Source organism: Bombina bombina, chromosome 1, assembly GCF_027579735.1.
Source record: "Bombina bombina isolate aBomBom1 chromosome 1, aBomBom1.pri, whole genome shotgun sequence".
NCBI lineage: Eukaryota > Metazoa > Chordata > Amphibia > Anura > Bombinatoridae > Bombina > Bombina bombina.
The window spans coordinates 1,451,409,129-1,451,529,125 of NC_069499.1; the positions used below are offsets into that span (position 1 = coordinate 1,451,409,129).

The window sequence follows — 119,997 nt, forward strand, 5'->3', positions numbered from 1 at the left end:
ATCACAATGTTTATACTTGGTTAAACACACTCTTTTGCGATGCATGACATGTTTTGCCTTACTGCCTCTTGTTATGACCGTAATTTGATCGACGATAGCTAACCAAATATCTTATTGATATGAAGTGCCAGCTACACACAAGAATGTTTGAGAGTTTTATGGCGCCTATTAGTACTAGAGAGTGATCCTTAATTGGGTACTTTTGTGTTTATGACAGCTGTTGTTTAGTCTATGGGAAGGCAGTCACACATATGATAATATTATTTTGATAAGTTCACATATTGGGTAAACACACCTCTCTGATGATGTAATACATTTGTCATAACCCTCATTGGTTCCCATGACACATTCCTGACCAATCATTGATATATACGTATACGATTGACAAGACTAATTATAACATATACAATAGAAATTGACGGACGTAAAGTTTTATCGAATATACAATGTCTTCATATCTTAAGTTTAACAGAGTAAGCCAAGCCTGAACGGTTTATTAGGATTTGACATCCAATCATTAACAATAGGATTTTTTATATTAGTATATCGACGAGTATGTTTACACACGTAGTTAATACACTTCCCTGATGACGAATGATGTGTTTTGCCCTATTGCCTGTAATGTTGTCCGTGATCTGACCAATGACAACCATATTTTTGACTGATATGAAGCGCTCATTAGACGCAAGAGTGTTTGATGGTTCTATGACGCTTGGTAGTGCGAATGCTATAGAGTGAATCTTCTTTTGGGTATATGTCACGCTTTGGATAGTTTACTGTTTGGATTGTGGGAAGGCAGCCACATAAACAATAACATTATTCCACTTTGTTTACAGATTGGATAAAACACACCCCTTTGATGTAACACTCATCACAACCAATCACTAATAATTGTTCTTTATGACACACTCGGATCTGACCAATCATGGATTCATACACATGATTGACAAGACTAAGCTAGACATGCGCAATAGGAATTGAAGGACGCTATGCTTTCTAGTATATGACGACATCACACTGCAAGTAAGCTAATTAAGACTGAATGGTCTATGAAGTTACAACTGTTAACCATAGGATTTTATACATCAGTACGAACAAAAAGGTTATAATAATCATTGTGATGTGTGTCACTAGATCGTGTTGTTATTATATGAACATGCCTTAATCTTATTCATTGGGTCAATGCTGTAGCTTGTGCACAAACTGTGAGTACATAATGATGATCGTTTGTACATGTACTTGTGAGGGAGTTTTGGTATTTGATCAAACAATATCTATCTACTGAGTTTGTTTCATGAATGAGATTTGTGTTATAGGTCTATGATAATGTTGATGTACATCTGGGATTCTTTTGCAAATGAATTTGATTGGCTATGAGAAGGTTGATAGCCCCTCCTCGGCCACCCCCAAACCAAATGTTACCAATTATCCTAATTATGTTTGTTATATATAGCAAGTGTTTGTAACCATTTTTATTAAGCCTGATGAAACAGCCACTGGCTGAGAAACGCGTCGCTTGTGGTTTTTATTTGTTTTAATAAAGTAATTTTAATACTTTTTAAACACTTGCTGCTTTATCTGGATCTTCTGTGAATATTTCTGGGCCTCCTGAATCCTCTTGAGGTCTGGACTTTCCTGTATGCCTCTGAACTAAGTCTGTTGGGTGACTGAATTGATCCCAGCCTGCCCTATTAGCATCAATGGAGATGCTACAACAAATGTGAGTGCAAATTTTTACACCTTGTTGTATATACTTTTGGCTAAAACAGTACTAGGCCATATAGGCACTTTCTGTTTTTTATATATCTCCACTACAAACCCCACACTAATCGTAGGAGGTCGGTCTTCTGCGTGACTGTTATAGATCCCAGACTGCTTCCACAGCACCACGTGAGGTGCTTTAACACGTGAGTGAAATTGCTATATATTACCAACATTCTCTTTGTTCAAACAATATTGGGCCATGTGGCGCATCTGTTCTCTTTTGCTCATATATTTTGTGTTTGCACATATTTATAAAAAAAATCTACATTTGTAGTTTCTTATTAAATTGTATATTTTATTTTTTATTTTTTCTGACGGGATCACTAGATTATTCCGTCACAAAGCTAGGATAATCAGAATTTTAGGGTGCTAGATTTGGTGCCATATTTTATGATCAATATCATTTGGCTGAGGCACGCTTGAACTTTTTCCTTTAGATGATGTCCAATTAGTAGAAAACAAACCAAAGCTGGTGAGGCCAAGATTGTTTTTATGGAGGAAAAGTTTGGTTCAGAATTTCACATTAAAATGCATAGATGCTAGGGTGCCAAGTTTGGTGCCATTTTTTATGATCAATATAATTTAGTTTAAGCTAGATTTAACTTTTTCCTAGAGATTTTGCTAATAAATTGAAAACAAGCAACAATGGGTGAGACAAGATAGTTTTCATAGAGGAAATGCTTGTTCCTCATTTAGAATTTCCCATTGAAATGCATAGATGTTAGGAAGCCAGGTTTGGTGCCATATAAATTATGATCAATACCATTTGGCTCAGGCCTGAATGAACTTATTTAATTTAGAGTGATGCCCAATTAGTAGAAAACAAACCAAATCTGATTTACTTTTAAGGGGAAAATGCTTTGTTCCATATTTAGAATTTTTCATTTAAAAATGCATGCATGCTAGCTATGGTGCCAACTTTCATGATTATCATATCAACTTTGCAGAGTGTTGTTTAGTAAATAATGAAAAAGAAGCCGGATGAAATGGCAACGACTTGATTAAAGTGAAGTTCAATTTCAAACAACTGCGCACCACCCATGTATACATTAACCTTTCAATATAATAGTCGCTTACTTTTTTTTACAGAAAATGGATATGATTTCGGAGTTATTTATATATATATTATATCACTCTTTCTTACCTTTACCCCTCTCCCGGTCTACTTCCTTATTTCCCTCAACTGACGTCGCGATCGTAAGAACAAGCTGACGTCGTCACTTCAATGCTCGTGCACAAGAACGGATGCGATATGCGCATGCGTATCCTGTCTTCATTCGCGCATGCGTAAAAATTTTCGTTCCGTTCCGCAGTTCATACAGGATCAGAGTATCGGATCGAGAGACACAGGCTAACACGCAAGCGCAAGTCATGCACGAGCATGACGACAAACGAGACAATCGCTGTTATACGCATGCGCGAAACTGTGTTATGACACGGGGAAAAAGGGGCAGGACGCTCCGGGAAGTGAAGGGATTGGAAATCAAATTCTGAAAAAATGTCAATCAAAAGGCAAACAATGTCGGGCGGACAATTGTGGGAATACGGAGGGTAAATTAAAATTAAAAAAAAGAAACGTTAGCGATTATTTAGAGAGTTTTGATGAATGAACATTATAGTTTTTTATTATGATAAATTTAATTATGTAATTGAGAGCAGCGGACTTGAACTTCACTTTAATACGCTGGGTTAAGAGGAAGCTAACGTCATCCTACGAATAAGAAGCTTTTGCAAGAGCGTTTTGAGACACCCTAAAATATAGACATAGTGCTGGCCTGTGACACAAATAAATGCAATACGCTCCCAAATTAGACGTATATGACATAGTACAAAGACAAGTACAAAGCCCTTATGTTGCAGGTAAAGCCTTTCTAAGACAAAAAAAAGAGCAGAACAGACATCCAACATCGAATCTCGGCATATCGCGAATGTTCGTGAGTGCGCAGTTCTCACCTGCGCGTACATTCAGGTGCACTGCGCGAGCTTAACCTAAGTAGCTGAAATCCTATAATGTTTCCTTCGTCCATTTCCGTCAGCAGGCAGCCGAGCTACCCCTTCGATAATTTCCGTCTTACTTCGTAATCTTTCAGCGTCCCCTCTCGGCAGAATCTCCCACTTGTCTGGAACAACAGGCGTTCCCCCCCTTCGGTTGTTTCCGTCATTCTATTGCATTATCCCGAAACTCCTTCGTTATTTGTCGTCTTTCTTCGGAATCATCAGGCGTGTGATTCGGTAATTTCCGTCCCCAGTCGGCCGCTCTTGCCTCTCCTGTTCCCGTTATCTGTGGTCTAGTCCTCCCGCAGCTCCAGTTTTTTCTCGGTTCAGCGGGTCCGTTTCGCCCAGTAACATGCAGGCCATCAAATGCGTGGTGGTGGGAGATGGGTGAGTGAATCGGTAGATATACGGGCGATGCTATTTCATTAAAATACAGTGTTAAAATTTCCCTGTATCCACCCTGATCCTGTAACCACCCAGTGTATTTATATTGCACCGTATCCATTCTGTTAATTTCTATTACCCTATACCAGTCCTGTGCATTAGCATTACATATATACCCTTTTCATTACATTACTCAATGTTCATGTAATGCATTATATCATCATAAAGATTCAATGTGCATATTTTATTTCCTCCTCTATGCATCTATTTGTATTACTCTACCTCCAACCACTTAATTTACATTAGTGTCCCATATTCAATTAGAACATTCATCTCAAACTTCCTCCTTTTATCATACCCAGTCCTTTTATAAAAGCATGGGCACCTTTTAATGTAAACTGCTTCACACGGCAGTACATTATAATGTCATCTATTTATTTTTCTATTGCTCACCCAGTTCCATATATTCTTCCACTATAGTTGAATTATCCCATATCTACTTATAGCATTTATATTACCCAATACATTGGGCAGTGCTTTTGGGATAGGTTACAGTCTAGAAGGATGTATAGTTCAGTGAAATTATATTTTAGTGGGGAAGGAAACAAGAAGTCTGATTAGGTACTACAAGTCTTGTAGATGAGAATGGGAGGAAACAGGGAGGAGTAGATCATTAGTTGAGTAAAGGGTGTTTGACATAAGAAATAAATGCAGAGCTATAGGGTGTTGGAATGTTTGTCTTTGTTTACATGGAGGCAAGAGTATGCAGTGGCAGAAATGTAGCTTCAGATTATGAATGTGCATCAGCCTGGTTGATGATATCAGTAATGATCAGCAGATTGGTCAAGAAAGGCTTACAACACTTATGCATGAGATGATTGGCTAGATTAAAATTTTGGTAATTGGAGAAAAGTTTATAGATGTTTTAAGTTTACCTGGGTGGCTACAGTCATTTATTAAAAATGCACTATATATAATGTCATAACCATACACAGACAGCATCTATAAAACGTTTTAATAAAATGCACAGACGCACACCCTAAGATACAATACAAACCCACAGGCAAATTTCAAAAAGGGCTTTCTTAAAGGGAGATTAAACAATAACATTTCGTTGACATTCTATCTAGCATATATTTAGTATTGACAAAATTAGTGTAACGTTTTAGTGTCTATAAAACAATGGGAGCTGCTATGTTTTAACTTACGTTACTTTCTCTGGTTTGGTTAATTAGGGATTTCAGAATGTAATTACAGGAAAAGGGGACAAAATAAATAATATTCTATTTATCCCTTGGCCTCTTGTTGGCGCTGTATTCACTTCTTACTACTTGTGCATATTTTTTGGAGGTTGGTTAGGATCTCTGTTTGGATACAGCTTGGGGATTACCTTAGCGCTTGTACAAACACCCTTTTTCACTATTGACAAAATAAATAATGAAAGTATATTGCAGGTCTTTATATATATATATATATATATATATATATATATATATATATATATACACACACATACTACACACACAATTTATCATTTTTTTGTTACCATCTCTCAGTGTTTAATGCACCTTTAATGCAAGATTTTTATGTGTGTTCCCTAGAGTGGGAAACAATTGCAAACGTAGATTGTGGTCAGTGCTTATTGTATACAATGGACATGTTGAGAATTAAGTTTTCAGTTAGAAGACTGGCCTTTGATTTGTGATAAATTTTGAGATTGTGTGGTATGATTTCAAGAGGTAGGATTTTTAGAGAGGATTTAAATCTTTGAAAACTGGAGAGGGAGGAATCTGGCAGAGAGAGTTGTATAAGATATGCAGAACTAGAGATGTCCTGAAGATGTGAGTTGGTGATGACATTGGCCTAAACAGAACCAGGTCAATGATGTTGACCAGGGGCGTATATAACTATAAGATGAGAGATATAGTGGGGTGTGATACTAAGGAGGGCTTTGTACTTGAGGGTAACATTTTCAGATTGATCACAGAGAAGCAACAGAGGTGGATACACCTAGCAACAGCATTTATAACACACTGGACTTGGGAAAGTTTGTTTAGAAGGGTGTTGCCGTAGTAAAGACATCATACCATGAGTGTAGACCAGAGTTGTTGTTTTTTTTCTTTCTTTTCTTAAAAAAAGAAGCAGCTTCATAGGTTTGGTATCCTGTGTAGAAGTCAGAAATATGTTGTTCATGCTTTATATTAAAAAAACAGGGATCTTGATAATATGTGGAAAAACCTAAGTTGAAAGAGCTTGTGGAAGAACATGTCAAAATTGGTGGTATACTATCGAAGTGAAAAGAAAGCTGTTATGTTGCTAAGCAATCAAAGCCAAAGTGTGAGGCAGATCACAATAAAAAAAGATGTAATAACCCATATGGGTGTAAGATTTAATTAAATATAAGAAAGGGTAAATTAATTAAATTGTATAATTGCACTCTCACATCATCAACTCAATTTGTCAAGAAAAGGCCCTGGTTCCGATGTGAACACTATTATTCTGCTACAAAGGGGTTAAGGTCCATTTTATTTACTGCATAGATACAGCCTAGCATTTAAAAAACGCTAACGTTTACCATCGTTTTAAGCTTAACCCCTTAACGACCAGCACTGTACCCTGTATGACGCAGGTAGTTATGCCCTTAAGGACCAGCGACGTACCCTGTACGTTGCTGCAGTCCTGGGCTTTTCTCTGCCGCAATCTCACTGTAGAAATAGATTTGCCACTCTGTGGCCCTCTCTGCATCGGACAGCGGTGGTCCAGTACTTAAGAAGGGGGTGACAATTGTGGGGTGGGGGATGGAAGAGAGCTGTTTGAGAGGGGTCAAGGAGGGGTCAGGGTATGGGATGTGTCATGTGGGAGGCTGATCTCTACACTAAAGCTAAAATTAACCCTACAAGCTACCAACCTACAAGCTACCAATTAACCCCTTCACCTCTAGGCATATACAAGTGTGGTGCACAGCGGCATTAAGCGGCCTTCTAATTACTAAAAAGCAATGCTAAAGCCATATATGTCTGCTATTTCTGAACAAAGGGGATGCCGGAGAAGCATTTACAACCATGTGTGCCATGATTGCACAAGCTGTTTGTAAATAATTTCAGTGAGAAACCTAAAATTGTGAAAAAGTTAACAATTTTTTTTTATTTGATCGCATTTGGCGGTGAAATGGTGGCATGAAATATACCAAAATGGGCCTAGATCAATACTTTGGGTTGTCTACTAAAAAATAAAAATATAGTTTTGATAGGTAAATATAAAAAAGGCTCTATTTCTGTTTAAAAGTAGTGACGGCAAAAATGCTCTGGTCTTTTGGGGAAGTTTTTGTCTGAAATGCCCGGTCCTTAAGGGGTTAAAAAGAGAGTCACAGCTAATTTTTATGCATGGTTTAAAGACAACTTTTTGCCAGACACACAGGTGTATACACTCATTTTCTTAATTAGCTTCTAAGAAAAATCCTTTTTTGTTTCAAGCTAATTGATCTTGTTCAGACTAATTGTGATTAATTTATATTTTTGATGTATTATAACCGAGTAAGAAATCTACATATTCAATTTTCAAGCTTTTCATATTATTAATAGAGAAATTATTAGCAAATATGTATGTTACAGTATTTTCATAAATGTATATCATGCTATATAGCAACTGAATTAACGCTTCTTTATAAAATGAATCATGGGAAGTTAGCCTTCAGGCTACAAATTTTTAAGCTGCTTTTGCAGTTTTAGAGGTTGTGCGGAACAGGCTTGTATTGGTGAGCCTGCAACCACAAATTTAAGAAACAGAAACTGCTTCTTTCACCTCTCTGCTACCACAGATGTGGCAATATCAATAACACCAACAATGGCTTGTTTGGGGTGATATCCCGCAGTCGATTGCAGAAAAGGGGGGGGGTGCTTTGCGCAAAAAAAACCCTTTTGCAAAACTACATTTTGACAAGTGATGCAAGTGACTATTGCAGACTGACAGGTTCTTTACTTGCGAACCTGTTCATATATATACTGTATATAATATATAAACAAAGTAGTAGTCGGTACTTGCTTGATTTGAGTGATGAATCAAATAAATTCCTTGATTGCATAATGTGTAACGTTTCACCGAAAGATACACATTATGCAATAAAGGAATTGATTTGATTCTTCTTTCAAATCCAGCGAGTATCGTCTGCTACTTTATTTCTATGCTGCATTCTGGCACCCCGGTAACTATACCTATCTGTGTTTGTGAGAGTGCACATTGTATGTGTGTGTGTGTATATACATATTAAATGATGTTTGTGATTTGAACCAAGCCTCATTACTACACAGGAACCCCAAACCTACAGATGAGAGGGATGACACAACCATCAATTTCATCACCAGCTATACTCCAGCTACTACACAGGTTGTAAACATTCTTAGGAACAATTGGCATTTAATCAGAGATTATCATTCCCTTCCGTTTGGAATGATATCTCCCGTTAGAGTTGTTGACAGGAGTTGATCGAGCCTAAAGACATTACTTATGAAAACTGACCCTTGGTGCAGTGACAAGACATGGCTAGCGAAATCCAAACCTGGTTGCTACAAATGTGGTAGCTGCGTCGCCTGCAGCTCTTTGATAACAGGCCCAAAATTTCACCATCCGGATTCCACTAAAACATACATGATCAGGCATCGGTTCACCTGTACATCCCAGTTTGTTGTCTATTTTCTTTCCTGTCCGTGATATGGCCACTCCCCTAAGACGCGGAGGTGATAGAAACAGTGAACTTCTCTGGTGTGAATCAAAATGGATTTACAGATTAAACACTCTTAGTCCTCAGGGTCTAAATGTACAACTGGACTATTCCCTGTTCTATTAATCTTACAACCATATAGTTTATCTGTAAATATTAATTAAGCCCTGTCTCATCTAACTGAAGCCACCAAAAGTTGCTATTGCATATATAATTAAACATTTCTGAAATGCCGTTGTTTGTACTACCCACACCAACCTGTTGTATTAGATGTTTGCCCACTTTATGCAGCTGTTTGCCTGGAGCTGATTATAGTGTAAAGCTAATTTTTTGTAACATTAGTAGGTGGTTTGCTCTCTAATTACTCCAAGTGTGACACGTATGTAGCTAATTCGTGCCTGTTTATATGTTTTGATCTGAGGTCTAAGTATTCAGATTTTATTTAGGTCTGGTAGTGTGCATATTCTATCTTGGTGAATCGCGAGATTGCCACTTATGGCAGGTTGTTTTGGCGCAGTGATGGTTTTTTCAAATACTGGTCGGGTGTGGGAAATGGTTTCTTGTACTCTTTGGGGGATTGAATTTAATTAATTTCTTCTAATTGAATATTAATGAAATAGAGCGCTATGATTCTAACATGCTCTGTAGATTGAAGTTCTTCACTTACGTACAACAGTTTTGCTATTTACCTTAACACGTTGAAAGTGTAAGGTTTCAGTGATTGTTCATTGGCTACTCCTGTAGTCACGTAATTTATGGTATTTAAGCCTCAACAGGTGGTTTGTTCAATACACGCTTGTTTTCTAATCTGGGAGTTCGGCTACATAGCCGTCTGAAGGTATGCAAAATTCCCTGTACTTCTTTATTTTATAATATTTTGGTTTCACTTAATGGATTCATAGGTTTAAAACGTTCGCTGGTGATATGTTCAGGTGTTGATATTGCAACAATAGTTTGTGGATTTTTGTTTTTCTTGTAACATTTACTTATATGACTAACAATGTAGTCATTAAAGTGGGTTGTTCTAATTTGGCTTTATGACACAGATGCTAGATGTATTGTGTTAGTCTTCTTACGGCGTGTCCTTCTGACTTTGTTCCAAGCTAACCTATAGTGATCGGTCATTCACTGCTGTGTAGTTTCGCGGCTCTTGTTAACACAGCCTGGACAGGCGGCTGGTCCAAATTGCATGTATGCACGGCTTTACAACTGGCTAGAGATATGTATTGTGGGCTGAGGTTTTTTGATTTGTCACAACTTGGTTTTGTAAGTAGCATGTTCATTTGGTTAGTGAACGCCACTCCGGGATGCATGTTAGCAGTTATATAGTAATTATAGCATGTTTTTCTTCCTATCATCTATTTATCCGATTTACAGTGTATTTGTTATTTTGTGTGAAATTACTAGTCGCTTATGTTATGTGCCATACTTATGCACTACCGGTGTGGGGTGAGTTTTACTGCCTAAGTTATATTACTATTGATTCTTATTGTTGGTGTTGTAGTTTGAGGCACAGCCGTAGTTAACGCTGCACGGGCACTCTACTAATGACGTCTAATTATCATATTCTGTGCGGTTCACGGCTCGTTTAAAATCTATGCTTATGATGCATAGTCTGTGTACTTTTATGTATAACAAACACTGAGTTGTCCGACATGAACGTCATTGTGATGCCTGCCTGACTGAATTACTATTTAACCTTATGTAATTCTTTTTGAATTGGTGCACCGTTGCACTGTGTATGTTGAACATCGTTTTACTCCGATTTGGGTACTTTGGATAGTAATATTTTAGATATGCCCCTGGTTGTGGTTGTGAGTTACTAGCTTGTTGTTAGGCCTCATGCATTTTCTGTCCTCACATATTGAATACATTGCTAAGTTAGTTTGGTCCTTGATCAGTTCATTACTTTAAAAGTTACCCTGGTAGGTACATATTTGCACCCTAGATTGCATAATAACATGATGTGAGTAACTTCTGGGATGCTAGAATCTTGGTTTCTAGGTAGAATGGAAGAACTATTTAACTGATAATGTTTTTAAGTTGTGTATATAAAGTTTGGTGTTGGGTATTACTGTTGTTTGTCCTCACGTATTGTCTATTATACCAGTTTTGTTTTATGTGTTCTTTTTAGACATAACATGTCCTGAAGAAGGCTCGTAAAGGAGCCGAAACGTCGACAATGCTTTTTTGATGTATGAATAAAGACATTGAAAGTGAATCTACAAACCCTGAGAGTGCCCTTCTTGATCTCTCTCTTTCTCTCTTTCTCCTCCACACACACACACACACACGGCATGTGCATAAATTTCACAAACTAATGCCCAATATGGCCAAAGGCAGCGGCATTCATTAATAAATCCAGGGTCAGAATAGACCTATTATATATAGTCTATTCTGACCCTGGATTTATTAATGTTAAAGTTCATCACACAAATATCTGTGCAAATCCAGATATTTGTGTGTTGTACTTTAAAGTGAATGTAAAGTTTCATCAAGTAGTGTCCGGTTTTTAAAAATACTATTAAAAACAGGGGCACTTTCATTGATGAAACTTTTTACATTGCACCATATTTGTAGAAATACTTACCTCTTTGTCTTGAAAGTCGGATCGCTGATGATGACGCTTCCCCCGCCTGTCGCAAGCCTCTTCCTACATCAGAAATGACGATTCTGGCCTTTCTCCAATCACGGCGTTGCTGACGTAGGAAGAGGCTTGCGACGGGCTGGCGAAGCGCTGGAGCGGCTTTCAAGGCGAAGAGGTAAGTATTTCTACAAAATGGTGCAATGTAAACTTTCATCAATGAAAGTGCCCCTGTTTTTAATAGTATTTTAACCCCTTAACGACTGAGGACGTGCAGGGTACGTCCTCAGAAAAAAGGCAGTTAACGCCTGAGAACGTACCCTGCACGTCCTCAGTGTGGAAAGCAGCTGGAAGCGATCCTGATCACTTCCAGCTGTTTTCCGGTTATTGCAGGATGCCTCGATATTGAGGCATCCTGCAATAACATTTTTTACCCCTCCGGTGCAGAGAGAGCCACTCTGTGGCCCTCTCTGCACCGGACATCGATGGCCGCATTCGTTGGTGGGTGGGAGCTGAAGTGGGAGGTGGGTGGGTGGGCGGCCATCGATGGCTTCTTGGTCAGAGAGGGGGGCGGGATCGCCGGGGGCGCGCGTGCACGAGGGGTGGTGGGCGGGCGCGTGCACGGGGAGGGAGCGGGTGGGAACCACTTACACTACAGAAACGGTTTTTTTTATTATGGGGAGAAAGGAGGGATAAAATCCCTGATTAAAGTCATCTAAGGGATCTGGGAGGGGGTGGGGGATTAGTCTTGGGGGGGGGGGAAGCTACACTGCAGAAAAACCAAAAATAAAAAAAAATAAAAACATTTTTACATGCAAACAGACAGCTGCCAGTACCCAAGATGGCCCCCAATAAGGCAGAAGGGGAGGGTTAGAGAGCTGTTTTGGGGGGGGGGGGATCAGGGAGGTTGGGGGCTAAGGGGGGAATCTTACACAGCAGCATATGTAAATATGCTATATATAAAAAAAGGATACCTTTTATTTTAGTACTGGCAGACTTTCTGCCAGTACTTAAGATGGCAGGGAGAATTTTTGGGGTGGGGGAGGAAAGAGAGCTCTTTGGGAGGGATCAGGGGGTCTGATGTGTCAGGTGGGAAGCTGATCTCTACACTAAAGCTAAAATTAACCCTGCAAACTCCATACAAGCTACCTAATTAACCCCTTCATTGCTGGGCATAATTCACGTGTTGTGCGCAGTGGCATTTAGCGGCCTTCTAATTACCAAAAAGCAACACCAAATCCATATATGTCTGCTATTTTTGAACAAAGGAGACCCCAGAGAAGCATTTACAACCATTTGTGCCATAATTGCACAAAATGTTTGTAAATGATTTCAGTGAGAAATCTAAAATTTTGAAAAATTTAACGTTTTTCTTTATTTGATCGCATTTGGCGGTGAAATGGTGGCATGAAATATACCAAAATGGGCGTAGATCAATACTTTGGGTTGTCTACTACACTACACTAAAGCTAAAATTACCCCAAAAAGCTCCCTACATGCTCCCTTATTAACCACTTCCCTGCTGTGCATAATACACGCATGGTGCGCAGTGGCATTTAGCGGCCTTCTAATTACCAAAAAAGCAACGTCAAAGCCATATATGTCTGCTATTTCTGAACAAAGGGGATCCCAGAGAAGCATTTACAACCATTTATGCCATAATTGCATAATATGCACAAGCTGTTTGTAAATAATTTCAGTGAGAATCCTAAAGTTTGTGAAAAAATTTGTGAAAAAGTGAACAATTTTTTTTATTTGATCGCATTTGGTGGTGAAATGGTGGCATGAAATATACCAAAATGGGCCTAGATCAATACTTTGGGATGTCTTCTAAAAAAAAATATGTACATGTCAAGGGATATTCAGGTATTCCTGACAGATATCAGGGTTCCAATGTAACTAGCGCTCATTTTGAAAAAAAAGTGGTTTGGAAATAGCAAAGTGCTACTTATATTTATTGCCCTATAACTTGCAAAAAAAAGCAAAGAACGTGTAAACATTGGGTATTTCTAAACTCTGGACAAAATTTAGAAACTATTTAGCACGGGTGTTTTTTGGTGGTTGTAGATGTGTAACAGATTTTGGGGGACAAAGTTAGAAAAAGTGTGTTTTTTTTCCTCATATTTTATATATTTTTTTATAGTAAATGATAAGATATGATGAAAATAATGGTATCTTTAGAAATTCCATTTAATGGCGAGAAAAACGGTATATAATATGTGTGGGTAGAGTAAATGAGCAAGAGGAAAATTACAGCTAAACACAAACACTGCAGAAATGTAAAAATAGCCTTGGTCCCAAATGGACAGAAAATGGAAAAGTGCTGTGGTCATTAAGGGGTTAAAAAACCCGGCACTACTTGATGAAACTTTACATTCACTTTAACACTAAAATCTACTGGCCAGAATGTTTTGCTCCAGAATGCCGTGATAGTCTTCTGATTTCATTGTGCCCTGCACAGCTTCTAGGCACCCAGCAAAGCAACCCCAAAACATCACTGAGCCTCCTCCATGTTTCACAATAGGGATAGTGTTGTCTCTATCAGCTAATGAAGTTCCTGGACACAGATGCACTTCCTGTTAGCTTTACCTTAAATTAAAACAGCTGTAACGTTTCTGATGTAAAACATATTTATTTTTAACATGTTTAATAGCTGCTCCTTTAATACATGATATAAATAATTTGGGTAATATGTTAAACAATTAAAATAATGAGATTCTGCATTAGACTTTACACGCCTGTACTTTGAAAAATCAAAAGAAGTGTGTAAAAAGCCATAAACGAATAAACAGTCTAATATGGCCGTTTCCTGAAAAGGATTTCTTGTCTCATAGGGCTTTATTCGAAAAAAGATACTCTGCATATTTCAAGCTTTTTTTGTGTCAATTGTGTAATTCACAGTTGGTTTTTAATATACATTTTTTTTAAATGTATTTAATTATAGTTTCTGCAACAACTTAGGGGGGGTCCTGCGTGTGCCTAGATACCTAAAAAACTGAATTTATACTTATCAACAAATTTATTTCCTTAATGCTCCTGAGAGTCCATAGCTTCATAACATGTGGGATATATTCTAGTCAGGAGGAGGTCAAGAACCCTCATAGAGCTTTAGCTCCTCTCACCTCCTCTCCCTCTCCAGTTTACGTATAACCGAGCAGAGGAGAGAGACAGAAAAAGAGGTAGGAAAAACAGAAAGCAGGGTTAAGAGATGCAAATGATAACGGTCACCCATATACAAAAATAGGGTGGGGGCTATGGACTCTCATCAGTCAGAAGGAAATACATTTATTGGTAAGTATAAATTCTGTTTTCCTTCTTACCCGCTGAGAGTCCATGTTAACAATGGGTGGGACAAAAAGTAGGCATTTCCTATTTGACGGACACTGCGGCTTGAAGGACTTTCCTGCCAAAAGCTGCGTCAGAAGAAGCATAAATGTCAAAATGATAACATTTGGAAAAAGTGTGAAGGGAAGACCAAGTTGCCTCCTTGCAAATCTGTTCCAAGGAGGCATCATCCTTGAAAGCCTAGGAAGTAGATACTTGTAGAGTGAGCAGGAACTCTTTTTGGTGGAAGATTTACCGCAACCAAGTAAGCCTTACAAATAATCTGCTTGTGCCAGGACCACGAACATAGCTTTCTGACCCTTCCTAAGACTATAGTAGTGGACAAATAAGCTGGAAGTTTGTCTAAAGTCTTTAGTAGCCTGAATATTGAACTTTAAAGCTCTACAACATCTAGGTTGTGAAGTAATCTTTCCTTTAAATTAGAAGGCTTTGGACGTAAGGAACAACTATTTCCTGATTATTATTTTCTGAATATACCACCTTCAGAAGAAAATCATATTTAGTCCACAGGAAGAAAAGAACCTTTCAGGACAACAGTTCTAAAGTCTAAAATATGCCTAGGTTCACTATTACACAGCCAACCTTTCCCATAGCTTCCCTTGCAGAATGTGTTGGTGGGGGCGCTTGGGGGACACAGTGCTCTCCGTCTACCTCTACCAACCTGACATTTACTTCTATGCCATGTGGGATCTTGGAAGGCTCAGCTAAGGATGGAAGACAGGCGCATTCTAGAGAGAAATGCGGCTTCATCACGGAAGAGTACATACACTTCTACAGAGTACTGGCTGGACATGACAATGCCTTAGGGGAAATACATAAGGAGCTTGGCCCAAAGTTTGGATGGCAGACGGCTACAAATTCCTTGCGCTTCCCCACTCTTCAGGTCCCCTGACATTTTCTGTGCAGACTGGTCACCTTTTCAGTGGGTTTCTGGAGGACTATAGCAGCTAAACACTGGTTATCCATAAGAGAAAGTCAGAATGGGTGAAATACAGTAGTTTTCTAATGTGTCCGGGAACTATTGCTATAATATAGCACGGGAATAGACTGATATGCATGTGAACCCTATCATAGTTCTTTCCTTAGCAACCAATAATATTAAAGGTGTAAATTACACTGTGTTCATGTAATTTTCTGTTTGCTACTAGTTATTACATACCGTTTTATTTGATGTTATACCCTGCATAGTAGAGTCATGCATTAATGGCATTAACGTTATTGAAACTATAGTTATTTATTTTTGGCTCTATGCGCATACATTCTTTAAAATGCTCAGAGGCCTATTGCTTGCAACACCACACAAATTAAACCCTTTTAGTATCTAACTCATTCCCTGGTAAATATATTGTGATCTTTATCTTAGGGTGATCAGGGTAAGAAAACAACCCTTCTTCTACCTTATGTCCTCGCTATTTATCTATAAAAGTAATTTGTTTATTTATAGTTGACCTTATTCCTATATAAATCTTGGAAATATATGGCTGATTTTATAAGTATTTTGATGAACAATGTGTTCTCTAATAAAACCGGTCTACCAATATATGTTTCCTGTGAAGATTAGTTAAATAAGTGTGTGTCCTAGAGGAAATCTACACAGCTAAAGCCCTGTGGTTCAGCATAAAATAGAATCTATTGTATTCCAGTTTCTCTTGAGGGCTATAAGACCAATAATTGTTACTCTCGCTAACAGGTTCCTGATACTGAATAGCTACCAAATGCGTATGCAATAGGTCTCCTTTTTCTTTTATAAGCCCTATATTTTGGTTGAACAACAGGGAGTACTGTAAGCTGTATGTATCATATATACTTAATATTATACTTAACTTGCCGTGGGGTATAGGGCCCATGCACACACGGCAGGGTTGCCAAGCATAAAATAGATACAAGGCTGTGATATTTAATTTACTCAGGAACTATATATTCATACTCTTTATTACCACTTTGTAATATTGTAAATTACTGGGATACTACTGATCCCTAGGTTATTTGTACACTAGCATGTCAATGTTTATCAACCTAAAGCTTTTTCAACCCATTACACATAAGACTTCTCTATTAGAGTAGTTAGCTTATCCAGTTACCTATTAATGCTAGCTAGATATATTTTAGCCCTTTAATGCTAATTCTGATATAATCTGTATACCCAATATCTGACTGGAACTGTCTCAACACTGGTGTATGACTGTTACTTTTGTGGCACGGCAGTGAAACTCCTCCGTACTGATTGCTACTTTTCCATAGTTGATAACTTAAGAGGTTTTGGGGGAGATGTCACTGGTGGTGCGTCTATTTTTCCTACATATGGTTTCTGTTTGTTCCTGAAGCTGGTTGGTAGTGCTATTTTTCATCTTTACTATGTTGCATACTGTGCAAACCTAATGACCCGATGACGTGGCCACTGTTGCAGGGCGACACATAGTTTTTGCTGAAAAGCATCTGTCATGTTACTAGAGTGGGCTGGAACCACATTGCAATATTCATGTATGGTACCCCTGTATATAATATTTCAACTGAGCTACATTAACCATGTTTAGGCAAATGATTTAGAATTTAGGGCTCCACCTTGCTTGACAGGACAATAGTCCAATATGTAACCAACCCTCTTATATTTTCCTTCTAGTAACCCGTATGTTTAAGAGTATAATGTGGTAGCTCGTTTTACTTTTGAGTCATGATATAATAAGCCATCTTGTCTACCTACCACATTCGAATAATCACCTCCCTCCCCCCCATATAATGTGCCTCCTAGTCGTGGAGGACTACTTAAGCGGTTTATCTTTCCTATACCTCAACCATAATAATAGTAACGCTCACCCTAAATGCCCAGAATCAGGTGGCTCAGGTTCCCTTTAACTAATATTCTTTTAATCTCTATATTGTAAGCCACATAGTACTGTTTGTCCACTGTGTTATTCTGGGCCTCAGTACGATATCAACTATACTCATTTTGTTAACAACCTTATAAGTTACCCAGAATTTGTAATATCCTTGCAATGTTTCTTTATCCTTAAAGTAACAGGTTGTTTATGTTCAGTTTATATTTGTTGATAACTTTCACTCATATTTTTTTTTATTTTTTATTATTATTATTATTTATATTCTGAAAAAGCGAGGTACAGTTTCTACATAGTTAAACGATTCTGTGATGTAACAGATATGATTGTATATATTCCTCTTAAGATAATTGATATGTTTTATCTTTCTGTACCAATACTCCATTTGAAGTAATGCTTGTCTGTTATTGCATTCCATACCTCAATAAAAAAATTATTAAAAAATAAATAAATATATGCCTAGGTTCAAAAGGAGAACCTTGCAGAACAAAAATAACTTAATTCAAGTGCCAAGGAGGAGGAATTGGTCTAAAAACAGGACAAATTATCACCAGGGCTTGATGAAAAATTTGACCATCTGGCAGCTTAGCCAACTTTTTGTGAAACAAAACAGTTAATTTGATATCTGACCCTATAGAGAACTAGCCAATAGGCCCTTATCTAGTCCATCCTGAAGGAACTGAAGTATTCTGTTAATTTAAAGGATTTTAAAGAAAGAAAAAAAAACCTCAAGAACACCAAAAAGAAAGCTTTACAGATGTTTTGATAAATTCTTTGATTAACTGGCTTACTTGCATGAAACAAAGTATAGATATCAAAGTCAGAAAAGCTCCTGATCTTGAGTTCTAAGCATTTAATCTTCATGCTGTTAAATTCAGCAAAATGAGATTGGGGTGAAATAGAGGTCCTTGAGACAGAAGATGCGTCCTTATGGGTAGGGTCCATGTATGAAGAGAAGACATCTGAATGAGGTCAACATACCAAGTTTTGCAGGCCCACGCCAAAGCTATGAGAATTATTTCTGAATCCTGTTTGATTCTTGCAATGACTCTTGAAAGAAGAACAAATTGGTAAAACAGGAACGTTACATGAAAAATTCAGGGACAAACTAAGGCATCTATCATAGAGCTTTGGAGTCTCTATACCTGTGATTCAGCTTGTACACCATTAGATCTATACATAGTAGAACCCAATTTACAGGGAGTGCAGAATTATTAGGCAAGTTGTATTTTTGAGGATTAATTTTATTATTGAACAACAACCATGTTATCAATGAACCCAAAAAACTCATTAATATCAAAGCTGAATAGTTTTGGAAGTAGTTTTTAGTTTGTTTTTAGTTATAGCTATTTTAGGGGGATATCTGTATGTGCAGGTGACTATTACTGTGCATAATTATTAGGCAACTTAACAAAAAACAAATATATACCCATTTCAATTATTTATTTTTACCAGTGAAACCAATATAACATCTCAACATTCACAAATATACATTTCTGAGATTCAAAAACAAAACAAAAACAAATCAGTGACCAATATAGCCACCTTTCTTTGCAAGGACACTCAAAAGCCTGCCATCCATGGATTCTGTTAGTGTTTTGATCTGTTCACCATCAACATTGCGTGCAGCAGCAACCACAGCCTCCCAGACACTGTTCAGAGAGGTGTACTGTTTTCCCTCCTTGTAAATCTCACATTTGATGATGGACCACAGGTTCTCAATGGGGTTCAGATCAGGTGAACAAGGAGGCCATGTCATTAGATTTTCTTCTTTTATACCCTTTCTTGCCAGCCACGCTGTGGAGTACTTGGACGCGTGTGATGGAGCATTGTCCTGCATGAAAATCATGTTTTTCTTGAAGGATGCAGACTTCTTCCTGTACCACTGCTTGAAGAAGGTGTCTTCCAGAAACTGGCAGTAGGACTGGGAGTTGAGCTTGACTCCATCCTCAACCCGAAAAGGCCCCACAAGCTCATCTTTGATGATACCAGCCCAAACCAGTACTCCACCTCCACCTTGCTGGCATCTGAGTCGGACTGGAGCTCTCTGCCCTTTACCAATCCAGCCACGGGCCCATCCATCTGGCCCATCAAGACTCACTCTCATTTCATCAGTCCATAAAACCTTAGAAAAATCAGTCTTGAGATATTTCTTGGCCCAGTCTTGACGTTTCAGCTTGTGTGTCTTGTTCAGTGGTGGTCGTCTTTCAGCCTTTCTTACCTTGGCCATGTCTCTGAGTATTGCACACCTTGTGCTTTTGGGCACTCCAGTGATGTTGCAGCTCTGAAATATGGCCAAACTGGTGGCAAGTGGCATCTTGGCAGCTGCACGCTTGACTTTTCTCAGTTCATGGGCAGTTATTTTGCGCCTTGGTTTTTCCACACGCTTCTTGCGACCCTGTTGACTATTTTGAATGAAACGCTTGATTGTTCGATGATCACGCTTCAGAAGCTTTGCAATTTTAAGAGTGCTGCATCCCTCTGCAAGATATCTCACTATTTTTGACTTTTCTGAGCCTGTCAAGTCCTTCTTTTGACCCATTTTGCCAAAGGAAAGGAAGTTGCCTAATAATTATGCACACCTGATATAGGGTGTTGATGTCATTAGACCACACCCCTTCTCATTACAGAGATGCACATCACCTAATATGCTTAATTGATAGTAGGCTTTCGAGCCTATACAGCTTGGAGTAAGACAACATGCATAAAGAGGATGATGTGGTCAAAATACTCATTTGCCTAATAATTCTGCACTCCCTGTAGAATAAGCTGGTCAAATATGTCTTCATGAAGAACCCATTGTCCTGACTAAACAGACTAAAGTAGTCTGCTTCCCCATTGATAGAGAACAGCTTTCCTTCTCTATTTATAAAACAGAGAGACATTTCTTGCATGTGACGGAGAGGTGAGTCCCCCCTTGATTGTTGATTTAAGCAACCTCTGTAAGTATGTCTAATCAGAAATGGAGATAGGACTTTACTGTGAATATATCATGGCCTAAAAAGTTCTAAGAAACGGTTGGAGTTTCCAAATGTTGAGTGGTAACCTCGCCTCCAGAGGGAACCAAACTCCTTGCATCCCTCGAGACCTCCAGATGGTGCTGATGTGAGCACTGAAAGCAAAGAAAGGGAAGCAAAAATGATGCATAAATGCTTTAGAGCAAGGAAACAAAGTACCTTTGAGATAGTTATAAGGAAAAAAGGAACCTAGTAATAGAATGTAAAAGCTGCCTGAGCAATAGGGGTTACATTTGCTAGGTAGACTCATTAATTCTAAATAAACTACTGAGTCTGTGATTCTTGGTTTGCAGCCCCTGCTTTGTCCTTGAAGCACAGGAGAGCTGAGGAAAAACTTGCATCATATACTTTCTGTATAATAAAAAATATGTTAAAACACACACATAAAAGATAACTGTAGAGAAAAACAGGATCCACAGGTCTAATCAAACTCCAGAGTCCTTATTTGTGAAACTAGATATGTTAACACTAAGCTTGAGGACATAGTGTGTATCGAGACTAGCAATGCGTGTTGATGCAAGTACTAAAATATTTTCATAGATTCATGTTTGCATGTAGCTGAACATACAATTTATTATCTGAGATAAATTAAATTAGCATGGTCTTTCAAAAACAGACTTTATACTACTCACAATAATGAGATTAGTCAAAGTACATGATATCAATGAGGTCAGTAGTAACAAAAGTGCATGGATTGGAAAATGTTGTGCATAAAAGTACCCTGTTCTATCAAAACAGGTATTTCTGTTTTGTAACAAGAAAATTGAAGAAAAAATATGCTGCGGTGGAAACATTTGTACTGGTAATACAAAAACAATATTAAAGAATAGAAAATGTGTCTGCATAATGATTATATTTGCAGATTTGGTACATACTGTATATGCATTCCCATTTCACTTATCTGTATTCGAATATTGATTATGTTAAAGTACAATACCATTCAGGTGCTAAAAATGTATGTGTGTGTGTGTATATGTGTTTGTGTGTATATATATATATATATATATATATATATATATATATATATAGAGTATGAGACAAGACAAGCGCCAAGAGGCACACTTCGTGTAATACGTTCAGATAATTTACTTATAATGTAACAGTGGGAAAAAATCCGCTCTCACCTGGTTCAACCTCAAGGTATGAGGTATACAAAGGGCACTTATGTTAGTGTACTCTCATCTCTTGTAGTCCTCCTGTATGTTCTCAGGTCTCCAATTGTCCCTTGGAGTTTGCAGCGTGTCCCTGGAAATCTGCAACCTTTATTAAAAGGAGGCTAGGGCATAGGAGTAGGGTAATGTGCACTATTTGAAATATACACAACTAACACTTGATAAAGATAAAACCAGGTATTTATTTATATACATAAAATTACTTTTAACAGTGAAAGATAAAAAACCCCACAAAAGTTTGTTTGTAGGCAAAGAAAAGATGTTCCTTGTAGTACAGAAAATCACTATAGAGCTGTAGTCATACAGGTGATAAATCCAGCGTGCAAGGCTAGAAACACGAGTGGCTAATGCGCTCTACTATACATGAATTCAGGTATGGAGCACCAAAGGATATTCGCAGATCTGCTTTATAAGAATTCGTAATAAAGCAGTCCAATCCTTTATGCAGCTCCGTGTAGATGTGTATGCACAGCGTGCAGTGTCAGCGGGGGGCGGAGCCTAACGCGTTTCGTAACCAATGGGTTACTTCATCAGAGGTGTGGGCCGCCCCCCAACCTAGATCTATTTATACGCATTAGTGAGGCTGATTTGCCTCCTGAGTGCCCCTCTGTCGCCATTTTGCATAAGGGCAAATGGATTTTCGTTCCTTTTGTGTATGAAACAATGTGTGTAGTATTGAGAGACCACATATAGTACCAGAATCACTTCCTAGATTGTTTACGTAGTTTCAGTATTCTGTCAGGATATGCTAAAGATTTTTTATGTCTACATTTCTAAAGTATGTTAGTTTTTAAAAATAAAAATACTGCCAGACACAAAAGGGACAACAAAATTAACTTTGTAACCACATTTAATGAGGGTCACTGGAAAATTAAAAATATACTACAGAATAATTGGTCAATACTGAGAAATGACCCCATACTTAAGGATACTATAGGTAATAGACCAAATGTTACATATAAGAAAAACAAAAATTTTGAAGAATTTCTTGGCACCCAGTGACACACAACTGACAAAGAAAAAAGGTAGTGGTAAGATCACGAATCTACAATGCTTCTATAAGTGCTATAGAAAAAACTGCGTCTGTTGTGCACACACACATAAGGAGAAAAAGTATAATAAGTATATTGATAGTGGAATAAAGGGAGACAACTACCCCATTAAAGGTTTATTAAACTGCAAATCAGATTATGTGGTCTATATGTTAGAATGCACATGTAGCAATCCCAAAAGGTACATTGGGCGCACGACACAGGGTCTCAAAATCCGTTGCCTTGAGCATATGAAAAATATTGAGGCCGGTATTCTTAAAAATCCACTAATAACCCATTTCTCTCAGATTCATGGAAAAAATAAAAATGAATTTTTTATCAAAGCAATAGATCACATATTACCAGGAAAAAGAGGGGGTAGTAGACTCCTAGAACTACGCAAACGGGAGACAATATGGATTCACAAACTAGAAACTCTGGAACCCAAAGGGTTAAACAGAGACATTGATCTGGCAGCCTTCCTGTAAAGTCCAAGAAAGCATTCTATTAGTTCCACCCTTTTCCAGCAGATTTTTAATAATTATATACGTATTACTAGAAATAATAAAATAAATCAATATAATAAAATAAGAATAAAATCTGTTTATATATAAAGGGTGTGATAGAAAAAAACTTTTTAATTATCCTCAAGTTAGCAGCAGTTTTTAAATAGGTCCTGCTACAACAACAGGTTAACCTTATTAACTGAATAATCTTTTTTATATGTTCCTTTATAATGTACTTTTAAAGGTTTTAAATGTTCTATATATTTATTTATTTGTGTGTAATCTGAAACCGTTTTTTAATGACAATATTTAATCCTTTACTCATGTTACTACACCAGCTGGCACGATTTCCAGCTGAGACAGTTTTGTATATGATACAAATGTGTGAGGAGACTAACATACTTTAGAAATGTAGACATAAAAAATCTTTAGTATATCCTGACAGAATACTGAAACTACGTAAACAATCTAGGAAGTGATTCTGGTACTATATGTGGTCTCTCAATACTACACACATTGTTTCATACACAAAAGGAACGAAAATCCATTTGCCCTTATGCAAAATGGCGACAGAGGGGCACTCAGGAGGCAAATCAGCCTCACTAATGCGTATAAATAGATCTAGGTTGGGGGGCGGCCCACACCTCTGATGAAGTAACCCATTGGTTACGAAACGTATTAGACTCCGCCCCCCTCCACACGCTGACATTGCACGCTGTGCATACACATCTACACGGAGCTGCATAAAGGATTGGACTGCTTTATTACGAATTCTTATAAAGCAGATCTGCGAATATCTTTTGGTGCTCCATACCTGAATTCATGTATAGTAGAGCGCATTAGCCACTCGTGTTTCTAGCCTTGCACGCTGGATTTAACACCTGTATGACTACAGCTCTATAGTGATTTTCTGTACTACAAGGAACATCTTTTCTTTGCCTACAAACAAACTTTTGTGGGGTTTTTTATCTTTCACTGTTAAAAGTAATTTTATGTATATAAATAAATACCTGGTTTTATTTTTATCAAGTGTTAGTTGTGTATATTTCAAATAGTACACATTACCCTACTCCTATGCCCTAGCCTCCTTTTAATAAAGGTTGCAGATTTCCAGGGACACGCTGCAAACTCCAAGGGACAATTGGAGACCTGAGGACATACAGGAGGACTACAAGAGATGAGAGTACACTAACACAAGTGCCCTTTGTATACCTCATACCTTGAGGTTGAACCAGGTGAGAGCGGATTTTTTCCCACTGTTACATTATAAGTAAATTATCTGAACGTATTACACGAAGTGTGCCTCTTGGCGCTTGTCTTGTCTCATACTCTTTCAGATTTTTAAGAGGAACCTCGCCCTGCGGGGGATCATCCTTCTTCTCACAGATAAGCAGCTTATTCCTTCATAGCACACAGGAACTAGCATTGTGGATTTTAATGAACAATATACATCCATAGACTTGCCACATTTGATTGAATGAGACTGCTGCCTAACCTGCAAGTGTCTTGTGTACATATATATATATATTCCAGGTAGTGGATGGGAATATATATTAAGACTAACAGCATACTCATATACTTCTAGCGCTGATTTCTATAATTTCTAATATATATATATATATATATATATATATATATATATATATATATATATATATACACACAGCAGGTATTGGCAGGTGCACTCTCACTAACACTTTAGTTCCAAATGCCAGGGTGCTAGAATATGGTGTAGAATATGGAAATCAGGAGACAGCACTCACTGGTCTTGACAATACTGGATTTATTCAGTGACGTTTCGGGGAATACACCCCTTCATCAGACCATGAAGGGGTGTATTCCCCGAAACGTCACTGAATAAATCCAGTATTGTCAAGACCAGTGAGTGCTGTCTCCTGATTTTTATATATATATATATATATATATATATATACATACATACACTCACTGGTCACTGTATTGTAAGATGTCATAATTGATCATACTCTAGCAGCAAGGACATACAATACATGTAATATATGTATACATTTTGTATGCAGATCTAAGCAGCTGAGCTATATAAAAAAATCCCTATATGAGGAATGAATATGTAAATTGTTAATTTACAGCAGATTAGCCTTTTAGAATATATAATCTCATTATACAAACTAAGGCAGGTTGATTAACTTGCTGCATAAAAATAAACCAAGTTGTGGTAATAGAGGTTTGGCAGACCTGCACCACCTGGAGTCAAAGTGCCCCTTAGTGAGTTAAAAGGAGGGTTAAATTTGCTGCTCAACACACAGAACTGTGGACAGATGGGGGGGGGGGGGTACACAATTACAAAGCAAATTGTTGCACAAAAACAACTGGGAATAAAATTATTCACACCATTACTAGCCCACAGCACACATTATAACATAAAAAGAGCTAAGAGAATAAAAATTAAGTAGCACAGAAAACGTTCTACACCAAGCACCCATAGCAGCTCTTACCCCCAGGGCATAAAAGGGGTTAAACTTGCCCAAATAAAACACCAAAATGCCTTAGAATCCACCAGATCAAATTCACTAAAGCTGAAGCAGAGAAGTGGAAAAGCTTGCCAAGGAGAAACGAGGTGGTAGCGACAAACCCAAAGCCTTATCCAATTGGTTGTGCATCCGGTGACCTCACAGAGACACAGACCAATCAGATCATGCATTAAGAACCAAGGGCAGATACACTCCAGAGAGTTCTGTTCTAATCCCACCCCACACAACATGCTTTTAAAGGTTCTCAGACAGAATGCGTGTATGACTGATAATAATCATGACAGACAAATGTCCATTGGCTAACAGTCGGGTCTGTCAGAGAAGCTTTAAAAGCATGTCATAGAGAACCAATGGTTAGGTTCCCAGAGGTGGTTGCGGCATCCGAGGCTCTGATTAGAACAGAACTCTCTGTAGCGTATCTGATAAGGTTGCTACTTGTCCCTTAAAATACAGAACACTTATAAGTTACACATGCTGCAGGGTGTGCAGGGAGGAATATGAATAGTGCTGTCAAGAAACACAATACATGTTCCTCCCTGCACAACCTGCATCATGTGTAACTCATAAGTGTCCAGGAAAACATGGCTGAGGTGGCAACCCTAGTATCTGCCCTTGGGCGTTCATGCATGATCTGATTGGTCCGTGAGGTCACCGGATTCACAACCAATCAGATAAGGCTTTGGGTTTGTTGCTAGTGCCTAGTAAGGAGAGGGGGTGCAGCTTATTACCATAGCATTATGCAGGCCCAAGACCTGTGCAGGATTTTAAAATAAACTGTCAACATTTAAAATGATGGGGGGGGGGAAAACCTCTGCTAATATCTGTATTCTCCTGCCCAACGGCACTATGAGAGATCTAACTAATAACCGCACAAGGCAGTTGTTGCCTGTCTTAAAGAGACAGTACCCATTTGTAGAAAAATGCAAAAATAAGGTTTTTCAGGTAAAACGGGTAAATTGAGCTGCTTAGGAGTCATAAGGATGCTAGATAAGAACTACTCTGTGCCTCGTTCCCCAAAATTCCTATGTTAAACACATAAGTAAAGCTCCTCAGGTGTAAGGCTGTTACCTCCAGCTATGTAGTACCTGTAAGAAGAGTACTATTGGATAGCTCCTGGGCTGTGTAGTGCCTGAGTCACTTACCTGGACGGAAGAACCCCTCCAATGTGTTTTACCAGCATGCTGAGGTCTTTTTCCTTGGTTGGATCCAGTAGAGAGCCCATCTAGTGCAAGTAAATACACTGCAGAAGATACTGTGGATATACCTGAACCCCCTTAGGGGGAGGCTAAGGACGGGTCCCTGTGACGCCTGCGGGAAGCTATGGCTGTTAGATTACCCACTAGGGTAATGGAAAGCACATAACAGGGGTAATCCTTACCCCTGTTTCACTCAGAGTCTTCTTAAATCTTTTTGGAATGAAGTTGCCTATGGGTACTGAGTCCACAAATCATATGATAAAATAATAAACTCTTGATAGTAGAGCACCTCTTAAATCTTCAACCTCTGAGCCACATATGTATATCATGATTGATTTTGAATAGCGGCTTTACGTTTTTGACATAGCAAGTGTACTAGCAGACCAGGATGAGGATTCTAGCACAACCAATGATGTTAGAGAACACTGGACAAGGCCTTAAGATAACATAATTTATGTAAGAACTTACCCCATAAATTCATTTCTTTCATAATGGCAAGAGTCCATGAGCTAGTGACGTATGGGATATACATTCCTACCAAGAGCGGCAAAGTTTCCCAAACCTCAAAATGCCTATAAATACACCTCCCACCACACTCACACCTTAGTTTAACGTATAGCCAAGTAGTGAGGTGTAAAAAAGGAGTTAAAAGGATACAAAAAAGAGGAACTGGAAAAAAATGTGCTTTTATACAAAAAAAAATAAAACCACCAAAAACAGGAATGTGCCTCATGGACTCTTGCCATTATGAAAGAAATAGTGTTTAAAAGTGCAGATACAGTGCCAACATCCAAACAGATACAAGCTCACAAAGTGAGACCCCTAAAAACTCAAAAAAATGGATATTAATGTAGAAAGAGGGAGCGCCAGCTATAGGCTAAAGTATCAGAATAACAGAATAATATTAAAATACATTTATTGCATTCACATAAACTAGGGTACCCTATGTACATATAACAATTTGATTGAAAACAATTAAAAAATTAGTTAAAAACAATAGAGTAAGTGCCCCTCAGGCGAGAGGGGAATACCAAAACATATAAACACAAAAATATGTGTATTAAAAGTCCCAAATGATTATAAAAAGTCTTAATAAGTAATGATATCCTTAACAAATGTCCTGTGTAACAGATCCGGTGCCCTTGTGAATCCAATTAATCCTTTGTGTATGATGGGGTATCCAAGAAATCAAAAATCAAAATAAAGATGGTAATCAAAAATATATGATAAAAATTGGAGAAAAGTGAATCAAGTGAAAAAAGTGAATACGAAATCCAATAGGATCCAAAAGTATAAACTTAATTAAAAATAGGCTTACCCTATATGTAAACTCGAGCAGTGACTACTTATAACATGTACATCAACGCATTTCAGCCCCAAAACTGGGCCTTTCTCAAGAAATCTAGTTTACATATAGGGTAAGCCTATTTTCAATTAAGTTTATATTTATATTAGCATTATTGTGATTTTTGTTTTCAAAGGCACTGCCATTTTTGGATCCTATTGGATTTCTTATTCACTTTTTTCACTTTTCTCCAATTTTTATTTTTATCATATATTTTTGATTACCATCTTTATTTTGATTTCTTGGATACCCCTTCATTCACAAAGGATTAATTGGATTCACAAGGGCACCTGATCTGTTACACAGGACATTTGTTAAGGATATCATTACTTATTAAGACTTTTTATATCATTTGGGACTTTTAATACACATGTTTTGTGTTTATATGTTTTGGTATTCCCCTCTCTCCTGAGGGGCACTTACTCTATTGTTTCTAACTAATTTTTTAATTGTTTTCAATCGAATTGTTATATGTACATAGGGTACCCTAGTTTATGTGAATGCAATAAATGTATTTTAATATTCTGTTATTCTGATACTTTAGCCTATAGCTGGCGCTCTCTCTTTTAATATTATCATTATGAAAGAAATGAATTTATCAGGTAAGTTCTTACATAAATTATGTTTTCTTTCATGTAAATGACAAGAGGCCATAAGCTAGTGACGTATGGGATAAAATACCCAAGATGTGGAAGTCCACAGAAGAGTCACTAGAGAGGGAGGGATAAAATAAAAACAGCTATTTCCGCTGAGAAATTAAATCCAAACAAAAAATAAGTTTTTCTTATAAATTTTAAGAAAAAAAAACTTAAAATATAAACAGAAGAATCAAACTGAGACAGCTGCCTGAAGAACTTTTCTACCAAAGACTGCTTCAGAAGAAGGAAATACATTAAAATGGTCACATTTAGTAAATGTATGCAAAGAAGACCAAGTTGCTGCTTTGCAAATCTGATCAACTGAAGCTTCATTCTTAAAAACCCAAGAAATGGCAACTGATCTAGTAGAATGAGCCGTAATTCTCTGAGGCGGAGACTGCCCCGCCACCATGTAAGCCTTGTGAATTTAACCAAGATGCCAAAGAAATGGCAGAGGCTTTCTGACCTCTCCTAGAACCAGAAAAGACAACAAATAGATTAGAAGTCTTCCTGAAATCTTTAGTAGCCTCAACATAGTATTTCAAAGCTCTTACCATATCCAAAGAGTGTAACGATTTCTCAAGAGAATTCTTAGGATTCGGAGACAAGGAAGGAACAACAATTTCCTTACTAATGTTGTTAGAATTAACAACCTTAGGAAGAAATTTAAACAAAGTCTGCAAAACAGCTTTATCCTGATGGAAAATCAGAAAAGGAGACTCACAAGAGAGAGCAGGCCATTCAGAAACTCTTCCAGCAGAAGAGATAGCCAAAAGGAACAATACTTTCCAAGAAAGTAGTTTAATATCTAAAGAATGCATAGGCTCAAAAGGAGGAGACTGCAAAACCTTCAAAACCAAATTAAGACTTCAAGGAGAAGAAATAGATTTAATAACAGGCTTGATACAGACCAAAGCCTGAACAAAACAGTGAATATCAGGAAGTTTAGCAATCTTTATATGAAATAAAACAGAGCAGAGATTTGTCCCTTCAAAGTACTTGCAGACAAACCTTTATCCAAACCGTCCTGAAGAAACTGTAAAATTCTAGGAATTCTAAAAGAATGCCAAGAGAATTTATGAGAACACCATGAAATATAGGTTTTCCAAACACGATAATAAATCTTCCTTGAAACAGACTTACGAGCCTGCAACATAGTATTAATCATTGAGTCAGAGAAACCTCTATGGCTAAGCACTAAGCTTTCAATTTCCATACCTTCAAATTTAGCAATTTGAGATCCTGATGGAAAAACGGCCCTTGAGACAGAAGGTCTGGCCTTAAAGGAAGAGGCCAAGGTTGACAACTGGACATCCGGACAAGATCCGCATACCAAAACCTGTGAGGGCATGCTGGTGCTATCAGAAACACATGTGATTGTTCCATTATGATCTTGGAGATCACCCTTGGAAGAAGAACTAGAGGCAGAAAAATACGAGCAATTTGTTTATACAAAGGAACTGCTAATCCATCTACCATCTCCGCCTGAGGATCCCTGGACCTGGAAAGGTATCTGGGAAGTTTCTTGTTTATATGGGAAGCCACCAGATCTATTTCTGGAAGACCCCACATCTGTACAATCTGAAAAAACACATCTGGATGGAGAGACCACTCCCCGGATGTAAAGTCTGACGGCTGAGATAATCTGCTTCCCAATTGTCTACACCTGGGATATGAATCGCAGAAATTAGAGAAGAGTTAGATTCCTCCCAAGAAAGTATCTGTGATACTTCTTTCATTGCTAAAGGACTTTGAGTCCCTCCCTGATGATTGACATATGCCACAGTTGTGATATTGTCTGTCTGAAAGCGAATGAAAAGTTCTCTCTTTAATAGACGCCAAGCCTAAAGAGCCCTGAAAATAGCACGGAGTTCTAAGATATTGATTGGTAACCTCGCCTCTAGAGGATTCTAAACCCCTTGTGCTGTCAGAGACCCCCAGACAGCTCCCCAACCTGAAAGACTTGCATCTGTTGAGACTACAGTCCAGGAAGGACGAACAAAAGAGGCCCCGTGAACAATACGATGATGGTCGAACCACCAAGTCAGAGAGAGTAGAATGCTGGGATTTAAGAATATCAATTGTGATATCTAGGGCTGCAACAACTAATCGATAAAGTCGATAATAATCGATAATGCAAATAGTTGTCAACGATTCCCATTATCGATTATTGGTCTATCGATTAGTTGGGCTGCTTGCCACAGCCACACTAGAGAAGGCGTGTCTATTTCTGAGCGGTGAAGAGAAGATCAGAGAAGACGTGTGAAGACGTGAGGGAAGTAAAAAGTGTAGTGTTACAGTGCGATAGACTTCTGACTTCATCTGCTGCAAGGTGGGTAATAACTACAAGCGCAGACATGGGCAATTGCACACTGATGAGGGGGGCGATGGAGGAGGGAGATATTATCGGCTGGCTGCTACTTGACTTAGTTGTTTATTACATTAGTAGCTGTTTATTACAGTTTGAATGAATAATGTGTTCTTTTTGCCTGTACTTATGCTCGCACTTTTTCTTTGCTTTTTTGAGTAACCGTAATTGTAGAGTGAGACCAGAGCTTATGTCTTATCTACCCTTGGCTCCCAGCAAGTTACTTGATCCGCACCCTCACCTTAGTCCCTCCCTTTCCATGCGACCTGGTGCCCGTGATCTCACACCCTATGAGATCTAATCTTAACAGACAACAACAGCTCTATAATATTAAAAAGAATAAAAGATCACTGCTGTCACTGTGACTGCTTCTGTTAGGAAGGATTAATATAGCACAGGGGTGTGAGGAGATCGCGGGCACTGGGTCATGGAAGGGGAGGGGCTAAGGTGAGGGTCCGACTCTGGATCAAGTAAAACTTGCTAAAATAATACATAACCTCTGGTGGTCTTACTGTTTGATTTTACAACACTCCTTCCTGTGATTGCTTGCTTCTGTAACTGTTAGGAAGGATAGCACAGGGGTGTGAGGAGATAGCGGGCACCGGGTCATGGAAGGGGAGGGGCTAAGGTGAGGGTCCGACTCCGGATCAAGTAAAACTTGCTAAAATAATACATAACCTCTGGTGGTCTTACTGTTTGATTTTACAACACTCCTTCCTGTGATTGCTTGCTTCTGTAACTGTTAGGAAGGATAGCACAGGGGTGTGAGGAGATCGCAGGCACCGGGTCGCATGGAAGGGGAGGGGCTAAGGTGAGGGTCCGGATCAAGTAACTTGCTGGGAGCCAAGGGGAGTTAAGACATAAGCTCTGGTCTCACTGTAGTGTGTTTTTTTTTTTATCTAACTTACTCAAAGCCATCTTAGCCAAGAGAAGCGCAAGCATACAAAAATACTGAGACCAGAGCTTATGTCTTAATCTCCTTGGCTCCGCCTTCCAGCAAGTTACTTGATCCGGACCCTCACCTTAGCCCCTCCCCTTCCATGCGACCCGGTGCCCGCAATCTCCTCAGTCCTCACACCCCAGTGCTATCCTTCCTAACAGTTACAGAAGCAGTCACAGCAAGTGTTGTAAAATCAAACAGTGAGACCACCAGAGGTTATGTATTATTATCTTAGCAAGTTACTTGATCTGGAGTCGGATCCTCACCTTAGCCCCTCCCCTTCCATGGCCCGGTGCCCACGATCTTCTCACACCCCTGTGCTATCCTTCCTAACAGTCGCAGCATAGCAGTGTTGCTTGTATGCACTGCAGTGACAGTCAGCAGTTGAACTTTTTTACTTTTAAATATAAATGCTTGCTGTCTGTTAGCAGCTGTAATAAAAACAAAGTAATATGTTAAGTCAACTTGGCAGCCAGCTACAGCTGAGGTAATATTAAATAAATTATGACAATTATATAAAAATTAATTTTACAAATGGTATATTGTTGAGTGTGTTTTTTGATTTTTTTTAATCTGATTAATCGAAAAAATTATAGACCAACTAAACGATTATGAAAATAATTGTTAGTTGCAGCCCTAGTGATATCCGAGTATAATCCCTGCACCATTGATTCAGCATGCAAAGCTGCAGAGGTCTCATATGAAAACGAACAAAGGGGATTGCTTCCGATGCTGTAGTCATGAGACCTAAAACTTCCATGCACATAGCCACTGAAGGGAATGATCGAGACTGAATGTTTCGACAGGCTGAAACCAATTTCATTTGTCTCTTGTCTGTTAAAGACAGAGTCATGGACACTGAATCTATCTGGAAACCTAAAAAGGTGACCCTTGTCTGAGGAATCAAGAAAGCCTTTGGTACATTGATCCTCCAACCATGTCTTTGTAGAAACAACACTTAGTTGATTCGTGTTAGATTCTGCTAAATGAAAAGATTGAGCCAGTACTAAGATATTGTCCAAATAAGGAAACACCGCAATACCCTGCTCACTAATTACAGATAGAAGGGCACCAAGAACCTTTGAAAATATTCTTGGAGCTGTCACTAGGCCAAATGGAAGAGCAACAAATTGGTAATGCTTGTCTAGAAAAGAGAATCTCGGAAATCGATAGTGATCTGGATGAATCGGAATGTGAAGATAAGCATCCTGTAAGTCTATTGTGGACATGTAATGACCTTCCCGAACAATAGGCAGAATAGTCCTTATAGTCACCATCTTGAAAGTTGGGACCCTTACAAAACGATTCAAAAACTTCAGATCCAGAACTGGTCTGAATGAATTCTTTCTTTGGGACAATGAATAGATTTGAATAAAAACCCAGACCCTGTTCCTGAAGCGGAACTGGTATAATCACCCCTGAAAGCTCCAGATCTGAAACACAATTCAGAAAAGCCTGAGCTTTCACAGGATTTGAATCCACTTCATGCAGTCTTGGGGGCTGGCTTTGGTTTCTTATAAGGCTTGGCTTTATTCCAACTTGAAGATGGCTTCCAATTAGAACCAGAGTCCTTAGGGGAAGGAGTGGTTTTCTGTTCTCTATTCTGACGAAAAGAATGAAAACGATTAGAAGCTTTAGATTTACCCTTAGATTTTTTTATCTTGGGGCAAAAAAACTCCCTTCCCCCCTGTGATAGTGGAAATAATAAAATCCAACTGAGAACCAAATAAATTATTACCCTGGAAAGATCGAGATAGTAATCTAGATTTAGACACCATGTCAGCATTCCATGATTTAAGCCATAAAGCTCTTCTAGCTAAAATAGCTAAAGACATAGATTTAACATCAATCTTGATGATATAAAAAATAGCATCACGGATAAAATGATTAGCATGTTGAAGTAAACGAACAATGCTAGGCAAATCAGGATCTGCTTCCTGTTGTGCTAAGCTTTCCAACCAAACAGTTGATGCAGGCGCAACATCAGCCATAGAAATGGCAGGTCTGAGAATATAACCAGTATGCAAATAAGCTTTCCTCAGATAAGAATCAATATTCTAAAGGATCCTTAAAAGAAGTACTATCTTCCATAGGAATAGTAGTACGTCTGGCAAGAGTAGAAATAGCCCCAGCAACCTTAGGGACTTTTCCCCAAAACTCCAAATTAGCCACTGGTAAAGGATATAACTTCTTAAACATAGAAGAAGGATTAAAAGAAGCACCAGGTTTAGACCATTCCTTAGCAATCACATCAGAAACCGCATCTGGGACAGGAAAAACCTCAGGAGTAATCATAGCAGGTTTAAAAAACAGAATTTAAACGTTTACTGGTTTTGTTATCAAGAGGACCAGACTCCTCAATGCCCAAAGTAACCAATACTTCTTTCAACAAAGACTGAATATATTCAATCTTAAAAAGATAAGAAGATTTATCAATTTCAATGTCTGAAGTAGGATCTTCTGAACCAGAGAGATACTCTTCAGAGGAGGATATTTCAGTATGTTGTTGGTCATTACAAATTTCATCAGTTTTATGAGAAGTTTTAAAAGACCTTTTACGTTTATTAGAAGGTGGAATAGCAGACATAGCCTTCTGTATTGCATCAGCAATATCATTTTTCATATCAACTTGGATATCATGTACATTGGATGTTGAGGGAACAACAGACGCTGTACTAGTACTAATAGAAACATTATCGGCATGCAAAAGCTTATCATGACAACTGTTACATAATATAGCTGGAGATATAATCTCAGCTTGCTTACAACAGATACACTTAGCTTTGGTAGAACTGTGTTCAGGCAGCATGGTTCCTACAGTAGCTTCTGAGACAGGATCAGACTGAGACATCTTTGCAAAATGTAAAAGAAAAAATAACATTTAAACAAAAACATAATTTATGCTTACCTGATAAATTTATTTCTCTTGTAGTGTATCCAGTCCACGGATCATCCATTACTTGTGGGATATTCTCCTTCCCAACAGGAAGTTGCAAGAGGATCACCCACAGCAGAGCTGCTATATAGCTCCTCCCCTCACTGCCATATCCAGTCATTCGACCGAAACAACCCGAGAAAGGAGAAACCATAGGGTGCAGTGGTGACTGTAGTTTAATTAAAATTTAGACCTGCCTGAAAAGGATAGGGCGGGCCGTGGACTGGATACACTACAAGAGAAATAAATTTATCAGGTAAGCATAAATTATGTTTTTCTCTTGTTAAGTGTATCCAGTCCACGGATCATCCATTACTTGTGGGATACCAATACCAAAGCTAAAGTACACGGATGATGGGAGGGACAAGGCAGGAACTTAAACGGAAGGAACCACTGCCTGTAGAACCTTTCTCCCAAAAACAGCCTCCGAAGAAGCAAAAGTATCAAATTTGTAAAATTTGGAAAAAGTATGAAGGGAAGACCAAGTTGCAGCCTTGCAAATCTGTTCAACAGAGGCCTCATTTTTAAAGGCCCAGGTGGAAGCCACAGCTCTAGTAGAATGAGCTGTAATCCTTTCAGGAGGCTGCTGTCCAGCAGTCTCATAGGCTAAACGGATTATACTCCGAAGCCAAAAAGAAAGAGAGGTTGCCGAGGCCTTCTGACCTCTCCTCTGTCCAGAGTAAACAACAAACAGGTTAGATGTTTGGCGAAAATCTTTAGTAGCCTGGAAGTAAAACTTCAAGGCACGGACTACGTCTAGATTATGCAAAAGACGTTCCTTCTTTGAAGAAGGATTAAGACATAATGATGGAACAACAATCTCTTGATTGATATTCTTGTTAGAAACCACCTTAGGTAAAAACCCAGGTTTTGTATGCAGAACAACTTTATCTGAATGAAAGATCAGATAAGGAGAATCACAATGTAAGGCAGATAACTCCAGACTCTTCGAGCCGAGGAAATAGCCATCAGAAAAAGAACTTTCCATGAAAGAAGTTTGATATCAATAGAATGAAGGGGTTCAAACGGAACCCCTTAAAGAACTTTAAGAACCAAGTTTAAGCTCCATGGAGGAGCAACAGGTTTAAACACAGGCTTAATTCTAACTAAAGCCTGACAAAATGCCTGAACGTCTGGAACTTCTGCCAGACGCTTGTGTAAAAGAATAGACAGAGCAGAAATCTGTCCCTTTAAAGAACTAGCTGATAATCCTTTGTCCAAACCCTCTTGGAGGAAGGACAATATCCTAGGAATCCTAACCCTACTCCATGAGTAATTCTTGGATTCACACCAATGAAGATATTTACGCCATATCTTGTGGTAAATTTTCCTGGTGACAGGCTTTCGTGCCTGTATTAAGGTATCAATTACTGACTCGGAGAAGCCACGCTTTGATAGGATCAAGCGTTCAATCTCCATGCAGTCAGTCTCAGAGAAAATAGATTCGGATGATTGAAAGGACCTTGTATTAGAAGGTCTTGTCTCAGAGGCAGAGTCCATGGTGGAAAGGATGACATGTCCACTAGGTCTGCATACCAGGTCCTGCGTGGCCACGCAGGCGCTATCAATATCACTGATGCTCTTTCCTGTTTGATTTTGGCAATCAGACGAGGGAGCAGAGGAAATGGTGGAAACACATAAGCCAGGTTGAAGAACCAAGGCGCTGCTAGAGCATCTATCAGTGCCGCTTCTGGGTCCCTGGACCTGGATCCATAACAAGGAAGCTTGGCGTTCTGGCGAGACACCGTGAGATCCAATTCTGGTTTGCCTCAACGGAGAACCAATTGAGCAAACACCTCCGGATGGAGTTCCCATTCCCCGGATGAAAAGTCTGATGACTTAGAAAATCCGCCTCCCAGTTCTCTACACCTGGGATATGGATCGCTGACAGGTGGCAAGAGTGAGTCTCTGCCCAGCGAATTATCTTGGAGACTTCTGACATCGCTAGGGAACTCCTGGTTCCCCCTTGATGGTTGATGTAAGCCACAGTCGTGATGTTGTCCGACTGAATTTTGATGAACCTCAGTGTTGCTAGCTGAGGCCAAGCCAGAAGAGCATTGAATATTGCTCTTAACGCCAGAATATTTATTGGGATGAGTTTCTCCTCCTGAGTCTATGAACCCTGAGCCTTCAGGCAGTTCCAGACTGCACCCCAACCTAGAAGGCTGGCATCTGTTGTTACAATCGTCCAATCTGGTCTGCGAAAGGTCATACCCTTGGACAGATGGGCCGAGATAACCACCAGAGAAGAGAATCTCTGGTTTCCTGATCCAGATTTAGTAGAGGGGACAAATCTGTGTAATCCCCATTCCACTGACTGAGCATGCATAATTGCAGCGGTCTGAGATGCAGGCGCGCGAATGGCACTGTGTCCATCGCCGCTACCATTAAGCCGATTACTTCCATGCACTGAGCCACCGTGGGGCACGGAATGGAGTGAAGAACACGGCAAGCATTTAGAAGTTTTGATAACCTGGACTCCGTCAGGTAAATTTTAATTTCTACAGAATCTATTAGAGTCCCTAGGAAGGAAACCCTCGTGAGAGGAGATAGAGAACTCTTTTCTTCGTTCATTTTCCACCCATGTGACCTCAGGAATGCCAGAATTATCTCTGTATGAGATTTGGCAATTTGAAAGCTTGACGCCTGTATCAGGATATCGTCCAGGTAAGGAGCCACCGCTATGCCTCGCGGTCTTAGGACCGCCAGAAGTGAGCCCAGAACCTTTGTAAAAATTCTTGGGGCTGTAGCCAACCCGAATGGAAGAGCTACAAATTGGTAATGCCTGTCTAGAAAGGCAAACCTCAGGAACCGATGATGATTCTTGTGAATCGGAATGTGAAGGTAGGCATCCTTTAAGTCCACTGTGGTCATGTACTGACCCTCTTGGATCATGGGTAAAATGGTTCGAATAGTTTCCATCTTGAATGACGGAACTCTGAGGAATTTGTTTAGGATCTTTAAATCCAAAATTGGTCTGAAGGTTCCCTCTTTTTTGGGAACCACAAACAGATTTGAATAAAACCCCTGTCCTTGTTCCGTCCGCGGAACTGGATGGATCACTCCCATTACAAGGAGATCTTGTACGCAGCTTAGGAATGCCTCTTTCTTTATCTGGTTTGCAGATAATCTTGAAAGGTGAAATCTCCCTTGTGGAGGAGAAGCTTTGAAGTCCAGAAGATATCCCTGAGATATGATCTCCAACACCCAAGGATCCTGAACATCTCTTGCCCACGCCTGGGCGAAGCGAGTGAGTCTGCCCCCTACTAGATCCGTTGTCGGATAGGGGGCCGCTCCTTCATGCTGTCATAGAGGCAGCAGCAGGCTGTCTGGCCTGCTTGCCCTTGTTCCAGGACTGGTTAGGTTTCCAGGCCTGTTTGGATTGAGCAAAAGTACTCTCTTGTTTTGAAGCAGAGGAAGTTGATGCTGCACCTGCCTTGAAATTTCGAAAGGCACGAAAATTAGACTGTTTGGCCTTTGATTTGGCCCTGTCCTGAGGAAGGGTATGACCCTTACCTCCAGTAATGTCAGCAATAATTTCTTTCAAACCAGGCCCGAATAAGGTCTGCCCCTTGAAAGGAATGTTGAGTAATTTAGACTTTGAAGTCACATCAGCTGACCAGGATTTGAGCCATAGCGCCCTACGCGCCTGGATGGCGAATCCAGAATTCTTAGCCGTTAGTTTAGTCAAATGAACAATGGCATCAGAAACAAATGAGTTAGCTAGCTTAAGAGTTCTAAGCTTGTCAACAATTTCAGTCAATGGAGCTGTATGGATGGCCTCTTCCAGGGCCTCAAACCAGAATGCCGCCGCAGCAGTGACAGGCGCAATGCATGCAAGGGACTGTAAAATAAAACCTTATTGAATAAACATTTTCTTAAGGTAACCCAATAATTTTTTATCCATTGGATCTGAAAAAGCACAACTGTCCTCAACCGGGATAGTGGTACGCTTTGCTAAAGTAGAAACTGCTCCCTCCACCTTAGGGACAGTCTGCCATAAGTCCTGTGTAGTGGCATCTATTGGAAACATTTTTCTAAATATAGGAGGTGGGGAAAAGGGCACACCGGGCCTATCCCACTCCTTACTAATAATTTCTGTAAGCCTTTTAGGTATTGGAAAAACATCAGTACTCACCGGCACTGCATAGTATTTATCCAGCCTACACAATTTCTCTGGCACTGCAGTTGTGTCACAGTCATTCAGAGCAGCTAATACCTCCCCAAGCAATACACGGAGGTTCTCAAGCTTAAATTTAAAATTAGAAATCTCTGAATCAGGTCTCCCCGATTCAGAGACGTCACCCACAGACTGAAGCTCTCCGTCCTCAGGTTCTGCATATTGTGACGCAGTATCAGACATGGCTCTTACAGCATCTACGCGCTCTGTATCTCGTCTAACCCCAGAGCTATCGCGCTTGCCTCTCAATTCAGGCAATCTGGATAATACCTCTGACAGGGTATTATTCATGATTGCAGCCATGTCCTGCAAAGTAATCGCTATGGGCGTCCCTGATGTACTTGGCGCCATATTAGCGTGCGTCCCTTGAGCGGGAGGCGAAGGGTCCGACACGTGGGGAGAGTTAGTCGGCATAACTTCCCCCTCGACAGACCCCTCTGGTGACAATTCTTTTATAGATAAAGACTGATCTTTACTGTTTAAGGTGAAATCAATACATTTAGTACACATTCTCCCATGGGGCTCCACCATGGCTTTTAAAGATAATGAACAAGTATCCTCTGTTTCAGACATGTTTGTACAGACTAGCAATGAGACTAGCAAGCTTGGAAAACACTTTAAAGCAAGTTAACAAGCAATATAAAAAAACGTTACTGTGCCTTTAAGAGAAACAAATTTTGACAAAATTTGAAATAACAGTGAAAAAAGGCAGTTACACTAACAAAATTTTTACAGTGTATGTAACAAGTTAGCAGAGCATTGCACCCACTTGCAAATGGATGATTAACCCCTTAATAACAAAAACAGAATAATAAATGACAAAAACGTTTTTTAAACAGTCACAACAACTGCCACAGTCTACTGTGATTGTTACCCTCCTCAAACACGACTTTGAAGCCTTTTGAGCCCTTCAGAGATGTCCTGTATCATGCAGAGGGAAGCTGAATGTCTCTGTCAGTATTTTTAGCTTCACAGAAAAGCACTAAAATAGGCCCTTCCCACTCATATTGCAACAGTGGAAAGCCTGTTACTAGGCAAAAATCAAGCCAGGCATGTGGAAAAAAACTAGGCCCCAATAAGTTTTGTCACCAAACATATATAAAAACGATTAACATGCCAGGAAACGTTTTATATTACACTTTTATAAGAGTATGTATCTCTGTTAATAAGCCTGATACCAGTCGCTATCACTGCATTTAAGGCTTAACTTACATTAATCCGGTATCAGCAGCATTTTTCTAGCAAATTCCATCCCTAGAAATATTTTAACTGCACATACCTTATTACAGGAAAACCTGCACGCTATTCCCCCTCTGAAGTTACCTCACTCCTCAGAATATGTGAGAACAGCAATGGATCTTAGTTACTTCTGCTAAGATCATAGAAATCACAGACAGATTCTTCTTCTAATGCTGCCTGAGATGAAACAGTACACTCCGGTACCATTTAAAAATAACATACTTTTGATTGAAGTTAAAAAACTAACTATAATACACCACTCTCCTCTTACTACGTCCATCTTTGTTGAGAGTTGCAAGAGAATGACTGGGTATGGCAGTGAGGGGAGGAGCTATATAGCAGCTCTGCTGTGGGTGATCCTCTTGCAACTTCCTGTTGGGAAGGAGAATATCCCACAAGTAATGGATGATCCGTGGACTGGATACACTTAACAAGAGAAATATCCAATTTCCTCATATAGCAAATTCAGGAATGGGAAAAAATGCATATGCTAAATAGGCAGAAACGCAAACCACATATTCCTCTAGAATTATAAAGAGAGCAAGGAGCATAAAGGAAGTGGCGTAATATAACCAAAAAATATTTGGTGCCAAGTATGACGCACGAAGCAAAGGGAAGTGAATTTTTTTTCGCTCCAACCAATATCCGAAATTAAAGCAACTCACATCATAACAAGCGCGACTTCGCGCCAAACAACCTAACGTTAATAAATACACAGGAAATTACGAAACTTGCGACAAATTCACGTTAAAAATTTTGCAACAAATAACAGCATTTTGTGCCCTCGCGAGCCTAGATTTGCCCACGAAATTTAAGGAAAAACAAGTCAAATTGGAAAAAAAGATTAAACCCCAGGTAAAAATATATATAAAAAAATAACTTCCTAAAACATGATTCCCATACTGAAACTGTTAGACTGCAAAGGGAAATACACATAGACCTGACTCATGGCAAATATAAATAAATACATATACAGGTGACCCTCGTTTTACAACGGTTCAATTTACACCGTTTCAGAATAACAACCTTTTTTTCCAGTCATGTGACTGCTATTGAAAAACATTGAGAAGCAGTGCATTTATTAAAATAGCCAGTATGTGGAGCTGTACGCTTGTGTTGCAGCAAAGCCAAGAAAGCTGAAATTAATCAGTTTAACCAGACCTGAGCTATCAAGCAGATTTCAAAGGAACAAGATCTTCCTGTCTATAACTCAGTCCAGATAGGAATGCATAGAAAGAACTGTTTGCAGAAAAATGCAAGTGAAGTCTGTGTTGTGTGATTATTTTATTAGGTTTAAAATGCTGTTTAGAAAATGTTTTTGTTCATTTAACTTAGTTTAATTATATATTCTGTGTTGTGTGATTATTTTATTAGGTTTATAATGCTGTCTAGCATTTAAAGTCTTAATTTCAAAGCTTTAAAAATAATGTATTAAGTGTAACTTATGACAATTTTGAGAGGGGCCTGGAACCTAACTCCCCCACTTCCCATTGACTTACATTATAAACTGGGTTTCAATTAACAACGGTTTCGATTTATAACCATTCCTTCTGGAACCTAACCCCGGCTTAACTGAGGGCTACCTGTATTTAAAACTTTATATTAATACATAAAGCGCCAAACATAGCTGAGAGTGTCTTAAACAATGATACATACTTACCGAAAGACACCTATCCACATATAGCAGATAGCCAAACCAGTACTGAAAACTATCTGCAGAGGTAATGGTATAAGAGTATATCGTCGATCTGAAAAGGGAGGAAGGAGATGAATCCCTACAACCGATAACAGAGAACCTGTGAAAAGATTTCCCGTGAGTGAAACCATAAAAATCAACATGCGATACTCTCTTCACATCCCTCTAACAAACGCTGTACTCTGAGAGGAATTGTGGTTCAAAATGCTTAGAAGCGCATATTATAGAAAAAATCAAGCACAAACTTACTTCACCACCTCCTGGCAAAATTTGTAAAAACTAAAGTGTGAGTGTGGTGAGGGGTGTATTTATAGGCATTTTGAGGTTTGGGAAACTTTGCCCCTCCTGGTAGGATTGTATATCCCATACGTCACTAGCTCATGGACTCTTGCCATTTACATGAAAGAAATACAGTTTTATAGATCTATGAAAATAATTTTTATCTTTGCCATCAACTGGACAGAAGCATGGACATCCAATCTTTCTTAACCCCTTTCCGGCCATTTGGACATTTCATGCCGTCCTAATTGCGCGGGGCTTTAGCGCCCTTAGGACTGCATGAAACGTCCTAGCCATTTGGCTGTACTGAAGCCTCTGTAGCTTACTAAATGGGATTGCTTGAGGGCGTGCCTATCATCATGTGCACTCCCCCCTGACCTGATCCCAACATTGAAATCACACAATTGCATGAACGATCATGTGATTTCAATTTTTACTTATTTGTTTACGATGTAGACAAATAAGTCCAGACGGGAAGAGGTTAAAAGATTAAGCTTTCTGTTTTCTATTTACTTCACAGTCTGTCTATTGATATTGTCCTCTATTCGTATCATTCTATATACATTGACAATCTCTATATACAAAAGTATATTTATATCATCATCTAGACCCAGTGAATTTCCATTTAAAGTATCTGTGTATATGTCATCACACTTTGTCAAATTATATATCTTGATTTCCGAATAGTTTTTTTGTTTTTTTTTCAGTGCTGTCGGAAAAACCTGTCTCCTGATTAGTTATACAACCAATGCCTTCCCAGGAGAATATATTCCTACTGTGTAAGTAATAATCATTAAACTTTAAAGATTCATATAGAATATGCAATTTTATCAAATTTATCAAATTTGCTTTGTTCTTTTGGTATCTTTGTTGAAGAGTGTAATTGGGTATTACCAGGAGCAGCCAGCAATATTTTTTTGGGAGCTAACTTGTGATTTGGGGGCTGCACATATATGCCTTTTGTCATTGGCTCACCCAATTTATTTAGTTAGCTCCCAGTAGTACACTCCTGCTCCTGAGCCTAACGTTCAGCAAAGAATTCCAAGGGGAAAAAAGCTAATTAAATAATAGAAGTAAATTAGAAAGTGGTTTAATATTGCATTTTCTATCTGACTCATGAAAGCGTCATTTTGACTTGACTGTCCCTTTAAAGAGAGTTTTCAATGGAATGAACCAGTGGACAGATCAGAAGTGAAATGGTTCATTTGCAGAAATATGGGAAATCACTTAATGTCATACTGACATCTACTGCCTGTATGGTTCTGGCCAAACAAATAAATAGGCTGAAAACTCCCAGAAATGTATGGAGATGTGTTATTATAGTTATGAAAGATCACATCAATATAAATACATACAAGTCTCAATAGTATCCTTGGTGTTTCAAACAATGTCTAAATATGTATCTAACAGAAAAGATTGTATTCTGATAAATGATGGCTATATTTCTATAACAATACACCTAAAGTTGGTCTTAATATCTGTGTACAAGAACTAAAACAACGTACCAATGTAGGTTTAATGCCAGTTCATCAGGTGGATTTATACCCGTTACCCCCAAATGAAATTTATGTGCCATATCTTCTAATTATTATTTTAATAAATCAAATCTTGCTGTATTGGATTATTATATGATTAAAAGAATCTACAGTAGCTGGTTCTGACCATTGACTGATACTGGTATAAGTGACAACAGGCTAATATAAGGATATTCTTATAGGGTGATGAGCTGTGGCTTTGTCATGTTACAGGTTTGATAACTATTCTGCCAATGTAATGGTGGATGGGAAACCAGTGAACCTGGGGCTGTGGGACACAGCTGGACAGGAAGATTATGACCGACTTCGACCCCTTTCCTACCCACAAACGGTGAGTGTCTGATTCTTCTGCCAGCTGGGGGGGGGGGGAGCACAGGGATTTCATGTGTATGTGTAACTTTTGTCACTCTTCTTCCTCAGGATGTGTTTCTGATATGCTTCTCCCTGGTTAGTCCGGCTTCATTTGAAAATGTCAGAGCAAAGGTAACAGACGCTTTAACATACAGATAGTCCACAGTGTCTGATTTAAACATTATTTCTATATAACAAGTCTGTTAAAATGTTTCTTCTTACCATAAATAAATTCAATTAAAAGGACAGTCTACTTGATTTTTTTTTTTTATTAAAAAGATAGATAACGCCTTTTCTACCCAACCAGCGCTACAGAATTTGGCGGCGCTATACAAATAAATGATGATGATAATAATAATACCCTATCTTTGCACAACCAACATTGTTAAATGAATACACTTTAAAACCTATAAATCTCAGCCTGTTTCTAAGCTCCTGCAGAGGCCGCATTTTATTTCAGTGCATTTTATTAGATTTTCACAGCAAGACAGTGCTAGTTCATGTGTGCAAAACTGGTAATAAAAGGGAAAAAAAATTATTTCATGATTCAGATAGATAATGCAATTTTAGACAACTTTCCAATTTACTTCTATTATTTAATTTGCTTCCTTCCCTTGTTATCCTTTGCTGAAAGATGTATCTAGGCAAGCTCAGGAGCAGCAAAAAAACCTAGGTTCTCGCTGCTGATTAGTGGCTGCATATATATGTACAGTTCGTCATTGGCTCACCCATGTGTTCAGTTAGAAACCAGTAGTGCATTGCTGCTCCGTCAACAAATGATACAAAGAGAATGAAACACATTAGATAATAGAAGTAAATTAGAAAGTTCTTTAAAATTGTATTCTCGGGGGCGAAGTCAACCGCCAAACTGAACGGTCGCAACTGAGAGGAGCTCTGTGCACCTTATGCATATCATGCCATACTTTGTGGAATAATCGGCTCAAAAAACACTTTTATACAACCAGGTTCTGGACTTGAGATAGTCTGCTGCTAGCCATTTTTTTTTGGACAGAAGCATGGACATCCAATCTTTCTTAACCCCTTTCCATTTTTTTAGCTCTTAATCATCTGTGTTATATAACACTTACTTGAAGTTAAAAATGACATAGGACTTTTATTTTAATACAGCTTATGACCACATAACGTGATTTTGCCGCCTCAACATTCACCTATATATTCTTTCTTAGCTTAACTCACATTTTATAATATATTCTAACAACGAACACAATTACTATTCATTATTCTTTAGTATTCGATAGACGTTATTCAGTGTTATCTATTGAATGTTTTTGTTCGTGCATCACTTTTTTCATGTAATTGGGGTATGGTTACCCACTCTCGCATTACTTACCACACGCCCCTTACTAAATGTCCATTTTTTGCATCAGCGCCTGTTGCACTCTTAATACCATTCTATGTCTCCTACATTAAGGCACTCACAGCTGCGCCAAATTATGTTTAAGTTCCCTTACTTGGCACTGAATGTTTAGCAGTGATGCCCTATCTATGCTATGAGTATATTATTCTACAGGTTTTAGGGTGTACTATACCCAATATATTCTCCTAATCAGGAGGTTCACACTCCACCCAGTCTAATGTTTGGATATCCAGTCAATGTAGCTTTTGAGTCTATTACATACTCTAACATATATTATTATACAAACAAGAGAGCCTTGAAAGTCACATATTACTTTCAATGTTTAGCCTATTTATGTTCTGGCTACTTAGGGAGTGCTATAACTGCTTTCTATCTCTCTAAATTTCTATAATGCTTTTGGTTCTTTAGCAATGTATAGTTGGCCGTATTACAATGCACAGAGTGATATACTAGGACTTACATTGCAATTCAAGCTAGTAGTATTGCTCCCTAGACCTACTTAGGTACCTTCACATGACAATAGGATGCAAGTGTACCCTTATTTATATGGAGAAGGTAAACCTTAACCACGGTTACTACATCATATACCGGTATATGTATATAACTGTTTATTCTACCTAGATCATTTTTAACACTGGCTCATCCAAATATTTTGTTTGGCTCGCCTAAGGTAGGACTGATTAATAGTATAGCAACTACTCACTCATGGATGTCTGGACTCTCGTAGTCATAACTATCTATGGTATATACATATGAGAGAGCCCTATTTTACACATTAGCTCCCTCAGTTCTATTTACTAATACATCTTAACGGTACAAGTATATCCCTAATGATACTGCAAAGGTAAATATTAACTATACACGCTATCCATCCGATCCTGTGGTGTTCGGCTTATTTGCATCTTATATAGGCACGAACCACTAATTACTAAATTAATATATAATATATTCCCTGAGTACTTATACTGTGGTAGAAACCAAAACAGGTCTCTGTTATCTACCGCTACTCATGGCATGGATAGGAGATATCCTTACTTGTATTGTACTCGAAAGCTCAGAGGCCCAAAAGTATTTACTAGTTTAGCATTCTAACTGGCTCCGCCCTCCCACCCTCCCCCTTACTTTATTTAGAGTGGCTCTCGCCCGCTGAATTCCCCTTCCCCAAAAAACCATAAAGCCCTGGCCTTAATCTTACTTGAATAGATAACCTAATCTATATTCTGTACGGCACTGTGGGGACCATTTTTATCTTAACTCTTTCTATGATATTACATTACAAAACTGAAGTCTCATTATAGATAGCCCAAAATTTTTACTAACACTATAGATAAATGGAATCATAATGTCCCTTCTACATGTTCCCTTTGCCTAGTTGACCTCATTGCTCTTTCATCTCTCCAGCCAAATATGGCCTCATTACTTTGATAATACCTGCCTATGCATAACACTCTTTATTGTCACAAATGTATTGTAGATAGGCATAACATGTATTAGTGGATTTGGCAATATCTCTGTAATAGTACTGTATACCTCCTTATCTGTTATTGTTCTGGGACGTATCTCTTATGTTACACTTGTTTATGACTTCAATAAAAATTGTTTAAAAAAAAATAATTGTATTCTCTATCTGAATCATGAAATAACATTTTTGGGTTTCATGTCCCTTTGATATAATTGTTACCTCTGTTATTGCCTTGTATCTAAGCCCTTGCAGACTGCCCCCTTATTTCAGTTCTTTTGACAGACTTGCATTTTAGCCAATCGGTGCCCTCTCATAAGTAACTTCACGGGCGTGATCACAATGTTATCTATATGGCACACATGAACTAATGCCCTCTAGCTGTGAACAACTGCCAAATGCCTTGAGATAAGAGATGGCCTACCTAGGTTTAGCTTTCAACTAAGAATACCAAGAGAACAAAGCAAATTTGATGATAAAGGTAAATTGGAAAATTTGTTTAAAATTGCATGATCTATCTGAATCATAAATGTTTAATTTTGACTAGACCCTGGTTTCTCAACAGCCGGGCCGTGGCCCAGTACCGGGCCATGATAACCCTGCTGGTGGGCCCTGACCTGTCATGCCCCCACTGCACACAAGGGGCAGACTCAGACCAATCAAGGCCCCAGGAAAACTGTCTCACACTGACCCAAATGTATTCAAATTTATGCAAATTAACATGGTAGCCTCCCTGCCCTAACCCCAACAGGCCCATCAACCTCCAGAGCCAGGATCCCCAACATTAAGGGCCAAAGAAAGGGCCCCCAACCTCCAGGGCCAGACCTCACACTCCATGGCCCTCACAGCGACAGACCCTCGGCAGGACCCCCACACTCCAGGGCCCCCACTAAACCCACACTGAACTGCTTAGTTACTGATAGGTCAAATCCCTGTATATATATATATATATATATATATATATATATAAAATAAAACTACCGGGCCCTGGACATGGCCAGCTAAAATTTACCGGGCCTTGGGGTCACTTTGGTTGAGAACCACTGGACTAGACTGTTCCTTTAAGTGTAAGACACATTCCAGGAAAATGCTCACGGATTTCTATGCTTCCTATAAAGGGGGAGGGGACAATCACCTCAGTGCTAAATGCAGCCCTTGTAGGAAGGATGTTAAGGGAAATTATACACAGATGGGGATAAACAAGAGGGTAACGGTTAAATGAGCCATGGTGAGGGGAGAGGAAGAAGAGAAAACAAACTGTGCTGGCTGAATTATCTGTATGTGCCCTGTGATGAGGAAGTTATTTACCTTAGTGGGAGTAAAGGATTTCTGTCAGCAATAAGAAGGCAACATAAACTCTTTGTCTGCCCCACAACTTGTTTATTATTATTTGCATCACATATTTATAAAAGTGCAAACACATTCAGCAGCACTGTTACATTAGTTAAATATTTACAGATTAAAAACAGAATTTATGCTTACCTGATAAATTACTTTCTCCAACGGTGTGTCCGGTCCACGGCGTCATCCTTACTTGTGGGATATTCTCTTCCCCAACAGGAAATGGCAAAGAGCCCAGCAAAGCTGGTCACATGATCCCTCCTAGGCTCCGCCTACCCCAGTCATTCGACCGACGTACAGGAGGAAATATGCATAGGAGAAACCATATGATACCGTGGTGACTGTAGTTAGAGAAAATAATTCATCAGACCTGATTAAAAAAACCAGGGCGGGCCGTGGACCGGACACACCGTTGGAGAAAGTAATTTATCAGGTAAGCATAAATTCTGTTTTCTCCAACATAGGTGTGTCCGGTCCACGGCGTCATCCTTACTTGTGGGAACTAATACCAAAGCTTTAGGACACGGATGAAGGGAGGGAGCAAATCAGGTCACCTAAACGGAAGGCACCACGGCTTGCAGAACCTTTCTCCCAAAAATAGCCTCTGAAGAAGCAAAAGTATCAAATTTGTAAAATTTGGCAAAAGTGTGCAGTGAAGACCAAGTCGCTGCCTTACATATCTGGTCAACAGAAGCCTCGTTCTTGAAGGCCCATGTGGAAGCCACAGCCCTAGTGGAATGAGCTGTGATTCTTTCAGGAGGCTGCCGTCCGGCAGTCTCATAAGCCAATCGGATAATGCTTTTAAGCCAAAAAGAAAGAGAGGTAGAAGTTGCTTTTTGACCTCTCCTTTTACCAGAATAAACAACAAACAAAGAAGATGTTTGTCTGAAATCTTTAGTAGCCTCTAAATAGAATTTTAGAGCACGGACTACGTCCAAATTGTGTAACAAACGTTCCTTCTTTGAAACTGGATTCGGACACAAAGAAGGTACAACAATCTCCTGGTTAATATTTTTGTTGGAAACAACTTTCGGAAGAAAACCAGGCTTCGTACGCAAAACCACCTTATCTGCATGGAACACCAGATAGGGCGGAGAACACTGCAGAGCAGATAACTCAGAAACTCTTCTAGCAGAAGAAATTGCAACCAAAAACAAAACTTTCCAAGATAGTAACTTAATATCTACGGAATGTAAGGGTTCAAACGGAACCCCTTGAAGAACTGAAAGAACTAGATTAAGACTCCAAGGAGGAGTCAAAGGTCTGTAAACAGGCTTGATTCTAACCAGAGCCTGAACAAACGCTTGAACGTCTGGCACAGCTGCCAGCCTTTTGTGAAGTAAAACAGATAAAGCAGAGATCTGTCCCTTCAGAGAACTTGCAGATAATCCTTTCTCCAAACCTTCTTGTAGAAAGGATAGAATCTTAGGAATTTTTATCTTGTTCCATGGGAATCCTTTAGATTCACACCAACAGATATATTGTTTCCATATTTTATGGTAAATCTTTCTAGTTACAGGCTTTCTAGCCTGAATAAGAGTATCTATTACGGAATCTGAAAACCCACGCTTTGATAAAATCAAGCGTTCAATCTCCAAGCAGTCAGTTGGAGGGAAACCAGATTCGGATGTTCGAATGGACCTTGAACAAGAAGGTCCTGTCTCAAAGGTAGCTTCCATGGTGGAGCCGATGACATATTCACCAGGTCTGCATACCAAGTCCTGCGTGGCCACGCAGGAGCTATCAAGATCACAGAAGCCCTCTCCTGATTGATCCTGGCTACCAGCCTGGGAATGAGAGGAAACGGTGGGAATACATAAGCTAGGTTGAAGGTCCAAGGTGCTACTAGTGCATCCACTAGAGTCGCCTTGGGATCCCTGGATCTGGACCCGTAACAAGGAACCTTGAAGTTCTGACGAGAGGCCATCAGATCCATGTCTGGAATGCCCCATAATTGAGTTATTTGGGCAAAGATTTCCGGATGGAGTTCCCACTCCCCCGGATGGAAGGTCTGACGACTCAGAAAATCCGCTTCCCAATTTTCCACTCCTGGGATGTGGATTGCAGACAAGTGGCAGGAGTGATCCTCCGCCCATTGAATTATCTTGGTCACTTCCTCCATCGCCAGGGAACTCCTTGTTCCCCCCTGATGGTTGATATATGCAACAGTCGTCATGTTGTCTGATTGAAACCTTATGAATTTGGCCTTTGCTAGATGAGGCCAAGCTTTGAGAGCATTGAATATCGCTCTCAGTTCCAGAATGTTTATCGGGAGAAGAGATTCTTCCCGAGACCATAGACCCTGAGCTTTCAGGGGTTCCCAGACCGCGTCCCAGCCCACCAGACTGGCGTCGGTCGTGACAATGACCCACTCTGGTCTGCGGAAGCTCATTCCCTGTGACAGGTTGTCCAGGATCAGCCACCAACGGAGTGAATCTCTGGTCCTTTGATCTACTTGAATCGTCGGAGACAAGTCTGTATAATCCCCATTCCACTGTCTGAGCATGCACAGTTGTAATGGTCTTAGATGAATTCGTGCAAAAGGAACTATGTCCATTGCTGCAACCATCAATCCTATTACTTCCATGCACTGCGCTATGGAAGGATGAAGAACAGAATGAAGTACTTGACAAGAGCTTAGAAGTTTTGATTTTCTGACCTCTGTCAGAAAAATCCTCATTTCTAAGGAATCTATTATTGTTCCCAAGAAGGGAACTCTTGTTGACGGGGACAGACAACTTTTTTCTATGTAAACTTTCCATCCGTGAGATCTGAGAAAGGCTAGAACGATGTCCGTATGAGCCTTTGCTTTTGACAGAGACGACGCTTGAATCAGGATGTCGTCCAAGTAAGGTACTACTGCAATGCCCCTTGGTCTTAGAACTGCAAGAAGGGACCCTAGTACCTTTGTGAAAATTCTCGGATCAGTGGCTAATCCGAATGGAAGTGCCACAAACTGGTAATGCTTGTCCAGAAAAGCGAACCTTAGGAACTGATGATGTTCCTTGTGGATAGGAATATGTAGGTACGCATCCTTTAAATCCACCGTGGTCATAAATTGACCTTCCTGGATGGTAGGAAGGATCGTTCGAATGGTTTCCATTTTGAACGATGGAACCCTGAGAAATTTGTTTAGGATCTTGAGATCTAAAATTGGTCTGAATGTTCCCTCTTTTTTGGGAACTATGAACAGGTTGGAGTAAAACCCCATCCCTTGTTCTCCTATTGGAACTGGATGAATCACTCCCATCTTTAACAGGTCTTCTACACAATGTAAGAATGCCTGTCTTTTTATTTGGTTTGAAGATAATTGAGACCTGTGGAACCTTCCCCTTGGGGGTAGTTCCTTGAATTCCAGGAGATAACCCTGAGAAACTATTTCTAGTGCCCAAGGATCCTGAACATCTCTTGCCCAAGCCTGAGCAAAGAGAGAAAGTCTGCCCCCCACCAGATCCGGTCCCGGATCGGGGGCCATCTCTTCATGCTGTTTTGGTAGCTGTGGCAGGCTTCTTGGCCTGCTTACCCTTGTTCCAGCCTTGCATCGGTCTCCAGGCTGGTTTGGGTTGAGAAGTATTACCCTCTTGCTTAGAGGATGTAGAATTAGAGGCTGGTCCGTTTCTGCGAAAGGGACGAAAATTAGGCTTATTTTTAGCCTTAAAGGACCTATCCTGAGGAAGGGCGTGGCCCTTTCCCCCAGTGATGTCTGAAATAATCTCTTTCCAATCAGGACCAAACAGTGTTTTACCCTTGAAAGGGATGTTAAGCAACTTTGTCTTGGAAGACACATCCGCTGACCAAGACTTTAGCCAAAGCGCTCTGCGCGCCACGATAGCAAACCCTGAATTTTTCGCCGCTAATCTAGCTAATTGCAAAGCGGCATCTAAAATAAAAGAGTTAGCCAATTTAAGTGCTTGAACTCTGTCCATAACCTCCTCATACGAAGATTCTTTATTGAGCGACTTTTCTAGTTCTTCGAACCAGAAACACGCTGCTGTAGTGACAGGAACAATGCATGAAATTGGTTGTAGAAGGTAACCTTGCTGAACAAACATCTTTTTAAGCAAACCCTCTAATTTTTTATCCATAGGATCTTTGAAAGCACAACTATCTTCTATAGGAATAGTAGTGCGTTTGTTTAGAGTTGAAACCGCCCCCTCGACCTTGGGGACTGTCTGCCATAAGTCCTTTCTGGGGTCGACTATAGGAAATAATTTCTTAAATATAGGGGGAGGAACAAAAGGTATGCCGGGCCTTTCCCACTCCTTATTTACTATGTCCGCCACCCGCTTGGGTATAGGAAAAGCATCGGGGGGCACCGGAACCTCTAGGAACTTGTCCATCTTACATAATTTCTCTGGAATGACCAAATTGTCACAATCATCCAGAGTAGATAATACCTCCTTAAGCAGTGCGCGGAGATGTTCTAGTTTAAATTTAAATGTTACAACATCAGGTTCAGCTTGTTGAGAAATTTTTCCTGAATCTGAAATTTCTCCCTCAGACAAAACCTCCCTCCTGGCCCCTTCAGATTGGTGTGAGGGTATGTCAGAACAGTTATCATCAGCGTCTTCTTGCTCTTCAGTGTTTAAAACAGAGCAATCGCGCTTTCTCTGATAAGTAGGCATTTTGGATAAAATGTTAGCAATAGAATTATCCATTACAGCCGTTAATTGTTGCATGGTAATAAGTATGGGCGCACTAGATGTACTAGGGGCCTCTTGTGTGGGCAAAACTGGTGTAGACACAGAAGGGGATGATGCAGTACCATGCTTACTCCCCTCATTTGAGGAATCATCTTGGGCAATATCATTATCTGTGGCATCATTGTCCCTACTTTTTTTGGACACTATGTCACAATCATCACATATATTTAAATGGGGAGAAACCTTGGCTTTCATACATATAGAACATCGCTTATCTGATGGTTCAGACATGTTAAACAGGCTTAAACTTGTCAACAAAGTACAAAAAACGTTTTAAAATAAAACCGTTACTGTCACTTTAAATTTTAAACTGAACACACTTTATTACTGAATATGTGAAAAAGTATGAAGGAATTGTTCAAAATTCACCAAATTTTCACCACAGTGTCTTAAAGCCTTAAAAGTATTGCACACCAAATTTGAAAGCTTTAACCCTTAAAATAACGGAACCGGAGCCGTTTTTACATTTAACCCCTATACAGTCCCAGGTATCTGCTTTGCTGAGACCCAACCAAGCCCAGAGGGGAATACGATACCAAATGACGCCTTCTATAAGCTTTTTCAGTGGTTCTTAGCTCCTCACACATGCATCTGCATGCCTTGCTCTCCAAAAACAACTGCGCATTAGTGGCGCGAAAATGAGGCTCTGCCTATGACTAGAAAAGGCCCCCATCTGAAAAAGGTGTCCAATACAGTGCCTGCTGTTTTTTTAAAACAATCCCCAAGATTATAATAACTATAAGAGTTATAATCTGCCAAATATGTTTAGTAAAGTAATCGTTTTAGCCCAGAAAAATGTCTACCAGTTTTATAAGCCCTTATGAAGCCCTTTATTCTTTTACTTAAACTAAGAAAATGGCTTACCGGTCCCCATAGGGAAAATGACAGCCTTCCAGCATTACAAAGTCTTGTTAGAAATGTGGCCAGTCATACTTCAAGCAGAAAAGTCTGCAAACTGTTTCCCCCAACTGAAGTTACTTCATCTCAACAGTCCTGTGTGGAAACAGCAATCGATTTTAGTAACGTTTGCTAAAATCATTTTCCTCTTACAAACAGAAATCTTCATCTCTTTTCTGTTTCAGAGTAAATAGTACATACCAGCACTATTTTAAAATAACAAACACTTGATTGAAGAATAAAAACTACATTTAAACACCAAAAAACTCTTAGCCATCTCCGTGGAGATGTTGCCTGTGCAACGGCAAAGAGAATGACTGGGGTAGGCGGAGCCTAGGAGGGATCATGTGACCAGCTTTGCTGGGCTCTTTGCCATTTCCTGTTGGGGAAGAGAATATCCCACAAGTAAGGATGACGCCGTGGACCGGACACACCTATGTTGGAGAAAAGGTAAAATAAAATGTCACTTATGACACAGAGGTAAGTTACCATATGATGTACGCTACCTGTAAGTAAGGCGTTCTGCAGGATGGTGAGCTTTAGAGCTTACATTTACTTATAATAAAATGTCACTTATGACACAGAGGTAAGTTACCATATGATGTATACTACCTGTAAGTAAGGCGTTCTGCAGGATGCTGAGCTTTAGAGCTTACATTTACTTATAATAAAATGTCACTTATGACACAGAGGTAAGTTACCATATGATGTATACTACCTGTAAGTAAGGCGTTCTGTAGGATGTGAGCTTTAGAGCTTACATTTACTTATAATAAAATGTCACTTATGATACAGAGGTAAGTTACCATATGATGTACGCTACCTGTAAGTAAGGCGTTCTGCAGGATGGTGAGCTTTAGAGCTTACATTTACTTATAATAAAATGTCACTTATGACACAGAGGTAAGTTACCATATGATGTATACTACCTGTAAGTAAGGCGTTCTGCAGGATTGTGAGCTTTAGAGCTTACATTTACTTATAATAAAATGTCACTTATGATACAGAGGTAAGTTACCATATGATGTACGCTACCTGTAAGTAAGGCGTTCTGCAGGATGGTGAGCTTTAGAGCTTACATTTACTTATAATAAAATGTCACTTATGATAAAGAGGTAAGTTACCATATGATGTATACTACCTGTAAGTAAGGCGTTCTGAAGGATGGTGAGCTTTAGAGCTTACATTTACTTATAATAAAATGCCACTTATGATACAGAGGTAAGTTACCATATGATGTACGCTACCTGTAAGTAAGGCGTTCTGCAGGATGGTGAGCTTTAGAGCTTACATTTACTTATAATAAAATGCCACTTATGATAAAGAGGTAAGTTACCATATGATGTATACTACCTGTAAGTAAGGCGTTCTGAAGGATGGTGAGCTTTAGAGCTTACATTTACTTATAATAAAATGCCACTTATGATAAAGAGGTGTTACCATATGATGTACGCTACCTGTAAGTAAGGCGTTCTGCAGGATGGTGAGCTTTAGAGCTTACATTTACTTATAATAAAATGTCACTTATGATAAAGAGGTAAGTTACCATATGATGTATACTACCTGTAAGTAAGGCGTTCTGAAGGATGGTGAGCTTTAGAGCTTACATTTACTTATAATAAAATGCCACTTATGATAAAGAGGTAAGTTACCATATGATGTATACTACCTGTAAGTAAGGCGTTCTGAAGGATGGTGAGCTTTAGAGCTTACATTTACTTATAATAAAATGTCACTTATGATAAAGAGGTAAGTTACCATATGATGTATACTACCTGTAAGTAAGGCGTTCTGAAGGATGGTGAGCTTTAGAGCTTACATTTACTTATAATAAAATGCCACTTATGATAAAGAGGTGTTACGATATGATGTATACTACCTGTAAGTAAGGCGTTCTGAAGGATGGTGAGCTTTAGAGCTTACATTTACTTATAATAAAATGCCACTTATGATAAAGAGGTGTTACGATATGATGTATACTACCTGTATGTAAGGCGATCGGACGGGTGAGCTTTGGAACTTACATTGATGACGTTTCTCCACTTAAAACATAATGACTGTGTACTGTAATATTATTATACTAATTGTATTAATGTTTACTTCTAGTGGTATCCAGAAGTGCGACATCACTGTCCTAACACACCCATCATTTTGGTGGGTACCAAACTGGACCTGAGAGATGACAAAGATACAATTGAACGACTGAGGGACAAGAGACTATCGCCCATTACATACCCACAAGGTCTGGCTATGGCCCGAGAGATTGGTGAGTGAAGGACATAGCTAGTATTAAAGGAAAGGTAGTTGTTGAGGTGGCACACAGGCCATTATTTCATTATAAACATTTTTTGGATTCATTACTATTTGTTATTTAGCTTAATTCAATATTAACAGAAAACATTTTTGTTTGTTAATTCTACAAGAAGAGTTTTTAAAGAGTTAATACAATTGTTTTTGTGGTTACTATGTATTTGAAACTTTTTTGCAGATCTAGAGCAGTATAGGGATACACACTTAAAGGGATAGTTTAGTCAAAATTAAACGTTCAGGATTTAGATAGAGCATGCGATTTTAAGTAATTTTCTAATTTACTCCTATTATCACTTTTTCTTCATTCTCTTTGTTTGAAAAGGCAAGAATGTAAGCTTAGGAGCCAGCCCATTTTTTATTTAGCACCTTGGTAGCGCTTGCAGATTGGTGTCTAAATATTGCCACCAATCAGCAAGTGCTACACAGGTGCTCAACCAAAAAACATAATTTATGTAAGAATTTACCTGATAAATTCATTTCTTTCATATTGGCAAGAGTCCATGAGCTAGTGACGTATGGGATATACAATCCTACCAGGAGGGGCAATGTTTCCCAAACCTCAAATGCCTATAAATACACCCCTCACCACACCCACAATTCAGTTTAACGAATAGCCAAGTAGTGGGGTGATAAAATAAGGAGTAAAAAGCATCAACAAAGGAATTTGGAAATAATTGTGCTTTATACAAAAAAATCATAACCACCATAAAAAGGGTGGGCCTCATGGAATCTTGCCAATATGAAAGAAATTAATTTATCAGGTAAATTCTTACATAAATTATGTTTTCTTTCATGTAATTGGCAAGAGTCCATGAGCTAGTGACGTATGGGATATCAATACCCAAGATGTGGAACTCCACGCAAGAGTCACTAGAGAGGGAGGGATAAAAATAAACAAAAGCCATTTTCCGCTGAAAATAATAATCCACAACCCAAAATATAAGTTTATTTCTTAAAATGACAAGAAAAACTTAAAACATTAGCAGAAGAATTAAACTGAAACAGCTGCCTGAAGAACTTTTCTACCAAAAACTGCTTCTGAAGAAGCAGATACATCAAAACGGTAGAATTTATTAAATGTATGTAAAGAAGACCAAGTTGCCGCTTGCAAATTTGATCAACTGAAGCTTCATTCTTAAAAGCCCACGAAGTGGAGCCTGATCTAGTAGAATGAGCTGTAATTCTCTGAGGTGGGGCCTGACCCATAGTTTCAGCTAGCACAGCGAGCTATCACATATACGGCGCCGTCAGTTGCTAAAGTGCCGTAAGTCTGACAAACGACAAACTAGCGATGTCCAGAAATCTGCGTAAGTACAAATTTCTGGAGTCGCCAGTGACGTACGGCACTTTAGAAACTGCCGTCGCCTACAAAAACTGACTAAAATATTAAATTTCCTGTTACTGCCTAACACGCCTCCCAAACATAGCCCGACACGTATACCCCTCTCACTCCTAACAATAAATATATTAACCCCTAAACCGCCGCTCCCGGACCCCGCCGCCACCTATATTAACTGTATCACCCCCTAATGTGAGCCCCCTACACCGCCGCCACCTATATTATATATATATATATATATATTACCCCCTAATGTGAGCCCCCTACACCGCCGCCAGCTACATTAAATGTCTAACCCCCTAATGTGAGCCCCTACCCCGCCGCCACCTATTTAAACTACATTACCCCCTAATGTGAGCCCCTACCCCGCCGCCACCTATTTAAACTACATTACCCCCTAATGTGAGCCCCCTACCCCGCCGCCACCTACATTAAAATGATAACCCCCTAATGTGAGCCCCTACACCTCCGCCACCTACATTAAAATTATTAAACCCTAATCTAATCCCCCTACACCTATATTAAAATGATTAACCCCTAATCTAATCCCCCTACACCGCCGCCACCTATATTAAAATGATTAACCCCTAATCTAATCCCCCTACACCGCCGCCACCTATATTAAAATGATTAACCATTAAACCTAAGTCTAACCCTAACACCCCTTAACGTAATTATTATTAAAATAAATCTAATATTAATAATATTAACTAAATTATTCCTATTTAAATCTAAATACTTACCTATAAAATAAACCCTAAGATAGCTACAATATAATTAATAATTACATTGTAGCTATTTTAGGGTTTATATTTATTTAACAGGTAACTTGGTATTTATTTTAACTCGTACAATAGCTATTAACCCTTTAAGGACACAGCTTTCAGTTTGCTCAATTGTTTTATGACGGAAACATTCCGTCATATGTCCTTAAGAGGTTAAATAGTTAATAACTATTTAATAGCTACCTAGTTAAAATAATTAACAAATTACCTGTAAAATAAATCCTAACCTAAGTTACAAATACACCTACACTATCAATAAATTAAGTAAACTACAATGATCTAAACTAAAATATAATTAAATACACTAAACTAATTACAAAAAAAACCAAACACTAAATTACAAAAAATAAAAAAAGATTACAAGAATTTTAAGCTAATTACACCTAATCTAAGCCCCCTAATAAAATAACAAAGCCCCCCAAAATAAAAAAAATGTCCCTACCCTAAACTAAATAACAAAAAGTAATCAGCTCTATTACCAGCCCTTAAAAGGGCCTTTTGTGGGGCATTGCCCCAAAGTAATCAGCTCTTTTACCTGTAAAAAAAAGAACCCCCCCCCCATTACAACCCACCACCCACACACCCCTACTCTAAAACCCACCTTATCCCCCCTTAAAAAAACGTACACTGAATAGGAATTCAAGGGACACGATTAAAAATGGCGTCCCTTGAATTCCTATTGGCTGATTTGAGCCTTCAAATTCAAATCAGCCAATCGGATAAAAGCTACTTTAATTCTATTGGCTGATTTGAATAGCCAATAGAATAAGAGCTACTGTAATTCTATTGGCTATTCTAATCATTGAATTTGAAGGCTCAAATCAGCCAATAGGAATTCAAGGGACGCCATTTTTAATCGCGTACCTTGAATTCCTATTCAGTGTACGGCGGCGATCGTATGAAGAGGATCCTCCACGCTCCATGGCTCCGGTCTTCAGTTCCAGCGTCGCCGATCTTCAGTTCCTGCATCGCCGGTCTTCAGTTCCAGAGAGGACGGTCTTCAGCTCCACGGTCATCGGTCTTCAACTCCTCTGCTCCGCGCCGGCTGGTTCCTGGGAGAAGAAGAGGTCGCCGCCTGGAACAGGACCTTCTCCGCCGGTCTTCAGGACAGGTAAGGACCACTTGGGGGTTAGACTTAGGATTTTTTAAGGGGGGATAGGGTGGGTTTTAGAGTAGGGGTGTGTGGGTGGTGGGTTGTAATGGGGGGGGTTGTTTTTGTTTTTTTTTACAGGTAAAAGAGCTGATTACTTTGGGGCAATGCCCCACAAAAGGCCCTTTTAAAGGCTGGTAGTAGATCTGATTACTTTTTGTAATTTAGTTTAGGGTAGGTACATTTTTTTTATTTTGGGGGGCTTTGTTATTTTATTAGGGGGCTTAGATTAGGTGTAATTATCTTAAAATTCTTGTAATCTTTTTTTATTTTTTGTAATTTAGTGTTTGTTTTTGTAATTTAGTTTAGTGTATTTAATTATATTTTAGTTTAGATAATTGTAGTTTATTTAATTAATTTATTGATAGTGTAGGTGTATTTGTAACTTAGGTTAGGATTTATTTTACAGGTAATTTGGTAATTATTTAACTAGGTAGCTATTAAATAGTTATTAACTATTTAATGGCTATTGTACCTAGTTAAAATAAATACCAAGTTACCTGTAAAATAAATATAAACCCTAAAATAGCTACAATGTAATTATTAATTATATTGTAGCTATTTTAGGGTTTATTTTATAGGTAAGTATTTAGATTTAAATAGGAATAATTTAGTTAATATTATTTAGATTTATTTTAATAATTACGTTAGGGGGTGTTAGGGTTAGACTTAGGTTTAGTGGTTAATTATTTTAATATAGGTGGCGGCGGTGTAGGGGGGTTAGATTAGGGGTTAATCATTTTAATATAGGTGCGGCAGTGTAGGGGGATTAGATTAGGGGTTAATCATTTTAATATAGGTGGCGGCGGTGTAGGGGGGATTAGATTAGGGGTTAATCATTTTAATATAGGTGGCGGCGGTGTAGGGGGATTAGATTAGGGGTTAATCATTTTAATGTAGGTGTAGGGGGATTAGATTAGGGGTTAATCATTTTAATGTAGGTGGTGGCGGGGTAGGGGGATTAGATTAGGGGTTAATAATTTTAATATAGGTGGCGGCAGGGTAGGGGGCTCACATTAGGGGGTAATGTAGTTAAAATAGGTGGCGGCGGGGAAGGGGCTCACATTAGGGGGTAATAATTTTAATATAGGTGGCGGCGGTGTAGGGGGATCACATTAGGGGGTTAGACATTTAATGTAGCTGGCGGCGGGGTCCGGGAGCGGCGGTTTAGGAGTTAAACACTTTATTAGGGATTGCGGCTGACAGGTAGATAGACATTGCGCATGCGTTAGGTTTTATTTTGCAGCCAGTTTAGGGAGTTACGGGGCCTCCAATACTCAGTGTAAGGCTTACTACGCCTGCAATTTGTGGCGAGGTGAAAATGGAGTAAGATTTCTCCATTTTCGCCACGTAAGTCCTTACGCTGTATATTGGATACCAAACTGCGCGGGTTTGGTATACCTGTCTATGGGCCAAAAACCTACGGCCGAAGGCAGAAATATACGAGCGTAACTTCTAGGTTACACCGTATATAGGATACCAAACCCGCGCAAAATTTGGCGTCGCCGGCTTTTGCGGGCGACGCTGCATATCGGATCGGGCCCTAGAAGTCTTCCTGAAATCTTAAGAAGCTTTAATATAATATTTCAAAGCTCTCACCATATCCAAAGAATGTAAGGATCTTTCCAAAGATTTCTTAGGATTAGGACACAAAGAAGGGATAACAATTTATCTACTAATGTTGTTAGAATACACAACCTTAGGAAAAAATGTAAATGAAGTCCGCAAAACCGCCTTACCCTGATGAAAAATCAGAAAAGGAGATTCACAAGAAAGAGCAGATGGCTCAGAAACTGAACAACACTTTCCAAGAAAGTAGTTAAATGTCCAAAGAATGCATAGGCTCAAAACCAAATTAAGACTCCAAGGAGGAGAGATTGATTTAATGACAAGCTTAATACAAACTAAAGCCTGTACAAAACAGTGAATATCAGGAAGTTTAGCAATCTTTCTGTGAATAAAACAGAGCAGAAATGTGTCCCTTCAAGGAACTTGCAGACAAAACCTTATCCAAACCATCCTGAAGAAACTGTAAAATTCTTGCAACTCTAAAAGAATGCGAAGAGAATTTATGAGAAGAACACCATGAAATGTAAGTCTTCCAAACTCGATAATAAATCTTTCTAGAGACAGATTTACGAGCTTGTAACCTAGTATTAATCACTGAGTCAGAGAAACCTCTATGACTTAGCACTAAGCGATCAATTTCCATACCTTCAAATTTAATGATTTGAAAATGTGACGGAAAAATGGACCTTGAGACAGTAGGGGTTAATCATTTTAATCCCTAACAGAAGTGGCCATGGTTGGCAGGTGAACATCCGAACAACACCCGCATACCAAAACCTGTGAGGCCATGCTGGAGCCACCAGCAACACAAACGATTGTTCCATGATGATTTTGGAGATCACTCTTGGAAGAAGAACTAGAGGCGGGAAAATATAAGCAGGTTGATAACACCAAAGAAGTGTCAGCGCTGAAAATCCCTGAACCTGGACAGGCATTTGGGAAGTCTCTTGTTTAGATGAGAGGCCATCATGTAGAAGACCCCATTTCTGAACAATCTGAGAAAACACATCTGGATGGAGGGACAACTCCCCCGGATGTAAAATCTGACGGCTGAGATAATCCGCCTCCCAATGTCTATACCTGGGATATGCACTGCAGAAATTAGACAGGAGCTGGATTCCGCCCAAGCAAGTATCCGAGATACTTCTTTCATAGCTTGTGGACTGTGAGTCCCACCCTGCTGATTGACAAATGCCACTGTTTGTTTGTGATATTGTCTGATTGAAAATAAATGAACGGTTCTCTCTTTAACAGAGGCCAAAACTGAAGAGCTCTGAGAATTGCACAGAGTTCTAAAATATTGATTGGTAATCTCGCCACTTGAGATTTCCAAACCCCTTGTACTGTCAGAGATCCCCAAACAGCTCCCTAACCTGAAAGACTTGCATCTGTAGTGATCATAGTCCAGGTTAGCCGAACAAAGAAGCCCCTTGAACTAAACGCTGGTGATTTAACCACCACGTCAGAGAGTGTCAAACATTGGGATTTAAGGATATTAATTGTGATATCTTTGTATAATCCCTGCACCATAGATTCAGCAAACAAAGCAACGAATTGGTAACGTTTCTCTAGAAAAGAGAATCTCAGGAACTGATAATGAACTGAATGAATCGGAATATGAAGGTATACATCCTGCAAATCCATTGTGGACCTAAAATGTCCTTGCTGAATAAAACGCAGAACAGTCCTTAAAGTCACCATTTGAAAATTGGTACTCTTACATAACGATTCAAAATTTTCAGATCCAGAATTGGTCTGAATGAAATTTCCTTCTTTTGGACAAAAAATAGATTTGAATAAAACTCCAGACCTTGTTCCTGAAAAGGAACTGGCATGACTACCCCTGAACTCCAGGTCTGAAACACACTTCAGGAAAGCCTGAGCTTTAACTGGATTTGCTGGGATACGCGAGAGAAAAAAATCTTCTCACAGGAGAACTTACTCAGAATCCTATTCGATACCCCTGATAGACAATACTCTGAAACCATTGATTTTGTACAGAATTTATCCAAACATCTTTGGGAAAAAAAAACTTAATCTGCCACCTACCAGCTGAGCTGGAATGAGAGTCTCACCTTCATGCAGACTTAGGGGCTGGCTTTTGGTTTCTTAAATGGGTTGGATTTATTCCATTTAATGAAGGTTTCCAATTGGAAACAGATTCCATAGGGAATGATTAGGTTTTTGTTCCTTATTTGACAAAAAGAACAAAAACAATTAGAAGCTTTATATTTATCCTTAGGTCTCTTATTACCTTGCAAATAAAGAGATAGGAATCTAGACTTAAAAAGTCATATCAGCATTCCAAGATTTAAGCCTCAAAACTCTTTTAGCTAAAAATAGCTAAAGACATAGATCTAACATCAATCTTGATGATATCAAAAAAGGCCTCAGAACTGATTAGTATGTTGCAGTAAGCGAACAATGCTAGATAAATCAGAATCCAATTTCTTGTTGCGCTAATTCTCCAACAAAAATGTTGATGCAGCTGCAACATCAGCCAAAGAAATTGCAGGCCTGAGACGACCTTAATATTAATAAGCTTTCCTTAGATAAGATTCAAGTTTCCTATCTAAAGGAACTTAAGTACTATCTTCCATAGGAATATAGGTACGTTCAGCAAGAGTAGAAATAGCCCCATCAACTTTGAGGATCTTTTCCCAAAAACTCTATAGAAATTGCTGGTAAAAGGATACAATTTTTAAACCTTGAAGAAGGAATAAAAGAAGTACCCGGCTAATTCCATTCCTTAGAAATCATATCAGAAATAGCATTAGGAACAGAAAAAACCTCTGGAATAACCACATGAGGTTTAAAAACAGAATTTACTAGTTCTAATATCAAAAGGACTAGTTTCCACGATATCCAAAATAATTTAACATTTCTTTAACAAAGAACGAAAATACTTCATTTTAAATAAATAAGTAGATTTTGTTAGTGTCAATATCTGAGGAAGGATCTTCTGAATCAGATAGATCCTCATCAGAGGAAGATAATTCATTATGTTGTCGGTCATTTGAAAATTCATCAACCTTATGAGAAGTTTTTAAAAGACTAGCAGACAAAGCCTTCTGAATAGAATCGGTAACAAATTCTTTAAATTTCATAGGTATAACATGTACATTAAAAGTTGAAGGAACAACAACAGGGAATGTACTATTAACTGATGGACACAATATCTGCATGTAAAAGTTTATCATGATAACCAATACAAATGACATTTGGAAATATAATGCACTTGGCTTTAGTAGAACCGACATCAGGCAGCAAAGTTCCAAGAGATACTGCTGAGGCAGGATCATATTGAGACATCTTGCAAAATGTAAAATAAAAAACAACATATAAAGCAAAATTTGTCAGTTTCCTTATATGACAGTTTCAGGAATGGGAAAAAAATGCAAATAGCATAGCCCTCTGACATAGAAAAAGAAAGAGGCAAATAGCAATGGGGTATTAAATTAATGAAAAAAAAAATCGGGCGGCAAGTATGACGCATAACGTAACTGAAATTTTTTTGGCGCCAACAACATCCGGAATGACACACTCACGTCACTAATGACGCAACCCTGTATAAGGAACTCGGCGTCAACTACAACGCTGGAAATGACGAACTTGCGTCAACGGACGTACTTTCGCGCCAAAAAATTATTGCGCCAAGAATGACGCAATAAAGTCTAGCAGTTGGCGCACCCTCGGGCCTAATCCTGCCCGCAATTTGCAAGAAAAAATGTAGTCAATTTGAAAAAAAGACTAAACCCCAGGTAAGAAAAAATATTTCTTAATATGTTAATATTCCCCAAATATGAAACTGACAGTCTGCAAAAGGAAATACATGAACCTGACTCATGGCAAATATAAGTACAATACATATATTTAGAACTTTATATTAATACATAAAGTGCCAAACCATAGCTGAGGTGTCTTAAGTAATAAAAAACATACTTACTGAAAGATACCTATCCACATATAGCAGATAACCGTTTCAGTACTGGTTTGGCTATCAGTAGAGGTAATGGTATATAAGAGTATATCGTCGATCTGAAAAGGGAGGTAGGAGATGAATCTCTACGACCGATAACAGAGAACCTATGAAATAGATCTCCCGTGAGGAAAACCATTGCATTCAATAGGTGATACTCCCTTCACATCCCTCTGACATTCGCTGTACTCTAAGAGGAATCGGGCTTCAAAATGCTGAGAAGTAAACGTAGAAATCTTAGCACAAACTTACTTCACCACCTCCATAGGAGGCAAAGTTTGTAAAACTGAATTGTGGGTGTGGTGAGGGGTGTATTTATAGGCATTTGAGGTTTGGGAAACTTTTCCCCTCCTGGTAGGATTGTATATCCCATACGTCACTAGCTCATGGACTCTTGCCAATTACATGAAAGAAATGGGCCGGCTCCTAATCTTACATTCAAATAAAGATACCAAGACAATGAAGAAAAATTGATAATAGGAGTAAATTAGAAAGTTGTTTAAAATTGCATGCCCTATCTGAATCATGAAAGTTTAATTTTGACTAAACTATCCCTTTAACTTGGTCTCCTTTGCTGTTTTTAAAAATTGACATGAAACGTTTCTTTCATGATTACCTTTCCTTCTTGCAAGCTGGAGCATCGATTCCCCCCTCTCCCCCCACTCGTGTCTTCATAAGTCCGGCTTCGTCCAATCATGGCTTCCCCCCCAGAGCAAACATTGCCTGAGGCCACGCCATGATTGGAGGAAGCCGGATTCGTCATTGCTGACGTATGAAGAGACGAGCGGGAGGAATCGCTGCTCCGGCTTGCAAGAAGGAAGGGTAAGTATTTTAACAAAACCGGAGAAATGTAAAGTTTCATGGATAAAAGTGCTTCTGTTTTTAATAGTATTTTTAAAAAACCGGGCACTCATTCGTAAAACTTTACATTCACTTTAAAGCGCATGATACATGTGTGAAAAAGCTGGCAAGGTCACTAATCTGCGAAAGTGTACTGCTTCAGTCCCAGGGTAAGAGAATACCTAAGCACCAAGATGTCCGCGCCCAGCATGAAAATGCAGAGCTTCACCTACCAACACTTGTAAGGCGTTAAAAGGGACACAAAACCCAATTTTTTTCTTTCATGATTCAGATAGAGCATGCAAATTTAAGCAACTTTCGAATTCAATATAATAAATTTTTCTTCTTTCTCTTGGTATTTTTATTTGAAAAAGCAGGAATGTAAGCATACGAGACGGCCCGTTTTTTGTTTAGCACCTGGGTAGCGCTTGCTGATTGGTGGCTACATTTAGACAGTAATTGGCAAGCGCTACCCAGGTGCTGAACCAAAAATGGGCCAGCTCCTATGCTTACATTCCTATTTCAAATAAAGATAGCAAGAGAGTGAAGAAAAATTGATCATAAGAATAAATTAGAAAGTTGCTTAAAATTGCATGCTCTATCTGAATCATGAAAGAAAAAATTGTGTTTTGTGTCCTTTTAAAATAGAATGGCTTTAAACGAGATCTGCAGACACAGAAGGAAAAATATTATGGGGAGTAGTAACCATGCTATTGTAGTTCTAGCAGTTTAATGTCTCTTTAAGACAGTTGCTTGACAGGCAACAACATGAGAAGCCGTTTCATCACTTGGTAAAGTACTTGAGTAACATTAATTTGCTGCGTCACATACGGTACATGTACTGTAGGTTACGGACACCTGACTAAGATTTTGTTGCAATTCTACGATACATTACGACACTGAAATCAGAACACTTGTCTATTGTTTGTGAGATAAATGTTTTTATGTGCAGGTTCTGTCAAGTATTTAGAGTGTTCAGCTCTCACCCAACGTGGCTTAAAAACGGTGTTTGATGAAGCAATCCGTGCCGTATTGTGCCCGCCGCCCGTCAAACGGCAAGGGAAGAAATGCACTGTGTTCTGAATAGCCAGAGACTGAAAAGTGGACCAAACTCCTGCCATCTCTTTCCAAAGATGTGACCCTGCCAGGAGAGGAGTGGGGAGCTGGTAGTTCGCAGATGTTTTCTGTGGTTGTGTTTTGTGAGCATGGGGTGGGAGGGGTGGGTGATGCTGCAGAATAACAGGGCCACAGCTCCTTCAGAGGACTCCAGTCTGCCCTTCTGCCGATACATAAGTGACCTCATTACACGGAGGCCTGGTGCTGCAGTGAGATGTGACACATACAAGGAATGTCATATGAACTCTTTGCAACCAACTATACGGAGGGCTGAGGCAGGTGGTCTGCATGTGTCCAGGTGCATAGTTAATCACTGCCCTGAAAAGATTTCTATTGCATGGGGAACTGTCTGATTTTCTTGTTGTGTGTTCCAGTTTATAAAAAAAAGCTGTAAGTTCTGTAGTAAATGTTTAGTTTTTTTTTTGTTGGATATTTATCAAGCTGTGAGAATATACAACTCTTGTCAATTTGTGGTTGTGACACTCTATAACAGTATCGGCAAGTTCATCTATATGACATTTACAGAAATGTGTGTTCAAGATGCTTTTTCACAATTATACAAGCACGCAAGTGTTTAAACATTTGTTTTATTGTGTAATTTGTAGCCACAATGGTGCTGCAGAAATGCTTTCCTCTCCATTACAGAAAACCTGTGAGTCATGTTAAATCATGTTTCAAATGTTCAGCTTTGTACAAATTAAAGAAAAGTATCATTGGTTGTAGTCTCATAGTCTAGTTATATCTGCCTGGTTTTGATGGCTACAGGTAGGTAAATAGCAGAATAAATGCTAAAATCAAGCAATGTTTCCAATGGATTTAACAAGCCAGGAATCCTCCGTCCACAGAAAGGAATGAGCCTGTGATCATGGAACTTTTATCACTCAGCAGAAACAGAATGCTATGAACTACATCTTCCACCTCTGTAAAAAACAAACAAACAGATACTAATGGTAGTTTTGGAGTAATAGTAGAAAGAAAAATAAGTTGTCATGGTGGCAAACTATTGTGTACCCAAACTGTGCTTATGTCATCATTTTAAAATTTAAAGGGACATTACTTTTTCCTTATACATTCATAAAACAATGAATGGCTCATGTATAGCATGAATTCATAATAACAGTAAGTTATTAAACACCAGTCTGGTGGTAGCCAAGAGGTAGAATACAAGCAACGTTCAGCACATCTCTATATATCGTTCACTATAGTCCAGCACATGTTATGTGTACACTGTTCATGGCCTCTAGAGAAGGATAACGTAGTGAGTGAAAGCAAAGAAAAATGAGCCCCAGAATGGCAAGAGAGAGAGAGAGTAGAATGATATAGCATAAAACGGGTTAAACTACTGACCAGCAAATCGTCCTAGAGGAATACGGCTCAGCATTGACCCAGCCATCTGGGGGTCACTCCAACCAATCCGGCCCATGTCAGTCATCACCACTGTGGGGTTCACAGCGTTTACACGAATCTAAAAGGTGCATTTGTTAATATGGAACACATTATACTTCATAGCTTAAGCACTTAGCATCACAGACCCACGTGTGTTTGCTTATGTGATATCCGTAATTTACTCTAATTTGTTAATCACCACTGAAGGACCTAGGTACAAATACTTGTAAAAACTGATTACATCTAACAGAGATGTTTGCCAATCTCCATGGGTAGTCACATGCTACAAAACACAGCCATTTCTTATTTAAAAAGGACATTAAAGTCAAAATTACACTTTCATTATTTAGATAGAGCATGCAATGTTAAACAACTTTCCAATCTACTTCTATTATTTAATTTTCTTCATTCTCTTGCTTTCCTTTGTTGAAAAACATACATAGGTAGGCTCAGGAGTAGTAATGACTATTGGGAGCTATTGCCGCATTGGTGACTGCACATATAAGCCTCCTATCATTGGCTCACCCGATGTGTGCAGCTAGCTCCCAGTAGTGCATTGTTGCTCTGTCATTAAAGGATACAACGAGAATGAAGCAAATTTGATGACAGAAGTAATCTGAATAATGAAAAACATTTTGGGTTTTTCCCAAAGTAAATAGTTTTTACAACAAGTTAAAGTGTATAGACTCTAAATTTGTCTCCCTATATCATAAGATTATTAACACAGATATTGTTGGAGAAATTAATTTAATTCCAGGTGAGTATTTTCTTAATGGAGTAGCTGGAGAAGCTTGTATGAGCTCTTATTTGTTTAAATTCTAAAGAATATCCTAAACCCCGTTGTGGCGGTAGAATAGTGTTCACTGTAAACACTATTAGTAAAAATAAAACCACGCGATCATTGATGCGATCACGTGATTTCAAGGCTGGGATTGGATCATGGGGGCACTGCCTACGCTGCTAAGCACGCCCCCCCCAGGCCAATACTTGCCTTCGTCAAAGGGGAAAGCTGCAGGACACCATAAATGGTAGGACGTTCTATGCGGTCGTAAAGCTCAGTGCTGTTAAGACAGCATGGAAAGTCCTAACGGTGTGAAGGGTTAAAGTAATATTTAGCCAACAATCAACTGTCCATGTTTGATTTGGGCCGAAAGTATATTGCCACTATGCTGCTGACTTTCACTATGTATTTAATATGATTCCAAAAATAAACACAGTAAGAAAATGTTCTAAAATATTAGATATTTTACTGCTGCTTAGTAGGAATGGGCATTCGGATGCTAACCTTACTGCTGCTTAGTAGGAATGGGCATTCGGATGCTAACCTTACTGCTGCTTAGTAGGAATGGGCATTCGGATGCTAACCTTACTGCTGCTTAGTAGGAATGGGCATTCAGATGCTTCGTTAGCATCCGAATGAAGAAGAAGGTGGCCACTTGTGGCGTTCGGCTCTTTTTGGAGCCAGATTCCTTCTTTTGAAAGTGCAATACATTAAGATCTGGATTTCCACAGTGGGTAAAATCTTCAAAAAGGTTTCTCCACTTCCTCTTGTTATTCTGTGCAATTAATTCACTAAAGCTCACACATAAACCAATTTGTTAGCTGCATAGAATAACCTAGGAAAGGTTAAAGGGGCATTAAGCACTAAATACATTTTAAAAGCAGAGTAATTAGGTTATTCCCCAACTCCCTCTAATCATGGGTAACGACATGTTTAAATTTAGCTTTCACTGCATTCCAATGTTGATGTATTTACACGTGTGCATACCAGCATTGATACCTAGGTTCCCAAATGGCAGCACCAATAATTAGAGGGAGGAGGATGAAATGTATTTAGTGTTTAACGTCCCTTAAGTTACTGAATTTTGACATTACATTGAAGGAGTCAAAAATAAAACTATGATTGGGATAGATCATATATTTTTAAGAAATGTTTCAGTTTACTTCTGTTAGCACTGCGCAACCTGTTAGCGCTCTACAAATAACTGATAATAAAATAACTGATAATTAACAAATGTACTTTGTTCTTGTTCTGTTGGTATAAATTTTTTTAAATGAAACTCCTTGGTACGCTCAGGAGCAGCAATCCACTACTGAGAACTAGCTTCAAAATATCACCTCCAAAAATGTACAATCCTATATAATAAAGGGCCAGGTATGTCTGTCCGAAGCTGTCATGCACAGTAGAGAATGCGCAAGGACAAATATACCTGGCAGTTGACATCGTAACTGAGGATCAGACAGCAGCAAGGGTGGGCGGATGGGGGGACGGGAATGGGTGTGGCCAAACGGGCATGGGGACGTGGTCGGCAGGAGCACAGGCGGGTGGGACCGCTGCACTTCAGAAAATGGCCTGTGTACACAGGCTTTAGGACTAGTATAGTTATAATCTGCAATATAATTAATACACATTCATTTTATATGTAATAAAAGTATCTCTAGTTGGTGTTAAGTTCCAAAAATGTGTATTGCTTGGTATTCATTCATTCTTGTGTGTGTCTGTTGTGGTGGTTTAGAAAGTGGTTCCAAAATAGCATGCAGCTGGCACTTACAGTCACGTGGAAGTTGTTAATAGCTTGGAAAGATTATTAGAACATATCTTTAAAGAGGATTGTAATTGTTATAGCTTGGCTATCCTCAAATCTTATTTAAACTTAAGTTTTTTAATGCATGGAAAAATGTAATCCCATAACAAAAGGTTTTGACAAACTGAATGGATATACAGGTGCAATCAGTCATGTATGAGTAATAATGATGTTTTAAAGAGTAGAACAGTACAATAGGGTACTCAAAATGTGTTGACCATGTATATGAAATTTACAGGAAGTACCTAACTGTAAAACAAAGTCCTGGGACTCAGCTGCTCATAGGTTAATAGGTACAACTCACACACTCAGCACAGGAAGTACTGTAAAACATTTTAACATTCTACTTTAGATAATAAAGGGGGGAAATGTTTGAATATTAAGTGCATTTAATGTGCTCATCTCACTACAATAGTTAAAGGGCCATGATACCCAAATGTTGAAACACTTGAAAGGGATGTAGCCTAGCGACAAAAAGCTGACTAAACAATATCACCTGAAAATCTTTATGTAAAAAAGGAAGATATTTTACCTCAAATATCCTTAAGTATTTACACCCCATTGTAAAAGGACTTTAAGCAGCAAATCAGTATGCCTGTCCCGAGACTTGCAAGGGAGCAAGCCTCGTGCGCACACATGTTATTTCCCTATTCAGTTTAAGGAAGTTTACTATGAAATCTCATGAGAGTTAAGTGAAATCTCATGAAATCACAGTAAAAGAGTTCATGACCTCAGCACTGCTGATGCTGATTGGCTGCAGTTAATTTCTTCATTTTTTTATTTTTTACCTGCAGCTGGGCAGTAACTGAAAGATAACTTTTTACACAGCACTTACTCTGGTGAGCTGAGGAGATTGTGAGCTAAAATATTTTCCTTTTTTTACATAGAAATGCTCAGGTAATATTTTCCTGTCATCTTTTTACAGTTATACTGCATCAGTTTTAAGTGATTTACCATATAAGTTATGTCCCTTTAACTTTTTACAGAGATGAGTAACTAAAGTGTGTGGCACTTGTATAAATCAAAAGAAAATGTACAGAGGCAGTCTGATTTTCAGTCCTGCTATCTAATAATGGTAGAAAGTTCATATACATATTTTTTAAGCAAGTAGGTGGGTAGAATTTACAGCTCAGCTCCTTTCACATAAATAAGTGTAATACTAATCGTTAGAGCTGCTTTCTCTTCATATAAGGGGTCTCTTATGGCTGTAGATTACATCTGTAAATGTTATGAAAAGCAGCAATCACATGACCTTATTAGCAGTCCGGGTTTTCTGATGGGCGGAAAGAAACCCTTGAGGTTGATAGTGTTAAACACAGGATGAAGGGGAAGGAGAGACGTGATAGAATAATAAGGGAAAATATCGGTGTTGTGGGGAAGAGGAAACGGAGACAGTGAGTGAAAAAATAACAGATATTTTGCAATGCACAGATCTATAACTAATTAGAACATGTTTGCACTACTATGTCCCTTTAATTATTTAAATTGTATATCCTGGTGCTTCCAACCCCATATATAATAATAATAGGAGTAAACAAGAAAGGAAAAATAAATGGGATTTATGTGCACAACACACTTTCAATGTTTAAATGGACATGAAACCAAAAATGTTCCCTCAGCATTCATATAGAGTACACAATTTAAAATTACTTTCCAATTTACTTATATTTTCAGATTTGCTTATTTCTCTTGGTATCCTTTGTTGAAGGGGTAGCAATGCACTACCGGGAGCTAGCTGAACACATCAGGTGATAATGACAAAATACATAAATGTGCAGCCATCAATCAGCAGAGAGCTCAAAGGATACAAAAAGAACAAAGCAATTTTTATAGCAGAAGGAAATTTAAATGTTTTGCTCTATCTAAATCTGGCATCAGGCTGAAGCGATAAAAAAGTAAGGTGGCAATGTGCGACGTGACAAAATAAAGAATAGCTCTTTTGTAGCAATAAGAGGACTTGTCACGTTCAATTTATTTCAGCTTTTATTCCTTGGAGTATTAAAATCATTTTAATAATTTCTTAGTGTATTTCAGTAATTAGACCGTGTGGCAAAAAAAAACTCTGTTTTATTGTCAGCGATCTTGGTTCATGCCATATCCACTTCAGCCTTTCTGTGGGCAGATTAAAATATTTTCAAATTCCTTTAAAGGGCCACTAAAGTCAAAATTAAAGGAACATGAAACACAATTTTTTTTTCATGATTCAGATGGAGAATACAACTTTAAAACGTTCCCCATTTACATCTATTAACAAATATGCTTTGTTCTCTTAGTCTCTGTTGAAGATACAGGTGACCCTCGTTTTACAACGGTTCAATTTACACCGTTTCAGAATAACAACCTTTTTTTCCAGTCATGTGATTGCTATTAAAAAGCATTGAGAAGCAGTGCATTTATTAAAATAGCCAGTAGGTGGAGCTGTCCGCTTGTGTTGCAGCACCAGACCTGAGCTATCGAGCAGATTTCAAAGGAACAAGATCTTCCTGTCTATAAATCAGTCCAGATTGGAATGCATAGAAAGAACTGTTTGCAGAAAAATGCAAGTGAAGTCTGTGTTGTGTGATTATTTTATTAGGTTTGTAATGCTGTTTAGCAAATGTTTTTGTTCATTTAACTTAGTTTAATTATATATTCTGTGTTGTGTTATTATTTTATTAGGTTTATAATGCTGTTTAGCATTTAAAGTCTTCTTTCAAAGCTTTAAAAATAATGTATTAGGTGTTACTTATGACAATTTTGAGAGGGGCCTGGAACCTATCTCCCTCACTTCCCATTGACTTACATTATAAACTGGGTTTCAATTTACGACGGTTTCAATTTACAACCATTCCTTCTGGAACCTAACCCCGGCGTAAACTGAGGGCTACCTGTATATCTAGATGGGTAGCGTGCACGTGCCTGAAGCACCACATGACAGGAAATAGTGCTGCCATCTAGTGCTCTTGCTAACATATAGCATTATTGCAAAACTGCTGCAGACACGTGCACGCTCCTGCACTTACCTCCCTGATTTTCAACAAAAGATAACAAGAAAATGAAGAAAATTTGAGAATAGAAGTAAATGTTAAAGTTATCTAAAATTGCATGTTCTATCTGAATCATGAAAGAAAAAAATGTGGGTTTAAACTTTCATGATTCAGAGGAAGCATGCAATTTTAAACAACTTTCCAATTTACTTCCATCATCAATTTGTCTTTATATGCACACTTCCTGAGGAACCAGATAATGAGCATATACAAGAGCTCATAGTGTATGTGTATATGAGTCTGTAATTGGCTGATGGCTGTCACACGGTATACTTAATGTAGGGACATGACATTGTGATATTTTCATATAAAGACTGGTGTTGTATGAATTTCTAGCATTATAACCGTTAAATAAATAGAGTAATTCACTAATCAGTGATAATGAGGTCTGCAGTTGTTAGTATAAAATCTGGTATGTTTTTCAGAATTATATATCACAGTGGCATTGCAAAATAATCTCTTTATACAGGGAGTGCAGAATTATTAGGCAAGTTGTATTTTTGAGGATTCATTTTATTATTGAACAACAACCATGTTCTCAATGAACCCAAAAAACTCATTAATATCAAAGCTGAATAGTTTTGGAAGTAGTTTTTAGTTTGTTTTTAGTTATAGCTATTTTAGGGGGATATCTGTGTGTGCAGGTGACTATTACTGTGCATAATTATTAGGCAACTTAACAAAAAACAAATATATACCCATTTCAATTATTTATTTTTACCAGTGAAACCAATATAACATCTCAACATTCACAAATATACATTTCTGACATTCAAAAACAAAACAAAAACAAATCAGTGACCAATATAGCCACCTTTCTTTGCAAGGACACTCAAAAGCCTGCCATCCATGGATTCTGTCAGTGTTTTGATCTGTTCACCATCAACATTGCGTGCAGCAGCAACCACAGCCTCCCAGACACTGTTCAGAGAGGTGTAATGTTTTCCATCCTTGTAAATCTCACATTTAATGATGGACCACAGGTTCTCAATGGGGTTCAGATCAGGTTAAGAAGGAGGCCATGTCATTAGATTTTCTTATTTTATACCCTTTCTTGCCAGCCACGCTGTGGAGTACTTGGACGCGTGTGATGGAGCATTGTCCTGCATGAAAATCATGTTTTTCTTGAAGGATGCAGACTTCTTCCTGTACCACTGCTTGAAGAAGGTGTCTTCCAGGAACTGGCAGTAGGACTGGGAGTTGAGCTTGACTCCATCCTCAACCCGAAAAGGCCCCACAAGCTCATCTTTGATGATACCAGCCCAAACCAGTACTCCACCTCCACCTTGCTGGCGTCTGAGTCGGACTGGAGCTCTCTGCCCTTTACCAATCCAGCCACGGGCCCATCCATCTGGCCCATCAAGACTCACTCTCATTTCATCAGTCCATAAAACCTTAAAAAAATCAGTCTTGAGATATTTCTTGGCCCAGTCTTGACATTTCAGCTTGTGTGTCTTGTTCAGTGGTGGTCGTCTTTCAGCCTTTCTTACCTTGGCCATGTCTCTGAGTATTGCACACCTTGTGCTTTTGGGCACTCCAGTGATGTTGCAGCTCTGCACGCTTGACTTTTCTCAGTTCATGGGCAGTTATTTTGCGCCTTGGTTTTTCCACACGCTTCTTGCGACCCTGTTGACTATTTTGAATGAACCGCTTGATTGTTCGATGATCACGCTTCAGAAGCTTTGCAATTTTAAGAGTGCTGCATCCCTCTGCAAGATATCTCACTATTTTTTACTTTACTGAGCCTGTCAAGTCCTTCTTTTGACCCATTTTGCCAAAGGAAAGGAAGTTGCCTAATAATTATGCACACCTGATATAGGGTGTTGATGTCATTAGACCACACCCCTTCTCATTACAGAGATGCACATCACCTAATATGCTTAATTGGTAGTAGGCTTTCGAGCCTATACAGTTTGGAGTAAGACAACATGCATAAAGAGGATGATGTGGTCAAAATACTCATTTGCCTAATAATTCTGCACTCCCTGTATGATCCTCTAAATTATTAGTGACTTTATACTTTATATGTAGAGGTATAATATATAAATAAATAGGATGTTACCTGCTTAGATCCCAGTTCAAGGGCCATAACCTTGGTCAGCATGTCCAGGGCCCCTTTGGTAGCACCTATGAAGCAAATAGATAATAGCTGAATGGTTGTGCACATTCAAATACCATTCCATCATTTCCCAGTGGGTTGTGCTTACAATAAACGGCATGATCCTGCAGTGCACGCTGGGATGCCTGGCTTGAAACATTAACTATGGATCCTGGAACACCACGCTCAATCATCTGACGGGCAACCACCTGAATAAACAAAGAAACATAGGGGTCGAAATAAGGAATCTGAGGTCTAAATCGGAGATAGTTATTCTAACATTTATTGCAAGATTTTGCCTTACCTGAGATACAAGTAAAGCGGCTTTCACATTCACTGCAAAGCTCCTAGGATAGAAGAGCAAATTTAGTTTAATGGGGAGAAAGAAATGGATAACAGTAAAGAGGAGGGGCTTAGCTTGACAAATCCCTGGATGCACACTAATTTTTTTTTTAAGATTACTCTAAATATACCTATATCTAGGTATATATATTGGAGCCTCATAAATGTGATATCAAATTTGTCAAGCCCTTTAGTATATGACTAACTGCAGGATTTAAAAGTATGGAGACCAAGAACACAAAAAAGGAACTTAACACTGGCAAAGAGTATAAAGCTGGGTAGTAATTTTTTTAAAAGATCCCCAAGGCCCAAAAGTGTATATGTTGATGATGGTCCAAATTCTATTTTCTCTTGTAAGGTGTATCCAGTCCACGGATCATCCATTACTTGTGGGATATTCTCATTCCCAACAGGAAGTTGCAAGAGGACACCCACAGCAGAGCTGTAATATAGCTCCTCCCCTAACTGTCATAGCCAGTCATTCTCTTGCAACTCTCAACAAGCTAGGATGTTGTAGGAGAGAGTGGTTAAATATAGTTAGTTTATTTTCTTCAATCAAAAGTTTGTTATTTTTAAATAGTACTGGAGTTGTGCTATTTTATCTCAGGCAGTAAATAGAAGAAGAATCTGCCTGAGGTTTCTATGATCTTAGCAGGTTGTAACTAAGATCCATTGCTATTCTCACATATGTCTGAGGGGATTACACAGATGAGGTAACTTCAGCGAGAGAATAGCGTGCAGTTATAATTTTTTCTAGAGATGGAAAACACTAGAAAATGCTGCTGATACCGGATTAATGTAAGTTAAGCCTGAATACAGTGATTTAATAACGACTGGTATCATGCTTACTCCCAGGGGTAATACCCTTATGATATTGCAATATAAACGTTTGCTGGCATGTTTAATCGTTTTTATATATGCATTGGTGATAAAACTTTATTGGGGCCTAGTTTTTTCCACATGGCTGGCTTAAATTTTGACTAGAAACAGAGGCTTTCCACTGTTATAGTATAAAAGTTACAGTTGGTGCAGTTAAAATTACAAACTGTGACATCCAGCTTCCCTCAGGAGTCCCCTGTATGCTATAGGACATCTCTAAAAGGCTCAAAGGCTTTCCAAAGTCGTTTATTGGGGAAGGTAGGACCACAGCTTGCTGTGGCAGTTGGTTGTGACTGTTATTAAAAAATAAATAAAAAAAAAGTCTATTTAGTTTTTTTGATCCGTTTTTTGAACTAAGGGGTTAATCATCCATTTCCAAGTGGATGCAATGCTCTGCTAGCCTATTACATACACTGTAAAAATTTCGTTTGTTTTACTGCATTTTTTCACTGTTTTTCAAATTCTGACAAAATTTGTTTCTCTTAAAGCAGGTGCGGCATCAACTTCCTCTAATAATAAACAAGAGGGAACTCAATGCTCAATCCAAGACGGTCTGGAGACCAAACCAGACCTGGAAAAAAGGTAAGCAGGTCAAAAAGCCTGCTGCTGCCTCTAAGACAGCATGAAGGAACGACCCCCTATTCGGTAACGGATCTAGTAGGGGGCAGACTTTCACTCTTCGCCCAGGCGTGGGCAAGAGATGTTCAGGATCCCTGGGCGTTGGAAATTATATCCCAGGGATATCTTCTGGACTTCAAAGCTTCCCCCCCCAAAAGGGAGATTTCACCTTTCACAATTATCTGTAAACCAGATAAAGAGTGAGGCATTCTTACACTGTGTACGAGACCTCCTAGTTATGGGAGTGATCCATCCAGTTCCAAAGGAGGAACAGGAACAGGGTTTTTACTCAAATCTGTTTGTGGTTCCCAAAAAAGAGGGAACCTTCAGACCGATTTTGGATCTAAAGATCTTAAACAAATTCCTCAAAGTTCCGTCGTTCAAAATGGAAACTATTCGTACCATCATACCACTGATCCAGGAGGGTCAATATATGACTACAGTGGATCTAAAGGATGCTTATCTTCACTTTCCGATACACAAAGATCATCATCGGTTTCTCAGGTTTGCCTTTCTGGGCAGGCATTACCAGTTGTAGCTCTTCCCTTTGGATTAGCTACAGCCCCAAGAATCTTTACAAAGGTTCTAGGGTCGCTTTTGGCAGTCCTAAGGCCGCGGGGCATAGCAGTAGCCCCTTATTTAGACGACATCCTGATACAGGCGTCAAACTTCCAAATTGCCAAGTCTCATACGGACGTAGTACTGGCATTTCTGAGGTCGCATGGGTGGAAAGTGAACAAGGAAAAGTGTTCTCTATCCCCACTCACAAGAGTTTCCTTTCTAGGGACTCTGATAGATTCTGTAGAAATGAAAATTTACCATGACGGAGTCCTGGTTATCAAAGCTTCTAAATTCCTGTCGGGTTCTTCATTCCATTCCGCGCCCTTTGGTGGCTCAGTGTATGGAAGTAATCGGCTTAATGGTAGCGGCAATGGACATAGTGCCGTTTGCACGCTTACATCTCAGACCGCTGCAACTATGCAGGCTCAGTCAGTGGAGCGGGGATTACACAGATTTGGCCCCTCAACTGAATCTGGACCAACAGACCAGGGATCCTCTTCCCTGGTGGCTATCTCGGGTCCATCTGTCCAAAGGTATGACCTTCGCAGGCCAGATTGGACTATTATAACAACAAATGCCAGCCTTCTAGGTTGGGATGCAGTCTGGAACTCCCTGAAGGCTCAGGGATTGTGGACTCAGGAGGAGTCTCTCCTTCCAATAAATATTCTGGAACTAAGAGCGATATTCAAGGCTCTTCAGGTTTGGCCTCAGTTAGCAACTCTGAGGTACATCAGATTTCAGTCGGTCAACATAACGACTGTAGCTTACATCAACCAGAGGGGGAACAAGAAGTTCCCTAGAGATGTTAGAAGTTTAAAAAATAATTCACTGGGCAGAGATTCACTCTTGCCACCTATCAGCTATCCATATCTCAGGTGTAGAGCACTGGGAGGCGGATTTTCTAAGTCGTCAGACTTTTCATCCGGGAGAGTGGGAACTCCATCCGGAGGTATTTGCACAACTGATTCTCCGTTGAGGCAAACCAGAACTGGATCTCATGGCGTCTCGCCAGAACGCCAAGCTTCCGTGTTACGGATCCAGGTCCAGGGATCCCAAGGCGACACTGATAGATACTCTAGCAGCGCCCTGGTCTTTCAACCTGGCTTATGTGTTTCCACCGTTTCCTCTGCTCCCTCGACCGATTGCCAAGATCAAGCAGGAGAGTGCATCGGTGATTCTGATAGCACCTGCGTGGCCACGCAGGACCTGGTATGCAGATCTAGTGGACATGTCATCCTTTCCACCATGGTCTCTGCCTCTGAGACAGGACCTTCTACTTCAGGGTCCTTTCAACCATCCAAATCTAATTTCTCTGAGGCTGACTGCCTGGAGATTGAATGCTTGATTTTATCAAAGCGTGGCTTCTCCGAGTCAGTTATTGATACCTTAATACAGGCACGAAAGCCTGTCACCAGGAAAATTTACCATAAGGTATGGCGTAGATATCTTTATTGGTGTGAATCCAAGGGTTACTCATGGAGTAAGGTCAGGATTCCTAGGATTTTATCTTTTCTCCAAGAAGGTTTGGAAAAAGGATTGTCAGCTAGTTTCTTAAAGGGACAGATTTTTGCTCTGTCTATTCTTTTGCACTAGCGTCTGGCAGATGTTCCAGACGTTCAGGCAATTTGTCAGGCTTTAGTTTGAATCAAGCCTGTGTTTAAACCTGTTGCTCCACCATGGAGCTTAAACTTGGTTCTTAATGTTCTTCAAGGAGTTCCGTTTGAACCTCTTCATTCCATAGATAAACTTTTATCTTGGAAAGTTCTTTTTTTTTTTTTGGTAGCTATTTCCTCGGCTCGTAGAGTCTCTGAGCTATCTGCCTTACAATGTGATTCTCCTTATCTGATTTTTCATACGGATAAGGTAGTCCTGCGTACCAAACCTGGGTTCTTACCTAAGGTGGTATCTAACAAGAATATCAATCAAGAGATTGTGGTTCCATCCTTGTGTTACACAATCTGGACGTGGTCTGTGCTTTAAAGTTTTACTTACAAGCTACTAAAGATTTTCGTCAAACATCTGCTTTGTTTGTTGTCTACTCTGGACAGAGGAGAGGTCAAAAGGCTTTGGCAACCTCTTTTTCTTTTTGGCTAAGAAGCTTAATCCGCTTAGCCTATGAGACTGCTGCACAGCAGCCTCCTGAAAGGATTACAGCTCATTCCACTAGAGCTGTGGCTTCCACTTGGGCCTTTAAAAATGAGGCTTCTGTTGAACAGATTTGCAAGGCGGCGTCTTCGCTTCATACTTTTTCAAAATTTTACAAATTTGATACTTTTGGTTCTTCGGAAGGCTATATTTGTGAGAAAGGTTTTACAGGCAGTGGTTCCTTCCATTTAAGTTCCTGCCTTGTCCCTCCCTTCGTGTACTTTAGCTTTGGTATCCCACAAGTAATGGATGATCCGTGGACTGGATACACCTTACAAGAGAAAACACAATTTATGCTTACCTGATAAATTTATTTCTCTTGTGGTGTATCCAGTCCACGGCCCGCCCTGTCATTTTAAGGCAGGTCATTTTTAAATTTAAACTACAGTAACCACTACACCCTATGGTTCCTCCTTTCTCGGCTTGTTTTCGGTCGAATGACTGGCTATGACAGTTAGGGGAGGAGCTATATTACAGCTCTGCTGTGGGTGTCCTCTTGCAACTTCCTGTTGGGAATGAGAATATCCCACAAGTAATGGATGATCCGTGGACTGGATACACCACAAGAGAAAGAAATTTATCAGGTAAGCATAAATTGTGTTTTTTAAACAAACACATAAATTGGGTTGATAAGGCCGAGATGCAAACCTGGAGAAAGGAGACTTGGCAGTTAATAGTCTAATTAGGGTTAAAACTTAAGTGAGCCAACAAAGTCCAAAAGACCTAGTTTTATATTATTCTACATCCTAAACAACCTCTGGATTAACATCTTGGGTGCCTAAAAGGGCCTTCAATACATTGTAGCCTACTGTACTAGTACAATAACATGTCCTCTCCTTCCTGCTTTTATTCTACAAATAAACAGTTTACCATTCCTTCAGGTTTCATGCAAGATACAAAGTATGCCATGCGGCCAATAAATGCAAACACTACACTAACCTGTCAAATGCTTCCTCTGTGACCTCAAGCAGTGGCTGCAAGAGGGCTACCCCTGCATTATTAACCAGAAGGTCTATGGGTCCCAAAGAACTCAGAGCAGCCTCTGTGGTCTTCCAGTCTGCCAGATCCACACAGATTGTCTGCACACCTGGGCACTACAGGGGAATAGGGTCAGGTGATATTCAGCAAAAACAAAGTGGAAAAATCCAAATCATTCAAGTAGCACACTATGGCCTAGTTTCCATTGAGGTCGTACAGTTTGGAAACTAGTGGTAACATAAAAAATCTCCATAGACTTTAATGGAGATAAATGTTTTTACCACCAGTTTCCGAACTTTAACACCTTAATGGAAACTAGGCCTATGTCGGTTGTGATAATGTTTAAAGGATGACAATTGTGTAGGAATGTCAATAATATGCAGTTGTCATGTAGCAGATGATATCAGAGCAGTGAGAGAGAGAACATAATTGATGTTTAATAATATATATTATGTGCTTAATAATATATGTGCTGAGTAGTTAGAAGTAATATGACACTGTTTGTACTGAAAAGGTGAAACATAAAATAACCTAAACACAGATACCTCAAACCTCAAATGCAAAGGCACTTGGAAGAGGTAAAAAAATATAGGTAAAAGAAAGCACAGAAGATGGGAGGTTTAAAACTACAATATAGATATTTGCCAAGTAGTCTTTCCACATAATTATTGGGCCACATTATGGCTGTATCAGATGGTCAATATCCATACCCTATACAAGATGATAGATCAAGTGGTTTAAAAGCCCCATCTAAAGCAGTTTTCTCCAACATAGGTGTGTCCGGTCCACGGCGTCATCCTTACTTGTGGGACATTCCCCTCCCCAACAGGAAATGGCAAAGAGCCCAGCAAAGCTGGTCACATGATCCCTCCTAGGCTCCGCCTACCCCAGTCATTCTCTTTGCCGTTGCACAGGCAACATCTCCACGGAGATGGCTAAGAGTTTTTTGGTGTTTAAATGTAGTTTTTATTCTTCAATCAAGTGTTTGTTATTTTAAAATAGTGCTGGTATGTACTATTTACTCTGAAACAGAAAAGAGAAGAAGATTTCTGTTTGTAAGAGGAAGATGATTTTAGCAAACGTTACTAAAATCGATTGCTGTTTCCACACAGGACTGTTGAGATGAAGTAACTTCAGTTGGGGGAAGCAGTTGGCAGACTTTTCTGCCTGAGGTATGACTGGCCACATTTCTAACAAGACTTTGTAATGCTGGAAGGCTGTCATTTTCCCTATGGGGACCGGTAAGCCATTTTCTTAGATTAAGTAAAAGAATAAAGGGCTTTATAAGGGCTTAAAAAACTGGTAGACATTTTTCTGGGCTAAAACGATTACTTTGCTAAGCATATTTGGCAGATTATAACTCTTTATAGTTATTATAATCTTGGGGATTGTTGTTAAAAAACGGCAGGCACTGTATGGACACCTTTTTCAGATGGGGGCCTTCTCTAGTCATAGGCAGAGCCTCATTTTCGCGCCACTAATGCGCAGTTGTTTTTGGAAAGCAAGGCATGCAGATGCATGTGTGAGGAGCTAAGAACCACTGAAAAAGCTTATAGAAGGCGTCATTTGGTATCGTATTCCCCTCTGGGCTTGGTTGGGTCTCAGCAAAGCAGATACCTGGGACTGTATAGGGGTTAAAGCTTTCAAATTTGGTGTGCAATACTTTTAAGGCTTTAAGACACTGTGGTGAAATTTTGGTGAATTTTGAACAATTGCTTCATGCTTTTTCGCATATTCAGTAATAAAGTGTGTTCTGTTTAAAATTTAAAGTGACAGTAACGGTTTTATTTTAAAACGTTTTTTGTGCTTTGTTGACAAGTTTAAGCCTGTTTAACATGTCTGAACCTTCAGATAAGCGATGTTCTATATGTATGAAAGCCAATGTGTCTCCCCATTTAAATATATGTGATAATTGTGACATAGTGTCCAAACAAAGTAGGGACAATGATGCCACAGATAATAATATTGCCCAAGATGATTCTTCAGATGAGGGGAGTAAGCATGGTACTGCATCATCCCCTTCTGTGTCTACACCAGTTTTGCCCACACAAGAGGCCCCTAGTACATCTAGTGCGCCAATACTTATTACCATGCAACAATTAACGGCTGTTATGGATAATTCTATTGCAAATATTTTATCTAAAATGCCTACTTATCAGAGAAAGCGCGATTGCTCTGTTTTAAACACTGAAGAGCAAGAGGACGCTGATGATAACGTTTCTGACATACCCTCACACCAATCTGAAGGGGCCAGGAGGGAGGTTTTGTCTGAGGGAGAAATTTCAGATTCAGGAAAAATTTCTCAAAAAGCTGAACCTGATGTTGTAACATTTAAATTTAAATTAGAACATCTCCGCGCACTGCTTAAGGAGGTATTATCTACTCTGGATGATTGTGACAATTTGGTCATTCCAGAGAAATTATGTAAGATGGACAAGTTCCTAGAGGTTCCGGTGCCCCCCGATGCTTTTCCTATACCCAAGCGGGTGGCGGACATAGTAAATAAGGAATGGGAAAGGCCCGGCATACCTTTTGTTCCTCCCCCTATATTTAAGAAATTATTTCCTATAGTCGACCCCAGAAAGGACTTATGGCAGACAGTCCCTAAGGTCGAGGGGGCGGTCTCTACTCTAAACAAACGCACTACTATTCCCATAGAAGATAGTTGTGCTTTCAAAGATCCTATGGATAAAAAATTAGAGGGTTTGCTTAAAAAGATGTTTGTTCAGCAAGGTTACCTTCTACAACCAATTTCATGCATTGTTCCTGTCACTACGGCAGCGTGTTTCTGGTTCGAAGAACTAGAAAAGTCGCTCAATAAAGAATCTTCGTATGAGGAGGTTATGGACAGAGTTCAAGCACTTAAATTGGCTAACTCTTTTATTCTAGATGCCGCTTTGCAATTAGCTAGATTAGCGGCGAAAAATTCAGGGTTTGCTATCGTGGCGCGCAGAGCGCTTTGGCTAAAGTCTTGGTCAGCGGATGTGTCTTCCAAGACAAAATTGCTTAACATCCCTTTCAAGGGTAAAACACTGTTTGGTCCTGATTTGAAAGAGATTATTTCAGACATCACCGGGGGAAAGGGCCACGCCCTTCCTCAGGATAGGTCTTTTAAGGCTAGAAATAAGCCTAATTTTCGTCCCTTTCGCAGAAACGGACCAGCTTCTACTTCTACATCCTCTAAGCAAGAGGGTAATACTTCTCAACCCAAACCAGCCTGGAGACCGATGCAAGGCTGGAACAAGGGTAAGCAGGCCAAGAAGCCTGCCACTGCTACCAAAACAGCATGAAGGGATGGCCCCCGATCCGGGACCGGATCTGGTGGGGGGCAGACTTTCTCTCTTTGCTCAGGCCTGGGCAAGAGATGTTCAGGATCCTTGGGCACTAGAAATAGTTTCTCAAGGTTATCTCCTGGAATTCAAGGAACTACCCCCAAGGGGAAGGTTCCACAGGTCTCAATTATCTTCAAACCAAATATAAAGACAGGCATTCTTACATTGTGTAGAAGACCTGTTAAAGAATGGAGTAATTCATCCAGTTCCAATAGGAGAACAAGGGATGGGGTTTTACTCCAACCTGTTCATAGTTCCCAAAAAAAGAGGGAACATTCAGACCAATTTTAGATCTCAAGATCCTAAACAAATTTCTCAGGGTTCCATCGTTCAAAATGGAAACCATTCGAACGATCCTTCCTTCCATCCAGGAAGGTCAATTTATGACCACGGTGGATTTAAAGGATGCGTACCTACATATTCCTATCCACAAGGAACATCATCAGTTCCTAAGGTTCGCTTTTCTGGATAAGCATTACCAGTTTGTGGCACTTCCATTCGGATTAGCCACTGCTCCGAGAATTTTCACAAAGGTACTAGGGTCCCTTCTAGCGGTTCTAAGACCAAGGGGCATTGCAGTAGTACCGTACTTGGACGACATCCTGATTCAAGCATCGTCTCTGTCAAAAGCAAAGGCTCATACGGACATCGTCCTAGCCTTTCTCAGATCTCACGGATGGAAAGTGAACATAGAAAAAAGTTCTCTTTCCCCGTCAACAAGAGTTCCCTTCTTGGGAACAATAATAGACTCCTTGGAAATGAGGTTTTTTCTGACAGAGGTCAGAAAATCAAAACTTCTAAGCTCTTGTCAAGTACTTCATTCTGTTCTTCGTCCTTCCATAGCGCAGTGCATGGAAGTAATAGGATTGATGGTTGCAGCAATGGACATAGTTCCTTTTGCACGAATTCATCTAAGACCATTACAACTGTGCATGCTCAGACAGTGGAATGGGGATTATACAGACTTGTCTCCGACGATTCAAGTAGATCAAAGGACCAGAGATTAACTCCGTTGGTGGCTGATCCTGGACAACCTGTCACAGGGAATGAGCTTCCGCAGACCAGAGTGGGTCATTGTCACGACCGACGCCAGTCTGGTGGGCTGGGGCACGGTCTGGGAACCCCTGAAAGCTCAGGGTCTATGGTCTCGGGAAGAATCTCTTCTCCCGATAAACATTCTGGAACTGAGAGCGATATGCAATGCTCTCAAAGCTTGGCCTCATCTTGCAAAGGCCAAATTCATAAGGTTTCAATCAGACAACATGACGACAGTTGCGAATATCAACCATCAGGGGGGAACAAGGAGTTCCCTGGCGATGGAGGAAGTGACCAAGATAATTCAATGGGCGGAGGATCACTCCTGCCACTTGTCTGCAATCCACATCCCAGGAGTGGAAAATTGGGAAGCGGATTTTCTGAGTCGTCAGACATTCCATCCGGGGGAGTGGGAACTCCATCCGGAAATCTTTGCCCAAATAACTCAATTATGGGGCATTCCAGACATGGATCTGATGGCCTCTCGTCAGAACTTCAAGGTTCCTTGTTACGGGTCCAGATCCAGGGATCCCAAGGCGGCTCTAGTAGATGCACTAGTAGCACCTTGGACCTTCAACCTAGCTTATGTATTCCCACCGTTTCCTCTCATTCCCAGGCTGGTAGCCAGGATCAATCAGGAGAGGGCTTCGGTGATCTTGATAGCTCCTGCGTGGCCACGCAGGACTTGGTATGCAGACCTGGTGAATATGTCATCGGCTCCACCATGGAAGCTACCTTTGAGACAGGACCTTCTTGTTCAAGGTCCATTCGAACATCCGAATCTGGTTTCCCTCCAACTGACTGCTTGGAGATTGAACGCTTGATTTTATCAAAGCGTGGGTTTTCAGATTCTGTAATAGATACTCTGATTCAGGCTAGAAAGCCTGTAACTAGAAAAATTTACCATAAAATATGGAAAAAATATATCTGTTGGTGTGAATCTAAAGGATTCCCATGGAACAAGATAAAAATTCCTAAGATTCTATCCTTTCTACAAGAAGGTTTGGAGAAAGGATTATCTGCAAGTTCTCTGAAGGGACAGATCTCTGCTTTATCTGTTTTACTTCACAAAAGACTGGCAGCTGTGCCAGACGTTCAAGCGTTTGTTCAGGCTCTGGTTAGAATCAAGCCTGTTTACAGACCTTTGACTCCTCCCTGGAGTCTTAATCTAGTTCTTTCAGTTCTTCAAGGGGTTCCGTTTGAACCCTTACATTCCGTAGATATTAAGTTATTATCTTGGAAAGTTTTGTTTTTGGTTGCAATTTCTTCTGCTAGAAGAGTTTCTGAGTTATCTGCTCTGCAGTGTTCTCCGCCCCATCTGGTGTTCCATGCAAATAAGGTGGTTTTGCGGACTAAGCCTGGTTTTCTTCCGAAAGTTGTTTCCAACAAAAATATTAACCAGGAGATAGTTGTACCTTCTTTGTGTCCAAATCCAGTTTCAAAGAAGGAACGTTTGTTACACAATTTGGACGTAGTCCGTGCTCTAAAATTCTATTTAGAGGCCACTAAAGATTTCAGACAAACATCTTCTTTGTTTGTTGTTTATTCTGGTAAAAGGAGAGGTCAAAAGGCAACTTCTACCTCTCTTTCTTTTTGGCTTAAAAGCATTATCCGATTGGCTTATGAGACTGCCGGACGGCAGCCTCCTGAAAGAATCACAGCTCATTCCACTAGGGCTGTGGCTTCCACATGGGCCTTCAAGAACGAGGCTTCTGTTGACCAGATATGTAAGGCAGCGACTTGGTCTTCACTGCACACTTTTGCCAAATTTTACAAATTTGATACTTTTGCTTCTTCAGAGGCTATTTTTGGGAGAAAGGTTTTGCAAGCCGTGGTGCCTTCCATTTAGGTGACCTGATTTGCTCCCTCCCTTCATCCGTGTCCTAAAGCTTTGGTATTGGTTCCCACAAGTAAGGATGACGCCGTGGACCGGACACACCTATGTTGGAGAAAACAGAATTTATGCTTACCTGATAAATTACTTTCTCCAACGGTGTGTCCGGTCCACGGCCCGCCCTGGTTTTTTTAATCAGGTCTGATGAATTATTTTCTCTAACTACAGTCACCACGGTATCATATGGTTTCTCCTATGCATATTTCCTCCTGTACGTCGGTCGAATGACTGGGGTAGGCGGAGCCTAGGAGGGATCATGTGACCAGCTTTGCTGGGCTCTTTGCCATTTCCTGTTGGGGAGGGGAATGTCCCACAAGTAAGGATGACGCCGTGGACCGGACACACCGTTGGAGAAAGTAATTTATCAGGTAAGCATAAATTCTGTTATTTCATACATTACAGAACTATTTGTGAAGGGTTCCCCTTCAGACTGCTACTCCATTGTAACATTCAGATCTTTTAAATATTATCTCACTTCCATGTAATTGCTCTTAATTTGCATAAAAATGATAAAACAACAAGAATCCATAGTGGGTTTTTTTTTTTTTTTTTTTTTTTTAAATCTAGCTTTCTTTCTTTAGAGCCACTATTTCCTATACTAGCAGCAAAAAAAAAAAGAGGTGTCTGATAATCTACAATTGAGAGTTTACTAAATTCATTAGGAATTACACATAGGAAAAAAATAACCCTGAAAACTACACCAGACATCTTGGCATCTTCTTGTACCAATAAAGTACCTGATCATATATTTGTTCTATTATTAGCTATTAATAACACAGCAATACAGTTACATTAAAGCAGGGGTATTAAACTCAATGTATCTGGGGGTCACTGGCCAAGTGCCCTGCGCTCATGGGGGCCACTTGAACTGAGTAAGTGCTAGATATACTAGGAACTGGAAGTGACGTTTACCCAAGTAGTAGTGCATGGTGGGAGTTGTAGCGCACAACAGACATACAGTTGTCTATATTTATCTTGTGAGTGCCAAGTGTAGAGATCATTCTGGAACTGTATAACAATGTCATAAGTGACATTTATCCAAGCAGTGCAGGGTGCGAGTTTGCACTGGACTCGTGTCTTTATATTTATCTTTTAAGTTCCTATATAGAACATCAATTAGTTACACCTCTTAGAACCCTAAAAAAAAATCTGACAGCCCAAATTAATGGTTTATCTTAAAGGGACAGTCTACACCAGAATTTTTATTGTTTTAAAAGATAGATATAATTCCTTTATTACCCATTCCCCAGTTTTGCATAACCAACACAGTCATAATAATATACTTTTAACCTCTGTGATTATCTTGTATCTAAGCCTCTGCAAACTGCCCCTTTATTTCAGTTCTTTTGACAGACTTGCAGTTTAGCCAATCAGTGCCTGCTCCCAGATAACTTCACGTGCACGAGCAGTGTTATCTATATGAAATACGTGAACTAACACCCTCTAGTGGTGAAAAACTGTTAAATGCATACTGAAAAGAGGTGGCCTTCAAGGTCTAAGAAATTAGCATATGAACCTTCTAGGTTAAGCTTTCAACTAAGAATACCAAGAGAACAAAGCAAAATTGGTGATAAAAGTAAATTGGAAAATTGTTTAAAATTACATGCCCTATCTGAATCATGAAAGTTTATTTTGGCCTAGACTGTGCCTTTAAACAAGGGAGGGCCACATGAAAGTATCTTGGGTGCCGCATATGGCCCCAGGGCCTGTACTTTGAGACCACTGCATTAAAGGGACATGATACCCAAATGTTGAATCATTTGAAAGTGATGCAGCAGAGCTGTAAACATCTGACTAGAAAATATCACCTGAACATCTAAATGTAAAAAATGGAAGATATTTACCTCAAAATTTCCTAAGTATTCACATCTAACTGTAAAGAATGCTAGTCATGTTATTTTCCTATTCAGTTCAAGGAAGTTTACTGTGAAATCTTGAGATGTAAGTGAAATCTCATGAGATCACAGCAAAGCAAAAGCATGACCTCAGCACTGCTGATGCTGATTGGCTATTGTGTTTGAATGTTTTCTTCAACTCACAGATTTACAGCAGCTAAAGTATAACTGTTCACAGAGCACTTACTCTGGTAAACTGAAGAAATTTTGAGGTAACGTCTTCCATTTTTACATAAAGATGAGGTGATATTTTCATGTCAGCTTTTACAGTTATGCTGCATCACTTTCAAGTGATTTAGCATATGATATTATGTCCCTTTAAATGGATATGAAACCCAAATGTCTTCTTTCATGATTAGAGCATGCAATTTTAAGCACCTTTCTAATTTATGCCTATTATCAATTTTTCTTCGTTCCCTTTGGTATCTTTATTTGAAAAGGCAGGAATGTAAGCTTAGGAGCCAGACCATTTTTGGTCCTGCATCTGGGTAGAGCTTCCTGACTGGTGGCTAAATAGAAAGATGCACTTTCTGGTTTCTTATCTGCCATTAAAATCTGTTTTAAAGTTTATATATTGAAGGTGAAATGGTCTTCATAACAAACATGAGTCAGGGAGAATCTTAATATTACAAGCCTATATTTGTACAAGCAGTGCATTTTGCTAAACAAAGGAGGGGATAATAGTCAATCAAAGCAGTCTTTTAACTGGAAATATTTGGATGGGGTAGACCTCACTTGTCATGCTTACACTGTTCCCTATATCACACCCACATGGGTAGGGGCAGTGATGTGCGGTGAGGTCAGAGACTGGTGAGGCACTGGCTAAGATATGCCAGAGGAACACATATATGAACCCGATATCAGTAGCTTAAATTTATTATTAAATTGGCATGTTGCACAATGACAATTAGCACTATTTACAACATACGCATACAGGTAAGAAACTAATAAATTCTTTTAGTCCTCAAGTACCCTCTACAGGGCCGGTTTTCATTATAGCTGAACCAGTGCACAGGTGAAATAACCAGCTCATGGATGAGAACATGCACACACACTCTGCTCACTGACACACACAAACGCTTCTCAAAGACACACACAGATCATTGAAACAAACAGTTCTTGCCCACAATATATTCACACAATGACCATAAACACCATACTGAAACATAATGCTTTTACACACCCTGCTCACATAACTATACACATAATTCGGTGGCACAGTACCAGTTACTTAGCAATTAGAATGATACACAATCTCTTCTTTATTCCCTACAGTGTTATAAAAAAAATAAAACTAAATTATCATACTAACAGGTTCCACATATCCACTCCTAGTTTGTGACAAGCTGGAAAATACATTGTATGCAGCCCTGCTCAATGGGGCATACACACACTGCCCTTGCATAACTTTCAGCCTAACAAGCGATTGCTATATAGAGTTAAAAGGGTGCATACCCCAATGCCAGCAGATAAAGCCATGTAGTAAAGTAATGCATATATCAAAAACAGCTCCAATACCAACAGATAAAACAAATTGATGCTTTAGGGGTGACAGGTTGTACTGCACTGAGCATACTACTGAAAGATTCAGGGTGAGAGCTTGCCCTTAATACATCAAAAAGTGAAGCACCTGTGGGTAACAGTTTGCCCTAGTAATGTTTTATGTATGAGAGAGTGTGTATAGTGTGATTGATTCTGGGGCCTCGCTAAAAAATATGGAGATCTGGAACAGTGCCTCCTAGAGCACACAAAGGGATAAGCTTCAATCTCTTTAGTAGGTATGGGAGCAGAGCTTGTGACCCAGCAAAGTAAACATGGTGTTGCGACATGTACGATGAGTACAAAGGAGAAGACATAGCAGTGGCGTATTTAGGTTTTGTGCTGCCCTAGGCACTCAAAAATCTACTGGCCCAACCAAAAAACCCTACTTGTTCAAGGTATGAGCAGTTCAGTTTTATTTTGAACTAGAGGCAACTATCTTTTGAAAGAAAATTTATGTTACTCAAATTGATATTGAAACAGGAAAATCTTGTTTTTGCACTGCTTATGGCATTGGTTGATAAAGAACATTCTCCAATGCCATTGGTTGACAGGAACACATCTCCATGATTATAAAAAAAATGGAACATCACCTTTTCACTTAATTAAAACATAATAATAATAATCCATTTTAAAATGCCCTTTTAGTTTCAACAAGTTTCATGTGGATTTTAGTAATGATAAATATTTACTGAAATGTGTAATAAACATATTTAGGATTTTTTTTTTTTTTTTTTTAAAGATGCCAACAATGAAAATGTCATATACTGGCCCCCCTTGCTTTTGTCATCATCTGTTGATCTTTGTCATTAGCATGACTTTACATCAATCAGATGGTCAAATATGCAGCCTATGAGTTCACAAATGGGCTGTTCTGTGCTTTCCATTTCTATTTTGGACTGATCAAAAGTATATAAATCCACTATGTATGTGTGAATGGTGGTGGAGTGAAGATGAAGGGGTGGATACTGAGTGAGTATTTAAATTAGTGTCTCTTTGAATGAGAAACCTTCATGACCAAAGATATTATGAACAAAAATATTAGTTGAATCAGCTTCTATGGCCTGCTTATTTTAGTCTCAGAATGCAGAATATCTTACGAATTTGGGTGGCTCTTCATCTCAGTATTAAATTACAAAATGATGGTTCACCTCTGAATCAGCAATTTGAGCTAGCAGCAACGTATTTTAAATGTATGCTACTGTTTTTAAAAAAAAATTCTGTTTTTGTTTTTAAAATGTACTTCTCATTTGTCTTGATGCCATGTAACAAGCTGTTGGTTGTTAAATTTTATGTCCACCTTTGTCTTAAATAAAAATAATATATATTATTGGGTGAAAAGTAAAATCAGTAAGAGTTCTAATTGATATAGCCTTTATTTGTGCAGATATAAGATTTTAAATCAACCAAGAAAAGTGCAGGCAAGGGGAGCTTGTAATTTGTGCCTTCTTAGCTTTCTAACTAATAATTAGAAAGCTAAGAAGGCACAAAATTGTTGTTCCTTCTCTGTGTGCTAATCCTTCCTCTAAGAAGGAGCGTCTGTTGCACAACTTGGACGTGGTTCGTGCTTTGAATTTTTACTTGCAAGAGACCAAAGATTTCCGTCAAACATCTTCTCTGTTTGTTGTCTATTCTGGAAAACGTAGAGGTCAAAAAGCTAGGGCTACCTCTCTTTCTTTTTGGCTGAAAAGCATCATCCGTTTGGCATACGAGACTGCTGGACAGCAGCCTCCTGAAAGAATTACAGCTCACTCTACTAGAGCGGTGGCTTCCACTTGGGCTTTTAAAAATGATGCTTCTGTTGAACAGATTTGTAAGGCTACAAATTCACTTCATACCTTTTCCAAATTTGATACTTTTGCTTCTTCGGAGACTATTTTTGGGAGAAAAGTTCTTCAAGCAGTGGTGCCTTCTGTTTAGCTATCTGTCTTGTCCCTCCCGTTCATCCGTGTCCTGTAGCTTTGGGATTGTATCCCACAAGTAAAGGATGAATCCGTGGACTCGTCGTACCTTATAGAAGAAAAGTAAATTGATGCTTACCTGATAAATTAATTTCTTCTATGGTACGACGAGTCCTGTACCTTCGGTCGAATGACTGGGGGGTGGAGCTAAGGGAGGAGCTATATAGACAGCTCTGCTGTGGTGCTCTTTGCCACTTCCTGTAAGCAGGAGGATAATATCCCACAAGTAAAAGATGAATCCGTGGACTCGTCGTACCATAGAAGAAATTAATTTATCAGGTAAGCATAAATTTACTTTTTTAAACCCTTTTTGCTTATTAAATAAAAAAAATCCTCCAGGCTCCACTGCAGTTTTGACTAAAAAACATTAAAATTGTTATTTTTAAATCTTTAGGCTGAAAGTGGAATGGGCTTTTGCCTAATACTTCTATCTATCGCACATGCTGTGCAAAAGCACTTTCCACTTTCAGCCTGCATTGCTTGCAGCACCACCTACAGGCCAGCCCATAGCCTTCCTAACCACACAGCTCTTAGTGTGCGAGTGAGAGCCAGCTGTCACGTGACACTCGCGCACTAAGAGCTGACTGTGGGTGTGGGAGGAGGCAGGGGCGTAACTACTGCAGTCGGGGGTCGCCATTGCAAACGGGCCCATATTTGCAGAACTTGCAGAAGGGACCAGGTCAGGAGAACTATATGGCTGCAGACCTAGGGGTCGCTTTTCCCTCCCGGTGGATTCAGAGCCTCCTTCAGGTGCTCGGACAAGAAGAACTGGCGTCCAACACGGACAGGGAGGTGATCCTGTCAGACTATCAGGTGAGGGATCCCGTCCCGCAGGGAGGCAGCCGGATGGGAAGGGACTTGTTGCTGTTGCCGGAGACTAGTAGTGGGCGCCAGCTCCCTCTCTCAGGGGGTTGAACTTGTTTGGCTCCTCTCCGGACAGCTAATTGTTGACGTTCTGTCATTCAGAATGTTTCTTTTCAGATACAACAGTAAAAACTCAGCTGTGCTAAAATGTTTTCAGTTGTGATCTAACACTTTGTCTGTAAACTGAAAGATTTAGGTGACTGGGGGGCTTCGGCTGGGTGAGGGAGACTTGTGGATGTGGGTGGAGACAAGACCAACATGAGTGGGGTCATGGACGTTCTGCAGACAGGGATGGAGGACTGAGTTAATTTTACCAACCAGGGCATTTTTAGAAAAAGGAAAGTGCAATGGTGCTTCTTAAGGTCAAGTGGCCAAAAGAAAATACAGATTTTATAAGGTTGAGCTGAAAGATTTCTACATCAATAGCCCTTGAAGCTTTATGTTGTGTAAGGAACCAGAAATATTGTCCCATTATTGATGAGATTTCATGTATGCCATATTGTGTATATATACAAACACATATATATATATATATATATATATATATATATATATATATATATATATATATATATATATATATATACATACACACACACATACATACACACATACATACACACACACATATATATACACTAACACTAACCCCAAAATTGGTACTCACAGTTGGTGACAAAAGATCTTGATCCCAGCGGCGAAGCATCTTCATCCAGGCTGCTCCATCTGTATCCATCGCGGAACTGGCATCTTCTATCTTAATCCCAGTGGAGGCTCGGATGGATGCGCGGAGGTGGAGGTCCAGGCGGATTCTATCAGTCCTTCGTGGAGGTCCTCTTCATGCAATCAACCACCGCACACTGAAGATTGAATGCAAGGTACCCCTTTTATATTGGGATGGAGCCGTCTGGATGAAGATCTTTCGCCGGTCTTCAGCAACTGGGGTTTTGGGGTTAGTGTTAGGTATTTTTTTGGGGATGTTTTTTTTTTTTAATGGACCGAAAAAGCTGAATGCCCTTTTAAGGGCAATGCCAATACAAATGCCCTTTTCAGGGCAATGGGTAGATTAGGTTTTTTTAGTTATTTTTTTATTTATTTTGTGCTTTGGGGGGGGGGGGATTGTAATGTTAGGGGGTGTTTTAATTTTTTTAGCAAAAGAGCTGTTAACTTTAGGACAATGCCCTACAAAAGGCCATTTTAAGGGCTATTGGTAGTTTATTGTTGATTAGAGATTTTTTATTTTGGGGTGGGGTTTTTTTAAAATGGGGTATTAGAATAGGAATAATTTTTATTATTTTTGATCATTTCGTTTGTTATTTTTTGTAATGGGATTTTTTTTTGGGGGGGTGTTTTTTTTATTTTTTTAGATTAGGCATTTTTTATTTTTAATAGTCCAAAAAAGAGCTGAATGCCCTTTTAAGGGCAATGCCCATACAAATGTACTTTTTGGGGGAATGGGTAGTTTATGTTTATTTTGGGGGTTTGTAATGTTAGGGGGTGTTTGTTTTTATTTCTTCTGTTAAGTGTGATCAGTCCACGGGTCATCATTACTTCTGGGATATTACTCCTCCCCAACAGGAAGTGCAAGAGGATTCACCCAGCAGAGCTGCATATAGCTCCTCCCCTCTACGTCACTCCCAGTCATTCTCTTGCACCCAACGACTAGATAGGATGTGTGAGAGGACTATGGTGATTATACTTAGTTTTATATCTTCAATCAAAAGTTTGTTATTTTAAAATAGCACCGGAGTGTGTTATTACCTCTCTGGCAGAGTTTGAAGAAGAATCTACCAGAGTTTTGCTATGATTTTAGCCGGAGTAGTTAAGATCATATTGCTGTTCTCGGCCATCTGAGGAGTGAGGTAAACTTCAGATCAGGGGACAGCGGGCAGATGAATCTGCATAGAGGTATGTAGCAGTTTTTATTTTCTGACAATGGAATTGATGAGAAAATCCTGCCATACCGATATAATGTCATGTATGTATACTTTACACTTCAGTATTCTGGGGAATGGTACTTCACTAGAATTACACTGTAAGAAATACATAAAGCTGTTTAATAACTAGAGATTATGTTTAACGTTTTTGCTGGAATGTAAAATCGTTTTCATTTGCTGAGGTACTGTGTGAATAAATGTTTGGGCACTATTTTTCCACTTGGCAGTTGCTTAATCTGTTTTTCTGACAGTTTCTGTTCTCCCTCACTGCTGTGTGTGAGGGGGAGGGGCCGTTTTTTGGCGCTTTTTCTATGCATCAAATATTTCAGTCAGCAACTCATTGTATTCCCTGCATGATCCGGTTCATCTCTACAGAGCTCAGGGGTCTTCAAAACTTATTTTGAGGGAGGTAATTTCTCTCAGCAGAGCTGTGAGAATTATAGTTTGACTGAGATAAAAAACGTTTATTCTGTAATTTGTTTCCTGCTTTCAGAATTTGTTATCTTTGCTAATGGGATTAAACATTTGCTAAAGTTGTGTTGTTTACAAGGATTGAGGCTATAACTGTTTCAATTTATTAATTTTCAACTGTCATAGATCTTCTGTGCTTCTTAAAGGCACAGTACATTTTAATATTATTCTAATTGAATTGTATTTCCAAGTTGCAAGTTTATTTGCTAGTGTGTTAAACATGTCTGATTCAGAGGATGATACCTGTGTCATTTGTTGCAATGCCAAAGTGGAGCCCAATAGAAATTTATGTACTAACTGTATTGATGCTACTTTAAATAAAAGTCAATCTGTACAAATTGAACAAATTTCACCAAACGAGGGGAGAGTTATGCCGACTAACTCGCCTCACGTGTCAGTACCTACATCTCCCGCTCAGAGGGAGGTGCGTGATATTGTAGCGCCGAGTACATCTGGGCGGCCATTACAAATCACATTACAGGATATGGCTACTGTTATGACTGAGGTTTTGGCTAAATTACCAGAACTAAGAGGTAAGCGTGATCACTCTGGGGTGAGAACAGAGTGCGCTGATAATATTAGGGCCATGTCAGACACTGCGTCACAGGTGGCAGAACATGAGGACGGAGAACTTCATTCTGTGGGTGACGGTTCTGATCCAAACAGACTGGATTCAGATATTTCAAATTTTAAATTTAAACTGGAAAACCTCCGTGTATTACTAGGGGAGGTGTTAGCGGCTCTGAATGATTGTAACACAGTTGCAATACCAGAGAAAATGTGTAGGTTGGATAAATATTTTGCGGTACCGACGAGTACTGAGGTTTTTCCTATACCTAAGAGACTTACTGAAATTGTTACTAAGGAGTGGGATAGACCCGGTGTGCCGTTCTCACCCCCTCCGATATTTAGAAAAATGTTTCCAATAGACGCCACCACAAGGGACTTATGGCAAACGGTCCCTAAGGTGGAGGGAGCAGTTTCTACCTTAGCTAAGCGTCCCACTATCCCGGTGGAGGATAGCTGTGCTTTTTCAGATCCAATGGATAAAAAGTTAGAGGGTTACCTTAAGAAAATGTTTGTTCAACAAGGTTTTATATTGCAACCCCTTGCATGCATTGCGCCGATCACGGCTGCAGCGGCATTCTGGATTGAGTCTCTGGAAGAGAACATTGGTTCAGCTACTCTGGACGACATTACGGACAGGCTTAGAGTACTTAAACTAGCTAATTCATTCATTTCGGAGGCCGTAGTACATCTTACTAAACTTACGGCGAAGAATGCAGGATTCGCCATTCAGGCACGCAGGGCGCTGTGGCTAAAATCCTGGTCAGCTGATGTTACTTCTAAGTCTAAATTGCTTAATATACCTTTCAAAGGGCAGACCTTATCGGGCCCGGGTTGAAAGAGATTATCGCTGACATTACAGGAGGTAAAGGCCATGCCCTGCCTCAGGACAAAGCCAAAGCCAAGACTAGACAGTCTAATGTTCGTTCCTTTCGTAATTTCAAAGCAGGAGCAGCATCAACTTCCTCTGCACCAAAACAGGAAGGAGCTGTTGCTCGCTACAGACAAGGCTGGAAACCTAACCAGTCCTGGAACAAGGGCAAGCAGACTAGGAAACCTGCTGCTGCCCCTAAAACAGCATGAATTGAGGGCCCCCGATCTGGGATCGGATCTAGTGGGGGGCAGACTTTCTCTCTTCGCCCAGGCTTGGGCAAGAGATGTTCAGGATCCCTGGGCGCTAGAGATAATATCTCAGGGATACCTTCTGGACTTCAAATACTCTCCTCCAAGAGAGAGATTTCATCTGTCAAGATTGTCAACAATCCAGACAAAGAAAGAGGCGTTTCTATGCTGCGTACAAGAGCTCTTGTTAATGGGAGTAATCCATCCAGTTCCACGATCGGAACAGGGACAGGGGTTTTACTCAAATCTGTTTGTGGTTCCCAAAAAAGAGGGAACTTTCAGACCAATCCTGGACTTAAAGATCCTAAACAAATTCCTAAGAGTTCCATCGTTCAAGATGGAGACTATTCGGACAATTTTACCTATGATCCAAGAGGGTCAATACATGACCACTGTAGATTTAAAAGATGCTTACCTTCACATACCGATTCACAAAGATCATTATCGGTACCTAAGGTTTGCCTTCCTAGACAGGCATTACCAGTTTGTGGCTCTTCCATTCGGATTGGCTACAGCTCCAAGAATCTTCACAAAGGTTCTGGGTGCTCTTCTGGCGGTACTAAGACCGCGGGGAATCTCGGTAGCTCCATACCTAGACGACATTCTGATACAAGCTTCAAGCTTTCAAACTGCCAAGTCTCATACAGAGTTAGTGCTGGCATTTCTAAAGTCACATGGATGGAAGGTGAACGAAAAGAAAAGTTCACTCGTTCCACTCACAAGAGTTCCCTTCCTGGGGACTCTTATAGATTCTGTAGAAATGAAGATTTACCTGACAGAGGACAGGCTAACAAGACTTCAAAGTGCTTGCCGCACCCTTCATTCCATTCAACACCCGTCAGTGGCTCAATGCATGGAGGTAATCGGCTTAATGGTAGCGGCAATGGACATAGTACCCTTTGCACGCTTACACCTCAGACCACTGCAACTGTGCATGCTAAGTCAGTGGAATGGGGATTACTCAGACTTATCCCCTTCTCTGAATCTGGATCAAGAGACCAGAAATTCTCTTCTATGGTGGCTTTCTCGGCCACATCTGTCCAGGGGGATGACATTCAGCAGACCAGACTGGACAATTGTAACAACAGACGCCAGCCTTCTAGGTTGGGGTGCCGTCTGGAATTCTCTGAAGGCTCAGGGACAATGGAGTCAGGAGGAGAGTCTCCTGCCAATAAACATTCTGGAATTGAGAGCAGTTCTCAATGCCCTCCTGGCTTGGCCCCAGTTGACAACTCGGGGGTTCATCAGGTTTCAGTCGGACAACATCACGACTGTAGCTTACATCAACCATCAGGGAGGGACAAGAAGCTCCCTAGCTATGATGGAAGTATCAAAGATAATTTGCTGGGCAGAGTCTCACTCTTGCCACCTGTCAGCAATCCACATCCCGGGAGTGGAGAACTGGGAGGCGGATTTCTTAAGTCGTCAGACTTTTCATCCGGGGGAGTGGGAACTTCATCCGGAGGTCTTTGCCCAAATACTTCGACGTTGGGGCAAACCAGAGATAGATCTCATGGCGTCTCGACAGAACGCCAAGCTTCCTCGTTACGGGTCCAGATCCAGGGATCCAGGAGCAGTCCTGATAGATGCTCTGACAGCACCTTGGGACTTCAGGATGGCTTACGTGTTTCCACCCTTCCCGTTGCTTCCTCGATTGATTGCCAGAATCAAACAAGAGAGAGCATCAGTGATTCTAATAGCACCTGCGTGGCCACGCAGGACTTGGTATGCAGACCTGGTGGACATGTCATCCTGTCCACCTTGGTCTCTACCTCTGAAACAGGACCTTCTGATACAGGGTCCCTTCAAACATCAAAATCTAACTTCTCTGAAGCTGACTGCTTGGAAATTGAACGCTTGATTTTATCAAGACGTGGATTTTCTGAGTCAGTTATTGATACCTTAATACAGGCTAGGAAACCTGTTACCAGAAAGATTTACCATAAGATATGGCGTAAATACCTATATTGGTGTGAATCCAAAGGTTACTCTTGGAGTAAGGTTAGGATTCCTAGGATATTGTCTTTTCTACAAGAAGGTTTAGAAAAGGGTTTATCTGCTAGTTCATTAAAGGGACAGATCTCAGCTCTGTCCATTCTGTTACACAAACGTCTGTCAGAAGTTCCTGACGTCCAGGCTTTTTGTCAGGCTTTGGCCAGAATTAAGCCTGTGTTTAAAACTGTTGCTCCACCATGGAGTTTAAACCTTGTTCTTAATGTTTTACAGGGCGTTCCGTTTGAACCCCTTCATTCCATTGATATAAAGTTGTTATCTTGGAAAGTTCTATTTTTAATGGCTATTTCCTCGGCTCGAAGAGTCTCTGAATTATCAGCCTTACATTGTGATTCTCCTTATTTGATTTTTCATTCGGATAAGGTAGTCCTGCGTACTAAACCTGGGTTCTTACCTAAGGTAGTTACTAACAGGAATATCAATCAAGAGATTGTTGTTCCTTCTTTATGCCCAAATCCTTCTTCAAAGAAGGAACGTCTACTGCACAACCTGGATGTAGTCCGTGCTCTAAAATTTTACTTACAGGCAACTAAGGAATTTCGACAAACGTCTTCTCTGTTTGTCATTTACTCTGGGCAGAGGAGAGGTCAAAAAGCTTCCGCTACCTCTCTTTCTTTTTGGCTTCGTAGCATAATTCGTTTAGCTTATGAGACTGCTGGACAGCAGCCTCCTGAAAGAATTACAGCTCATTCTACTAGAGCGGTGGCTTCCACTTGGGCCTTCAAGAATGAGGCCTCTGTTGAACAGATTTGCAAGGCTGCAACTTGGTCTTCGCTTCATACTTTTTCCAAATTTTACAAATTTGACACTTTTGCTTCATCGGAGGCTATTTTTGGGAGAAAGGTTCTTCAGGCAGTGGTTCCTTCTGTATAAAGAGCCTGCCTATCCCTCCCGTCATCCGTGTACTTTTGCTTTGGTATTGGTATCCCAGAAGTAATGATGACCCGTGGACTGATCACACTTAACAGAAGAAAACATAATTTATGCTTACCTGATAAATTCCTTTCTTCTGTAGTGTGATCAGTCCACGGCCCGCCCTGTTTTTAAGGCAGGTAAATATTTTTTAATTCATACTCCAGTCACCAGTTCACCCTTGGCTTTTCCTTTCTCGTTGGTCCTTGGTCGAATGACTGGGAGTGACGTAGAGGGGAGGAGCTATATGCAGCTCTGCTGGGTGAATCCTCTTGCACTTCCTGTTGGGGAGGAGTAATATCCCAGAAGTAATGATGACCCATGGACGGATCACACTACAGAAGAAAGGAATTTATCAGGTAAGCATAAATTATGTTTTTTTTACAAAAGAGCTGTTAACTTTAGGGCAATGCCCTACAATGCCCTTGGTATTTTATCATAGATTAGGGTTTTTTTTTATTTTGGGGTGGGTTGTTTTTGTTTGGTTTTTAAAAAGGGGTATTAGAATAGGAATAATTTTTATTGTTTTGGATAATTTATTTTGTTATTTTTTGTAATGGTAGTTTTTTTATTTTTTGTAATTTAAGTGTTTATTATTTTTTGTAATTGTAGTAGTGTAATTTTTTAGTAATCTAAAGTTTTTTATATTTAGTAATGTTTGGTTTTATTAGTGTAAGCTTAGGTTTTATTTTTATTTCACAGGTAAGTTTGTATTTATTTTTTAATAGGTAGTTAATAATTGTAACTTTAATTTAGATCTATTTTAATTATGTTAAAGTTAGGGGGTGTTAGGTTTAGGGGTTAATATAGTTTAATGTAGGTTGTTGTGATGTGGGGGGAGCGGCAGTGTAGGGGTTAATAGGTTAAGTTAGTATTGGAATGTGGGTGTACAGCGGTTTAGGGGAAAATAGGTTTAGTTAGTGTTGGCGATGTCAGGGAACTGCGGTTTAGGGGTCAATAGGTTTAGTTAGTGTCGGCGATGTCAGGAAACTGTGTTGCCGATGTTTGGGAACGACAGTTTAGGGGTTAATAAGTTTATTTAGTGATTTAGTTAGTGTCGGCGAGGTCAGCAAACTGCAGTTTAGAAGTCAATAGGTTTAGTTAGTGTAGGCGATGTCGGAGGAATGGTGGTTTAGGGGTTAATAGGTTTAGTTAGTGATTTAGTTAGTGTCGGGGAACTGCAGTTTAGGGATTAATAGGTTTAGTTAGTGTCGGCGATGTCGGGTAACTGCGGTTAGGGGTTAATAGGTTTAGTTAGTGTAGGCGATCTCGGGGGAATGGCGGTTTAGGGGTTAATAGGTTTAGTTAGCGTTGGTGATGTGGGGGATGGTGGGTTAGGGGTTAATAGCTTTATTTAGTGACGGCGAAGTGGGTGGCGGCGGTTTTAAATAATTTTGTTTCGGCAATTGTCAGCATATTAGTTATCTTTAGTTAAATAATTTTTTCGGATCGTTTTGTTTTTTGGATCCATTTTTTAATCATTTGCATTATTCTAATCTAAACTTTAGAATAGAATAATGAGGCAGAGGGATGGCAATAACATCCGCAGTGGCCCCACAGCATACTTTTGGAATCATGGGAGATGTTGCAACAACATCTGCAGTGGCCACACAGCATACTGTGGGAGTCATGGGCATGGGGGATGTTGCAACAACATCCGCAGTGTCAACACAGCATACTGTGCGAGTCATGGGCAGGCCTGTTCCAAGCTACAACTGGATCTCCCCTAATATGGTTTAGCCAGTGTTGCCTCCATTTACTGGCAATTCTGGCCTCTTGGTGGGTACTGCAGATTTTCAACCCAGCAACTACTTTCAGTTGTTTGTGGATGATGAATTCTTAGAATTTATTGTTCAGCAGACAAATCTGTATGCTGAGCAATTTTTTCAAAATACTGGCGCAGAATTGAACCGCTATGCCAGAGCACATTGGTGGACTGCAACCAATTTGCAAGAGATGAGGAAATTCTAGGGCCTCACTCTGCTAATGGGGATTGTGCAAAAGCCAAGCATAGCCTCATATTGGTCAAAACAGTCTACTCAGATGACCCATATCTTTCCTGCTACAATGAGTAGGGATAGATATATGTTACTGCTCAAGTTATTGCATAATAATAATGCAAATGCTCTGCCAAGTGACAACCCAGAACATGACCGATTGTTTAAAATAAGGCCTGTTCTTGACCATTCATTGGCAAGATTACAAGAGTGCTATACTCCAGGCCAGATCATATCGGTCGATGAATCCTTGATCTTCTATAAAGGGATGTATTGTTTTTAAACAATACATTCCTTCCAAGAGAGCTCGCTATGGGATCAAGCTGTACGAGAGCTCTAGTGGATACACCTATAGTTTTAGGGTATACACTGGCAAGGATTCTGTTCTAGCACCCCCTGGCTGCCCCTTCTCCCTTGCTGCCAGTGAAAAAAGAATGTAGGACTTACTCCACCCAATATTTATGTTTAAATATTTTTTATTTTATTATCAAATTACTTGTTCACTTACAATACAAGAGATTTTCAACCAATGTTCCAGGAATACACATTTTAGAATATTAGGAGATAACAATACCAACACATCCAAATAGCATTCCCCCCAATACCTCCTATATATCTTAATGTACTTCACATTTCCCAGGGATACAACTTGGATTGTAAAGGATCCTGCAAAAGAATACAAATTTCAAACTCTACAAGTTGGCCACCTGTTTCGAGAATCTACTCCAGGAAGGTTGTTACGGAGATAATATCACGTGAACTCTTTACCCAATGATAAAACAAAAGGGTAGGGCAGGCTGAAAGTTATCTATCTATATTAATGATCAAATAACTTTTCCAAGAGCCCCTTTCAAGTAATTAGGGTCCAGGAAGGGTAGGGAAGGGGGGGGGGAGAAAGTATCCCCACTCCCAGCGATCCCCCGAAACCTACGAGTATTGTCCAGGTTCAATGTTTAGGAGTCAGAGTGGGCAACACGTTCAGGTCTGGAAGGCGTTGAGTTACTAATCCAGTAGTACCATATCTTCTGAAAGGAAGCCCTATTATTTAATGTGTCCACTGCGGTTTCATACATAGTATAGTTATAACATATTTTATTATATATTTCCGACCATGAGGGTGACCCTACCTTCCAATATTTTGCAATACAGATCCTTGTCACTGTACATAGGATTCTAATGAATGTATTAAGATACCTGTGGAATTTATCTATGTGTTCGTGTAGCAATGCTTGTTGAATAGTGAGTGTGACCTCTTCCTCCAGCAGTCGGCTAATCAGGGCGGAGAGGTTCTGCCAGACCCCCTGAATCTCTCTACAGTCCCACCACATGTGTTTATAGGACCCTGGTTCACCGCATCCTCTATAACATAATTTACTGCCATTCGGTTGCATGTGAGCTGTCCTCATTGGGGTCAAATACCATCTGAATATAGTCTTAATGACATTTTCCTTTAAATCCATACTAATTAATCCCATATCCGCTTCTTGGATCATTTCCTCCCATTCCTGTATTCCTTTAATTATACTCAGGTCCCTCTCCCATGCTACCATTACCATGGATTTAGTCCTGTTCGGGGATGTCTGTAGTGCCATATATATTCTAGAAATATTATGTTTAACCCTTGTAGGACTTGCGCCACATGCCTCTAACACCGTAGGTTGTCTACTCTTTGATTTTAACAAGAAAGAATGCAAGGAGGAGCGTAACTGAAGATACAGGTACCAGTGTAGTTTTATAGATGTAAGTTTTGATTGCAATTGGGTAAAGGAAAGCAACTGCCCTTTCTGCACCACATCCGCCATTCTATAGAGCCCCTTGTTCTCCCACTTAGCAACCTGTATGCGAGAGTCACCTGATAGAAATCATCTAATTGGTGTCAGTAAGGAGAACTCAGGAAATAAGTCTGTTCTTTTAATTGCCTGTGTCCAAGTCTTCGTGGTCAAATCCGAGGTGTATGTCTGAATATGTGCCTTAACTGAGTGAGAAGACTGTTCCCATAGAATTGAATCTCTTTCCTCCCACCCCCCTAAATCCTTCTCCAGAAACACCCAGGTAGCCTCCTCCGATCTCCTCAGAAGACAGGATTCCTGGGCTAATCTAGCGGCCCTATAGTATTCCATAAGATCCGGAGCTCCCCCCCCCAATCTACTCCTGCAAACCACCTGTTTCGCTATTCTAGCCGATTTCGGTCCCCTTATAAAAGCAAGTATTTCAGCCTGTATTTTGATGATATCTATGTTGACTAATTTAATTGGGCTCTGAAGAGATATAAAATGCGCGGGAGCAAGTTCATTTTAACTAACGCTACTCTCCCCATCCAGGAGAAACCACACGTCCGCCACTTCAAAAGATTTTTTTAAGCTGAGTAAGGAGTGGGGTGTAATTATATTTATATAGTAACTGCATCTGTGCTGGGAGATTAATACCCAAATATCTAATTGTTTTTGTAACCCACCTGAACTCAAAATTCAGTTCAATTATTTTTCGTGTGTGTGGGGGGATGGCCACTGGAAGGAGTTCGCTTTTGTCCATATTTATTTTATATCCCGAGATATCTGAGAAATCATTCAATATCATATGTAAATTAGGGAGTGATATGAGTTTGGTAATAGTTAGCAGAATATCATCCCCAAATAGAGATATTTTATATTCAGATTGGGCTACTCGAATTCCTGATATGTCTGGATGAGTCCGAATTTTGGCCACCAATGGTTCAATACAGAGGGCGAACAATAGTGGAGACAAAGGGCACGCCTGCCTTGTCCCGTTCAATATGGGAAAAAGAGTGGACCTATATCCCCCCGAAGTTACTTGGGCCCGTGGATTTTAATATATTGCCTGCATAGCAGTCATAAAGGTGTCGTCAAAGCCCATTTCCCCCATGACCGCAAGCATGTATTTCCAGTCTATCCTGTCAAACGCCTTCTCCGCATCCAATGATAGGACCAGAGAAGGCGTCCGCGTACTTTCCAGATGGTGAACTAAATTAATCACTCGTCTTATGTTATCTGGGGCTTCCCTTTTCTGTATAAACCCCACTTGATCGGGATGGACTAAATGTGGCATGATTGGTTTAAGGTGATTGGGCAAGATTTTGGTGAAAATCTTAAGGTCTTGGTTAATTAACGAGATGGGGCGATAATTTTGGCATTTTTTATGGTCCTTGTCTGGTTTGGGGATAACCACTATCTTTGCATCTAATAAGCTCCTGGGGGATAGGATTACCCTCCAGGATGAAATTGCAGAACTTAGTTAAATGGGGGACAAGTGTGTCCTTGAAGAGTTTATAATACTTCCCCCGGAAAACCGTCGGGGCCTGCTGCCTTCCCTGGTTTTAAATCCTTGATAGCTCTGGAGATCTCTTCAGGAGAGATCGGGGCATTAAAGGGACACTGAACCCAAATTTTTTCTTTCATGATTCAGATAGAGCTTGTAATTGTAAACAACTTTCTAATTTACTTCTATTATCATTTTTTTTCATTCTCTTGCAATATTTATTTGAAAAGAAGGCATCTCAGCTAAGGAGCCAGCAAATTGTGGGTTCAGAACCATGGACAGCACTTGTTTAAAGGTGCTGTCCAATCAGCAAGGACAACCCAGGTTGTTCACCTAAAATGGGCCGGCATCTAAACTTACATTCTTGCTTTTCAAATAAACATACCAAGAAAATGAAGACAATTTGATAATAGGAGTAAATTAGAAAGTTGCTTAAAATTGCATGCTCTATCTGAATCACAAAATAAATTTTTGGGCTACAGTGTCCCTTTAAGGAATTTTCTATGTTCTGTCGTGAGCGACAGCGTGCAGTCACCCAAAAATTTCCCTTTTCGAGTCGTCATTGTATTGTGTGTCACCTTTTCCCCATCATAAAGTTTGCCATAACAGCTTGCAAAGCTATCAACTATCTCCCGGGGATGAGAGGTCAAGACCCCTCTCTCTGTCTCTATTGAAGGTATAGCTGACGCCTTGTATCGTTCCCTAATCTAATGTGCCATAAATCTGTCTGGCGTATTCGCGTACATGAAGTAGTGTGATTAAAGCCGCTGCGCTGCCCTCGCTGCTTGCGAATTTAATATTGTCACTAGGGCTTGTTTTTTATCCTGGAGGGTTCGTAGCACTACTGGATTTTTAGTCAATTTGTGTTGTCTCTCTAGTATTTTGATCTCTTTGTGGAGTTGATCTATGTGGGTTCTATATTTCTTATTGGTTTTAGCTTTGAGTTGTATCAACAGTCCCCTAACCACTGCTTTATGAGCAGCCCATGAGTATATTGTCCACCCAATATTTAAAAGGACAGTCAAGTGCAAAAAAAAAAAAAACGTTCATGATATTTTAAACAACTTCTTATTTTTATCACCAATTTTGCTTTGTTCTCTTGTTATTCTTATTTGAAAGCTAAACCTAGGAGGTTCATATGCTAATTTCTTAGACCTTGAAGACTGCCTCTAATCTGGATGCATTTTGACCACTAGAGGGCATTAGTTCATATGTTTCATATAGATAACATTGAGCTCATGCACGTGAAGTGACCTAGGAGTGAGCACTGATTGGCTAAAATGCAAGTCTGTCAAAAGAATTGAGATAAGGGGCAGTCTGCAGAAGCTTAGATACAAGGTAATCACAGAGGTAAAAAGTGTATTAATATAACAGTGTTGGTTATGCAAAACTGGGGAATGGGTAATAAAAGGGATTATCTTTCTTTTTAAAGCACAACATTTATGGTGTTGACTGTCCATTTAATAAAGGTTACCATGCATATGTGGATAACCTTTACACTGGTGTGCTATTATTTAAATTGCTATATAGCAAGGGCACCGTTGCGTGCGGCACAATCCGTGCCAATCACAAAGGCTTTCCGACTCACATGTTCAGAAAGCAAGAGAGAAGAGAGACCACAGCTTTGCACTCTGATGAGCTGCTAGCTGTGAAATTCACAGACAAAAAGGATGTGCATCTTCTCACAACTATACATGATGAGAGCACATCTCCTGTCAGGGGGCAGAACATGCCAACTATGAAACCCCAATGTGTCCTGGATTACAATTGGCATATGGGAGGGGTAGATAAGACTGACCAGATGCTTGAACCATACTCTGCTTCTCGCAAAGCATATACATGGTACAAGAAACTGGCAGTCCACTTGATACAATTGTCAATGCGTTTGTCCTGTATCAGGAAGAGGGCTACGTTTCCTGAAATATCAGGAATCTGATATTAAAAGCCTTCTCTCGTCATCAGGGGTTATTCTAGTAACTGGGCCAAATGAGGAGAATGCAAGGTTGCATGGCCGTCACTTTGCTGAGTATATACCAGCTACAGAGAAGAAGAAAAAAAAAAAAAAAAAACTTTCCCTAGTAGACGGTGTAGAGTGTGCAGTCAGCATGGACGTTGTAAAGAAATCCGTTACTACTGTCCAGACTGCCCCTCTAAACCAGGGCTATGCATGCCAGAATGCTTCCGTATTTATCATACTATGGAAACATACTAGCTGCATACCCTCACAACCCCAGGAGGCTCAAGATTCTGAAATTCAGAAACATGGCCCTGGTTGAGGCTTACGCCTGACCAGCCCAGGTTGAGGCTTACGCCTGACCAGCCCAGTGCCCTGGTTGAGGCTTACGCCTGACCAGCCCAGTGCCCTGGTTGAGGCTTATGCCTGACCAGCCCAGTGCCCTGGTTGAGGCTTACGCCTGACCAGCCCAGTGCCCTGGTTGAGGCTTACGCCTGACCAGCCCAGTGATCGAGTTGCCCCTATCAAAAGGTACGTATGAAGGGAGATATGAAAGGTGTGTGACTGGCCAGTTATAGGGGTTGTGTTTCTGTGAGTGAATAAAGATATGAAAGGTGTGTGTATGGTCAGTAGTAGGGATGAAAGTATTGATGTATGTAGGGGGTGGGTGCTTCTGTGAGTGAATCAGACATGAAAGGTGTGTGAATGGTCAGTAGCAAGGGTTGAAGCCTTGATGTGGTGTTACTGCTCACATGGGTATCCATGTGCTAATTCAACCAGTGTGAGTGCCTGTAATGCTTGTGTGGGTAATGCAAGAGAGTTATATTTTTAAACATAAAATCATTTAGAATTAGGTTAGTCAATTAATGAGGTAGATAAAACCGTTTTATTGCAGATATAACCCCTATACATTTATAGTGTTTCAAAGTAGCCATGTCTGCAGTTTAACAGCTGTAGCCACCTGGGAATTAGAGATACAGTATATAAAAAAGGTACACAGTATATAAAAAAAGGTAGTTTTGAAAAGTACCCCCCTTGACAAATCAAATGAGGGGCTGCTAGTACAAAGTTAGAGTGTGTAAGACATAAATGAACATGACACTTCGCTTAGAAAAAAATATTTTCTAAGCAAAACACCATATTCCATGAATATTTGCGCACTCCACTTTTGTGCTAGAAATACATATAGCCTCTCATTTGATGTGTCAGGGGGTGTACTTTCTACAAATGTGTACCCTAATTTAACTTCCCAGGTGGCTAGAGCTGTTTAACTGCAACCTTGAAAATCTTATTTAAAAATTGTCTTTAAACATTTAGGGGTGATGTCTACAATTAGACAGCTGTAGCCACCTAGGAATTAGAGATACAGTATACAAGGTACACCGTTTTGGAAAGTACACCCCTTGGCGCATCAAATGAGAGGCTGCATGTATTACTAGCACAAATTTGGAGTGAGTAATATATAAATGAACATGTCGCTTTGTTTAATTTTTTATTTTTTGTACAAGTATGATATATGCTTATTTGTTGCACACATCAGATATGTGATACAAATAAGACCTCATTTGATGCAGCTGGGGTGTAGTTTCTAAAAAATATATAGTTTTGTTGTCATATCTTAACTTCCCAGGCAGCTAGAGCTATTTAATTGCTGGCAACAATACATTAAATTTAAAGATGCTTTTTGTTAAGGTCTATCAAATTGACACGTCGGCAATAAAACAGAAAAACAGTGAAATGTTCTCAATTTCTGCTTATTTTACACAGGTTACCTACTGCAAATATTTAGCAACACAGGTTTTGATGATAGAGTTTAGAAAAATAAAATTACAAACTAATTTTTATTGAGTGTGGAGTAAAAATATAAACACACTTTTTCATATTTTATGCTTTATTTTTAAAACCTGTTGAGACATACACATAAAATAATGGTATATTTGAAATCCGATAGGTCTTGCTGAAGAAAACTATAGTTTGTATAGTTTTAAAGGGACAGTCTACACCAGAATTGTTATTGTTTTAAAAGATAGATAATCCCTTTATCATTTATTCCTTAGTTTTGCATAACCAACACAAATTTTATTAATACACTTTTTACCTCTGTGATTATCTTGTATCTAAGCCTCTACAGACTGCCCCCTTATTTCAGTTCTTTTGACAGACTTGCATTTTAGCACCATGTTATCTATATGACTCACATGAACTAACACCCTCTAGTGGTGAAAAACTGTCAAAATGCATTCAGCTTAGAGGCGGCCTTCAAGGTCTAAGAAATTAGCATATAAACCTCCTAGGTTTAGCTTTCAACTAAGAATACAAGAGAACAAAGCTAAATTGGTGATATAAGTAAATTGATAAGTTGTTTAAAATGACATGCCCTATCTGAATCATGAAAGTTTATTTTGGTCTAGACCAGTGATTTTTAACCTTTTTTTTGCCGTGGCACACTTTTTTACATTAAAAAATCCCGTGGCACACCACCATCCCAAAATTTAAAAAAAATCACACATTGTAGCCTAATACATACTGTATGTATTGTGCTGTTATGCCATGCCTCCTACAAACTACCCCTGCACTGGGAGTAAAAAACAAGCAAAGTTTAAAAAATATGTCACACTGTTGTCAGTCTGCCGTGGCACACCTGAGGATCTCTCACAGCACACTAGTGTGCCACGGCACACTGGTTGAAAAACACTGGTCTAGACTGTCCCTTTAAGAACTCCCAATCAAACCCCAAAGTATCAGATGTAGCCTGAAGTCTACAGATTCCTGCTTGCTCCTGTTTGTGTAATGGGTGTTTTTCATATGCAGGGGAGGGGGGAGTGTCTGCTCTTCCTGCTTTCTCAGCCCCTTTCATTGGGTGTCCCAGCCTAACCTCATTAACAGTACTAAACTCCCCCTCACCCCCGCACCTGTAGAAATCTGCACACTGTGGATCCTCTACAACTCTCCAACCTTATTCAAAAACACTTCCCCCACACTTCCACAATATCCTGCCCTGACCTTGCTACAACCCACTATAACAATACTCTCTCCTCGGCACTGGACACTTTCGCTCCTCCCCAAATACGCAAAACCCCACGCCGTCGGCTCCAACCCTGGCACTCTAACCAAACACGCTACCTGCAAAAATGCTCCCGTGCTGCTGAACGTGCCTGGAGGAAATCCCGCTCTGAATCAGATTTCCTTCACTATAAGTTCATTCTTTATTCTTACTCCTCTGCCCTTCACTTAGCCAAGCAAACCTACTTCTCTTCTCTTATATCTACTCACGCCACAAACCCTAAACGTCTCTTCTCCATTTTCAACTCTCTCCTTTACCCACCTTCACCACCCCCTTCATCTGCCTTTAGTGCTCAAGACCTGGCAGACTACTTTTTCAACAAAACAATTACCATCCGAAGTAATATCCCAACACAAGTCTGCAACCTTCCATCTCCGCCCCTGGCAACCCCCTCCACCACTCTCAGCACCTTCCCCCCTACCTCTGAGAATGAAGTGAGTTCCCTATTGTCTTCCTCACACCTCACTACCTGCCCACTTGACACTATCCCTTCACATCTAATACCGTCTCTGTCTTCTACCCTCACTCCAGCTCTTACTCACATATTTAACCTATCCCTTACTACCGGTTCATTCCCATCTTCCTTCAAACATGCAAAGGTCACCCCCATCCTCAAAAAACCCTCCCTCGACCCCAATTCTCCTGCAAACTACCGCCCCATATCACTGCTTCCGCTAGCTTCAAAAGTCCTGGAAAAACTAGTCTTCGATCGCTTAACCCACTTCTTGTCCTCCAACTCACTGCTTGACCCCTTACAATCTGGCTTCCGTTCCCAACACTCAACTGAGACTGCCCTCACCAAAGTTACTAATGATCTTCTTTCTGCTAAAAAAAAATGGCCACTACTCAATACTTATCTTACTTGATCTGTCTGCTGCCTTTGACACAGTTGACCATCCCCTTCTCCTACGGACTCTCAGCTCCTTTGGGCTCTCTGACACTGCCCTTTCCTGGATCCACTCTTATCTCTCTAATAGGTCCTTTTCTGTCTCCTTTGCTGGTGGCGACTCCTCTCCATTGCCTGTCGCAACCATCTACGCAATATCTCCAAAATCCGTCCATTTCTGAGTGCTGAAACTACTAAACAGCTAATCCACTCCCTGGTAATCTCCCGACTTGACTACTGTAATAACCTACTAACTGGCCTCCCTCTCTCCCGCCTCTCCCCTCTTCAATCCATCCTAAATGCCTCTGCTAGGCTAATCCACCTCTCCCGACGCTCTGTATCTGCTGCACCTCTCTGCGAGTCCCTTCACTGGCTACCCATCCACAGCAGAATTCAATTCAAAATTCTCATCCTGACCTACAAAGCCCTTACCAACGTAGCCCCCCCCTACCTGTCCTCACTCATCAAGAAATATACTCCAGCCCGCCCCCTAAGATCCAACAATGACCTGCTCCTTGCATCTTCTACCATCACCTCCTCCCATGCCAGGCTACAGGACTTCTCTTGTGCAGCAACAACCATCTGGAATGCACTTCCCAGAGCTGTTAGACTTTCCCCTAACCTTTCCTCCTTTAAACGCTCCCTAAAGACCTTTCTGTTCATGGAAGCCTCTCTCTAAATCAGTAAAAAATGAATTCTACCTGCCTAACTGCTGCCCCATCTAACTCCACACTAACATCATTCTCACCTTTGCAGTCCCCACCTCCTGTTTCTCACCCTCCTACCATCTAGATTGTAAGTTCCCACGGGAACAGGGCCCTCAATTCCCCCTGTATTTGTTTTGTTAAACTTTGGTGTCTTCTATATTGTATTGTACTGTACTTTTATCTTTGTACCCATGGACAGCGCTGCGGAATCTGTTGGCGCTTTTTAAATAAAGAATAATAATAATAAATAAACTGGGAGCTTCTAAGTAAGATTTTTACCCTTTTTTCTGATACTATAGTGTTAACATTGTTACAAATTTCCAATGTAAACACTATTAGTAAAAATAAAATCAAGGCCAGGATCGGATCATGGGGGGGGGGGGGCTGCCTATGCTGCTAGGCACGCGCCCCCCCCCAGGCTGATTCTTATCTACGTCAAAGGGGGAAGCTGCAGAACATTTAATATTGAAATTCGCTTAGTAAATGGAGAATAAAGCAATGTTTTAAGTTTTTATAATACAGTGCAGCAGTTGAATATTGCATTGCAAATTAGCTGCAAAGAAAAAAATAACTTTTGTTATGTTTTTAAAATATCTCATGAAAAAATCCATGAGAGCCAGTCAACAATAAATGCACTGCTGCTTTGCAGCGCTACTCCATATTTGACTGTTCTCTTCAAACAGCACTTTGTTCTGGATGCACTGTGTTAAGGAAAATGTTCTCAGTGCAGCCAGAGCACAGTGTGGTTTGATAAGAATAGCCTGATGCAGAGCAGTGCTGCAAAGAGAAAAAGCCAACAGTTCTGCATTTTCTGCAATGACATCTGAGATCACAGCATGTTCTGCCTTGGGAATTTTTATATCAGTATCTGTGCATATTCTTCTTTATAGTAGTGTCTATTACATGCAGTTATATGAAAATTGGTGTATACGGCCCATTTAAACTATCATGATTGAGAGAGCATGTAATTTGAGACTTTTCATTTTTTTCTATTAAAAATTTATTCTTTTGGCATTTTTTTTTTTTTTTTAAATTAAAAAAAAAAAAAAAAAAAAAAAAAAAAAAAAAAAAGTATAACTAAGTTGTCTCAAAAGCAGCAGAGCACTACTGGGATCTCGTGTCATTCACTCACCAGATGTGTTCTGCTAGTTCCCAGTAGCACATTGCTAAAAAAAAAAAGACATTATTAATCAAGCAAATAATATATTTTAGTCCTCAGGTTTGATTCCAGGGGAATAAACATTTGTACAGAAATCTTAAAGTACAGCACTTGCCATCAAGCTCTAGTATGAAATCATAATGGGTAGCATTTAATGAGTATTGATTTATGTTAATATATAAAAACAATGAAAGATTGTCTTGTGCAAGATCTGCATAAACTATATAATGTTGCAAGAATTTATAACTTATTTTGCTACTAAATGGACAGGGTTTTACCAATTCAGAGCACTTCAGGGATACAATGCTTGAAAAGTGTCTTGGGTGTATTTCCCTTTTTTAATATAATTTATTGAAAAGGTATTCGTAACATATGCAAATCTGACTGCAATAATATAACACGCCGTAAACATATCCCAAAAATGACATATCCCATTAAAACAATGGTTTGTAATGCAATTATCTTCGCAATGTAGTCCATTTATAATGTACAACAGAAATGTTAGAATAAAACATCTAGCAGCAAACTTGGACTGTAATTTCTCTGTGTGAAGTCATTTCACTTTTCATGGTCAATTAGGGACGGATGTAAAGGAATATAAACAATCACTATGCAACATATTGCAGGATCAAGAACACAGCATCATACTTGAGTATGCCGCATGCCTTTCATTTTAGCACAGGTGAAGTTATTAGTTATAACCATTTACCACATATCAGCACTCAGAAGACTTCACAATCTAAAAAAACCTTGAAGATAAGAAGAGAAAGGAGTGATGTGAACACTTTTTGATGAAGAGGGGTCATACATTTAGGGAGGTAAAAAGTTAAATATAGTACATAATACATTTAGAGAGCTGAATTCTCAGATGCATCCTTTACAGTAAAAAAGGGGAACATCTGACCCAGGGGTGGTAGGATAAAACCAAGGCAAAAAAAATATTATATAAAGGAATAAGAAAGCTGTAAGAAATAATCAAATTTCATGCTAGTAATCAAGGAAACCTTACCTTAAAAAGTACAACACTGTAAGGTAAGACATTTCTCAAAATAAATAAATGACCACTAATCCTTGATTTAAAAAAGTTCCCGCTCGTGCTTTACAAAAATAATAATGGTAGCCTTCTTGCAGATGTGGAATGGGCATGTTGCAGCTTAACAGATAAAACCATTATTGAGAAATGCATAAAGCTTTATCGTCAAAAGGCCACACACAATGTGCTCATGACTACAATCAAAATGTATGTTTCTATGTTGGCACATCCAGTAACACTCTGAAAAGTCTTGACATGTGTACTAGAGCAGTGTGGTTTGTTACCTTAACGCAATGGTGCTCCCTTGCCTGCTGGATCACCATTACACAATCAAGCAAAAGAATGTATGTGTTCCCCAAACCAGGTAATCCTGCACCCCCTAAACAAGTAGTTTTTTTGGTGCATCTATCCCCATATCAGATTATCTGTGTCTTCTCTGGCCCATATATTACTTTGCTTGATAAAGTTGTAACTGTGGTCCTCAAAGCACGAAAAGGACCCCCTTTCACCCCATTTTTCTATTTAGTATATTTTCTGCTTTAGAAAAGCATCACCCCCACCTCCTTGGCCAGGCTGTCAAGGTCTCCCGAACTCCGGCTAAGTGCAGTCACTTCAGCCCCTGCTGCATGCAGTGCCTTCACAGTTGCCCGGCCGATTCCTAAGGGAAGCAGGTCAGGTATTAATGTACAATTTGTTGTGTTAAACTCATGTAGGACTTTGATTTATTTTTTTTAAATGAACATTGCAGAGTGTAGGCTAAAAGCATTCAGTGTATCATTTACAAAATCAAAAGAAATTAATATTGAGTTTGTCTCAGACTCAGCCAGCTGGTTAGGTAAAACTAAGGTATTTCTTAAAAGTTAACACTTTCATTTTTTATAAAATCATTTTTGGAAGACAAAATTTTTCTCAGAGGTGTAATAGTTACTTGCAAAAAAAATGTACATCTCATTCTTTTATAGTAGTATACAAGAGGCCAGGATTATTAGTTTTTTGTTATTATTAATGTATTTTTATATGCTTGAGATACATAACAGAAAATGTGCAGATTTTTGAGCACCTTTTCCATTGTTCAGAACAAACAGGTTATATATATGTAGGTAATATTGGCTCCAGGGCAGAATATTTTCCATTCACAGCCAGAATGATTTCATAAGAGGTTATACAATAGGCATTTGGGTGTAAGTTTAAATGTGGGAAGGATACTATGGGCTCGATTTAGCAATCATTTGGGGAATTCTACTTTCTGTTCTATCAGTTCTCTGCAGCTCTCCTTAGGAGAGGCGCACATGTGCGCCCTTATCATAAAAAAAGTTGTTTTCTCCATATGAGAGCTGAGAACTAATTATAAATTTCTACAGTCGGATTAGTATCTTCTCCTTATTTATCACTGAAAATAAGCAACTATTCTCCATGTCAGTCATATATAAGCCAATAGAAATCTTTATACAGCCTTCCTAGTAGCTTTGTTACTCCCCTCTTCAACAAACTGTAATGTAAGAAAATAGATCTACATTTTCATTGTTTTTGTGCTTCAATTTTAGCGCTTTTTTATATCTTATTTTTATGCCCCAATAGATATCATTTTGGCGCTCCATTATATATATTTTTTTATCATGCCAACATAAATTATTGCGCTCCAATATCCATTATTATTGCGCTTTGTTATAATTTTTTTTACCTTGTAGAGCCCTTTTTTTTGTCTAACATTGCTTCCACAACTGGTAGAGAATAGATTTCTAATGCTGTTCTCCATAGTAGTTATAAAGAACTTTAAATCAGGAACTTGCAGGAGAACTTTCAGTCCTCCACAGGAGAACATAAATGATAAATTTGTAAGTAGGAGAATTAATGAGGAGAACTATATGAAATACAACCAAAAGGGATCTAATTTAACCCTTTATGGGCTCCATTTATCATTCCATTTCTCCTATATTTTCTCCTAAAAGTTCTCATGAGAAATAATTCCCCTATTTATCATTCAAAAATACGCCTAAAATTGGGCAAGTTCGACTGTAAAATTATCCTACTCTGTTCTCACTCTCCTTGGAGAACATGTTCTCCAAAAAAGGGTTAAATTAGATATTTTTAGTTGTATTTCATATAGTTCTCCTCATAATTCTCCTAGTTACAAATTTATCATTTATATTCTCCTGTGGAGGACTGAAAGTTCTCCTGCAAGTTACTGCATTAAAGTTCTCCATAGCTACAGTCGAGAACAGCATTAGAAATCTATTCTTTACCAGTTATACCCAAAAAAAAGGGGTCTACAAGGTGCAAAAATAGATACAAGGTATCTATAACAAAGCACAAAAATAAGGGTAATTGGAGCGCAATAATAATTTATGATGGAGTGAAATATATATATATATAAAATGGAGCGCAAAAATTATATCTATTGGGGCATAAAAATAAGATTAAAAAAAGCGCTAAAATTGAAACACAAAACAATGAAAATGTAGATCTATTTTCTTATATGAAAGTTTGCTGAAGAGGGGCGTTAACAAAGCTACTAGGAAGGCTGTATAAAGATTTCTATTGGCTTATATATGATTGACATGGAGAATAGTTGCTTATTTTTAGTGATAAAATAAGGAGAAGATACTAATCCGACTGGAGAAATTTATCAGTTCTCCTCAGCTTTCCTATAGAGAAAAAAACAACTTTATGATAAATATGGGCGCACATGTGCGCCTCTCCTAAGGAGAGTTGCTGAGAACTGATAGGAGAATTCCCCAAATGATTAATAAATCGAGCCCTGTATAGGGGATTTCTTATGAGAACTTTTAGGAGAAAATATAGGTTAATATGAATGATAAATCGAGTCTTTGAGCTATATATGTATTCCTAGCTGGATATGGAGCGAAGAGCAATACTGCATAAACAACACAAGATAATAAATCTAATGATTTATGGGAAGGGGAGATATACTAGCAAATGAATTGAGGAGTAAATAGGTTCTGCTCCCAAATCGCAGCACATCTCATGATGGGGCAGCCGAATACAAATTCTGAAAGAGGTGTACAGTACAAAAACAGCTGGGGGACCCATGGGGTCAACGTAATAATGCTGGTACCTTTTACCAAGGGCTTTATATAGGACACATACTCAAAATGTTTAAATACTAAAAAGTATTGTGTAAGGCTCAGATCCTTTCTTCCTCACCCTTTCCTGCCCCTGTCACGAGAGCCCGACGCCCTGAAAAACTGATCTCCATCTCGGCTGTGCAGGAATCACGAGTAAAGTGCGTGCGGGAACACAGGACTCTGACCAGCTAACCGAGGAGTTAAGAGAGGCGGGTGGTCCTGATGAGGGGGCGTTGGTTAAAAACAGGAGGTGGGCCGAGCGGATATTTCCCCAGGTCGTCTGGGGAATCACATAAGCGATTACATAAAGTGGCAGCGCTTCATTCGTTTTTTTAGCAGTCTCTGATCCTGCTGAGCGCAGCGCAATCACCACTTATAACACCGCCCTGCCACGCCCACATTCAGGTCACCTGACAAGGCCACGCCTCCGAACCATAGCTGCCACTCAGACTACACCAACCCAGTGATGATTGACAGGTAACTACCCATGTAAGGATCAAAAGAAAACAAAATCCGTATTACATAGCAAAAGTCAGGCTTTATTTACAAATTCTTTTACAAGCTGGGCAATAAGGCACTGAGCAAGGCAGAAGATAACAAGACAGTAGATAACAAGACAGTTGGGCTTGTAAAATATTATCACAACTGACAAGTGATCAGGAGAGAAAATGCAAGGAACATCATTTTTTTTTACATCACTACACACAGAGCATAACAAGCATTAGCATCAGATTGTAAAAAGTAAGAGATGTTCATGAATGTCACATATAGAAATAACAATACGTTAACATTTTGGTCCCAGCAGGCAACTGTGAAATGTTTTGTCCAGTATTTCAACTGTCTGTCCAGCAGAATTTATGTGGAAATATTGGATACTTAAATGGACAGTAAATGTCATAATTAAACATTCATGATTCAAATACATGTAATTTAAACTGTTAAATATACTTATATGATAAAATTAGCTTTGTTCTATTGGTATCTTTTGTTGAAGAATAAATCTCATTAGGCTGATAGGAGCCCAGGAGCGTGCATGTGCCTTAACAGTCTATAGCAGCAGTGTTGATACATGGCTCGACGTGCACGGTCCTAAGCTCACAGAGGATTACTTTCAAACAAAGGATGGACAAAACTGGTTAAAAATGTCATGCTCCATCCAATCCATTTGAGTTTAGACTCACTTTAATGCGCATGACAAGCTATGCTTTTCATCATGCAGGGGGATCGCTGATGAAACTCTGTTTTTCA

At 39.6% G+C, this 119,997-nt stretch overlaps 2 protein-coding genes across 2 annotated transcripts; one reads left to right on the forward strand and one right to left on the reverse strand.

The window, feature by feature from the left end:
- Positions 1-3,925: 3,925 nt before the first annotated feature.
- On the forward strand, positions 3,926-68,145 carry RAC3 (Rac family small GTPase 3). Its single transcript, XM_053705676.1, has 6 exons — positions 3,926-4,146; positions 43,383-43,454; positions 44,424-44,541; positions 44,631-44,693; positions 56,446-56,605; positions 67,264-68,145. Exons 1-6 carry the CDS (start codon positions 4,112-4,114, stop codon positions 67,392-67,394), a joined length of 579 nt encoding a protein of 192 aa, XP_053561651.1. The 5' UTR covers positions 3,926-4,111; the 3' UTR covers positions 67,395-68,145.
- DCXR (dicarbonyl and L-xylulose reductase) lies at positions 67,997-119,121 on the reverse strand. The gene is made up of 8 exons (XM_053705666.1): positions 118,829-119,121; positions 116,224-116,321; positions 82,007-82,161; positions 76,827-76,869; positions 76,632-76,731; positions 76,487-76,551; positions 68,775-68,892; positions 67,997-68,347 (listed from the first exon to the last, which is right to left on the reverse strand). Exons 1-8 carry the CDS (start codon positions 118,878-118,880, stop codon positions 68,244-68,246), a joined length of 735 nt encoding a protein of 244 aa, XP_053561641.1. The 5' UTR covers positions 118,881-119,121; the 3' UTR covers positions 67,997-68,243.
- Positions 119,122-119,997: the final 876 nt, after the last annotated feature.

What these genes read in the sequence shown, in the direction of transcription:
- RAC3 (XM_053705676.1), top strand. Translation starts at nt 4,112, where the DNA reads ATGCAGGCCATCAAATGCGTGGTGGTGGGAGATGG. An exon ending in CCCTTTCCTACCCACAAACG is followed by an intron (nt 44,542 to 44,630) that starts GTGAGTGTCTGA and finishes CTTCTTCCTCAG; the next exon opens with GATGTGTTTCTGATATGCTT. An exon ending in TTGAAAATGTCAGAGCAAAG is followed by an intron (nt 44,694 to 56,445) that starts GTAACAGACGCT and finishes GTTTACTTCTAG; the next exon opens with TGGTATCCAGAAGTGCGACA.
- DCXR (XM_053705666.1), bottom strand. Translation starts at nt 118,880, where the DNA reads ATGGAGATCAGTTTTTCAGGGCGTCGGGCTCTCGTGACAGGGGCAGGA. An exon ending in ACAGAGGAAGCATTTGACAG is followed by an intron (nt 76,870 to 82,006) that starts GTTAGTGTAGTG and finishes CTTCTATCCTAG; the next exon opens with GAGCTTTGCAGTGAATGTGA. An exon ending in TCCTCTAGGACGATTTGCTG is followed by an intron (nt 68,348 to 68,774) that starts GTCAGTAGTTTA and finishes TGTTTTTTACAG; the next exon opens with AGGTGGAAGATGTAGTTCAT.